Consider the following 117,681-nt stretch of genomic DNA (forward strand, 5'->3'; position numbering starts at 1 on the left):
GCAGCACAGAGTAGAGGGCAATGTTGGCTATAGAAATCAGTTGGCCGCATATAAAGCGCGAAATCGCACAAACCGAACCCGCAGAGAGCGAGGAAATCACTCTCGTGGTGCCCGTGCTCTTTACTCGTCGATAGGCCATCGACTCAGTGGCCACGTGATGGCAGCAGTTACGTGGGGAAAAAAATCTGTAAGCGATTGCCTCTCAAAGTAATCGAACAGACGAGGCAATCCGCATCTTCACCGCCCACTCATGCTCAGCTAACAAAAACATCAACCTACGCTCACTGTCCACTATTAAGAATAGTTGTTGGCCTGAAACGTTATGTTGTGTAATCCGGGACAAGACTCCATCCCCCCCCAAACCCCCACCATCACCCCCCCCCTCCCCAATTAACAATCGAGAGTTGATTGTTATTATATTCCAGACAAGAATATTGTATTTTAATTTGTTGATCAAATTTGCAACGAATGCTGGCTGAGCATAATAGCACGTGGGAGATTATCGCGCGGAGAATAGAGTTGCGTCCGCGTTAATTATTGCACGATCGGTGTTAATTGCATAACCATGTGGAATGTGGATTGTTTTCCGATATATTGTTCACTTATGTTCAGTATTGTGGTGGTGAAATAAAGTTTATGATGATGATGATTACTAGACGAGTATAACTGTAAGCGTGTTTTTGTTTTACATTCAAAAATGCGTTTCATAAATTATCAATATTGTTTATACATTATTTTGGAAGGAATTCATCCAGCGGTGGATGGAACACCACTGACGATGACGAGAGATGTGAAACGATGGTTCGGGGTGTGTTCCTCATCTTTAAACATTAGCATCGTGGCAAAGTATGATCATCAAACCATGGGTGGAGAGATGTTAACCAACTCGCCTGGCATGCAGGATAGTGTGGGTTCGATCCCGACCCTTGACGCCTGCTGAAAATGTGGAGTGTGCAGTGTGTCTCGCTCCACGTGGTCGCGTGGATTTTTCTCCAGGTCTTCTGCTTTTCCCCTCCACATTCAGAATCAACATCACGCGTTTAGAGCATTTGGCTACTGCAATAAATGTCCACGCTGAGCTATCATTTGTGGCCAGGTCGCTTCTGAAAAAGAGCTGTACACAGCTCAGTGGGCCTTACCTAGGAAAATAAAATTAAACAAATAGCTTGTATAGTTTTCGTTTTTAAACAACAACAACGCCCCCTGTGACCGACCGACACCACGTGGGTGAGCGAGCAGGCCTTCATCCAGCAGTGGATCGACAAAGCAGCTGTACGACACCGCGCCGTACCCTTGGACAGGGGTAAGTAAAACGACTCCCGTGGCGTCATTCGCAAGAGTCTCGGCCATCCATCGTGTGCCGGCGTCACGATCCACATTTGCAGAATGCTGCCATGCCCGTGAAAACTCCCTCGCAAATTACTCCAAAGGCAAGCAGGAGCCCCCCAGGAGCCCCCCAAGAGCCCCCCAGGAGCCCCCCAGGAGCCCCCCAAGAGCCCCCCTGAAAAGAGAGGCATGAGACTCGGCGAGACTTTCGTGGGTAAACAAGCGGAATGCGAATAACAAGAATACACACTGCAGTTCGTGTCTCTCTCTCTGTCTGTCTCTGTCTCGTTTCCACTGAGCAACTCTCTCCTCGTGTGAGCACAGATCGGGGAAGGGGGGTGGGTGGTGGTGCAGGTGGTTAAAGTGGTGATGGCTGGCTGGGTGGATGGGGGGGGGGCGACGTGGGGGAAGGGGAGGGTGATAGGAGGGGGGGAGAAGAACGCCAGCCTCAAACAATCAATTAAGAGGAATTAGGGGGATTTTGCCTGCGGCGCGGAGAGGCGGGGGTCCTTGATGGGAGAGGCGTGGGGGGTGGAGGAGGGAGAATCGTGTGGGGCGGGGGGTGGGTTGCGCAAGAGGGGGAAGAGAATGGATGGTGAACACAACACTGTGAGCACGGCCTCCTCCTTCTCGTTGGTGTTTCATTTTTGATCAGCTAATTCGCGATTTGTTTATTTGATCGGGTTTATATTCTGCGGAGAGACATTGGAGGAGGAGGAGGAGGAGGAAGAGGAGGAGATGAAAGGTTCTGGGTGGGGGTGCGGGGCAGAGAAGGGGGATCAAAGTGTGGGGTGGGGTGGAGAAGAAGAGGAGGAGGAAGAGGGCGGAGGAGGAGGAAGGATGGGAGGGGGGTGGGATCGGGAGATACGGGGAGGCAGACGCGGTGAAACTTCACAGAGACTTTTAATCGAACCTTTTCATTCGCAGCTTCACGCGTTGTGATTAAAGAGTGAAAGTGACACCCCCCCCCATCCACCCCCCACCCCATCCAGCCCCCACCCCTCCCCCCACCCCATCCACCCCTCCCCCCCCCACCCGCAACCCCTCCCCTTTCTCCCGCCTTCAAAAATAACTCAACACATGCGTCAATAACACAGTGGCCTTAAAATAAAATATACAGTCTAGAAAATATACAGTCTATGAACGAATCGACGTTTCGGGCGATGCTCCTCCTTCTTTACTTCCTCCATTAAACCAAAACACATGGAGCTTACTTGCACGCGTAGCTAACTCTTTCTTTTCACCGCTTGCTCTCCCATGCGTGCAGCCTCCGTCGATGTGCGTGTGTTGACGCCGCGGTGAGACTCACATACACAGAAACCGTGCTTGCACCTCGTGCCCAGCATGTGGCATTCACGCTTGGGCTCTATGTTCGACGCGCGCGCGTGTTTCGTTACCGACCATGGGATGCCCTCGTTCCTGAGTCCTAACCTGAGATGGGAGGATAACTTGGGATGAGATGGGAGACTTGGGATTAGATGGGAGACTTGGGATGAGATGGGAGACTTGGGATGAGATGGGAGGGAGATTTGGGATGAGATGGGAGGGAGACTTGGGATGAGAAGGAGACCTGAGATGGGAGGGAGACTTGGGATGAGATGGGAGGGAGACTTGGGATGAGAAGGAGACCTGAGATGGGAGGGAGACTTGGGATGAGATGGGAGGGAGACTTGGGATGAGAAGGAGACCTGAGATGGGAGGGAGACTTGGGATGAGATGGGAGGGAGACTTGGGATGAGATGGGAGGGAGACTTGGGATGAGAAGGAGACCTGAGATGGGAGGGAGACTTGGGTTGAGATGGGAGGGAGACTTGGGATGAGCAGGAGACTGGTATATCCCGTAGCGCTGTGCTCTCTATGGAGTCGACGCGAGTATTCCTGTGTATTTGTTTATCTATCTACGAGTGTGTGTCTGTGAATGTGTATATGCATGCATGTGCGTGCTTGTGTGTGTACACAATTACACATGCGATTGTGTATGTGCATATACACCTGTGTATGTGTGTGTACGTATCTGTGCGTGTGTATCTGTATTTGTGTATGGAGAGCGGTGGCGCAGTGGTTAACGCGCTGCGCCTGTGTGTCCATGTGCACGTGTTTGTTTGTGTCCATACGAGTACATTATATGTACACATAATAGGTGTTCTCTAACTACACTTGCTTCAAGTCTGTTAAAGGCTATATGGGGGATATTTGTCTTTGTTGTTGAGTGTGTGCTGAGCTGGTGGGTGTCTGTGTTACATTGCGTCACTGACTTAGAGCCGACCCGAGTTTAATTTTCATATCAGTGGCGAGTGACAGCTGAATCGATCCTGAGCTTCCCCTAGGTCGACTTAACCCTAAATTAGTACCCGATGCAGTGATATAAACATCAGCACGAGGTGAGAAACAACGGCTGACGCTCGGAGCGACTGTGACCACGCCTGCCCCAACAGTCTGTTGAGGCCTGACGGGTGATACACACTGCATGTCCTTTGTACGTGTGAGTGTGTGCGTGTACGCGGATGGGTAGGCGTGCATGCGTGTGTTCATATGCGGAGCAGTATATACGTTTGTGCGTATGAGTGCATGTATACAAGTGTGCACTTGTGTGTGTGTGTGTACGTGTGTGTGTGCACATGTGTGTGTGTATGTACGTGTGTGCACGTGTATGTGTGTGTACGTGTGTGTGTACGTGTGTGTGTGCACATGTGTGTGTGCACGTGTGTGTGTGTGTACGTGTGTGTGTGTTTGTACGTGTGTGTGTGTGTACGTGTGTGTGTGGGTACGTTTGTGTGTGTGTACGTGTATGTGTGTGTACGTGTGTGTGTGTAGGTGTGTGTGTGTACGTGTGTGTGTGTACGTGTGTGTGTACGTGTGTGTGTGTACGTGTGTGTGTACGTGTGTGTGTGGTGTGTGTGTGTACGTGTGTGTGTACGTGTGTGTGTACGTGTGTGTGTGCACATGTGTGTGTGTGCACGTGTATGTGTGTGTACGTGTGTGTGTGTGTGCACATGTGTGTATGCACGTGTTTGTGTGTGTAGGTGTGTGTGTGTACGTGTGTGAGTGTAGGGGGAAACGGTAGTGTGGCGGTAAGCACGCTGGCGACCCGGGTTCGATTCCCGCTCACGGCCAACACCAGTGACGATTATCTGAACCGGTCCTCGGCCTCCCCTAGGTCGACTCAGCCTCAAATGAGTACCTGGTGCACTGTGTAAACATCGCCACTGGGGGAGACAAAGGCGGCCACCCCCTCGTGTGCCATGCCGACCTTAATAGGTGCTCGCTAACAACACTTGCCCTAACAGCCTGTCAAAGGCTATTGGAAGGATCTGTATCGTTGTCATGGAATTTTCGAACAGTGCGCGTTGCGTCCACAGTCCTGAAGCGGGATCCATGTATTTTGTGTCCGTGTGTATGTACGTGTGTGTATATACGTGTGTGTACGTGTGTGTTAACGTGTGTGTACGTGTGTGCGTACGTATATTGGGGAGCGGTGGTGTAGTGGTTAGCGCGCTGCGCTATGAACCTGTTGACCCGGATTCGATTCCCGCTCACGGCCAATACCAGTGACGATTATCTGAACCGGTCCTGGGCCTCCCCTAGGTCGACTCAGCCTGAAATGAGAATCTGGTGCGGCGTGTAAACATCGCCACTCAAGAAAGACAAAGGCGTCCGGGCGTGGTGCTGGCCACCCACCCCCTCGTGTACCGTTCCGGCCTTCATAGGTGCTCGCTAACAGCACTTGCCCCTACAGTCTGTTAATGCTATACGGGGGATCTTTGTGTGTGTGTACGTATATATGCGCGCTTATAGGGAGCGGTGGCGCAGTGGTGAGCGCACTGCGTTACGAACCCGTCGTCACGAGTTTCGATTCCTGCTCACGGCGGACATCTCCGGTGGAGATGACTTGAACCGGTCCCGGGCCTCCCCCCCCCCCCCTCTAGGTCGATTCAGCCTTAAATGGGTATCTGGTGCGATGTGTAAACATCGCCACTCAGGAAAGACAAAGGCGTCCGGGCGTGGTGCTGGCCACCCACCCACTCGTGTGCAGTTCCGGCTTTCATAGCTACCAACTCGCTAACAGCGCTTGCCCCAACAGTCCGTGGAGGCTATACGGGGGATCTTTGTCTTCTCGTGGCTAATTGTGAGTGCCTGCGTGTGTGTGAGAACGGCAGCATGGTATATTTGTAATTTATGCAGTTTATAGTTTATACAATCATGTGTATCATATATGTACATGTCTGTGCAGATATTGGCAGTACTCGCCCCAACAGTCTATTGGGCACGACGGACTAGACCTTTGTATAGAACGTCTATGTGTGTTTGTGTGTCAACAATATAAACAAATATAACATCATGCGGGGGATGGTGGTGGTTAGCGCGCTGCGCTACCAACTCCGGCAAAACCCGAGTTCGATTCCCACCGCCTCCAACATCGATCGGTCCTGGGCCACCCCCTAGGTAGACTCGACCTGAAACGAGTACCCCAGGCGTTGTTGTACATGTCAGCATTTGTCACGCACCCCCTTCGTGTGCCGCGCGAGCCTTAATAGGTGTTCGCTAACATCAGTCGATCCCGACCCTGACGCTTGCTGCTGTATATTTTTCTCTCTCTCATCACGGTGGCGAGGAGATGTTAACTACCTCGCCTGGTATGCAGGAGGTTGTAGGTTCAATCCCGACCCTGACACCTGCTGCTGTATATTTGGAGTGTGCGTGTCTCTCTCTCTCTCTCTCATCGTTATCACGGTGGCTAGGAGATGTTGACTACCTCGCCTGGTATGCAGGAGGTTGTAGGTTCGATCCCGACCCTGACGCCTGCTGCTGTATATTTGGAGTTTGCGTGTCTCTCTCTCCCCGTGGTCGCGTGGATTTTTCTCCGGCTCCTCCGGTTTTCCCCGCCACATTTAGATTTGAAATCACGAGTTCAGATAGTTTGGCTGCTACACATTTCCACGTGATAAGCCACTTCGTTGAGTTGTCATTTGTGGCCAGGTCGCTTCTGAAAAAGAGCTGTTAAGCGCAGTGGGCCTCGCCTGGCAAAATAAAAAGTTCAGTTTCGATACAAAACGATACGATAACAACCACTTTTACAATACCACTATAACAATTGTCAAAAAGAATAACACTTAGCTTATAGCGATTTAACTTGCGCGTATCACACGCATCGTGAACAACAAACAATACCAGCTATTACAACGTGTTTGTTTAATGTTACAAATCATTGTGCGTGTTTGTTCATAATTCCTACGTATTGTGGCGAAGGAGGAGGAGCGGTGGCGCAGTGGTTAGCGCACTGCACGGCAAAACTGGTGTTCGATCCGGGTCCCCACGACTAACATCAATGGCGATTGATATCTGAAGCAGTTCCTTTTCTGAGCCACCGCTTGTACCACCACCCCCCTCCCGTCCCTCCCCACGAAGTGGCTCATCATCATCATCACGTGGACATGTGAAGCAGCCTTAAACGCTAGATGTTGATTCTACATGTGGAGAGAGACACCGCAAAACTCCAAATATACAGCAGCAGGCGTCAGGGTCGAGATTGAACCAACCACGACCTCCTGCATACCAGGCGAGGTAGTTAACATCTCCTAGCCACCGTGATGATGATGAGAGAGAGACACGCAAACTCGAAATATACAGCAGCAGGCGTCAGGGTCGGGATCAAACCCACGACCTCCTGTACACCAGGCGAGGTAGTCAACATATCCTAGCCACCGTGATGATGATGAGAGAGAGAGAGAGACATGCAAGCTCGAAATATACAGCAGCAGACGTCAGGGTCGCCATCGAACCAACCACGACCTCCTGCATACCAGGCGAGGTAGTTAACATCTCCAAACCACCGTAGAACAGTAACAGCTGTTTCGTATTCTCCGTCGCAGGGGAACAGCGCGTACTCTGCTCGTGACGAATCACAACAAAGCTATTCCAAGCATCTGTTTGCGCGGTTGACAATTCACACATTAAAAAAAAAAATCGAGTTATCGAATCGTATAAATCGATAGAGACCGTTTGTCGACCACTTGCACGGTGATGAACATAGCGGCCTCTAGCGGCGGCTGGGAAAGCGCGAACGCGTCGCACAAGAAGAGGTTTGCGACGCCTTCGACGCAGTCGCATCGAGGGCTCGAAATTGTAGCGGCGGGTGATGTTGAAGCTTCTCTTCTCTCACCTCCACGTGGTGGTGGTGGTGGTGTGGGATAAAGTCGGCGTGCGATCCGAAGAATACGGTACATTACACCTCCGTCAACGATATTTACGGTAATTCCTTCCGCCTGTCACGGCGGGAAAATCATTTCGCAAAAATCCACCACGTGCCTTTCGTTGCGAACGGCGCTCCACTCGAAACGGTTAGCGGTTCGCCGGTTACCGTTTCGGCAAACGAACCCGTTGCTTGATACGCACGACACGACGCACGGACGCGCACCTATTGAAGGTCGGGCGAAATAGCTCGAGGGCCAGCAATCTTTCCCGTCCGCCTTTGTATCCCAAGCGCCGACGGCTATACACGCTGTTGTATGACGGCATGCCGTGTCGGTCACAGCGACTGCCTGACCATACTTCACCACGCCGGTCAGTGCGGAGATTCAGATACGTGAATAGCATGTGAATATAACATGTTAACATGTTAATAACATGTGAATAACACGCGAATAACACGTGAATAACATGTGAATAACACGTGAATAACACGTGAATAACACTCGAGATATGTGTGCCGACTGCTCCATCAAAGCCGACACATTAATGACGACACGGCACACGAGGTGGGGGTGTGGGACTGACCACGCCCGGACGCCTTTGTCTTCCCATTCCTGATGTTTATATACCGCACCTGGTACTCATTTAAGGCTGAGTCGACCCTGTGCCGAGACAAACTTGTCAAATACAAATATGACAAAGAGCACCCGTATAGCCTGTAACAGGCTGTTGGGGCAAGGGCGGTTAGCGAGCACCTATGAAGGCCGGCACGACACACGAGGGGGTGGGTGGCCAACACCACGCCCGGGCCGCCTTTATCTCCCGAGTGACGATGTTTACACATCTCACCAGGTAATCGTTTGCGGCTGAGTCGACCTAGGGGAGGCCCGGGACCGGTTCAGATAATCGTCACCGGTGTCGGCCTTGAGCAGGAATCGAACTCTGGTCGCCAAGTTCGTAGCGCGGCGCGCTAACCGCTCCACTCCCGCTCCCTGTACACAGGAACGCACACACCACACACACGCCACACACACCACACACACACATCGCAGGGTACACGGACACTCACGCGTTGGCATTATCATCATCAGCAGCAGCAGCAGCGTGGTTAATCCACTGCTGGATGAAGGCCTCCACAAATCGTCGCCATCGCTAACGCTTCATCGATGTAATACGAATCCACATCGGCATTTACACGCTCCGTCTCCCCGCTGAACGGCTTCCATTCCACGGCTGCCAATCCATAATTATAATAAAAATAATTATTATCATACATTCTTCTTCTCCTTTTTCATCATTGACCATGAAGCCGTCGAGCCGTGACGCGTCCTGCCCATGCCCGCTTCGAGTTTCTGAACGACATGGAGGACGTCTCGAAGCCAGCCGGGTGTCCTTCAATCCACGCGTCTCTCGCTCTATCTCTCTCAGTGCCATTCCCAGCGTGCGTCTTTGCACAAATTTGCAGTTCCTTGCTTGATAGATAGACACACACACACACAAACACTCACGCGATGACAGGCACACACAGAACTCACAATCACACCTGTACACAACACATTTACACGATCACACACACACACGTATACATAACAAATACATCAACCCACGTACAATTCACGTTAACATAAATATATACAAGGACAAGGATGAAGACCGACGGTATATATACACAAACACGCACAACATATCCACACACAGCGTACAACATACAAAGATCCCCCGTGTAGCCTTGATAGACCTTTGGGGCAAGTGCTGATAGCGAGCACCTATGAAGGCCAGAACGGCACACGAGGGGGTGGGTGGCCAGCACCACGTCCGGCCGCCTTTGTCTCCCCAGTGGCGACATTTGTACACATCGCACGAGAGGCTGAGTGGCATACCCTCTTGCGCACAAAGACAAAGCTCCCCCGTATAGCCTACATGGTCTGTTGGGGCAAGTGTTGTCAGCGAGCAGCTATTAAAGTCGAAACGAGAGATGGTTTGGTGGCCGACCGCTTTTGTCTCCCCGGAGAAGGTTGTGTACACACCGCACCAGCAACCCGTTTGAGGCTGAGTCGACCTGCAGGAGGCCCAGAACCAATTCTCTTGTCACTCGTCACTGATGTTATCCCTGCAACTCAGCTTACCCGTTTTGTAACCTACACTCCACAACGCTCAACCTACACACACACGCACAAAGTGCACACACACACAGATACATATACATACACACACGCATAGTGCACACACACACAGATACATATAGATACACACAGATACATACACGCACACACACAAATACATACACGCACACACGCACACACACAAATGCATACACGTACACACACAAATACATACACGCACACACACGCACATACACAAATACATACACGCACACACACGCACACACAAATGCATACACGCACACACAAATACATACACGCATATGTGCACACACACAAACACATACGTATACGCACACAAATACACCCACGTACACGCACACACGTACATAAAGATCCCCCGTATAGCCTTAACAGACTGTAGGGGCAAGTGCTGTTAGCGAGCACCTATGAAGGCCGGAACGGTACACGAGGGGGTGGGTGGCCAGCACCACGCCCGACTACCTTTATCTCCCTAGTGGCGATGTTTACACACCGCACCAGGTACTCATTTCAGGCTGAGTCGACCTAGGGGAGGCCCAGGACCGGATCAGATAATCGTCACTGGTGTTGGCCGTTAGCGGGAATCGAACTCGTGTCTCCGGGTTCGTACGTGCACAACGACAAAGGTCCCCCGTGTAGCCTTAACGGACCGTTGGGGCACGTGCCGTTAACGAGCACCTACGAAGGCACACGAGAGGGGGGGGGTCCACGATTTCGTAGCGCCACCGCTCCGCAGACGCACACTCGAAGCTACACTCACAAATATACAGAGACATGCACCCACGAGCGCACACACCCGTGCACACACACACACACGACAACAACAACCGCCATTCGCCACTCAGTGGCGGTGACGTCACCACGACGCTTGTGCCAGGCCATGTGCACCTTGAGGCCACGTGAAGTGTCGAACGCCCGCTGGCAGGAGGTCACGGGGCAGACCCAGCAGGTCGACTGACTGAGATGACTGGCTGATGCAGTGGCGGTGACGTCGCATGGCGCTTGTGCCAGGCTAGGTGCACTTTTAGGCCACGCGAAAGATGCAGGTGCCACGGTTTGACGGACTGTGATAACTACTGGTATAGATGGACCACCTGTGCCCCCTGCTGTGCCAATTGGCTGTATTTTAGCGGCCCGCCGCTCCGCCCGTTGTTGTGAGCGTCGCTCTTCATGCCATTCGCTGTTGCTGGAGGGCGACTGCCTCCAACTGCCCAGTAGCAGCGTCCTTCACGAGCCTCCTTCTCCGTAGAGGCCGATCTTGACACCGCTGATGCCGGTCACGATATAGGCAAGTCCACTAAGCTGCACGTCCTCCTGTGCCGCATCAGTATCAACTCTTCACGAGCCCGTGCCACTCACTCACACTCACTCACAGAGATAAAGAACTCCCGTATAGCCTTGATAGACTGTTGGGGCAAGTGCTGTTAGCGAGTAGCAACCTATGAAGGCCGGCATGACACACGAGGGGGTGGGTGGGCAGCACCACGCCCGACCGCCTTTGTCTCACCCTGTGGCGATGTTGACACACCGCACCAGGTACTTATTTGAGGCTGAGTCGACCTGGGGGAGGCCCAAGACCGTTTCAGATAATCGTCACGAGCGTTGGTGGCCGTGAGTGGGAATCGAACTCGTGCGAGTCGGGTTCGTAGCGCGGGCCTCGCTACACGGTAGACAAAGACAAAGATCCCCCGGATAGCCTCACCAGACTGTCGGTGCAAGTGCTGTTTTCAAATACCGGCTCGGCACACGAGGGGTGGGTGGCTAACACCACCCCCGGTGCTACCACCACACACACTACACACACACCACACACACACACACCACACACAGACACCACACACACCACACACACCACACACACACCACACACACCACACACACACCACACACCACACACCTCACACACCACACACACACACCACACACACACACACCACACACACACACACCCCATACACACCACACACACACCACACACACCACACACACACCACACACACCACACACACACACCCCATACACACCACACACACACCACACACACCACACACACACCACACACACCACACACACACCACACACACACCACACACACACACAAATTAACCCCCCCATGCACCCCGCATGGCCCACTGCGCCAGGCGGGTGCGTGATCTCTGCATGTCCACAGCTGTTTGTGTTTGTCAGGGAATGCTCCATTACTCAGCGCGCGTCCCTGCGACAAGGCGGGGAGGGGGGGGTCAGTGCCCCCCCACAGAGTCGCTCCATCAGCGTCAACGCGCCAACTCCCAGCCGCAGTTTGACTCCGGGTATAGAGTGTGTCACCCTCCCTGCTGTGTCACTCTCCCTGCCGTGTCACCCTCCCTGGTGTGTCACCCGCCCTGCCGCGTCACCCTCCCTGCCGTGTCACCTTCCCTGCCGCGTCACCCTCCCTGCCGTGTCACCCTCCCTGCCGTGTCACCCTCCCTGCTGTGTCACCCTCCCTGCCGTGTCACCCTCCCTGCCGTGTCACCCTCCCTGCTGTGTCACCCTCCCTGCCATGTCACCCTCCCTGCCGCGTCACCCTCCCTGCTGTGTCACCCTCCCTGCCGCGTCACCCTCCCTGCCGTGTCACCCTCCCTGCCGTGTCACCCTCCCTGCCGCGTCACCCTCCCTGCCGTGTCACCCTCCCTGCCGTGTCACCTTCCCTGCCGTGTCACCCTCCCTGCCGTGTCACCCTCCCTGCCGCGTCACCCTCCCTGCTGTGTCACCCTCCCTGCCGCGTCACCCTCCCTGCTGTGTCACCCTCCCTGCCGTGTCACCCTCCCTGCTGTGTCACCCTCCCTGCTGCGTCACCCTCCCTGCCGCGTCACCCTCCCTGCCGTGTCACCTTCCCTGCAGTGTCACCCTCCCTGCTGTGTCACCCTCCCTGCCGTGTCACCCTCCCTGCCGTGTCACCCTCCCTGCCGTGTCACCCTCCCTGCAGTGTCACCCTCCCTGCTGTGTCACCCTCCCTGCCGTGTCACCTTCCCTGCAGTGTCACCCTCCCTGCCGTGTCACCCTCCCTGCCGTGTCACCCTCCCTGCCGTGTCACCCTCCCTGCCGCGTCACCCTCCCTGCAGTGTCACCCTCCCTGCTGTGTCACCCTCCCTGCCGCGTCACCCTCCCTGCCGTGTCACCCTCCCTGCCGTGTCACCCACCCTGCTGCGTCACCCTCCCTGCCGTGTCACCCTCCCTGCCGTGTCACCCTCCCTGCCGCGTCACCCTCCCTGCCGTGTCACCCTCCCTGCCGCGTCACCCTCCCTGCCGTGTCACCCTCCCTGCCGTGTCACCCTCCCTGCCGCGTAACCCTCCCTGCCGCGTCACCCTCCCTGCCGTGTCACCCTCCCTGCCGCGTCACCCTCCCTGCCGCGTCACCCTCCCTGCCGTGTCACCCTCCCTGCCGTGTCACCCTCCCTGCCGTGTCACCCTCGCTGCTGTCTCAGCCTCACCTCACTGCAGTCAATCTTCGCACGCACGTCCGATTAGCACGGTTGGCTTACGTACGGTGCGAAAGAAGTTCAACATCAAACATACAAATAAACAAATATACCAATACGCGCCATTCGCCACTTTGAGGCCACGTGAAGTGTCGAGTGTTCGCTGACAGGAGGAGGTCACCGGACAGACCCAGGAGGTGCCACGGGTTGGCTGACTGTGATGGCTGGTGGATGCACCACCAGCTGTACCCCTACTGTTCCAACTTGTATTTTATCCGCCCGGCGCTTCGCTAGTTGTTGTGAGCGTCGCTCACTCTGTACTCCGCTGTTGCTGGAGGGCGACTGCCTCCAACTGCCCAGTAGCAGCAGCGTTCTTCACGAGCCTCCTCAATCGAGACCGATCTTGACACCGCTGGTACCAGCAAGTCCACTCAGCTCCACATCCTCCCGCACCGCATCAGCTCCATCTCGTCTCTAGCCCGCGTCGTGCCCGTTTAGCCCCCTCTATGCGGCCAAACAGAAGCTGCTTGGGCATGCGTTGGCTGGCCATACACACATACAAAATATAAAGATGCCCCGTATAGCCATAACAGACATTAGGGGCAAGGGCCGTTAGCGAGCACCTATGAAGGCCGGCACGGCACACGAGGGGGTGGGTGGCCAACACCAAGCACGGACACACATACAAACATACATACGAACATACATACATACAAACTTACAAACATATATGTACAACAACGTATATAAAATATGTCGTCACAAGATACAACCCAGGCCACTTCGCAGGCGAGTCTGGGTAAGTTCTCTTACCACCGCCTCGCCTGCATGGGCAAACAAATTAAAAGTTAAAATTGGACACCAAAACTACATGCTCATGGTCATTATCGGGGGTTTTATTCATCATTCGATATTTTACTTTTTTTTTCCAGGCTCACAGGTAAGACTGCAGTATGTGGCACGTGACCAGCAGCAGTAGTAGTCGCAGCCCTAGTCATAGCGAGTGGGATACTGGATGTGGTGTGCCGGGGCGCAGATAAGTTGTCCGGCGGTCAGCCCCGGACAGATCCGGCTGACATGAAGCCTTGGCCGTCAGATCGTCCGCAGCACGTGCGCCCTCTGCAGAACATCTCAGCGCTGGGGCCTTCACAATGACAATACAATATGTGACGTTTCGGGCGATGTACCGTCTTCACAGCCCACATATACCGAGGCCAAAGGGACAGAGTGGATAATAAGTCCAGAGACTATATTTCAGGCAGTGAGGCCTGACGCTAAATCCACTTTCAAAATGTATAATCATCACTTTGATATGCCATTTGAATACATTTCTATTATACGAATAGCATTTTCGTTTATGAATAGTTTATGAATAGTTTATGATTAGTTACCGAGGTAGAGACGCGACAAACTCGAGGGGTCGTTGCGAACAGCAGCAGACCTCCACATCGGCATTGAGCTACTCAACATATCGTGGCCGTGTTAAGTTCATTAAGTTAGTTTTGTGTTCGTAGTTTGTTATCCTTCATACTCTTAGTTATTTCGGTAAAGTCACGTAGGTAAAAAATGAAATCAAAATTTATAAAAATGTTTTTATTTTCTTTTTATTAAAAATAAAATATTTTTATTTTTATTAAGAACTAAGAGTATGAAAATTAATAAAAATAAAATAAAATATTTTATTTTTATTAATTTTAATCTCATTTTTTACCTACGTGACTTTACCGAAAGAGCAAAGAGTATGAATCCTTGCAGTCACGAAAGCTTCAAATCTAGAATTGTTATCCTTCCCCAGCACCTCCGATTAGCGCGGTTGGTTACGTACTGTGCGAAAGAAGTTCAACATACAAAAATGCCTCGTATAGCCTTAGCAGACTGTTGGGACAAGTGCTGTTAGCGAGCACCTATGAAGGCCGGTACAGCAAACGAAGGGGTGGGTGGTCAGCACCACGCCCAGCCGCATTTGTCTCCCTCGTGGCCATGTTTACACACCGCACCAGGTACTCATCTGAGGCTGAGTTGACCTAAGGGAGGCGCAGGACCGGTTCAGATAATCGTCGCTGGTATTGTTTGGTTCTTTCGGTAAAGTCGCGTAGATAAAAAAAAAAGGTGAATACAGTACAAATAAAAATGATAAAATATATATTTTTAGCATTTTTATTTTTTTATCATTTTCCTAAAAGTATTTATAAAAATACAAATGATTTTTAATCATTTTTTTTATTCACCTTATTTTTCTATCTACGTGACTTTAACGAAAGAACCAAAGAATATGCATTCCTGCAGTCACGCAACGTTTCAAGTCGAAATTTTATCGTCACTGGTTGTTGGCCGTGAGCGGGAATCGAACTCGGGCCGCCGGGTTCATAGCGCATCGTAGCGCTACCCGCTACTCCACCGCTCCCCACGCACCGCTGCTGCTGCTGCCAACTCCATTCGCACGAATAGAACAGCCTCGCCGACCCCACCTGCATCCCAATTCCCAATACCCCCCCCACACCCCTCTCTCAACTTCAATTTGTTAGCGCACTGAGCTCCACACCCGGCCATCACAGTTCTGTTCCATCCACGACTATGAACATCAGTGACGAGTACGATCTCAACTGTTACCCGGCCTCCCCTAGGGACGGTCGTTGTAAACATCTAATACTGGGGGAGACAAAGGCGGCCGGGCGTGGTGCTGGCCACCCACCCAATCGTTTGCCGTGCCGGCCTTCATCGGTGCTAGATAACAGCACTTGCTCCAACAGTCTGTTAAGGCTACACGGGGGGATCTTTGTCTTTGTATCTTTGTGTATGTGTAATGTAGTAACTCGGCGGGAGACGACTTCACGGGTAACACACTCTTTATTTTATCAAACTTGGTTACAGGTGACTAACACCTACTTTGTATCTCGGGTGACAAACACCCACTTAGCTACTTGGCGACTAACGCCCACTGAGCTACTCGGATGACCAACATCCACTTAGTACTCGGGTGACAACCACCCACTTAGCTACTTGGCGACTAACGCCCACTGAGCTACTCGGATGACCAACATCCACTTAGCTACTCGGCGACTAACGCCACTGGGCTACTCGGATGACCAACATCCACTTAGTACTCGGGTGACAAACACCCACTTAGCTACTTGGCGACTAACGCCCACTGAGCTACTCGGATGACCAACATCCACTTAGCTACTCGGCGACTAACGCCACTGAGCTACTCGGATGACCAACATCCACTTAGCTACTCGGCGACTAACGCCACTGAGCTACTCGGATGACCAACATCCACTTAGCTACTCGGCGACTAAGTCTTCAGCTCCGTCTTCGGGTCTTCAACTGGGTAACTCTCTCGAGTGCTCTCGCGCGTCCCCCTTTATACCCCACCTGCGGACGTCGCTGCGAGCACCCACTTATTCGACCAATCGCCGGGCGCTGGCTACGATCCTCTTTTCCCACATCTCATCGTGCCTCACCACTCACTCCGCGCCGCCCCGTCATCTGTCACTCCCGGCGCGCGCGTCCACACCACGCCCACAACGCGTGCCCAACCCCGCACCCCGCGCCGCCCCGTGATCCATCACTGTCACAGTCGGCGCACGTCAATACCACCACTACATCACCCCCTACCACATAGCTCGCAGCCGCCCCGGCTGCTATAAAAATATACAAACCCCCCCTGTGTGCCCCGTAACACAACACAACAACAAGAACAACAACTAAGCTAACAACACAACACGACGCGAACACTACCATCCGCAACCCTCAACCAATGCCACCGCGACAATAGAACAATATATACAAACCGGCGAGTGACAATAGCAATGTGTATACAAAAAAAATAAATGGAAATTTTTTTTTTTTCTTTCGACTCGTGCAGTGTCCCCTTTTCTTCCGAGCGTCCCTACAAAGGGACATTACCCCGGCAGAGGGGAACACCGGGCGAGCTCGGTGTAGAGCACAAAAAACCGTCTTCATGAAAATTGTTGAGACCTAGCCCGAGTCCGCCTTGCCGGTCCGTCGTACGGCACCAGACGCGGTTGAACGTCCGGTGGTGCCGGCGGTTCAGGAAGACATCGGCCAGGCACCGAGGACTCGTGCGTGCCCCGGGGTTCAGGCTCTCGACGGTCAGCAGCCGTCAAGCCCGAGGCACCTGGGGGTGGGTCAGGTGGAGACACGTGAGGATCAGCCTGCGACACCTCCCTCCCCGAGTCGACGGTCACATCACACGCCCGGTCGTCACGGCACAGAACGGGGTCACACGGTGCCGCATAGGGCTTCAGTCGGGAGGGGTGCACATACCAACGGCGTTTCCCCCATTTAATCTGTATACTCTGGGGTCGTGCAACCCGCACAATTTCCACCGGTCCCCTCCAAGGTCTCAACAACTTGGGGGACGTAGCCAACGGTGCATGTGGACAATGCAGCCAGGCCTTATCGCCTGGTTTCCAATCATGCGTATGCACCCTCCGCTCATGCAATTTCTCGTTCGCCATTTGCCGCGACCGCGAATTCAACCTTGCCGCCTCGCGCGCTTCAGTCAATTTGGCGATATTAAATTTGATGTGGTCTGCCAATTTAGATTTTGCACGTGGCTGGGAAATCCCCAGTTGGACGTCCATGGCCGGATCGGCCTCCCGCCCATACATAAGAAAAAATGGGGAAAACCCCGTCGCCGCATGAGGGGCCATTCGATAGGCCGCGAGTACCCCCGGCACCTGTAAGTCCCAATCAACCTGATCGTCGCAGACCTGCTGGCACAACATAGACGTAATCGTCCTGTTCAGACGCTCAACCATCCCGTCAGTCTGCGGGTGGTAGGGGGAAGTACGCACTTTCTTTGTACCCAACAGGTCGCACACCTCGCGCAACAAAACGCTCGAAAAATTCTTCCCTTGATCCGTCAGCAAGCGTTCGGGGGCGCCCTTGTCCAACACATAACCCTGGACAAAGGCGTCCGCCACCGCCGCAGCCGACTGGTTGGCGAGCGGCCATGCCATAGGCCATCGGGTGAAGTATTCCACGCCAACCAGCAGGAACCTATTTCCCCTTGGTGTAACCGGAAAGGGCCCCAAGATGTCCAACGCTACCAATTCGTTTATACGCGAAACCTGAATGGATTGCAGCGGTGGATTAGCTGCCAATGGTGGCGGTTTCCTTTTGGCGCACCCTACGCATCCCTTAAGAATATTCGCCACGTCGTTACCCATCCCCGGCCAATAATAGTCTCGCTGGATTAGGGCGAGCGTTTTGTGAAAACCCAGATGCATGAGCCGTTCATGAGCTGCCAGAACAACCCTACCCCGCATAGCAACAGGCACAACGAGCACGTGACGCCGGGACATGTTGTCCCACCTCATCAAAAGGCCCTGTCTGCACACCCAGGAACCGACCCGCGCCTCCCCTTCTTCGGGAGCGCCAACTTTCCGACGCAGCGTAAGTAGGGAGCTGTCGGACATCTGGAGGCGGCCCCACTCAATGAGGGGCAACGACAACAGCGAATCCCTCCCCGTGGGGGCGTCCTCTCCCGGGGTGTCAGTGGCGGCGAGCGCAACTCCCGGGGTGCCGGCGACCGGGGGTTTGCACCGCGCTGATCCCAACAAACATGTGCAGTCCGTGCACGGCGGCAACCGCGACAAGGCGTCCGCGTTTGAGTGCCGCAACCCCTTGCGGTAAATCGTCGTGAATTGGTAGTCTTGAAGGACCTCCAACCATCGGGACAATTGGCCCGATGGCTGTGCCACGCGCATAGCGTATTGTAGAGCCGCATGGTCCGTCCGGACCGTAAAATGACGGCCGTAAAGATACGGCCTGAATTGCTGTGTAAAAAACACAATGGCTAACAATTCACGACGAGTTACGCAATAGCGTTGTTCTGCGGGGGAAAGAACCCTACTACCGTAGGCGACCACCCGTTCAACCCCCCCGACCAACTGTGAGAGCACCCCCCCGATACCCGTATTGCTGGCGTCCGTGTCAAGCAAAAACGGTTGTGTGAAATCGGGGTAACACAAGGGGGGAGCCTGCACCAAAGCGTCACGGAGGGAGCAGAACGCAGCCTCCTCCACCGCCCCCCAGTGAAACCTCACACCCTTAGCCGTCAAAGCGTGCAGGGGCTTAGCTATGGTGGCAAATTGCTTGACAAAACGACGGTAATAGGAGGCAAAACCAATGAAACTACGAACCTCCGTGACCGAGGTTGGCGTTGGCCATGAGCTGACGCAATGCGTCTTAGCAGGGTCCGTCGAGATCCCTGAACGACTCACGATATGGCCCAAATACCTGACCGATTCCCGAAGCAGAAAACATTTAGCCGGTTTAAATTTAAGCTTAGCGGAACGCATCCTGAGGAACACCGCTCTCAGTCGCTGGAGGTGCTCCTCGAAAGTCCGACTAAAGACGATAATATCGTCAAGATAAATCAAACAGGTATCCCATTGGAGGCCCGACAAAACCAATTCCATGAGTCTCTGGAACGTGGCGGGAGCGGAATGTAAGCCCATGGGCAAACGGTTGAATTCAAATAGGCCCCCAGGTGTCCGGAAAGCAGTTTTAGGTTTTGACTCGTTATCGAGTGGCAATTGCCAAAATCCAGAAAGCAGATCGAGTGTGGAAAAAAACTGCGCTCCCGCCAAGGCATCCAGCGACTCATCCATCCTGGGGAGCGGATACGCATCCGCCATCGAGATTTTGTTTAAGCGGCGGAAATCGACACAAAACCGCAAGGACCCGTCCTGTTTCTTTACTAGGACAATAGGAGCACCCCACGGACTAGAAGAGGGCGAAATGATATCGGCCGCCAACATATCATTAACCGCCGATTGCACATGTTCCTTCTCGGCCGGGCTGAGCCGGAAGGGATTCTGACGAATAGGGGCCGCGTCCCCTGTAGCTATGTGGTGGCGCAACAGGTCAGTGCAGCCAATATCGTACTTATGTTTGCTGAACACGTCAGCAAACTCGATGAGCAAACCCCTCAATGCTCCCAATTGCACCCCGGACAAGTTAGCAGAACCCGCACACAGCGAGTCCAACCACTCAGTCCCCTCATCACTTTGAGGATGCGACTCGACAGTAAAATCTGCTTGAGCCACGAGCCGTTCCTCAACGGGCAGCGGCGCGGCGTGAGCCAGCACCGTTCCCTGCGCAATTACGGCCGGCCGTGACCCCGTATTCAGGACCATTACGAACGGCTCACTGTCCCCTCTCACCATGGTTTGAGCAACCGCTAAGTCGAGGCCCTTACTGGCTCTGTTTGACGGCCCCAACAGCACCCCCTGTGCCTCCGCACCCACCTCGAGTGGCTTCCTGAACCGAAGGGGTACTAACATTTGCGATCCCGGGGGTACCCGTACAGTGTGAGTCGCCAGCGCCTGCACCGTCGCACAAACCGTGCGCACTTTGATAGGGCTCAACAAGAAGGCAACCCGCCGACCTGACGGAAGCTCTATGCAGGCCTGATCTATAAGAATTTTGATGGGCATTTTTGACAAAAAGTCCGTACCTAGCAAACAGGGAACGGCCAGCGATGATGATACAAAAATAGGGCCCGCTAATTTAATGTCACCAATGCAAATAGTCGCCCGAATCTGGCCGATGATCCCCAGGGATCCCCCATTCGCCGCATAAAATGGCACGTCTACTGGCAGAAGGGGTCTACTTTGGACGGGAAGAATGTTATAAATAAGGTCCGAGATGATGGTGGCCGACGCACCCGTGTCAACAAGCACCCGGACCTCAACCCCGTCAATGAACCCCGTTACCACGGACGACCCGGCTGACGCAGCCACGATCCTGTGGGCCAATTCGGACCACTCGACTGCTTGCGGGCCGCGTACGGACCCCCCTCGCCGAATTGAACCCCCGGCACCCAGCCGCGAACCCCCCACCGCGAAGCGGCGACCCGAATGTGCCGTGTTTGTGGACCGAACGTGTGAGGTGCCGCGACTTGCCGGGTTTTGTTGGGATGACTTGTGGCCCTGGTCGTCGTCCCGACGTGGTCCTGCGGCGCGCTGACGCGGGGCCCGGCACCCGGCTGCGACGTGACCCCGAAGGCCGCAGTTGTAGCAGACGACGGACGTCGTAGGTTTCGGTTGCTCCAGCTTGCGGGGCGAACGTGTGGGCGAACGACCTCCCGTTCTCCACTCCCCCGGACGCGATGCAGCGAAGGCCTGCTCCTGCACCGCAGCTGGCTGAGGTTCGGCGATCGTGGCGGCCAGTGCCGCGTTCCCCGGCCATTTGCAGACGACCCCCGGCTTGCGTTTGAGGACCTCGTACGCGTGAATGCTCGTGGCGATCGCCAGGGAGCAGATCTCCATCTCGTCTGCCACGTTGATGGGGACCCCCAACTCGTGGGCCAACACCAGCAGCTGCTCCGTCACCATGGCGTCCTTCCCCTCCTTATCCATGCGGGGAAAAGCTGCGTCCGCCAAGGCGAGTAGTGCCGTGCGGTAGGCTAGCGTCGTTTCCCCAGCCACCTTCCGCCGATCGTAGAACTGGTGGCGACACGTGGAGGGCGGCCCGAACACCTTCGCCATCAGGTGTAGTGCGGCCTGGAGCGTAGAGCGGGACGACCTTGCAGCAGATGTGAAGGCTGCAAGCGCGTCGTCGTCAAGCATCGCTGGCAACGCACGCAGGGCAGTGGTGTCGGACCACCCCGACATCTCCTGATGAGCGAGGAACCTTCGTTGGAAGGCTCCCCAGTCGCCCCCATCCGCCTTGAACGCCGACAGCGCGGGCAATCTTTGCTGGAGGACCCGATCGTCGTCGACGTCGGAGAGATTTTCCCGTGCTCCGCTGGAGTTGTGTAAAATGTCGGCTCGGTTGTCAGGCGCAAAATGGAGGGCTCCGGCGCGCGCTGATGACGTGGGCTGCGCTGCGCGGAGGTGTCCGGCCACGTGGCGTCCGTCTTTCCCGCCAATCGGTGGCGGCCCCCCAAAAACGGCGGCAACTTCCAGACTTTTGGCGCGAAGCGCCTTTTGGCGGGAATCCTCCAACGTCGCTTCCTCCACGACCCCCGCAGCCGTTTTTTCCGCTCGCCGGAACAGAGATGTCGGCCAAGACAGCGGCGGCGGCGAGTAGCAACTCCGCCAACCGGGAGTGCGCGTCCTGGAGGCTGGTGTCGGAGGCAAGCGGAGCGTCGGCCATCACCGCGAAGTGCTGCATCGGCGGCAACTCCTCGTCCTCTACTCCCGAGGTCGGTGTCCCCGGTACGCCGTCGTCATCCCGACCTCGCTCGTGGGTACGGGTAGTCTTCCTTGTGTCCATACTTCTTGAAGACAGGTTTACTTCTGACGCCAGTTGTAATGTAGTAGCTCGGCGGGAGACGACTTCACGGGTAACACACTCTTTATTTTATCAAACTTGGTTACAGGTGACTAACACCTACTTTGTATCTCGGGTGACAAACACCCACTTAGCTACTTGGCGACTAACGCCCACTGAGCTACTCGGATGACCAACATCCACTTAGTACTCGGGTGACAACCACCCACTTAGCTACTTGGCGACTAACGCCCACTGAGCTACTCGGATGACCAACATCCACTTAGCTACTCGGCGACTAACGCCACTGGGCTACTCGGATGACCAACATCCACTTAGTACTCGGGTGACAAACACCCACTTAGCTACTTGGCGACTAACGCCCACTGAGCTACTCGGATGACCAACATCCACTTAGCTACTCGGCGACTAACGCCACTGAGCTACTCGGATGACCAACATCCACTTAGCTACTCGGCGACTAACGCCACTGAGCTACTCGGATGACCAACATCCACTTAGCTACTCGGCGACTAAGTCTTCAGCTCCGTCTTCGGGTCTTCAACTGGGTAACTCTCTCGAGTGCTCTCGCGCGTCCCCCTTTATACCCCACCTGCGGACGTCGCTGCGAGCACCCACTTATTCGACCAATCGCCGGGCGCTGGCTACGATCCTCTTTTCCCACATCTCATCGTGCCTCACCACTCACTCCGCGCCGCCCCGTCATCTGTCACTCCCGGCGCGCGCGTCCACACCACGCCCACAACGCGTGCCCAACCCCGCACCCCGCGCCGCCCCGTGATCCATCACTGTCACAGTCGGCGCACGTCAATACCACCACTACATATGCATCGTGGGGAGCGGTGGAGCAGTGGTTAGCGCATTGCGCCACGAACCAGCGACCCGAGTTTGATTCCCGGCTCACGGGCACCATGGGTGACGATTATCTGATCCGGGTATAGGGCCTTCCCCAGATCGACTCAGCCTTAAATGAGTTCCTGGTGCGGCGTATAAATACATCTGAACTGCGGGGGAGACAAAGGTGGTCCGGGCGTGGTTCTGGCCACTAACAGAGCTCTCCTTTGTACCGATGGCCTGTAAAAGGCTACACGGGGGGTCTTTGCGCGCGCGCGTGTGTGCGTGCGTAATTAAAATCAATGACAGCAATTTGATTTAATTTTGTTAAACATTGAAGCCACACGGGTTAATTTCCCAGACCCGATGAGCGCACGTAGACCAGGAACGCACCAGGTATCCCTACCAGCTCGCACACGGCACGGGACAGGTACACCCGTTGTTATATTCATCCCGGGTCTGCCCCAGGTGGTGTCATCCTCGATATATTTTAGTTTCTACACCCGGCACACCGCATCCAGCAGTCGCGTTCCGTGCTTCCGCGAGCGTGCACAGCGACCAACGGGAGAAAGACACGAAAAAACACATTTGAGTGAGAAATTAATCGCCGAATGCTAAACCGAAGTTGGGGAGTTCCTATGGAGGTATAGGCACCGCTTGCTGTGTCACATCCGCATTAGTGCGCTCGATTTAGGCTGAGTCGACCTAAATAAGCACACATACACACACGAATACAACTCAGACTTGACTTTTAAACAACTTGTATTGCTGCCAGCAACAACATCACTAGAGGCGATTCCGATACGAAATACACAAAGTCATCAGCAACAAAATTAACGTTTAAAATCCACGCGCTGTGGCGCTAAATGCACCGCGCACAACACGAAAGAAAAGTCACGTGGTGGTGGTGGTCATCGCGCACGCCACGGTGACGAGCGAGCGCTTCAGAAGGTGAACACCACGAGGGTGCCGTCCACGCTGGTACAGAGAGGGGCTTGTCCGGCTCCCCAGCGTTCGAAGAAGACGCGCACATCACCGACATGTGTGTGGTACATGGCGTGCTCCAGCCGGAGCCGCGCCTTGAGCAGGCCCATGAACACTGGAAGCACAGAGCAGCCGTCAGTGTCACCCTCCAGCATTTTTTTACTCGAGCGCCGTGGGAAGGTGCGATTCGCGAGCACCTATTACAGACATCGCAGGATGGCGAGAAGACGACTTAAATGGGGAGACCTTCATCCAGCAGTGGATTGACCATGACTGATGATGACCATAACGATACGGAGGTGAGCTCACATTGCGAGCTACGTTAATATCGATCATTTGCGCCCTTGTCATAGGAATGTGGAGTTTCCAACAATATTTTTGGTTCTTTCGGTAAAGTCACTTTACCGAAAGAACCAAGAATATGGATCCATGCAGTCACGAAAGCTTCAAATCGAACATTTCCAACAATAGCTCTGGGCCATCGACGAGAACCACAGTGACGCGTTGGACCAGGAAGACACTTTGAGTTGACATTCAAATGTATTTTTTTATGGTATAAACATGGGCATTTTCGTTCCTTTGTTCTATCATGTGTATCAGACCTCCCCTCCCCCTTTCTGTCCATTGTGTTGGCGTGTGCAGCAACCGCGTCCAAGCCGTCGTCCATTTTTTTGCCCCCCCCCTCCAGCCCCCCTCCCTCCCGATACGTTCCATTCATTGGCTACCACATTCTGATGAGCTCCCCCCCCCCCCTCTCCTCCCCCCTCCAACTTGCTTATAAGGGATTACATCTTAAATCATTGCCTCACTTGATGCAGCTAATCTGGCTGTGACGGTCCCACCTGATGACGGAGACTTCTGTTGCCTCCGAAACGTCGTGATTTTTGTTTTATTTTATTTTATTTTCATTAATTTTGATATTTTACCTACGTGACTTTACCGAAAAAACCTAAGAATATATTTACCGAAAGAACCAAGAAGATGAATCCCTGCAGTCACGAAAGCTTTAAATCGAAATAAAATAATAAACTTTAAATGCTTACGCGGCATATCCCCCCTGAGTCTCGCCACTCTTTTTCGGGAGGGTCTTGCCAAGGTTTTGCAGTAGGGGGCGATGGTTGTTTTGTAATTAGCGGCGTGGTCGTTGAAATTTGTCAACTTGGGACGATGACGCCGGAACGTAGTGACGTCACTCTTGCGAATGACGTCACGGGGGTTTTGAACGTCCGCTGTGAAACAGATGGCACGTAGTTTTATTTTTATTTTTTACGGTTAATACACTGGCAGTATTCATCAGGGCGGCCGCATGATTCGAACCGTAAATCTCTGCGACAAGCAGTGAACGCACTACCGGCTAGAGGCCGCGTTGCTCCCCTCGTGCGCGTGGTGGGTAGTGGTGGTGGTGGTGGCGTTGTTCTTCGGATTCCTCCTCTTAAAGCTCGCCTCTTCTCTCTTGCCCATTCCCTACCCCGCACCTCCCCCGCCCCTCCAATGTCCTTCCCCCCGCACCTCCGATTAGCACGGTCGGCTACGTACGGTGCGAAAGAAGTTCAGAGTACATACAGATATACATCCTGAAAAATTGTCCGGGATAAACATGCTGCCTAATCAGCAAGAGTAGGATCGCGGGGAAAACCAGGACAGGCGACATCCATAAGCCTTCCCTGCTTCCCAGATGTGAGAATCATTATCATGACGATGATGATCATGATGATGATCATCATGATTATAATCATCATCATCATAGTCATGGCGAATGGTATGTGGATGGCCGATTGTAGACCACCTCTCCGCTCATCGTGAGATCAACGTATTGGTCCAACAATCGTCACGGCGTGGGCAGTACAATATCCAGCAGTGGAGAGACAATGGACTGTAAATGAGTCGGTTACTTGAAAAGGGCAGTGGGTGTGTAACATTAGTGGGCTCGGTCTTTGTTGAGCCCAATTAACAATCTTATCAAATCTCGCGTTCCCTGGCCAAATACTTTGGCGTAGGCAGCATTGGCACTGTGGATGTGGTCCAGGTGTTTATGGTGTTGGTGGTGATAGTATTGATGATGGTACGAGTGGTGGTTGGTGGAAATATCGCTGATAGCGCACTGCGCTATCAGCTACATATGTATTCAAACACAATCACACGTGATTTAGAATAAACTTGGCCTGTTATAAACTTTGATTGTGTACACGTGCGAGATGCGTACACAATGTCGTCGTGGGACAATGCAGTCCACTGCAGACACGAATCACTATAATTCAAACAAGTACGACAATGACGCCTCCATGCAGGTGCGAAGGAGAAAATGTTTTCGTTACCGAGTGTGACTTCCATTGTGGCCTCAGCAGCAATAAGAACTGCGTACTACAGGGGACGTTTCGGGACATGGTCCTTCTTCATATCACATCGCGAGACCAGTGATGGGCAGATCAGTCACGACTAGTATTCACTCGCTCTCGACTTTTATCAACTCCAATTATCTATCTGCCGCCTCTCTAGTTGTGCTATGAATAAGGCTCATTGCCCGAAACGTCGCCTATCATACGCTTTACTTGTAAGGCCACGGTGCACTATGTGTTTAATTGTGCCTGTGCACGACCGCCAAACGCAGCAAAAGCATCGTTTGGTCGACGGGAACACTGCCGGCGACGAGAGGTCCCATCGCGTGTTCGCCTGTCGCGAGCGAAGGCCGTCAGAAGCGAGCCGAGCCGTATCCTGTCGGGGAGTCCTGTGCCAGGCTAGGTGCACTTTGAGACCACGTGAAGTGTCGAAGGCTCGCTGGCAGGAGGAGGTCTCGGGACAGACCCAGTAGGTGCCATGGGTTGGCTGACTGAGATGACTGGTACATGCACCACCAGCTGTACCCCCTACTATGCCAACTTGTTCTATTTTAGCCGCCAGGCGCTCCGGTCGTTGTTGTGAGCGTCGCTCCTCTGCTTTCAGTTGTTGTTGGAGGGCGACTGCTTCCAATTGCCCAGTAGCGCCCTTCACGAGCCTCCTCCATAGAGGCCGATCTTGACACCGCTGGTTACCAGTTTTCAGCAAGTCCACTCAGCTCCACATCCTCCCGTATCGCATCAGCTCCATCTCTCGCTTTTAAGGGATTACATCTTGAATCATTGCCTCACTTGATGCAGCTAATCTGGCTGTGACGGTCCCACCTGATGACGGAGACTTGTGTTGCCTCCGAAACGTCGTGATTTTTGTTTTTATTTTATTTTATTTTCATTAATTTTGATGTTTTACCTACGTGACTTTACCGAAAAAACCTAAGAATATCCATCTCTTCTGCATGATAAGCAAATACACACACACATACATACACGCGGCCGGTCTCTCGCCTGTGACATATAAAGGCGGGCGGTCGATGTACTACTTACACGTGGAAATACAGCCAGCGGACATGCACAGGCTGTTGGTTTTACAGCTGTCGTTGTTAGAGGTGGGAGCAACCCCTTCCATTACACAGTGGCACACGGATTCATTAAACCACCGCCACTTGAACTGCGTGCCGGATAAAGCGCGTTCACCCTCACCGTAGTGGAACATTGGAACATTGCACAAGGTCCCCCCCCCCCCCCTTTCCCTCCACAATCCACTGCTGGATGATAAGGGTCACCCCCACCCTTCACCTCCATCTCCATCCCCCGCCCCCACCTGCAGTGACCCATCCCAATCTACCAACGACCCGGAAAATATCTATGCATTGAGAAATGTATTTCAGCACGCCAGCATCATTATATATATTTTAGTTGTGTTCGTAGAGTCTCCTCGTCATCGTTCATACAAATAGCATCTCCCACAGTCGCCGAGGACGCACGGACAACTCTGGAAGGGAGCAGCAGCAGCAGCAGCCAGGCAGCGCTACCAACAATTGCCCAAGCTCTGCAATCCTCCGTATTATAAAAATGTTTTCAGTCACTCAATGAGTGTTTATCATACACGTGGGAGGAAAAAACCCCACCACGCGTGCGAGGGCGTAACACTATATCCCATATGGGAGGGACGGATGAGCCACGGTGGCTAGGAGATGTTAACTACCTCGGCTGGTCTACAGGATGTCGTGGGTTCGATGCCGACTCTGACGATGCCTGCCGCTGTATATTTGGAGTCTCCGTGGCTCTCTCATCATCTTCACGGTGGCTATGAGATGTTAACTACCTCGGTTGATATACAGGAGGTCGTGGGTTCGATCCCGATCCCGACCCCTGACGCCTGCTGCTGTATATTTGGAGTTTGCGTATCTCTCTCATCAACATCACAGTGGCTAGGAGATGTTAACTACCTCGCCTGGTATACAGGAGGTCGTGGGATCGATCCCGACCCCTGACGCCTGCTGCTGTATATTTGGAGTCTGCGTGTCTCTCTCTCATCATCATCATCATCACAGTGGCTAGGAGATGTTAACTACCTCGCCTGGTATACAGGAGGTCGTGGGTTCGATCCCGACCCTGACGCCTGCTGCTGTATATTTGGAGTCTGCGTGTCTCTCTCTCATCATCATCATCATCACAGTGGCTAGGAGATGTTAACTACCTCGCCTGGTATACAGGAGGTCGTGGGTTCGATCCCGACCCTGACGCCTGCTGCTGTATATTTTGAGTCTGCGTGTCTCTCTCTCATCATCATCACAGTGGCTAGGAGATGTTAACTACCTCGCCTGGTATACAGGAGGTCGTGGGTTCGATCCCGACCCTGACGCCTGCTGCTGTATATTTGGAGTTTGCGTGTCTCTCTCTCTCCGTGGTCGCGTGGATTTATTTTCTCCGGGCCCTCCGGTTTTTCCCTCCACATTTAGAAACGTGCGCTTCGAGCGTTTGGCTGCTGTACATTTTCCACGTGATAATCAACTTTGTTGAGTTATCATTTGTGGCCAGATCGCTTCTGAATAAGACATATTCAGCTCAGTGGGCCTTACCCGGTAAAATAGTGTAATAGTTTTAATAGTACCGCCTTCTCCTGTCGAGCCATGGGATGCCAGGGACAGGGCCCTCCATAATAGGATTGGGGGGGGGGTGCAGACCTGGGGCAACTCGCACCGCGTGCCCCCCCCCCAACGCCTTCAAACTAAACCGTCAGTATGACGTCACCGTCGTCGGGCTCCCCAAAGCGCGGGGCCCCGGGGGCGGTCGCCCCGAGGATTCGCCGTGGCCTGGGGACGCCCCTGGCCGCGGGGTGATACCACCTCCCCGACGCGCGCCCCGGGGGATGAGAGTTCCCCAGCATCGCGCCGTGATCCACCAACCCTAGCCGTTGCTACCTCCACGGTGCTGAACTGCAGGGCGCGTCCATAGCCGCCACCGCTTCGTTCAGAGCGCATCAGAAGCGCTTCTGGTTGTTTGTTCGGGATAAGAATTCACATTTGTTTAGCGGGTAAATTGCAATTATCATCATCATCAGCAGCAACAGCAGCAGCCATGATGAGTCCGCTGCTAGATGAAGGCCCTCCCAAGTGTCCTCATGACGCATTACGAAGTAACAATCCACGCAACTCCTCCTGCAGTCCCCGCATCGCTGCACTTCTACCCCGGGCCGTGTTCCCTCGTTTGCCTGACAGTCCGCCGTCCGTCTCGACCACGTGCATCATCGTCCCATCGAAGCCATCTTCCGCAAGCCCCGCTTACCTTTGCTAACCTACGCCTCGTTTGCGGATGTCCTCTAAGGCGCGTCTTCCTCTCTCCGTGTTCACACGCGAGAGCGCGCGACTTGCAAGGCGCAACGACGATGATGATGATGGTGGTGGTGGTGGCGGTGATGGAACGACAGCCGCGCGTGACACAACGCGACCGAGCGGACGGCCAAATCGCGGAGACTGAGAGACACATTCGGCCATCATCGCCGCAACCTCGATCCGTGACGGCTTTCCTCGAGAGAGAGAGAGAGATCGATGGCGGGTGGTTGGGACGGAGACCACAACGGGAGCGAGTGGGGCAGCCCAGCAACGGAACGCGTTCGCTGGGACGTGCACGGTGGGGGGTGGTGGGAGACGGAGCGATGCATCAGCTCGTCGCGTTGCAGGCACACGCGGGATTTTTCGATTTAAAGCTTTCGTGACTGCAGGGATTCATCGTCTTGGTTCTTTCGGTAAAGTCACGTAGAATGGAAATAATAAAATAATAAAAATAAAACATACATAATAAAATAATTCTCACGACGTTTCGGCCACAAAGCAAGCAGCCGTCTTCAGGTGGAGAACAGGTCTGTCAAGTAGACAGTCTGAATACCGAAAGAACCAAGACGATGCACGCGGGATTGTTTACTAGAAGCGAGATGGCGCGAGACGGTTTGCGCCTTTGCGGGTTGCCTTCATCCAGCAGTGGATAGAACAGCTCCCGGACGCTGCTCATCTTAAACAAGGATCGCATCCCCTACAGCGCCTGCCTAATGGCTGTCACCGGACACATTAGGAGGCTAATTGCGTATCAGTTAGATACCAAAGTCGGGTTACCATTGGTCAGAGATCCCGTGACGCTTTGGCCCATTCCTCCTCCTCTCTCTCCCTCTCCTCATCGCTCTCTCTCTCTCTGTGCACAGATCCCTTCCCCCAGTGCGTCTCCCTCCTCCCCGTGCCTCTCTCTCTCTCGCCCCTCGCCCCTCTTCCAGCTCATCCCGCCCAGCCGTCTCACGTCGCTCGTATCCCCATTGACGCGCGCGCGAGCTGAGACCGCACGGGCGTCCCCATGCCCCGTTTGGATCGAGACGAGCGAGCAAACGACACCGTCGGGTGAACGTCAAAGAAGTTAGCGGTGGGGCAAAGCAAATAACTGTTAATCTCAGACTCGGGAGTGTGAACGCAAGACGCGCGGAGGAATTTGGAAGTGGCTTCGCGGCTCATCGTCGTCAGCATCATCTTCATCACGCTCCTCCTCCTCCTCCTCGGGACGCGCGACTCGAAGACGAGAATTTTTTTCTAATTTTCAAATTCTCAAGTTGGACGATGCATCCGTTGCTATTGATGTTGTTGGTGAAGGTTTTCGGGGTGTGATTTTGTAAAAAATATTTCGTGAAATATTTCGCAGTTTTATAATGGACGAGATTGATAGCACGTGTTTAACTTAACGCAGTTTCACAGTTTTTTTTTTACCATTATTATGAAGATTGCGATGGCAGTGGTGGGCGGTTGCGATGGCAACGATCACGAACGCGGTCGTGCAACCTGTCAAGTAGCCGAATCGACGGACGAGCTTTAAGGAACTCCATCGCAATCAGCGAGCAACCATCCAACTCGTGCGACTTGTTCGAGTTGTAGCAGCGTGGACTCGGAGCAAGGGGAGAAGTTAACTCGGGGGCTGCAGAATTCTCGCGATGTCTCCCTCGATTCAGCCACGTCTCGACCGCCCGAGTTCGCGCCGAGGCGACCTAGTGGCGACGATGAGCAGAAGACGAGAACACGCGCGTTGGTGAGACACGGAGACAGAGAGACACGGAGACAGAGAGACACGGAGACAGAGAGACGGAGACACGCAGAGCCACAAACAGAGGGGAAGACATCGGAGGGAACGCACAAAGCGAGAGAGACACGGAGAGACAGACAAAGAGAGACACGCGGAGATTATCGGAAGACGGAGGGCACGAAAAGACGCGCAAAGCCACGGAGAGAGACACACGGTGCGAGGGAGACACGCGGTAGATAGACACGAAGAGACATGTAGAACTAGAGAGTTAGAGACACGCAGACACACGGCGAGGTGCAGACAGAAGCTGTAGAGCGGGGAAGACGTGGGGGGAGAGACGTGGGGGGGGAGAGACGTGGGGGGAAGACGTGGGGGGAGAGACGTGGGGGGAGAGACGTGGGGGGAGTCTTCCCAGCACGAAGACGCGGGTTGCCCAGCGGTGTTCCACGGCTGAGTTGGCGCAGTGGCGTGCGTGGCGAGGAAGCAAGGGGCGAGCTCCCGGCCTGGAAACGTTCCCCGGAACGAGATAAAGGAGGAGGAGGCGTGTCGATTCGAAGAAGTGGCGGTTTAAGATTTTTGTTCGGTTTTCGCTGCAACTCAGCTAAGAGACCCACCACCCACCACCAACACCCACCACCCACCACCACCACCCACCACTACTACCACCACCCACCACCACCACCCACCACCCACCACCACCAAACCGCCTCGAGGCACGTCCTGGGTGCTCCCGATGTAACGGACCCGATGATGATCCCCGAGTCTCAAGACGCGGGTTTGGAGCGGAGCTGAGCGAGGAATCAAACTTGGCTCCTCCGCGGTTCGCGTCACCTCCCCCCACCGCTGCCCCCCCCCCCCCACCATTTACCCCCCCCCCCCCACCATTTACCCCACCACCACCATCATCTATCCACCCCGCGCCCCCCACAACGACTACGAGCCCGCCATTATGGACCTCCACTGTAAGGGGGACCCCTTCGTCAGCATGCACAGTGAGTACGCCCTGGGGTCGCGCGCGGATGGACGAGGTGGAGGAGTGAGCTGGGGACGACGCGTGTGTGTGTGTGTACGTGTGTGTGTTGGTCTGAGTGTGTGTGTTGGTCTGAGTGTGTATGTGCGTGTGTGTGTGAGTGTGCGTGTGTGTGTACGTGTTGGTCTGAGTGTGTGTGCGTGTTGGTCTGAGTGTGTGTGTTGGTCTGAGCGTGTATGTGCGTGTGTGTGTGAGTGTGCGTGTGTGTGTACGTGTTGGTCTGAGTGTGCGTGTGTTGGTCTGTGTGTGTGTGCGTGTTGGTCTGAGTGTGCGTGTGTGTGTGCGTTGGTCTGAGAGTGCGTGTGTTGGTCTGAGTGTGTGTGTGCGTGTTGGTCTGAGTGTGTGTGTGCGTGTTGGTCTGAGTGTGCGTGTGTGTGCGTGTTGGTCTGAGTGTGTGTGTTGGTCGGAGTGTGCGTGTGTGTACGTGTTGGTCTGAGTGTGTGTGTGCGTGTTGGTCTGAGTGTGTGTGTGCGTGTTGGTCTGAGTGTGTGTGTGCGTGTTGGTCTGAGTGTGCGTGTGTGTGCGTGTTGGTCTGAGTGTGTGTGTTGGTCGGAGTGTGCGTGTGTGTGCATGTTGGTCTGAGTGTGCGTGTGTGTACGTGTTGGTCTGAGTGTGCGTGTGTGTGTGCGTTGGTCTGAGTGTGCGTGTGTTGGTCTGAGTGTGTGTGTGCGTGTTGGTCTGAGTGTGTGTGTGCGTGTTGGTCTGAGTGTGCGTGTGTGTGCGTGTTGGTCTGAGTGTGTGTGTTGGTCGGAGTGTGCGTGTGTGTGCATGTTGGTCTGAGTGTGCGTGTGTGTACGTGTTGGTCTGAGTGTGTGTGTGTGTGTGTACGTGTTGGTCTGAGTGTGTGTGTGTGTGCGTGTTGGTCTGAGTGTGTGTGTGTGTTGGTCTGAGTGTGTGTATGCGTGTTGGTCTGAGTGTGTGTGTGTGTGCGTGATGATCTGAGTGTGTGTGTGTTGGTCTGAGTGTGTGTATGCGTGTTGGTCTGAGTGTTTGTTGTGTGTTCGTGTTGGTCTGAGTGTGTGTGTGTGTGCGTGATGATCTGAGTGTGTGTGTGTGTGTGTTGGTCTGAGTGTGTGTATGCGTGTTGGTCTGAGTGTGCGTGTGTGTTCGTGTTGGTCTGAGTGTGTGTGTGTGTGCGTGATGATCTGAGTGTGTGTGTGTGTTGGTCTGAGTGTGTGTATGCGTGTTGGTCTGAGTGTTTGTTGTGTGTTCGTGTTGGTCTGAGTGTGTGTGTGTGTGTGTGCGTGATGATCTGAGTGTGTGTGTTGGTCTGAGTGTGCGTGTGTGTTCGTGTTGGTCTGAGTGTGTGTGTGTGTGCGTGATGATCTGAGTGTGTGTGTGTGTTGGTCTGAGTGTGTGTATGCGTGTTGGTCTGAGTGCGCGTGTGTGTGCGTGATGATCTGAGTGTGTGTGTGTGTTGGTCTGAGTGTGTGTATGCGTGTTGGTCTGAGTGTGCGTGTGTGTGCGTGATGATCTGAGTGTGTGTGTGTGTTGGTCTGAGTGTGTGTATGCGTGTTGGTCTGAGTGTTTGTTGTGTGTTCGTGTTGGTCTGAGTGTGTGTGTGTGTGCGTGTTGGTCTGAGTGTGCGTGTGTGTTGGTCTGAGTGTGTGTGTGTGTGCGTGTTGGTCTGAGTGTGCGTGTGTGTTGGTCTGAGTGTGTGTGTGTGTGCGTGTTGGTCTGAGTGTGTGTGTGTTGGTCTGAGTGTGTGTGTGTGTGCGTGTTGGTCTGAGTGTTCGTGTGTGTTGGTCTGAGTGTGTGTGTGTGTGCGTGTTGGTCTGAGTGTGTGTGTGTGTGTGTGCGTGTTGGTCTGAGTGTGCGTGTGTGTTGGTCTGAGTGTGTGTGTGTGTAGAGGGGGAGCTGTTAGCGCTGTGCTGCGCTACGAACCGCGGTTACCCCGAGTTCGATTCCCGCTCACGGCCAACACCAGTGACGATGATCTGAACCGGTGATGTGCCTCCCCAAGTGCGGTGTGTAAACATCGCCACTGGGGAGACAAAGGCGACCGGGCGTGGTGCTGGCCACCCACCCTCTCGTGCCCCGTTCCCACCTCCATACGTAGTCGCTAACAGCACTTGCCCGAATTGTATGTTAAGGCTATGCGGGGGATCTTTGTTATTGTATCGAATGTGCGTTGGTAGTGTGGAGCGGTAGTGGCGTGGTTAGCGCACTGCGCTACGAACCCGCGTTCCATTGCCGCTCGTGTACCGTGCCGGCCTCTATAGGTGCTCGCGAACAGCACTTGTCCCAACGAGTCTCTTGTAGGCTATCGAGGGGATCTTTGTCTTTGTTGCTGTAGGCACGTGTGCATCTGAGTGCGTGTGTGTGTGTGTGCAAGTGAAGTTCGTGTGGATTGTGTGCGTACGTCTGACAGATCGTGAGTGCGACTCTGCGTGCGTGTGTGCACACTTTGGTCTGTGATTGTAAGTTTGCCTACACACGCATGTGTGTGTGTGATGTGTGTTGATGTGAGTGTACGTGCGTAGCGGTTAGCACGCGGCCAATACCAGTGACGATTAGCTGAACTAGTGCTGGGCCTCCCTTAGGTCGACTCAGCCTGAAATGAGTGAGTACCTGGTGGGGGCGTTTAAAATCATCGCCAATAGGGAGACAAAAGCGGTCGCGCGTGGTGCTGGCCACCCACCCCCTCGTGTACTGTTCGGGCCTTCATAGGTGCTTGATAATAGCACTTGCCCCAACAATCTGTTAAGGCTATACGGAGGATCTTTGTCTTTAAGAATAAAGTGCGAGTGAGTGGCGTGGGGTGTATTCGTTTGTTGGGGTGTGCGTGTTGTTGCGTGGTGTGAGTGTGAGTGTCTGTGTGCTATTCTGGGTGACACGCATGTGTGCACGTATGTCCATCGTTCTTCGCGCGTGTTGGTAGACATGTGTGTACATGTCGGGAGCGGTGGCGTAGTGGTTAGCGCGCTGCGCTACGAACCCGCCTACCCGAGTTCGATTCCCGCTCATGGCCAACAGCAGTGACGATTATCTTGACCGGTCCTGGGCCACTCCTAGGTCGACTCAGCCACAAATGAGTACCCGTGCGGTGTGTACCCATCGGCCACGGACCCCTCGTGTGCCGTGCGTGCCAGCCTTAACAAGTGCTCGCTAACAGCACTTTCCCATGTTAAGGCTGTACGGGTGTCTTTGTCTTCGTGTGTGTTTGCTGGTGTAAGTGTGTGTCGGTTACTGCTGTGTTATTTGTGAAATCGTGTTCATGGTCTGTGTGTGTTGTTGTTGTTGTCTTTGTGGGTAAGATGGCATGCGTTCGGATGTACGTTGGTTTGCGTGTGCTTTTGTGTTGTACGAGGCGCGTATGTGGTGTGCGTGTGTGCCTATATGTATATGCGTGTGTGTGGTGTGTTCTTGCCGTGTCTGTCGTTATGACCATTAAGAACGTTAAATCGTGTTCACCAACTCTCTCTCATAATTAGCTACAAAGACCGCCGCCATATATATAGCCTTTAACAGACAGTTGTTAGCGAGCACTAAATACGATGCACATGTTTTTATTTTATTTTACACACCGCAACAGCTACTGATTTGAGGCCGAGTCGACCTAGGGGAGGCCCAGGACCAATTCAGATATTCGCTGTCACAGCTATTAGCCATGAGCGGGAATCGAACTTGCGTCCCCACACTAACCACTACACTACCGCTCCCCATGCACATTCGCATATGTAATACAATAATACAATAATACCCTCATAATAATGATACCGGCTGTCAATAGAGTTACACAAATCTTGTCTCACATCTATCGAGTTATAAGACGCACACAGAACTTTTTTGGGAAAAACACTCGATAAAAATGCGTCTTACAATCCGGATAATATGACAGCAAGAATTATGTTAGTTTAACACGTAAGGCTTTCGCGACCAATATTATTAATAATAAACGTTTTTGGGTTAGATCGCGTTATTTATAAATGTGTCGTAACCCTCCACCACCCGTAAATGTTGTGGATTCACTCTTCAACACACCGGTGGGCTAAATTAGTGAACTATTTATCTTTTGTCAACGCGACACTTTTTTGCTGATTGGCCGTGTCGGGTGGTGGAGGTTTACGACACATTTATTAATAACGCGATCTAACCCAAAAACGTTTATTATGAATAATAATGTTGTTTGTTTATCGAGGAAAGCCTCGCTGAGCAGAGGTTTATCTTGAGCTTAAATAATAAGTGATAACAATGTACATCCCGTTGTCAATGCGCTGTTGGATGAAGGCCTTCTCTGTGACGTGGTGGTCATGTAGGATGTTTGATCATACGTCACCACGCCGGTCAAAGTGTGGATGCTTTAGGGTTAAGTTTTAAGGTGTTAATTTGAGCAACGATTTTAATGGGCAATTTATGATTGCATCTGTTACGAAGAAGGGCCGTTGCCAGAAACGTCAGCCATTATATATGTTTGTTGACGAATGTGGTGTTGGTTTGTGTAGTTATTTCTGCTTCTGCATCACCGCCAACGCAGCACCATCAGCGATCTCCAACACCATAACTTTACGTAATTATGTTGGATATGTCAACTGTGCAAAAGCGTCGTTACAATGACAGATTTGCGTAACATCGTAACACACCTATCCTGCACAACTATATATATTTTTTTTACAATTCATGATTGCATACAAATATCAGTCTACAGAGCGAGTACACAATTAGGTTAGTGTTCTGTTATAAGTAAAGTACTGGCTTTGGCTCTCAACATAATTCTTAACCTTCGTGTATGAAACACACAACTGCGCATAACTGTATAACGTAACGGGTTGAGTGACGGGTGGAGCGGTGGTGCAATGGTTAGCGCACTGCGCTACGACCTTCGGCGATTACGCGTTTGATTCCAATCAACAGCCAACATCAGTGGCGAGTGATACCCCCCCTCCCTCACGGACCCCCCAACAACCCGCCACTGTTAACCAACCCGCATTGACCAGCGTGGTGAAGTATGGCCAATCAATCCTCACCTATCGCGACGGCAGGGGGAGAGCTTCCGTGCAGAAAGTACATTGACAAATGGTCGTAAACGATTTGTAGTATCGTTAAGCGTGACGACAATTTATACATATAGACCTGTGATGACAAAACAATAACCAGTTTGCTAAAGACACATGTTGAACACAGTAACGACAACACAAAGGGAATTTGAGAAATAATGAAATTGGACAAACATCCCAATATCGGACCGTCGTAAATGCGAGTGGTGAGAATTCGTGAGATTTTCTTGCTGACAAATTATTTTTAAATATCATCACTTTTAAATCATCATCTAGATTAAAACTAATTACTTTAGAACTGGTTTTTGTGCTTAGTGTGTTGTTCTTCCCCCAGGACCTCCGATTAGCACGGCTGGATACATACGGTGCGAAAGACGTTCAACATACATATATACATCATACATACATCACACATTCATCATAATCACGGGTTAATTCCAGCCGGAGTTGTCCGGGACTGAGCTTCGGAAAACATCCTTTGAGAAATTATGCCCTGATCTTAATCGAAATGTGTTATTTTTCTGCTACGATAAGATTTATGTGATTACGTTGGATAGGTTCAGTGAACGAGAGATTAATTCCCGTAAATTATGAACCAAGAATTATCTCTCGTACTTTGGCATTGGGCAAGTCAGATAAAAATACAAATATTGTAATTGATATGATACCCCTTATATTAGTGACACCAACAAGCAAAGCGGTTATATTTGTACAGCACGCATGTTATTTACGGTGTAAAATATTCCACTCGGTAAAACAATTGAATGTGTGTGTATACTATCCATATAGATATATACATTCATATATACTTGGGATAGCACGTTGGCAGTTTTACGCAAACAACTGCAACTTAACACGTGACTTTTAACGCAATCTTCACTAAGACCGGCCTGGAAAACAAACATATAACGATATAAATTAGGCGACGTTTCTGGCAATTGCCCTTATTCATCGCTCTGCCATGAAGAAGGCCCATTCCCCCGAAACGTCGACTAAGACACAATATATTGTTTTACTTTTTCGTGTAATCTACGTATACTGTAAGTGACTGTTTACGAATGATGTTGTACTGTCACGTGCTTAATGCACAGCTTGAAGCGCGTGTTACAACATTTAGACGGCACGCGCGATGCGTTAGCGTGTCTGCGTTGACGTGCGTATGTGTGAGAATGCGTGTGCAGTTGCTTGTGTGCACGTATATGTGTATATGTAACAGAAAAGAGAGCGGTGGCCCAGCGGTTAGCACGCTGCGCTATGAACCAGCGACCCGAGTTCGATTCCCGCTCACGGCCAACACCGGTGACGATTATTTGAACCTGTCTGGGATCTCCACTCGGTCAACTCAGCCTCAAATGAACACTTGGTGCGATGTGTGAACGTCGCACTGGGAAGACAAAGGCGACCGGGCGTGGTGCTGGCCACCCACCCCCTCGTGTGCCGTGCCGGCCTTCATAGGCGCTCGCTAATAGCACTTGCCCCAACAGTCTGTTAAGGCTATAAGGGGGATCTTTGTCTTTGTGTGTTTTCGTGTTAATGTCCCCATGTGTATGTGTGCACTTGCTCCGTTAGAGGCCATCCATTTAGTAGGAACGCAAAAATCTGTCAAAACTTGACCCCTCCCCCCCTCCCTGTACGCACGCGGACTTTTTACACCCCCCCCCCACCACCTGCGTACGTACGCCTGACGCACCCCCCCCCTCCCCCCGAATCCTATAGAACGGCCGATATTTAATCCACGCAGAAACGATCAAGGATTAATCATATGAACGTGTTGAAGCAAACAGTCCACCGCCGGACCATCTAACTCATTTGAAGGCCAATGTAGACAAATTATTATCGAAGCTTCACCCCCCCCCCCGGTTCCTGTGCGTACATTGTCAGTAGACCCCCCCTCCCCCCATACGCACGCGTGCACATTTGGGTTACCCCCCCCCCTCCTCCCTCCATGCGTACGCACTAAACGGATGGGCCCTTGGTCTGTGGAAGATATACGGGGGGACGTTACAAACCGGCTGTTTTTATACGACATATACACTCGTAGATGCACACCAACACACACACGACACGAAGACAAAGATCCCCCGTATAGCCTTAAAAGACTGTTGGGACAAGTGCTGTTAGCGAGCACTTATGAACGCCAAGACATGCACACGAGGTGATGGGTGGCAAACACACCACGCCCGGCCGCCTTTGTTTCCCCGATGCTGATGTTTACCCGCAGCACCGAACACTAATTTAATGCTGAGTCAACCTAGAGAAGGCCCAGGAACAGTTAAAATCATCGCCACTGATGTTGGTGACCGTGAGTGAGAATCGAACATCGCTTCGCCCGTTTCGAAGCGCGGTGCGTTAACCACTACACCACCGCTCCGCACATATATATAATGCGCTCACATGTATATACACACACATACATTGGTTCGTGTGTAGCCATGCACAACTCTTACAGACTACAGAGGAGAGTGCTGTCAACTTATCGAGGCTCACGATGAGGCTGGTTTAGCCAGCACTTTGCCCACTAGCCCGCCCTTGTGTAGGCATTCAAGGCTGAGTCAGCCTAGCGGAGGCCCAGAACGGCTTCGTTTCTCTGCCGTTTGCCACGGCTGGGAATCGAACTCAGGTGACCGGTTTCATCATTGCAGTGCGCTGCAAACCACTACTCCGCCAACTCTCCGCAAATAAAAAGATCCCCGTATAGCCTTGAACAGACGTGTTGGGGCAAATGCTGTTCGCGAGTCGCACCGAGGGGTTGGTGTGGTACAGCACCACGCCCGGCCGCCTTTGTCTCCCCAGTGCTGATGTTCACACATGTGCGCATATACATACACAAACAATGTGGATGTTATACAGCGTACACCATCAACAACTACACACACACATTCAATAAATCAACACACACTAAACGACACAATAACTCACACATACTCAATAACGAAGACAAAGATCCCCCGTGTAGCCTAAACAGACTGTTGGGGCAAGTGCTGTTAGCGAACAACATTTGAAGGCCGCCACGGCACACGAGGGGGTGGGTGGCCAGAACCACTCCCGGCCGCCTTTGTCTCCCCAGTGGCGATGTTTACACAGCGCACCAGCTACTCGTATAAGGATGAGTCGACCTAGGGGAGGCCCAGTACCGTGTCAGACATTCGCCGCTGATGTTTGGCGATGAACGGGAATCGAACTCGGGTCGCCGGGTTCGTAGCGCAGCGCTAGCCTCACACACACACACTCAACAACCCCCACACACACACTCAACAACTCCACACACACACTCAACAACTCCACACACACACAGCATGAGTTTTACGCTAATGGATGGCGGTTGTGTTGTGAGCTACGGCTGGCTGCAAGAGCGTTAAGGGATAAAGATGCGAGCAATAGCGGAATTTCTCACTCATCCATTTATTAATTTCCTCTCTCTCTCCGTTTCATTCACTCACTCAAAGCCTCGCTCGCTCGCTCGCTCATTCATTCAGTGGGTCATTCCCACAGTCGCATATTCACTCGCTGTCGTTCGCTCGATCGATCCCTCCGCCTGCTCATTCACTCGCACACTCCTTCATTCACCGACGTATCCACTCAGTCGCCTATTCACTCTCTCGCTCGTTCACTTGATCGGGCTCTCACTCACTCTTCCACTCGCTCGCTCACTGCGTCGTTCACTCTATCGTACGCAGTTCATCCGCTCGCTCGCTCGTTCGCTCGACCCGTCCGTCGCTCGCCCATACACTCTCGCTCGTTTGCTCTCATTGACTCGCTCGCTCACGAGTTTCATTCATTCGCTCAACCTATTCGTTCACTCGCGAGAGCGCTCGCTCGCTCACTCTGTCGCCGTCAATCACCGTGCGCTACCCACTGCGCCGACGTTCCACCCTCCCCCCCCCTCGTCTTCACGAGCACACGCAACTTTGCGCATCTTGCGCAAGGGAATAACCTCACGCGGGATGGACTCATCGTGAACCCGAGTGGCAAATGGAGACGCTACCCCCGCGTTCGAGAAGGGCTATAGGAAGCCGAGTGACCGATGAATGTCGCGATACTGTTCTCGAACGGGACACGCGTCAACCTCGTTCATTGGCTGTGTCGGGTGGAGGAGGGATTTACGACGCACATGTCACGTACGCGATCTGACCCCCCGCCCACCCCCCCCACTTGGGCCCCAGAGAAATTAGGGCGTCGAGGTCGATTGACATCACTCAGAGCGCACGTTCATCCTAAAGCTCGGCGCCTGGCCAAGGCTCGTACTGTATACACGCGTAAAGCCCTTGTGTTCGTCCACTGCTAGATGACAGCCGTACCCTCTCCGTCATGTGTCTGTGCGTGCGTGTTAATGTCAAAGATGTGCGGGGAGCGGTGGTGTAGCGGTTAGCGCTACGCTGCGCTACGAACCCGGCGACACGAGTTCGATTCCCGCTCACGGCCAAGACCCAGCGACGATTATTTGAACCGGTCCCGGGCCTCCCCTAGCTCGACTCAGCCGCAAATGAGTACCTGGTGCGATGTGTAAACATCGTCACTTGGGAGACAAAGGCAGTCGGGCGTAGTGCTGGCCACCATCCACTCATAGCTGCTACTCGCAAACAGCTTATTCCCCAACAGTCTGTTAAGGCTATAGGGAGGATGTGTATACGTGCGCGTTAATGTGCATGTAATGTTCTGCACGCCTGTACGTTGCACACAGTAAATAGCCGTCGAGCTCGTGCTGAACGGCTGTACACGCGACCAACGCCACCAAAGTGAGTGAGCCAGCCAGTTTGTCTCCCGCGGAGTGACACGCTAGAGCCGATAAAAAGCAAAGTGAAGCTGGCCACTGCTTACTATTGCACATTGAATACGCCTATTATGGATATATGTGGTGTGGTTTTTTTTACTTACATTTGAACGCCGAAACATTCTTAACATGTTTATAACGCCGCTGGTGTTCACAGTGGTCCCTGTAGTCCGTAATGACGTGTTTGGGTTTATTATTTTTTATACACGCAAATTAACTTGAGCCGAATAATTATCGTACGCGCCGGAATATAAGACGCACCGAAAAGTAAGACGCACGCAAACCTACACCTGTTTATAAGACGCATCCCGACATCGCCCTCAACTGCAGTACAGGGGCCATATACGGGTGGGGGGCAGCGAATCTTCTAATGCGGTAATGGCGGTAACGTTTTGTTATTTTATATTCAGTAACGTATTGCAAGAAGTCTGTACGTAACAATGCATTTGCTATGTAATCATGTTTCGTGGGGAGAGATGGGGGGGGGGGGGGGAGGAGCGGTGGCGCAGCGGTTAGCGCACTGCAGCGTGCATCGACCGCGGGCGACAAGTCGGATTCCCGACCACGGCTAACATCAGTGAGTGACCAGCGTGGTGAAGTATGGTCAAACAACTTCCCATGACCGGTACGGCGTCGAGAGGTTTTCATCCAGCAGTGGATTGACAAAGGGCCGTTAATTCATTATTCTTATCATCACTATTTAAAAACAACTGTATTGAAATACGATTTTTTAATATTTGTCATATATTGCGGTAAGTTACGTGAAAATGTGATCTGTTTTTAACATCATAATTGTAACGTGTTTATAACTTATATTAGCATACATATGAATGAGGAGTAGCAGGTAGTGTGTAACTCTATGGGGTAACTCTATGCATCAGCCAGTCGTCTCAGTCAGTCGACCTGTGGCACCTGCTGGGTCTGCCCCGTGACCTCCTGCCAGCGGGCGTTCGACACTTCACGTGGCCTCAAGGTGCACCTAGCCTGGCACAAGCGTCGTGGTGACGTCACCGCCACTTCGTGGCGAATGGCGGTTGTTGTTTTTGTTGGGGAGCAGTAGTGTAGCGGTTAGCGCTACACTGCGTTACGAACCCAGCCACCCGAGTTCGATGCCCTGTTCACGGCCACCACCAGTGACGATTACCTGAACCGGACCTGGGCCTCCCCTAGGTCGACTCAGCCTCAAATGAGTACCTGGTGCCGTGTGTTAAACATTGGCCACCCACTCCTCGCCATTGGGGCAAGCGCTCGCAAAGAAGCACTTGCCCCAATGGCGATTGGGGAAACAAAGGCGGTCGGGCGTGGTGCTGGCCAGCCACCCCCTCGTGTGCCGTGCGTGCCGGCCTTCATAGGTGCTCGCTAGCAGAATTTGCCCCAATAACCTATGATGCCTATACGGTAGATCGATCTTTGTCTTACTATAGCGTAAATGCAGGCTCTGATTGAGACGGAAAAATCAGCGCGTTCCTCAATAACGCCGTTTGTTTACACCTTAAAAGATATACAATAGGCGACGTTTCGGGCAATGGCTCTTCTTCATAGCACAAATTGACTAAAGGGCGGGCATTGTAGCGTCGAGCTGGGACTACTATTGGTCGCTTAAGTGAACCAATCGACTGAAATAATCATCGACTACTTTATTCGTGGTCGATTACTCGGGCAGCTTCCAACGCGGCGTTAGGCCCCACATCCTCCCGAAGGCGGGAAACCCCCTACAAGCCACACCCAGCGCGACGCGGCTGATGCCGATGACGCGACCGAGCCATACTATCACCTCCCGTCCAGCGGCACACGTGGAGGGGGGGGGGAGATGTGAGACTTTTTTCTACAGCAACCTTCGTGTTATCTGATGAGTCGAGTATACTAAACGGCCAAATTCGTGAATACAGAACAACCGCTATATTACCTTTCTGTCGCCTCCGTGTCCACCCCATCCCCTACCCTGCACCTCCCCCCTCACCCCACCCCCACTGGGTGTATCGCAGGGCACGGCGGGGTCAATCAGCTGGGCGGGGTGTTCGTGAACGGGAGACCGCTGCCGGACGTGGTCCGGCAAAGGATCGTGGAGTTGGCGCACAGCGGGGTGCGACCGTGCGACATCTCGCGCCAGCTGCGCGTGTCGCACGGGTGCGTCTCCAAGATCCTCGGCAGGTCGGCGGACGGACGGACGATGGGGGTGGAGGGTGGGAGGGTGGGTGGGCAGAGTGGCAGAGGTGTGGGCAGAGTGGCACAGGTGTGGGCAGAGGCGTTGGCAGAGTGGCAGAGGTGTGAGTAGAGGTGTGGGCACAGTGGCAGAGGTGTGGGCAGAGTGGCACAGGTGTGGGCAGAGGTGTGGACAGAGTGGCAGAGGTGTGGGCAGAGGTGTGTGCCGAGTGCAGGAGAGGCGGGCGGAGAGTTGTTGGCGGAGTGGCTTACAGGTGGGCGGAGTGGTGGGCGGAGTGGTGGAAGAACGGACGTAGTTGTGCGGGGGGGGGGCAGATGAACGGTGCGTGGAGTGGGGGGATGTGAGCAGTGTGTATGTGTACGCTGGACTTCTTTCGCACCGTACGTAGCCAACCGTGAAACTCGGGGGTTAGAGTTTGGTGGAATAGCGGGGCGGGCGGGCGTGCGGACAGATGGACGGGTGGACAAACTTGGCGCGCTGATGAGCGGGCGGAAAGGAAGACGAACGGGCGGGCGGGCGGGCGGGTGGGCGGACAATTGGACGGTGCGAGTGGACAGACGGACGGTCGGACGCGTGGGGAACGCGATGCGAACTGATGGACGGGTGGAAGGAGAGGGGTCGACGAGAATGCGTGTGGGCGGACAAGAGTAAACAGGCCGGCGGGCGGGCGGGCGGACTGGCGGAGAGAGAGATAGAGAGATGGGTGGGGGCAGAAACGAATGTTGGGATGGGCGACGAGAGAATGGGAGGACGGACAAGTCGGGCGGCGGGGGTTGAGCGAGGGCGGTGGCTTGCTGATGAGGATCAGACGAGTCGAAATCGGTCTCGAGTTTGCAGATGAAGCAGGGAGGTCTGGACTTGGACTAGGGGGGGGGGGCAGCGAGATGACATTCCAGACGCGGAAGCAGCAGCAGAGAAGGAGCGACCTCCCTTTGAGCAGAGGCTGTTTCGATGGAAATGACGACGATGATGATGATGGTGCTGATTCTGGTGATGCTACTCCAACTGCTTGCTGTTGTTGCTGCTATTACTGCTGCTTTGTGTTTGTGGAAGTTCTTTCGCACCGTACATATTAACCGTGCTAACACAAAAAGCAGTTCTCCAAACAAGAGTTTTAATCTAAGCTATAGCCACTATCGCTGTTACTGATTCTGCTGCTGCTGTTACTGCTGGAATAACTTATCCTGCTGTTAATGCTACAACTACGGCTGCTGCTCAAGATACAGGTGCTGCTGCTGCAACAGATATTGCTGCTATGGCTTCTGCCACTGCCTATGTTACTCCGACTGCATCACCAGTGCCTATTTCAACAAGAAAAGTCTGGAACCCTGGATTTATTTGGATTTACACACCCCATCTCTGCTTTTAATATAAACTAAGTTCAACTATGAACTATTTATAAAATTTACCAGGTCGGCCTACTAAGCTATATAACTCTTTTTCAGAATCGACCTGGTCACAAATGATAGCTGAACGAAGTGGCTTATCACGTGGACAATTAACGACGCATTTATATGTACGCGATCTAACCCAAAACTCTCTATTATCGAAATGGCTATCAGCCAAATAAATTACACCCGTGATGTTGATTCTAAACGTGGAGGGAAAACCGGAGGACCCGGAGAAATATTTCAGAGAGAGACACCGCAATCTCCAAATATGCAGCACCGCGTCAGGGTGGGGATCATACCGCCGACTTCCTGTACACCAGGCGAGGTAGTCAACATCTCTCCACCGTGGTAGGAAACCCCCCTGTACAGCTGAACGAGATGGAGCCAACAGCCAACAGCAGCAGCAGCAGTCACTTCAGCTACTGCTGCCGCTACCGATGATGACGCGGCCTTGCGCGTGACCCGCCAGGTACTACGAGACGGGCAGCATCAAACCGGGCGTCATTGGCGGCTCCAAGCCCAAGGTGGCGACTCCCAAGGTGGTGGAGAAGATCGCCGAGTACAAGCGGCACAACCCCACGATGTTCGCCTGGGAGATCCGGGACCGCCTGCTCGCCGAGGCGGTGTGCGACCCCGACAGCGTTCCCAGCGTTTCCTCCATCAACAGGTGCTCCGCCCAGAGTCTATCCGCTGCTGGATGGTGGCCTCCCCACAAAGACAAAGATCCCACACCACCACCCCAAGCCCCGTGTAGCATTAAGAGGCCGTGGCGTGCAAGTACTGTTAGCGAGTATGTGTGTATGTACAGTATTACGGAGAACTTCTTTCACGCCGTACGTCGCCAACCGGTTCAGATAATCGTCACTGCCGGTGTTGTTGACTGTGAGCGGGAATCGAACTCGGGTGTCTGGCGGGTTCGTAGCGCAGTGCCGCTAATCATTGCGCCACCGATCCCGCGTGTTCACCTGTTGATGGCTGTGAGTGACGTGGGTGAGTGGGGTCATGATTGACTCAGCCTCAAGCGAGTAGCTGGTGCGGTGTGTAAACATCGCCACTGGGGGAGACAAAGGTGGCCGGGCCTGGTGTTCCATGCTGGCCTCCATTAGGTGCTCGCTAACAGCACTTGCCCCAACAGTCTGTCAAGTCTTAACGGTGGCTCTTTGTCTTTGGTTCATGGTTATAATTAGGTGGCAAGGTAGCGAGGTGGTGTAACCTCGCGTCTTCCAGCATGACGGGGCCTGGAGTCTATTCCTGACTCGGGTGCCATTCTGCGTGGATTCATACTCTTAGATTTTTTCGGTAAAGTCACGTAGGTAAAAAATTAAAATAAATAATAATCGGAGGTGCAAATTACAAGTGATACAGTAAAATTAGCTGTGACGGTTCCCACCTGATGACGGAGACTTGTGTTGCCTCCGAAACGTCGTGATTTATTATTTTATTTCTATTATTTCTATTGTTTTTTATTATTTATTTTTACTTTTTTACCTACGTGACTTTACCGAAAAAACCTAAGCGTATGAATCCTTGCAGTCACGAAAGCTTCAAATCTAGAATTCTGCGTGGAGTCTGTGTGCTGTATCCCTGCTGAAGAATGTACCACCTGGAGTCGGCCAAGCATTCAAATTCTGAAAGTTGACCTTCAAATTAATGTATTGTGATTTGCACCTCCGATTAGCACGGTTGGCTACGTATGATGCGAAAGAAGTTCTACATACGTACACACATTCATTGCAAGGTCGCACCCTCCTTCAAAAACAAACTTGGCAATACCCTCCTGAGAATACGAGTTGTGAGACTTACTGAGGCTTTCCTGGGTTAACAAGCGAAGTAACAATAATACAACAATAATCAGCCGTGTTCTATTCACTGCTGGATGAAGGTCTTAACCCATGTCGAACCCAACCACACCGTTTTGACAGTGAGACTCCATAAGTCAGAAGAGGCATAACCTGAGATTTGCCACGGTTTGCAAGCCATGGTCTGAATGAGACGCAAGTTCTCTATTGGATGAGACTCAGATTATCTATTGGATGAGACGCAGTTTCTCTATTGGATAAGACTCAGATTCTCTATTGGATGAGACGCAAGTTCTCTATTGGATGACACGAGGCTTTTCTATTGGATGAGACCAGAGTACGTCCCACGTGACGCGCCAAGCAATTAACGCTGTCAAGTCAAACAAGTGTACACGCACACATACAACACGTGTGCGTGTACACGTGTTGTATCTGTGTACACATTACACGTGGAATACAACTACCGCCATTTGCCACTAAGTGACGGTGACGTCACGACGGCGCCTGTGCCAGTCCAGGTGCACTTTGAGGCCACGTGAAGCGTCGAAGGCTCGCTGATAGGAAGGTCACGGTACAAACCCAGGTGACATGGGTTGGCTCACTGAGATAACCGATAGATGCACCAGCTGGGTCCGTGCTGTGTTTTATCCGCCCGGTGCTCCATTCTTTGTTGTGAGCATCGCTCCTCTTCCCTCCGTTGTTGTTGGAGAAGCGCTTGCCTGCCCAGTAGCAGCGTCCTTCACGAGCCTCCACACACACACCCACACAGCTATCTCAGAATCTTTATGAATTTAAACATGATTTCGGGTAACCGCGCACAATAGACCTGCGTTATCCCGCTATCTCAACCCGAACCTGCGATACGAAAGTGGATTTCCACGTGCCGGACGTGCTCGCCAACCCGGGGCGCGCGCACAAGGCCCCGTCTTGTTCGTCGCGTTTGCCAATCGGCAGATGAGCCCCGTGGTGTCGGTAGCACCGATTTACATGTGAAAGGGTAAATACAGCGAGAGGAAGGAAGATGAACCCCGTAAGGCGAGATGAAGGAGACGGGGCTGTAGCTTAAGACGCCCCCACCCTCCCCGCTCGCCCGCCGATACCGGCCAAAAGACAAAGATCCTCTCGTATAGCCTCACAGACTGTTGGGGCAAGTGCTGTTAGCGAGTAGCACCTATGAATGTTGTGGTTTCACTCTTCAACACACCGGTGGGCTAAAGCAGTGAACTATTTGTCTTTTGTCAACGTGACACTTTTTTACTGATTGGCCGTGTCGGGTGGTGGAGGGTTACGACACATTTATAAATAACGCGAACTAAACCCAAAAACGTTGATTATGAGCACCTATGAAGCCCGGCACGCGGCATACGAGGAGGTGGGTGGTCAGCACCACGCCCGGCCGACTTTGTCTCGATCTGTGAGCATCGCCACTAGGGAGATAAAGACGGCCGGGCGTGATGCTGGTCACCCACCCCCTCGTGTGTCTTGTCGGTCGTCATAGAGTAGGTGCTCGCTAACAGCACTTGCCCCAATAATCTGTTTAGGTCCTAGATTTGAAGCTTTCGTGACTGCAAGGATTCATACTCTCAGATTTTTTTTTTCGGTGAAGTCACGTAGGTAAAAAATAAAATTAAAAGTTAATAAAAGTAATAATGGAAATAAAATTACTTTTATTAACTTTTAATTTTATTTTTTGACCTACGTGACTTTACCGGAAAAAAAACCTGACAGTATGAATCTGTTTAGGCTATACGGGTGGGCTTTGTGAGTTTGTGTTTGTGTCTGTGACCTTGTGCCTGTGTGTGTGTGTGAGTTAGCGTCTGTGTGTGTGTGAGTGAGTTAGTGTCTGTGTGTGTGTGTATGTGTGTGTTAGCGTCTGTGTGTACGTGTCTGTGTGTGTGTGTGAGTTAGCGTCTGTGTGTGTGAGTGAGTTAGTGTCTGTGTGTGTAAGTGTGTGTATGTGTGTGTTAGCGTCTGTGTGTGTGAGTTAGTGGCGGTGTATGTGAGTTTGTGTGTGTGAGTTTGTGTCTGTGTGTGTGAGTTAGTGTCTGTGTGTGTAAGTGTGTGTGTGTCTGTTAGCGTCTGTGTGTACGTGTCTGTGTGTGTGAGTTAGTGGCAGTGTATGTGAGTTTGTGTGTGTGAGTTTGTGTCTGTGTGTGTGTGTGAGTGAGTGTCTGTTTGTGTAAGTGTGTGTATGTGTGCGTTAGCGTCTGTGTGTCTGTGTGTGTGAGTTAGTGGCGGTGTATGTGAGTTTGTGTGTGTGAGTTAGTGTCTGTGTGTGTAAGTGTGTGTGTGTCTGTTAGCGTCTGTGTGTACGTGTCTGTGTATGTGAGTTTGTGTGTGTGAGTTTGTGTCTGTGTGTGTGTGTGAGAGTGAGTGTCTGTGTGTGTAAGTGTGTGTATGTGTGTGTTTGCGTCTGTGTGTGCGTGTCTGTGTTTGTGAGTTAGTGGCGGTGTATGTGAGTTTATGTGTGTGAGTTTGTGTCTGTGTGTGTAAGTGTGTGTGTGTCTTAGCATCTGTGTGTACTTGTCCGTGAGTTAGTGGCGGTGTGTGTGAGTTTGTCTATGTGTCAGTTAGTGTCTCTGTGTGTGAGTTATTGTCTGTGTGTGTACGTGTCTGTGTGTGTGAGATAGTGTGTGTGTGTGTGAATTAGTGACTGTGTGAGTTAGTGTGTGTGTGTGAGTTAGTGTCTGTGTGTGTGAGTGGGTAAGTGTCTGTGTGTGTACGTGTCTGTGTGTGTGAGTTGATGTCTGTGTGTGTGTGAGTAAGTGTGTGTGAGTGAGTAAATATCTGTGTGTGAGTGAGTTAGTGACTGTGTGAGTTAGTGTATGGGTGTGTGAGTGAGTGTATGGGTGTGTGAGTGAGTGTCTATGTGTTTCTATATAAACCAGAACTGAATTTCATTGTAAACGCGGCGTTGAGTCACAATGTGCATCCTGTGTTCGGGCGATGCCAGCGACTTTATTATTCACCAAACTTTGTTTGGTATAACTGCACTCGGACTAAAATCTCTCTTTCTCTGTCTCTCGCTCTCTGTACCTCTCCCCCCATCTCTCTGTGTCTGCGTCTCTGTCTCGGTATGTGTCTCTCTGTGTCTCTGTCTCGGTGTGTGTGTCTCTGTGTGTCTGCGGCCGGGCGTGGTGCTGGCATGCCGTGCCGGCCTTCATAGGTGCTCGCTAACAGTCTGTTAATGCTAAATGGGGGGGATCTTTGTTATCGTGGGGGAGCGCTGGTGTGGTGGTTAGCGCGCTACGCTGCAAACCCGGTGACCTGAGTGCCGATTCCTGCTCACGGCCACCACCAGTGACGAATATCTGAAACGGTGCTGGGCTTTCCCTAGGTCGACTCAGCCTCAAATTAGTACCTCAAATTAGTGTCAACATTACCACTGGGAAGACAAAGGCGGCCGGGCGTGGTACTGGCTACACACACCCTCGTGTACCGTTCTGGCCTTCGTAGGTGCTCGCTAACAGCTCTTTTTGTTTGTGTTTCTCTTACGCGTGTATTATCCGTGCGTGTCTATGTATCTCTTCTCGACGTCTTTGTCTCTCTCCTCTCTCTCTCTGTCCTCTCTCTCTCCGCAGGCAACTCTCTCCCTAGCACTCTCACCAACCCACCCCACCACCACCACCATAACTCCAGCAAATTTGCTTGTAATTTCCCGGCTTGCCGCAAACGCGCGCGCACATAAATCTTTATATCCTTGCCGTATCGATCACGGCCAACGCTTCATTTATGGCTTGCAAGATTGGGGGGGGGGGGGGGTGGTGGTGTGGGAGGGAGGGAGGGGCTGATAGGGGTGGGGGCATGAGGGGGGGGGATCGGGGGGGGCACTGGGTGTGGGGAAGGGAGTGACAGGGCTGGTGGGGTTCGTGACAAGAAGATCCAAACAACAGCGCCTTCACGCACTCACAAACACCCTGTAGCCGAACATCGACTGTCGGAGTCAAGTGCACGTCTATGTGACACATGCTGTTTGCGAGCACCTATTAAAGCCTGCAACTTCGTGGCGCGTTCTTCAACAATAACGCTTGAAATATGCGGGGCCCCGCCGTGGCGAGATGTTAACTACCTCGTTTGGTACACAGGAGGTCGTGGGTTCGATCCCGACCCTGATGCCTGTTGTATGTTTGGAGTTTGCGTCTCTCTCTCTCCCCGTGGTCGCGTGAATTTTTCTCCGGGTCCTTCCGGCGTTCCCTCTACATTGAGAGTCAACGTGTGTTTAGAGTGTCTGGCTGCTGTACATTTCCACGAGATAAACGACTTCGTTGGGCTATCATTTGTCGGCAGTTCACTTCTGAAAAAAGAGCCATATAGCAGCTCAGTGGGCCTTACCTGGCAAAATAAATACAATTTTCATATCGTGCGTGTCCGCCAAGTTATAGAGGCCCGAGCAATGACGGAACAGACTGAGCGTGGCGCTGCGTGGTTTTACTTGTTTGTCAGGGTGGATCAAGTCCCCTCTAGAACCTGATTAGTGCGGCTAAGATGCTCGCAGTGACGGGGATTCATATTGTTCGCGGACATTGCAGGGCCCCCTTCCGCCTGCTCTATCGGGATTATATTTATAGTTTATATTTTTATAAGGAGAACTCTGCTCTATGTCTACGCATGTTTACGCATTTTAATTAAGTTAATCGGCCTATGGGTTTTCCAGACCGATGTTATCCAACAACAATTGTTGAAGAAATACAAGTCTGAACTGCCCATATACTCACACTGCTCATGGACTCAACACTGCCCATAGACTCAACGCTGTCCATAGACTCAACACTACACATAGACTCAACACTGCCTATAGACTCAACACTGCCCATAGACTCACACTGCTCATGGGCTCAACGCTGTCCATAGACTCAACACTGCCCATGGACACATCACTTCTCATAGACTCAACACCGCGCATGGACTCAACACTGCTCAAAGATGCAACACTGCCCGTACACTCAACACTGCCTATAGACTCAACACTGCCTATAGACTCAACACTGCCTATAGAGTCAACACTGCCCATAGACTCAACACTGCCCATAGATTCAACACTGCCCATAGACTCAACACTCCCCCCCTGTACATGAAGCAGTCCGCCTTCTTAACCTTTTGTTCCTTCCTTAAAGCCTCGCCACCTCTTCTCCGTCGCCCATTCCTTCCTCTCCCCTCCCCTCGCCCCTCCACTCGGTCCCGTCCCTCCCCTGTAGCCCTCTCGTGACCCCTCCCCCCTCCCCTCTGTTAGGGTCACTCATTCATCGGCCCATGCACTGCCCCTGCTAACTAAATCACGACATGTTTGTTACCGTTTTGTTTTGCTATGTTATCGAGCGCCTTTGAGCTGCTAAGGCGCTCTATTAATATGAAACAAGGCAATATCAGGAGTGAAATCAAACCGCATTTTCAGCGAATCTTTAGGTAGGCGCAGGTTATCCGCGCGAAGAGCATCGACTCACACAAAGGGAACCCGCGTAAAGCGAGGGGGGCAACCCGCGTTTGCTTTCGCTCGTGATGTTACACACGGACGCGTGGCGAGTTTGCGGTCACCACGGCAATGACAGACAGCGTGGTACCCCCCCCCCCCCTCCTGTCAATATTCCTTCTCGCCTCTGCCCCCCCCCCTCCTCACCCCCCCCCACTCCCAGGATAATCCGGACCAAGGTGCAGCAGCCGTTTCATCCCAGCCCTCAAGACAGCCCAGGACAAGGACTACCCAGTGGACACACCATAGGTGTGTGTGTGTGGGTGGCGACCCGGGTTCGATTCCCGCTCACAGCCAACACCAGTGACGATTATTATCTCAGCCGGTCCTGGGCCTCCCCTAGGTCGACTCGGCCTCAAACAAGTACATGGTGCAGGGTGTAAACATCGCTACGAGGGAGACAAAGGCGGCCGGGCGTGGTGCTGGCCACTAATCCCCTCGTTGTACGGTTCCGGCCGTCATAGCTCCTCTCTAACAGCACTTGCTACTAGAGTCTGTTAAAACTATACGGGGGATCTTTGTCTTTGTTTAACCAGACTGGATTATAGTGTGAGGAGCGCACAGATCATTGAAAGATCTGAGCACAGTTCCATCTGTGAGATCCCCCTGCAGGCGAAGCTGTGTTTGTCTGGGTCACGTTGCCCGCATGCCCAGCAGCTTCTGTTTGGCCACTTAGAGGGGCCTAAATGGGCACGGTACAGGCTAGAGAAGACATGGAGGTGATGCGGTAAAAGCAGGGGTGGGGAACGTCCGGCCCGCGGGCCGTACAAGGCCCGCGAAATCATTTGGTGTGGCCCTGTCAAGGCAACCGCAGGCGGGACTCGAAATTAAATACATCTAGAAGCAAACCTGGAAAAGCAGTTGCGAGTAGCAACATCATCAATAGCAGCTAACATCACACGCCTCGCCAAAGAGAAGCAGTTCCAGCCCATCACATTAGGGGCGAGTTAATTAAATGTTTGACCAAATATAACGGGCACATTTTTAAGTTGATAATTTTGTATGGCCCGCGAATGATGTTATAAATATCCAAATGGCCCTTGGCAGAAACAAAGTTCCCCACCTATGCGGTAAAGGATGTTCTGGAGCCGAGTGGACTTGCTGATGGCTTGGTACCAGCGGTGTCAAGATTGGCCTCTGTGGAGGAGGTTCGTGAAGGACGCTACTGGGATAAAACTAAACTCAATTATTGTTATTTTACCAGGTAAGGCTCACTGAGTGTTATATAGCTCTTTTTCATAAACGACCTGGCCACAAATGATAGCTCAACGAAGTGGCTTATTACGTGGAAATGTATCGCAGCCAAATACTCTAAACGCGCGTTTGTACATTTTGTGGAGGGGAAAATCGGAGGACCCGGAGAAAAATCCACGTAACCAAGGGGAGAGAGAGACACGCAAACTCCAAATATCCAGGGGCATCAGGGTCGAGATCGAACCCACAACCTCCTGTATACCAGGCGACGTAGTTAATATCTCACCACCATGGGCATTTGGATACATTCGGACACGTGGATTAGAGACCACGTGCATGATTAATGACATCATCCGAATTGAGAATAAAAACAAGGGGGCTTGGGCAGGAGCTGTCACTCAGAAGGGATGATGGACGATGGTCGAGACAGAGTGGTAGCCATGGGATCCGAGAGGACATCCGACGGGGAGATGGAGCGATATAATCAGCTCCTCGCGTGCTGGTGCGGTGTTATACATCGCGGCGGGACCCTCAGGGAGGTTACTGTGCCGATGGTGAGGCCTTCATCCAGCAGGGGATTTTCCATCACTGGCGATGGTGATGACGACGATGGCAGAAGAGATGTCGTGAAACGATAGCGAGCTTCCTGGGGCCCTACAACGACGCTTGGTTTGCGAGAGCCGAGCACCGTTCCCGTGTGGTCACCACGTGGTCTCCATGTGTCCCCCACGTTCTCTCCTTGTGGTATTTATTTTGTCTCCATCTGGTCTCCATATGGTCCCCGTGTGGTCCGCGCGTGGGCCCCGTGTGGTCACTGTGTGATCTCCATGTGTCCCCCGTGTGGTCTCCGTGTGGTCTTCATTTTGTCTCCGTGTGGTCCCCTTTGTGTGGTCTCTGTGTGGTTCCCGTGTGGTTCCCCGCATGGACCCGGTGTGGCCTCCATGTGGCCTCCATGTGGTCCCCGTGTTGTCCCCGCATGGTCCCCGTCTGGCCTCCGTGTGGTCCCCGTGTGGTCCCCATGTTGTCTCCACATAGTCCCCGTCTGGCCTCCATGTGGTCTCCGTGTGGTCCCCGTGTTGTCCCCGCATGGTCCCCGTCTGGCCTCCATGTGGTCTCCGTGTGGTCCCCGTGTTGTCCCCGCATGGACCCCGTCTGGCCTCCATGTGGTCTCCGTGTGGTCCCCACATGGTCCCCGTCTGGCCTCCATGTGGTCCCCGTGTTGTCCCCGCATGGTCCCCGTCTGGCCTCCATGTGGTCTCCGTGTGGTCTCCGTGTGGTCCCCGCATGGTCCCCGTCTGGCCTCCATGTGGTCTCCGTGTGGTCCCCGTGTTGTCCCCGCATGGTCCCCGTCTGGCCTCCATGTGGTCTCCGTGTTGTCCCCGCATGGTCCCCGTCTGGCCTCCATGTGGCCTCCGTGTGGTCCCCGTGTTGTCCCCACATGGTCCCCGTCTGGCCTCCATGTGGTCTCCGTGTGGTCCCCGCATGGTCCCCGTCTGGCCTCCACGTGGTCTCCGTGTGGTCCCCGTGTATTGCAGTGTCCAGCGGGGCCATGACGCCCGTGGAGAGCTCCCTGGGGCCCAGCTCCTACTCCATCAGCGGGATCCTGGGCATCCCCCGGGCCAACGGGGACGCCAAGAGGAAGCGAGACGAGGGTACGAGCTCACACCTGACGCCTCCCCCCCCCCCCAACCCCCCCCCCCCGACAAAAACATTCCAACATCGTTGCTCGTCACAATGTCCGATGTTCCGTGCCACGTGCTGCAGAGTGACCGCGACAAACCTACGCGGTAGGGGAATTCCAACATCGCCCCTCCGGCCCTGTTCTTACGTCTCACAACCAGGCGCCCTAACGTTCCCAACTTTTCTGTGATCGTTGTCTGTAAGTTTAAAAAAAAAAAAGAATACCATATTGAGTTCGGCAGCTCAGAATCCGATGACAATCACAATCTTTATTTAGATCAGGACGAAGCCGACGAGCTGTGAAGCTCTTTTTCACCGGTTCCATTGGCCCAGAAAGTTGGGCCCTCTCCGCTGCACCTCCTCACGCTGAGCCAGCGGCGAGGAAGCATTCCCATGGCGAGGTCTTGGGTTAGCGTGGCCCTCGCCTAAAAGTCAGCGACCCGAAGCTCCTGACATCACGCGTCTCATCGCAACCACCCTGATGCCCAGCTGTAGTCGAGCCAAGGTGACCCCCAATCAGTGGCAACCATCCCTACGCGACGCAAGGTGGAGGTAGCTATTGCTCTGCAAGTACGGGGAGACGCCGTGGTGCTTAGTGTGTGTGTTGTGTGTGTGTCGTGTGGGTGTGTGTGTATGTATCTACGAGTGGGGAGCGGTAGTGCGACGGTTAGCGCTACGCTGCGCTACGAACCCGGCGATCCGAGTTCGATTCCCACTCACGGCCAACATCAGTGACGATTAGCCAAACTGGTCCTGGGCCTCCCCTAGGTCGACTCAGCCGCAAAGGAGTACCTGGTGCGGTGTGTAAACATCGCCACTGGGGATACAAAGGCGGTCGGGCGTGGTGCTGGTCACCCACTGCCTCGTGTGCTGTGCAGGCCTTCATTGGTGCTCGCTAACAGCACTTGTCCCAACAGTCTGTTAAGGCTTTTTTGGGGGAATTTTTGTCTTTGTTACATATACAAGTGGTGTATGTGTATACTGTGTTATTCAGAGCCAATTGCCATTACCGCACATGAGATGAGACTAAACTGGAATCAGACGAGGACTGTGTACATTGACTTGGTGCTCAGAATTACCTGAAAGTCAACAGATTCCTGAACGCAGAGCTGAAATGAGAAAGGCAGTGTTACCAGGTCGAAAATGTAAGTCTCTGTGTTCAACTTCTTTCACACCATTCGTAGCCAACCGCGCTAATCGGAGATCCGGGAGAAGGACAACAAACTAAACATGAAACGCAGTTCTAAAGAAATGAGCTTTCAATCTGTATGATTAAAAAGTGCATAGTTTCAGTGGCTTCCTAATATCGGAAAGGAAGAGCTTTCCAGACGTCCGCAGAAGCGCATCTGAAACTGCCCAGGGTGGTGGCCGTCTTTGTGCGATGGCAGCCAAAATCCGCTGCGAGGAAAAATGTCCCCCTCTAGTACCCAATTAGTGCGTCTAGCCCTGATGACGTCGGCACCACATTCCATGAGCCACGTTCTAGTCCAAACCTGCAATGTTTTTAACCCTTATCCTGCCATGAAATTCCCAAATTGTTTACCAGAAGCTTCCATTCCGCACACGCGTCTCACCCATCCGCAAAAAACCCCTCTACTTGATCGCGTGCACCAAGGCGTGTTCCAAAAGCCCTGAACCTCCTCCACGCTTCTTCTTGGTTCTTTCGGTAAAGTCACGTAAAAGGGAAATAATAAAATAATAAAGATAAAACATAATACAATAATTCTCACGATGTTTCGGCCACAACGCAAGCAGGCGTCTTCATGTGAAGAACAAGTCTGTCATTCAGACGCTGTCTTTCCGACAGACCTGTTCTTCACCTGAGGACGGCTGCTTGCGTTGTGGCCGAAACGTCGTGAGAATTTATTTTATTATGTTTTATCTTTATTATTTTATTATTTCCCTTCAACGTGACTTCACCGAAAGAACCAAGAAGATGAATCCCTGCAGTCACGAAAGCTTTAAATCGAAATGTAAACTCCTCCACGCTGTTGGGCCCTGTGCCCTGCCGTAAAATCCCGGCCACCCCCCGCAATCCACCTGCACTCGAACATCCAGAAGCGCCGTGGATTCTTCGCAACCCCCGTTTTTAATTTCCTTGGCAGTCGAGTTGAGTGCGAGGTGCCCAGGTGGGGGTAGGAGGGGGGAGGATTGGGGGTAGAGGGGGGGGGGTGGGGGGCGAGGGAGTAGAGACCAGGTGAGCAAGCCCCGGGATTCATTGTCGGCCGGCTGAGAGGCAACACAGGTGCGGACTTTGAGCCACTCCAACTGACGTCAACTTTTAAAATTAAAACGATGAACAAAAAATAATGGGGTCCGCTCTGCCCAAATACCTTTCCCACCCGCCAACCCCCTCCACCACCCCTCCCCCCCCCAGTCCTTCGCTTCGTGACGCCAGCCCCTCCATGAATCGGTATCGCCACTCGCAGCCCCGCGTCTCATCCTAGCCCGGTGTCGATTACAGAGAAGGGAATTTAAAATAAGTATAACCAGTAAAAACAAAGTTTTTCACTCTAAATCCTTTATATGCGTGGCGGCTAGAGTCCTCTCGTCCTCTGGCTTGAGATGGCTGCCACCTATGGGTCAGATGATTGCATTGCACCATTAAGCAATTGGTAATTAAATATAATATTTTTGTCCTAAAAGTGTAAAATTTTGGAAAAAAAATGTCACGAACATTAATTGTCCCGCACAACGAGTCTGTGTGGAAAATGTCAGCTCGATTGGATCACGGGAAGTGGGTTAAAAAACGACCGAAAGATTTGCACGGTCCTAAGCAAGCAAGCGAACTTAATATAAAGGATTTAAAAAAAACATTAATCGGCTTGGCACTGAGTCCTTTGCAAGGCGCACGACGAATGAGCGAGCGTGGCGCTTCGTGGCCTGCAGTCTCGAGTGTGCAGATTTACTTTAAAATCATGGGACCTCCTTTGCCAGTACCAAAATATGAGAATAGGTTGTTCCCCTTTTTTTCTGGCAACAAAACAGGCGTTAAGTTGTTCAAACACCAAACTGAAACCTTTCACAAGGAATCATGTCTGCATTAACCGCAATACTTGTGGTCAGAATGCAAACAAAAAACATACTTTGATAATATATGCATTGTCTTTGAAACTGATTGGTCCACACCAGAGACAGCTTTCTTTTGAGCCTCGTCACAAAAAGGTGTTAGACCAGAGGACGCGTTCTGACCACAAGTATTGTGGTTAATGCAGACATGATTCCTTGTAAAAGGTTTCAGTTTGGTGTTTTAACATCTTAACGCCTGTTTTGTTGCCAGATAAAAGGGGAAAACCCTATTCTCAGATTACTATTTACTTTTAATTTAATTTTACTAAGTAAGGGTCCACTGAGCAATATAGCTCTTTTTCAGAAGCAACCTGGCCACGAATAATAACCTAACGAAGTGGCTCGTCACGTGTAAATGTATAGCAGCCAAATACTCTAAACGCATGTTTCTACACGTGGAGGGAAAACCCGGAGGACCCGGAGAAAAATCCACGCGACCACGGGGAGAGAGAGACTTAACTTTTAAACAACGTTTATTGCCGCCAGCAGCAAAAGCATTGGAGGCGATTTCAATATGAAATACAGTCACCAGCAAACAAAAGAAAATAAACGCTACCAATCGACGCGCTGTGGCGCTGAAAGCACTGCGCACAATACAAAAGAAAAGTCACGTGGTTAGAGAGACGCAAACTCCAAGTATACAGCAGCAGGCGTCAGGGTCGGGATCGAACCCACAACCTCCTACATACATCTCGCCACCGCGTCGCCCTCGTGTGAACACGAGACGGTGGTCCTTGATCAGTGACGTCACGAGGCAGCCCTGAAAGAGCCGCGGGTTGCCGAGCCCCGTTGACGGCATCCGCGATGGGCGAGACCAGGGACGCAGTGGGAGTCAACGACACCGCGAGAAAACGTCTCAGTAGGCGGGACGAGACGCGCGTGGAGATGGAGCGATGAGATCGAGACGCGTTGTGGAATCGCTGGACAATGAAAGGGTGGCGACTGGTATTGCAAATGCCTTCATCCAGCAGCGGATAGAACATGCCCGATTACAGTGACACAAGATGATGATGATGATGACGATGGTAAATGATTTACTTCAATGCAGCCACCGCTCGATCTGTTGTAGGGAGGTTTTGCGAAGCGACGTTGTGTAATGCACGGCAAGGAGAATTAGAGGCTTTTTTGACTTTTAAACAACTTTTATTGCCGCCAGCAGCAATTGCACTGGAGGCGATTTCAATATGAAATACACAAAGTCACCAGCAAACAAATGAAAATAAACGCTACAAATCGACGCGCTGTGGCGCTAAAAGCACCGCGCACAACACAAAAAAAAGGAGAGAGAGGGTGAGAGAGATATGAAGAGAGGAAGGGAGTAGAGATGGGGGGGGGGGTTTGACTGCAAAGACTCTGAATAGACGATCGGAGCGCGTTCCCCACCCACCACCACAATTTGCGAAGTGCCCTGCACGCGAATTCACTGTGGGCCCTCTGAGCCAGAGCAGCTGCGGCAGCAACTCTCCCGCAAGGCGCCTCGCCATCACACGGACGGACGGCGCAGATTCTGGGTGATGCGTAGGGGGGGGGGGGGTGTTGTGGGTAAGGGGGCCGTGTGAGAAGTTACAATGCTACTTCTCTCTCTTGATCTCTCTCTCTGCGTGGGTGGGGGCGGAGAATGAATGAATCGCGATAAAGTATCGATGACCGATGCTACCACATCGATTGGTTCTCGAATTGAATCGAATTTTTGAATTGTGATGGTGGGGGGAAGGTGGGGGAAGGGGGGGGGGATAACTGGATGGTTGGGGTGTGGGCACGCCGCTTGTCATTGTAATATCGCACACAAACCCATTACGCGTTGCCATGGGAAATAATATGTAGACACACAGGCAGACCTCGCTTAGCGCTCGAGACGCGTTCCTAACCGATTGAGCACTTAAAGGGGTCATTATCTGGGATGCGTTCCCGGCAGCGTTATTTCTTTCGTGTGAGCAATATGAGGGCTTCATTTAGGCATCAGTAATAGCGCTAATAATAATACAGACGGTAAACATTACTTCATATGAAAAAATATTTTTACAAATATAAAACATTTTCCTAGGAAGCATTATCGACTGCACTCAGGAGTGCATTCTACGATACTCTTGGAAGGCAGCATGAGCAAAACGCTCAATGCGTCTGTCAATAATAACACCGTGTTGCCTTAAAATGAATCAAATATATAATAGGCGACGTTTCGGACAATGACCCTTCTTCATAGCGCATGAATAGAGAGGCCATAGATACATGGTGGGCTGTAAGAGTTGGAGATTGGGCGTTACTTCGTGGGGCCTGATAAGAATTCGGTTTTTAAAACAAACTTTCTGATAGCCCGTTTTTAAATTGCCGTGTGAATAGTTACTCTCTAATTGTGTGCTATAGAAACAGGCCCATTGCCCGAAACGTCGCCTACAATATTACGTGTGTTTTTTCCTTGTAATGCCACACACGCAGTATCGGTATTGGCGAACGCGTTGGGGAGATTTTGATATTCACAATCAACGTTTTTGGTTTAGATCGCGTTATTTATAAATGTGTCGTAACCCTCCACCACCCGACACGGCCAATCAGCAAAAAAAGTGTCACGTTGACAAAAGACAAATAGTTCACTGCTTTAGCCCACCGATTTTGATATTCGCACCACTGCCAACACAAGCGGCATCACCAATTGCTTTACACGTCTCAGCAGATCCTCTCGCATATGAACATCGGGCACTTTTGCCAGCATTGCTTCAAGGATGCCTGACTGCTTATGATACGCTGCATGTTGAAGCTCATGCGGCTGATTGTGTAAACAAAAATGACGTGGAGAGACTAATGTGTGCAGGAGGCGTTCTCTCTTTAGCCATTGCCATCCTACACAATGGCCCTCAACGATTAGTTCGTGACGTAGGAACACAACTCTAATTCTAGATTTGAAGCTTTCGTGACTGCAAGGATTCATATTCTTAGTTTTTTTCGGTAAAGTCACGTAGGTAAAAATGTAAAATTAATAAAAGTAAAATAAAAAATAAAATTAAAATCACGACGTTTCGGAGGCAACACAAGCTTCCGTCTTCAGGTGGAACCGTCACAGCACGATTGACTTTACCGAAAAAACCAAAGAATATGAACACAACTCTATTCTGTCTAAAAGTAAAGCCATGCCTTTGTCCATAGGCTGTCTCGGCCACGTATTATGACGCAGCATTTGTCGAAGCATCCGCGGTCTCATCAGCAGTCAGGCTTGTTAGTGAAGTGAACAACATCAGCTGGATTGCCAGGTGTTATTGGCAAGAGCACGCCCATTGCATCCATTGGACCCTTTTCAACGCACACAGCCGTGCCACGCCACGAACTCATTTTCCTTTGCCGCGGAGAATTCTGGGTACAAGCAGAGCTCAGCTCAGCGTCTCCGCGCACAGATAAACAGCTGTCTTAGTCAATCAGCCAATCGGATTAACAGACCAACATTGCCCAGCAGGCAAGGGGTTTACAAAATATATCCTGCGGCCACCTGGCACCCTTCCAACTCATAGGCAACGACGCAGGTTCACCGCCTGCGCACTCAAGACTATAGCCCAACCACTGGCGATACCATTTCTCCTCGCCCGCACTCCACCCCATCACACCGCGGGGGCGCGGCGCTACGGGTTGGATGCGTAGATTGTTACGGCCCTAAAGATGTCACGACGTTAACTATGTAGCGGCGTCACCACCCCACACCCCACCCCTGTGTTTTTTTCTTCCTTTGCCGCTGGCTACGAGAGCGCGGCGGCTGACTCGAGCACGCGGGCGACGCGCGTCACAGTTAGGGCGCGTGACGCGTCACAGTAGCTGGTGACGTCATCGATCAACTGGGGAATTCGTCGATTGGGGCGAGCGGCTTGGAGAATCGCAGTTCAGCGCTGGGAGGGAGGGGAGGCAGGGATTGAGGGAGGGGTGGGATCGCGCTCGTGGACAAGAAGGAAAAGCGGGCCTTTTTATTGTTTGATACAAACGTACCGCGTCCCACGATTAATGGGCGCCTCTTTAACGCGACGCCGTTCCTCACTCGTCGAGAGCAACTCCGGTGACTTACGCGACAGCAAAGGTGCAGGCAAAGCGAGACGATGACTTGGAGAAGCGATAATAGAAAACAGACGATGCATCCCGACGTCTCGCCCACACACCTGGAGCTCACTCACACACCTGTGTCTCACTCACCTGTGTGACTCACACACACCTCACCCACACACCTCACCCACACACCTGTCCCACACACACCCGTGCCTCACCCACACACCTCACACACTCCTGTGTCTCACCCACACACCTCACCCACACACCTCACCCACACACCTGTGGCTCACTCACCTGTGTGACTCACACACCTCACCCACACACCACACCCACACACCTCACCCACACACCTCACCCACACACCTCATCCACACACACCCGTGCCTCACCTACACACCTGTATCACTCACCTGTGTGTCACTCACTCACCTCACCCACACACACCTGTGTCTCCCCCACACACCTCACCCACTCACCTCACCCACACACACCTCACCCACACACACCTCACCCACACACACCTCACCTACACACACCTCACCCACACACCTGTGGCTCACTCACCAGTGTGACTCACACACCTCACCCACACACCTCACCCACACACCTGTCCCACACACACCCGTGCCTCACCCACACACCTCACCCACACACCTCACCCACACACCTCACCCACACACACCTCACCCACACACACCTCACTCACCTCACCCACACACCTCACCCACACACCTCATCCACACACCTCACCCACACACCTCACCCACACACCTCACTCACTCACCTCACCCACACACCTGTCCCACACACACCTGTGTCTCCCCCACACACCTCACCCACACTCACCTGTGTGTCACTCACTCACCTCACCCACACACCTCACCCACACACCTCACCCACACACCTCACCCACACACCTCACCCACACACACCCGTGCCTCACCCACACACCTCACCCACACACCTCACCCACACACACCTGTGTCTCACCCACACACCTCACCCACACACCTCACCCACACACACCCGTGCCTCACCCACACACCTGTATCACTCACCTGTGTGTCACTCACTCACCTCATCCACACACCTCACCCACACTCACCTGTGTGTCACTCACACACCTCACCCACCCACCTCACCCACACACACCCGTGCCTCACCCACACACCTCACCCACACACCTCACCCACACACCTCACCCACACACCTGTCCCACACACACCTGTGTCTCCCTCACACACCTCACCCACACTCACCTGTGTGTCACTCACTCACCTCACCCACACACCTGTCCCACACACCTGTGTCTCCCCCACACCCACAGTGGACGCGGCGCTGCACGGGGGCGAGGGTCGCTGTGGGGGGGCGCCCCACGCGGGAGGGCGCAAGCAGCTGCGTGTCGACGCCTTCGCCCAGCAGCAGCTGGAGGCGCTGGAGCGCGCCTTCGAGCGCCAGCACCACTACCAGGAGCCCTTCGCCAACTCCGCAGCCTCCGGCGAGGCCGTCAAGGCCGAGCAGGTGCCAGCCGGCACAGATCCTACTATCCGCGATCCTACTATCGGCGATCCTATTATCTGCGATCCTACTATCTGCAATCCTACTCTCTGCAATCCTACTATCTGCAATCTACTATCTGCGATCCTACTATCTGCAATCCTACTATCCGCAGTCCTACTATCCGCAATCCTACTATTTGCAATCCTATTATCCGCAATCCTACTATTTGCAATCCTATTATCCGCAATCCTACTATCTACAATCCTACTATCCGCAATCCTACTATGTACAATCCTACTATCTGCAATCTACTATCTGAAATCCTACTATCCGCAATCCTACTATCTACGATCCGCAATCCTATTATCCGCGATCCTATTTTCTGCGAACCCGAGTTCGATTCCCGCTCATGGCAACCAACACCGGTGACGATTATTTGAACCATTCATGGGCCTGTCCTCTAGGTGCACTCAGCCTCAAATGAGCACCTGGTGCGACATATACACATCGCCACTAGGGAGACAAAGGCGGCTGGGCATGGTGATGCTGGACGCCCACACAATCTCGTGTGGCGTGCCGGCCTTCATAGGTGCTACTCGCTGACAACACAGCAGCAGCGGGGAGACTCGCGTTGACCAAATGTCACCGACAATTGCCCAAGCTCTGGACTCCTGAATATATGAAGGCATATCCGGCCAATTAATTGATTGTGTGGGAGGAAACCGAGGGGGGGGCGGGGGGAAACTCTATCCCGTACAGATGTAACAGATGGAGTCCACGTTTCTTTCTTTGCTATACCACATTCTCCTGGCAGTGCTGGACTACAGGCCACGTGCCTAGGTACCACGGTTACATACCGTGTCCATTTAATAACAGGTCTCCTACAATACAATGTTACACGATACGATGCTCAAGTAGGTCCTCGTTTAACGAGGTAGATGCGTTCCTGAAAAGTGCGGCGATAAACTAAAAACGCGTTAAGCGAGAACAATTTCCCCAAAAAGAACGGAACGGTAAAGTTTGGCGAGATACGATGTCCTACTGCCACGCACACCATGCAACGCTTTTCCTCCACTTATTAAGAAACGACCGGAGCTATGCACTTCTAATCATCTCGATTGAGAACGCATTTATTTCTAACTTCTTTTCGTGTTTAGTTTGTTTGTCCTTCCCAGCACCTCCGATTAGCGCGGTCGGCTACGTACGGTGCGAAAGAAGTTCAACAACAACAACTGCCACTAAGTGGCGGTGACGTCACCACGACGCTTGTGCCAGGCTATGTGCACCTTGAGGCCACGAGGCCTCAAGGTTCAACGTACGCACAGAAACACACACACACACACGCATTTCGTGGTATCGCTCCTGGTTAATGGCTGTCCCCGCAATCGTAGCAGATGTCTGCTGGGGCCGTTGTATTGAAGAGAGGTCGCCACCTGAGACCGACCGGGGTTCCATGGGATGGGGGGGTGGGGTTAAGAGGGGTTGGAGGAGGGGAGGGGGGTTCCTCAAAGGGGGATAAGCGACCGTTTGGCCTCATAAACCCATTAGCGGAACGAGAGAGTATATTGATAACCAGCGGCACGGACTCTCCCGCGGGGCGTCTGTGGGTATGGCAGCTCGCCACCCCAGAGCCCCCCTCCCTCTCCTCCTGCCCACACCACCCCAGACCGCCACCCCTCCCCTCCTCCTCCTGCCCACCCCCCTCCTCCTGTCCACACCACCCACCACCATCGTGCAGCATCCCTCACTCATTCGCAGCCCCCCCCCCCCGCCCCCCCAACAGAGCCAGACCACAGAACCCCCAACTCCGAGCGCATCCCAAGTCGGCACACCACCACCAACAATACCACCAACAACAACAACCACACCAACAACCACAACAACAACCACAACCCTAACACCCCCCCCCCCCCACCAGTTCATCTCTCACTCCCTGCCAGATCCACAACCACCGACTCAGCCACCCAGCCTCACTCGCAGGCTCGCTCTCTCCTAGGCACTCTCTGCCACTCTCATTGTCTCGCTCACTCACTCGCCCTCTCGACTCACTCCCCTTCTCTCTCAGTCACTGCTTTACCGTCTCACGTTCTCACTCTCTCTTTCACTCTCTCACTCTCCTTCACTCTCTCACTCACTCTCTCTTTCACTCTCTCTTTCACTCTCGCACTCTCCTTTACACTCTCACTCAGTCTCACTCAGTCTCACACTCTCTCACTCTCCTTCACTCAGTCTCACTCAGTCTCACTCTGTCTCACTCTCACTCAGTCTCAATCTCACTCTCCTTCACTCAGTCTCTCACACTCTCTCACTCTCCTTTACTCTCTCACTCAGTCTCACTCTCTTTCCTTTACTCTCTCACTCTCTTCTCACTCTCTCTCTCACTCTCCTGTAATTGACTTCATTTTAATTTCCGCGCTCACGCGCGCGGCGATCCATCAGGCGCGCCGATAATGAGTGCCAAGCCTCATCACTAATTAGCGTCGAGGATCGTAGGGGGGGGGGTGCAGTGGGGAGAGAGGGGGGAGAGAGGGGGGGAGGAGAGAGGGGGGGAGAGAGGGGGGAGAGAGGGGGGCGAGAGAGGGGGGAGAGAGGGGAGAGAGGGGGAGAGAGGAGGTGGGGAGAGAGGGGGGAGAGAGGTGGGGAGAGAGGGGGAGAGAGGTGGGGAGAGAAGGGGGGAGAGAGGGGGGAGAGAGGGGGGAGAGAGGTGGGGAGAGAGGGGGGGGAGAGAGGGGGGAGAGAGAGGTGGGGAGAGAGGGGGAGAGAGGGGGGGGAGAGAGGGGGGGAGGGAGGGAGGGAGGGAAGACGGCCAAGATGTGAATTGAGCAGAGTGAATATTCAACTCAATTGGAAATGAATGTCGGCATTGCTGCTGTCGACGCTGCTGTCACTGCTGTATGTACTGTACGTTAGACTTCTTTCGCACCGTACGTAGCCAACCGTGCCAATCGGAGGTGCGGGGGGAAGAACAACACACTAAACACCGCTGCTGTTGCTGATTATGATGATGATGACGTGGCCTAATGGTTCATGTCCAGCGGGCCGCCCTGGTTAATACTGCGGGTGTAGTCACCTTGACAATTACTGCGACGCGCAGTCTGCTTCACTCACAGCGGACGTTCAAGATCCTTTGACGTCACTCGGAAGATAATCAGAATATTTTATACTGAAGGAGGAATCCGATGAGCTATAAAGCTCTTGTTCACAGATGTCAAGTAAGGGGGCGCGGGGTTTAGAACGTTACAGCAACAAATAATACAACACGTGATAGGAGTGCGAAGTATGGGCAAAGGTGAACAACTCACTTTAAAAATAAAGAAACAAATACAAATTCACTAGTTTTATCTTACCAGGTAAAGCCCACTGAGCCATGAGCTTCTTGTTCAGGATCGACTTGGCCATCACAAACGGCAGCTCAACGAAGCGGCCCATCATCATCACCACCACCACACGACCACCACCACGTGCTAATCCACAGCAGGCCACTGTGTGCCGACATCAGGGTACACATGTGTGAAGTTAATTACTAAATGAGGATTAATATTCTTAGGTTTTTTTTTATTTCGGTAAAGTCACGTAGGTAAAAAATTAAAATTAATAAAAGTAAAATAAAATAAACACGACGTTTCGGAGGCAACACAAGCTTCCGTCTTCAGGTGGAACCGTCACAGCACGATAGCTGTATCAAGTGAGATAAATTCCAAGAAAAACCGAAAGCTTCAAATCTAGAATTAAATGAGGATTATCATCACCCCCCATCTACCGGCAGACTACCGGCCCAGGGCTCGCTTGCCGATGGGACTTATCCTGGCCTCCTGGGTCCTCACCTGGTTCAATGAAACAGGCTGCTTCAAAAACATGTTAACACTTGAGAGAATTTGCAACAATGCCACAAGAAGCGAGCCTCCTCCTGGCTCTGGAGACCACCTGGAGAAGATTCCAGGCACGTGTTGACAATGATGGCGAACTAGTGGAGACTCTTTGACTTTCGAAGCTATTAACATACATTTTTTGATAATGTTGCACTGTATTATCCGTTCCACTTACGTTCTACTTTCCATTAAAAACTATAGTCCCATGTAGGTGTCAACATGTTTTTGAAGCACCCTGTATAAGCTGTGTCGGGTGGTGGGGGAGTTTAACGACACATTTATATTTACGCGATCAAACCCAAAAAACCTTTGTTATGGATAATATTGTCCGTTAAAGATCCCCCATATAGCCTTAACAAACTTTTGAGGCAAGTGCTGTTGGGGAGCACCAACACAAAGACAAAGATCCCCCGTATAGTCTTTAACAGACTGTTAGGCCAAGTGCTGTTAGCGAGCACCTATGAAGGCCGGCACGGCACACAAGCGGGTGGGTGACCAGCACCACGCCCGGTCACTTTGTCTCTCTAGTGGCGATATTTAAACACCACATCAGGCACTCATTTAAGGCTGAGTCAACCTCGAGGAAGCCCAGGACCGGTTCACTGGTGTTGGTGGCCATGAGTGGGAATCGAACTCGGGGTCCGTCGGAATCGTAGCGCAGCGCGCTAACTGCTGCACCACCGCTCCCCGCTACCGATGCAACGGCATGCATTTGCGCACACGCCATGACCTCCACGCGTGTTCCCCGCTCACCCCGTGCCCTCTGTGCGTGCGTGTGGGGTCAGGCCGCGGAGTTCTCACCCCTGTCGCTGGCAGGAGGAGGAGGAGGAGGCGGGGGGAGTCTGGAAGACGGGAAAGGACTGAGTGGGGCTCACACGGCTCACCAGGCCTACCCACTCGTGGCAGGTGAGAGACTCGTGGACAGGTGATGGAGGGGCTCAGAGACGAGAGGGGATGGAAGCCTCCTCTCGGTTGAGGGACGCAGCCACGAACAGAGAGACGTGGACAGGAGAGAGAGAGACTTTTGACTTTTAAACAACTTTTATTGCCGCCAGCAGCAAAAGCACTGGAGGCGATTTCAATATGAAATACACAAAGTCACCAACAAACAAAAGAAACAAACGCGACAAATCGACGCGCTGTGGCGCTGAAAGCACCGCGCACAATACAAAGAAAAGTCACGTGGTGGTGGTGATGGTCATCGCGCACGCCACGGTGACGAGCGAGCGCTTCAGAAGGTGAACACGAGGGTGCCGTCCACGCTGGTACAGAGGGCTTTTCCGGCTCCCCAGCGTTCGAAGAAGACGTGCACATCACCGACATGTGTGTGGTATGCGTGCTCCAGCCGGAGCCGCGCCTTAAGCAGGCCTCTGAACACTGGAAGCACAGAGCAGCCGTCAGTGTCACCCTCCAGCATCTTTTTTCTCGTTCTGTACACCGCCATCTTCGCTTGCGCGCAGGCGAAGTTGGCGAGGTGAGAGAGAGACGGTTGGCAAGGAGATTAAGTGTAAGAATGATTTGGTGATTGCCCGATGCTGCTGCTGCTGCGTTAGCAGCCGTGCACAAGCACAACAACAACACGCAGCGCATTTGTTCAAAACTCTGTGGAATTATTATTATTATCGCGCACTCGTTTTGCCGAGCCAAGCAATAGCCACTTCATTAGCGGCGTGGGAGGCCCTGAGTCAACCCGAGTCGAGGCCACCCGAGTTCACCTGGGTTCACCTGAGGCCACGTGACTTTGTTTGAGTTCACCTGGGTTCACCTGGGTTCACCTGAGTCCACGTGACTTTGCTTGAGTTCACCTGAGTTCACCTGGGTTCACCTGAGTCCACGTGACTTTGAGTTCACCTGAGTTCACCTGGGTTCACCTGAGGCCACGTGACTTTGTTTGAGTTCACCTGGGTTCACCTGAGTCCGCGTGAGTTTGTTTGAGTTCACCTGAGTTCACCTGGGTTCACCTGAGTCCACGTGACTTTGCTTGAGTTCACCTGGGTTCACCTGGGTTCACCTGAGGCCACGTGACTTTGCTTGAGTTCACCTGAGTTCACCTGGGTTCACCTGAGTCCACGTGACTTTGCTTGAGTTCACCTGGGTTCACCTGGGTTCACCTGAGTCCACGTGAGTTTGTTTGAGTTCACCTGAGTTCACCTGGGTTCACCTGAGTCCACGTGACTTTTCTTGAGTTCACCTGGGTTCACCTGAGGCCACGTGACTTTGCTTGAGTTCACCTGGGTTCACCTGGGTTCACCTGAGGCCACGTGACATTGCTTGAGTTCACCTGAGTTCACCTGAGGCCACCTGAGACCACCTGACGAGAACGATGGCCCCCAGGTGTGGAGGTGGTCTGCCCCTTGGCCTGAGTCGTGCGTTCTGGCGCGCGAGAGCAAAGTCATTCATATCGACTGGGTATTGATGTACGATCGAGCTGATATTGAGAGCGTATTGATTCACAGTTAAGGTGCATTTGCTGCAAGGTGACGAGGGTTAGCGGGAAGGACGAGGTGTCGGTTGCGAGTCGCACTGAGACACGGAACGTGTGGTATGTGTATGTACGTTGAACTTCTTTCGCACCGTGCGTAGCCAAACCGTGCTAATTGGAAGTGCAGGGGAAGAACAACAAACTAACACACACGAAAAAAACAGTTGTAAAATAAACAAGTTTTCATTCTAGATGTAAAAGTGCACAGCTCCGGTGGCTTCGTAATATCGGAAGGAAGAGCGTTCCAGACGGCCGCAGAAGTGCGTCTCTGAAAGCGCAGCGCGATGTGGTGACCACAGTGTTTGCTCGATGGCTGGAGTTCGCAGGATGATGGTTAATGCCCGTTTGACGAGATCAGAAAGGTATTGTGGTTAATACTGGTAGGAACCTCCTGGTTACACCAGCCCACAGGGAAATATTGTGTCCGTCGTGCAGGGAGGGGCTGGGTGGGGAGGGAGGGGCTGGGTGGAGAGGGGAGAGTGGGGAGGGTGGGGCTGGGTGGGGAGGGTGGGGCTGGGTGGGGGGTGGGAGGGGTGGGGCTGGGTGGGGAGTGGCTGGTCACCCCGTGGTGCCCTTATAAAACTCAACGTTTAACCTACTCACGCCGGCTTGTGCCCGCCCTCACAGTCGGGCATATTTGCGGAATACACCACGCCGCCGTTGACCCTGGCCATTGACCGAGCAACCCAACGTTCCTACCAGCTCCCTCCGCAAGAATGTGTTTTATAGCAAGCATCATGGCAAATGTGTTTACATATCGACAAATACTGTCATCCTCTTTGCTTTTATTTGTTTCCAAGTTATCAATAGGGCGAGTCTCACAACACAACGTTGTGGGAAAGCTTCGTTCATATCGGATCGTCCTCATGAGAGTTATGGATGGGTGGACAGAGTTAATGCATAAACCCTGGAAACCAACACTTGCCCTGACAGTCTGAATCGGATACACAGGATGGTGTGGTTCTATGGACGGTGTGTGTGTGGATGTGCATGGGGAGCGGTAGTGCAATGATTAGCACGCTACGCTACGAACCCGCCGACCTGAGTTCGATTCCCGCTCATGGCCACCAAGACCAGTGCCGATTATTTGAATCGGTCCTGGGCCTCCTGTAGGTTGACTCAGCCTCAAATGAGTACCTGGTGCAGTGGGACAACATCGCCAAGGCGGCCGGGCGTGGTGCTAGCCAACCCACTCTATCGTGTGCCGTTTCAGCCTTCATAGGTGCTACTCGCTAGCAGCACTTGCCCCAACAGTCTGTTAAAGGCTATACGGGGGATCTTTGTCTTTGTGTGTTCAACAGGTAGAGAAATGGGCAACACGACACTGCCCGGGTACCCGCCACACGTACCCCCAGGCGGGCAGGCTGGCTACACGACCTCCTCCCTGGCTGGCATGGTGCCCAGTGAGTACACAACGCTGCCCACTCACCCCCCACCATCAGTGTAGTACTCAACCCACCCACCCACCATCAGTGAGAACTCAACCATACCCACTCACCCACCCACCATCAGTGAGAACTTAACCCTACCCACTCACCCACCCACCATCAGTGAGTGGTGCCCAGTGAGTTTACAACGCTGCCCACTCACCCACCCACCATCAGTGTAGTACTCAACCCACCCACCCACCATCAGTGAGTCGTCAACCCTACCCACTCACCCACCCACCATCAGTGAGAACTCAACCCTACCCACTCACCCACCCACCATCAGTGAGTGGTGCCCAGTGAGTTTACAACGCTGCCCACTCACCCACCCACCATCAGTGTAGTACTCAACCCACCCACCCACCATCAGTGAGTCGTCAACCCTACCCACTCACCCACCCACCATCAGTGAGTGGTGCCCAGTGAGTACACAACGCTGCCCACTCACCCACCCACCTTCAGTGTAGTACTCAACCCACCCACCCACCATCAGTGAGAACTCAACCATACCCACTCACCCACCCACCATCAGTGAGTGGTGCCCAGTGAGTATACAACGCTGCCCACTCACCCACCCACCTTCAGTGTAGTACTCAACCCACCCACCCACCATCAGTGAGAACTCAACCATACCCACTCACCCACCCACCATCAGTGAGTGGTGCCCAGTGAGTTTACAACGCTGCCCACTCACCCACCCACCATCAGTGTAGTATTCAACCCACCCACCATCAGTGAGTTCTCAACGCTACCCACTCACCCACCCACCATCAGTCAGTCCTCAAAGCTACCCACTCACCCACCATCAGTGTAGTTCTCAACGCTACCCACTCACCCACCCACCATCAGTGTAGTACTCAACGCTACCCACTCACCCACCATCAGTGTAGTACTCAACGCTACCCACTCACCCACCACCAGTGTAGTACTCAACGCTACCCACTCACCCACCCACCATCAGTGTAGTACTCAACGCTACCCACCCACCATCAGTGTAGTACTCAACGCTACCCACCCACCATCAGTGTAGTACTCAACGCTACCCACTCACCCACCATCAGTGTAGTACTCAACGCTACCCACTCACCCACCATCAGTGTAATACTCAACGCTACCCACTCACCCACCACCAGTGTAGTACTCAACGCTACCCACCCACCCACCATCAGTGAGTGTCGCCTTCTCTCAGAGAGAGCTGGGGGGGGCAGCAGGGTGCCGGTTCTCTCTGGGTCATGGTCCAGTTAAACATCTCCGCACCCGGCACACCACACCCAGTATACCTCTCGTGGGCTCTACTGATAGCCACACGCCACCTACTGAGTTCTACCAGTGACCTGGATAAATATATTCGGTCAGAAATCAAACCGCAGGATATGCATAGGTGCAAAAAAAACTCACACAGAACCCCATAAGGCTTCTAAAGAGCTTACATCAACTTTAGCATACTCACATATCAACACAGACTCGCATAGAAGTTCAAAAACTCATGTAAGAGTGGCATAGACTCAGGGAGCCAGAAGGATTACAAAGCAGCCCATCGACTTACAGAGACCTGCATAGATTCTCACAGAGACCCATAGACTTGCAGAGACTCGCATAGATTCTCACAGAGACCCATCGACTTACAGAGACCCGCATAGATTCTCACAGAGACCCATCGACTTGCAGAGACTCGCATAGATTCTCACAGAGACCCATCGATGAACACGCAGTCGAGTGTGCTTGGGTCAGCACCCGGCACACCACATCCGACGTGGCTATACACGTCCAGGCTATTTATTATTCTTTACCGTGCTTGTGCACATTGCCATCTCGCTGTCTGTGTGCATCTCCTAGCTTTAAATCTCGCGATGCAGTTTTGTGCTGAGACAGCCTCGACCAGTGGAATGTTTGTCCATAACTTCACTGCGCCGGTCAGAGTTTGTGAATGTGTGGGATGTGCAGAAGAGCGCTAGTGGACATTGCTCCACCGCTTTCTGCTGTACGTTGAACTTCTTTCGCACCGTACGTAGCCAGTCAACCGTGCTAAAAAGTGGGTATAAATAAATCAATAAATGTTCAATCTCAGATTTAGAAGTGCACAGCTCTAGTGGCTTCCTAATATCGTAAGGCAGAGCGTTCCAGACGGCGACGGTGCCTGCTGCGTGTGTCTTTGTTTTGCTCACATGCCCCCCCCTCCATCCAAGCACTGTCCAGGCTCAAGCCTGCTTAGCCTCTGAGATCTGATGAGATCGGACGCATGCGAATGGTTTGGTCGTTAGTTTGGCTAAGTTTACCGCGGGGAAAAATTAAATATTTTTTAAAGTCCCATCGCATTCAATTTGGTTCTGAATTAACACGAGAGTGCGATCATGACTGTTACTCTCATACGCAGAGCGGGTGGGGAAAGTGCTCCCCCCCCCTCTACTACTGTGTGTGGACCAGAGCATCATTCGAAGCGATCTCAGAGGTGGCTCTGTGGTGTCCGCTTCCGTGGCTCGTTCTACGCCCCCCCTTAGGAAGAGGTTCGCGTCGCCTCTAGAGATATTCGAAAAGATTATTGATCTCGTGATGACGCGCCACAGATAGTTGAGATCACGATGACTTTTGGGGGTGGGGGAAGGGGGACGAGGGGGGGCGGTAGGGTGCCGGGGGAAATTACCAAGCAAATAATTAAAAAAATGACTTAAAAATTTGCAAAAAATGAACAAAAATTACCCCAAAAAAATACAAAAAATTACAAAACAAATGTACCAAAATTTACTTTTAAAATGACCAACATTTTTTACCAAAAATTACCAAATAAATGCTTTTGCGTTTTGATTTCTCCTCTAAAGCGCCCGAGTTCTCCGGGAACCCGTACCCACACGCTCAGTACGCCACCTACAACGACACGTGGAGATTCACCAACTCGGGGCTTCTGGGTGAGTTCTCACAACAAAGACGAAACAGATTCCCCCATGTAGCCTTCACGATGCGTTACCGCTCGCTCAACAGCACTTGGGCCCAGCAGTTTTGTCGAAAGTCTACACGGGGGCATCTTCGTCTCTGTGTCTGGGCGTGCGCAGGTTCCCCCTATTACTACAGCACGGCGACGCGCGGGTCCGCCACCCCGGCCGCCACAGCCGCGTTCGACCGCCACTAGTCGCGGTCAAGGTGCGACACCCGCGACGTGGACGATGCAGAGAGCACGGTCGACGCGGTGGACGCGGTGGACGTCGGTGAACCCCCCCCCCCCCACCATCACCCCCCCCCCCTCCCTCCCAACTCACTCGGCCGCCACCACTCAGCTCGCAAGAGAGCGGAACGACGTCCTTTTGATACCGAGCGCGGCTTCGTGCGAAACACCGCCCGCCACTGGCTTTCAATCCCCAAAAATCAACCAATCGCACGGTCAGGACAGCTCACGTCAGTGCAGTGGTGCAGCCCAGCGATTGCCTTGCCCATGCCAGAGAGAGAGCCCCCCCCCACACACCCCCCCCCCCCCCCACACCTTCTCTAGATGTCATCTTGGCCTACTCTTCCACGCTGGGCAGACGTCTTGGAGGACACGGAAGGGGGGAGTGCCCAGTGCAGTTACCCCGCGGAGCGCACGGTCAGCCCTGACGCTCGCCTCGCAGCTCGGATCGACGGCGCCGGAAGCGTCCATCGCTCGCACGGCTCGGAAAAAATCGTCAAATTTTTATTGTGCTCAATCAGAAACGTGGACCATAACGGGGCCACAATGGGATTGGTAGTGGGGACATAACGAGACCACATTGGGACACCTTGCAGCGAGAGGGAGAAGCGTCGGCATCTCCCGATCTCTCCAATCGCGCTCTCTCCGACGGCGTCACCGCCGGGTTTGTTCTGCGCTCCTGAACAACACGCGGGGAACAAAAGCACGGGGTGTTGCTTCGGGAGCCCGGCACGGAACAAACGGTGAGGATCCAACCCCGCGTGGAGCTTTCGAAAGTGGAACGTAGAAAAAAAAGAAGCGAAACGGGTGGCGGAATGCGGCCGTAGCCTCATTTTCTCTCACGTTCAAACTCAAGGTCTCCGAAGTGGTTCTGTGATGTCTGCTTCAGTGGGCTTTCTTCTGTGCTCTGAGAGAGTTTCAAAGGGGATTCTTCGTCTCAAAGACACGGCAAAGCGACCGATGGCGCAGTTGGAATACAATTGCAGGGGAGGTGGAGGGGGGGACGGTGGGGGGTGTGTGCAAGAAATTAAACAACACTTTTCACAATTAAATAACTTGACGTCGTCACAATTAGGCATCCATCCACAACCCAAAACCCCGACATGGAGTTTCTCAGCTCGGGAGCCGGAGCCACGATTGTCCACAGCACTGGGCGAGTTCTTTACGAACAACCGAGGAGTTTATTTTTTTTTGGGGGGGGGGGGGGGTTCTGCTCGGCTCTCAACGACGGCACGGTGTCCGACGTTTCACCACCCACCTCCTGGGAGCTTCTTCAGCAAGCGAGTCGTCGAAGCCGTCGGACACAAAGTTGCGGCACACAAAACGCAGAAGAAAAAAAAACCCTACGCAGTCTCGTTAATTCTGTTCATTTTGCGAATTTAAAATTTTTTTTGGGTCTTTCACCGGTGACGTTGCATTGCAGCACAACGACGGACGCATCCAGGGCCGATCATCGCGGTTCTTCGCGTGGAATTCACCCCAAAAGCCATTTCATCGTTCGGCTGAGTCAACCAGCGCAGCGAGATGAGAAGGGCTGGACACGCCGGACGTGTGGGTGGAGTGGAGTGGCCGAGTGATCGGGGCAGTTGCTCCGTACAATCCAATCAGAATCGGGAATAAGTGGACCATTCCGGCCTCCCCTCTTCCAAACAATTGAGCGCTCCCATCAGCCTTGCCTTCGAAGAAGAACGGAGATTATCTTACAGGTGAGAGCAGACAGGTGACGTCACTTCATCCTCATCATCAATTATCATCAGCCATGAGCAATGCACTGCTGGGTGAAGACGCGAGTCGATTTCATCGCTCCATCTCCTCTGGGACGCGTTCCACTCCTGGGCTGCCGCTCCGTACATTGTTAAGACATAAATCACGGATCGCCATACCAGGATTAGTTACTTCATTCAATAATGGCCAGATCAACGGGAATCCACCCAACCACCCAACCTTGGTCAGATCTCAAAAGTCGAGCAGTGGCTCATCGTGTGGAAATTCTTCGCAGCTACCGGACCCGGAGAAAAATCCACGTGACCACGGGCAGAGAGACACGCAAACTCCAAATATACAGCAGCAGGCGTCAGGGTCGGGATCGCACCCACGACCTCCTGTATACCAGGCGAGGTAGTTAACATTTCCTAGCCACCGTGATGATGATGAGAGAGAGACACGCAAACTCTAAATATACAGCAGCAGGCGTCAGGGTCGGGATCGAACCTACAACCTCCTGTATACCAGGCAAGGTTGTTAACATCTCCTAGCCACCGTGATGATGATGAGAGAGAGAGACGCAAACTCCAAATATACAGCAGCAGGCGTCAGGGTCTGGATCGAACCCACGACCTCCTGTGTCCAGGCGAAGTAGTTGACATCTCGCTACCGTCACGCCCATTAATGGCATTGGCCAAACATCCCAATGGCGCAGTAGGACCCTCATTAAAACAATAATTGAAATTCGATTAGGCTTTTCTTGTGTATATAAAGGACATTGTTAATAACTATTATTAGAATATAATAATTCCTTTTCTGACCATTTTTTTAAATTTTCTTCACGAGAGAAATTTAAATTCGGCCACTACCCAAAAAACTCAACGTGTACAGAGATATACGACACGCAAACAAAAAACGAAACTAGTTCCTGTTCGCGCCTTAAATTCTTCCAATTCAACTCGGGCGGACGCTGCCACCCACCGTGGTGTAACGGTCATCAGCGCGCTGGACTTGCGATCCAGAGGTTGCCGGTTCGATTCCATCTCCCGGAGCGCGGTAATTGATGGATGGTGCGAGTTTATTAACCACCCCACACGCCCCGGTGCGCCACGGTCCACCCAGCGGTGTCAGTGTGTTCATCGTAGTGGTGGGGTAAAGTGGTGGATTACGTCCACCTCTTTCAAAATGATGTCCAGCCGACGTGGGAGCGGTGGTCGCCTGCTAGAACTTCTTCCAGTGGTAGGTGCCTCTCTTTCCAGACGGGGCTTGAGAAAGACACCGCACGGTTTCTTCACGTGTGCCCTTTAGAAACTGCTGCAGCAGTCAGATGCGACAAGACGCGATCCTCAAACGTCTCTCCATCACATCACCATCCCCGCTCACCTCTCTGCCATCCCCCACCACCGCTCAAAAAAAACCAGCAAAAAATGACCACCAACAACAACAACAACAAAATACAAACACCAAGATCTCCGTCGCCACCACCACCACCATCGCCGCAGTCGGAATACACCGTCGTGTGTTCCAAACACAAACATCTCCATTATCGCCATCCACCCCCCCCTCCCCCACGAACAACAAAAAATCGGCCAAAAATGTACCAACAACAACAACGAATACAAACACCACGATCGGCACCACCAGCACGGCCGCTGCGCCGGCAATCCGTGACCTTATCTGCGACCGCGGCCACTGATCCGTCCCAAACGAGCCACTCCGCCGTGTTCCCGAAAAAAATCCAATTCGCGGCGCCGCGCGTTTGTAAATTCGGCCTGGTCGACGTGACCTTAGCGCGCTCCGAGGCTCCCGCAGACGCGGCGAGGAAACGCTCATTGGGGCAGTGGGGGATGGGGTGGCTAGAGTGGTTTAGAGTGTGGGGGGGGGGGGGAGAGATCCGTAGTGCTTGTCAAACATGACGAAGTGCGTCCATTTGTCAACGACGCCGAGAAATCTCCCAAACTTCACGACGGCGGCGGGCCTCGCGAGTCTGCATCAAGCTCGCGGCGAAACTTCGGATCGACATCGGAGCTACGAACCGGGGGGGCCGCTCTCTCTCGCCCCCCTCTCGCCCCCCTCTCGCCCCCCTCTCGACGGGCTCCCAAAGCAATTCCGTTCATCGTCGTCGTCGCAGTCGCCAGCCGCGGCCGCCAGATCGCGATCAATCAAAATGAGATGCAAAAGTTTGTCAAAAACGGTTTCGGCCGCTGTCACGTTCATTGTTTTTTTATTTTTTCGTCCGCGAGACGGAGAAATGTCATCGGAGGAGCCCGGGCCACGACGTCAACGAGCGAAAGTGGCGAAGAAGTGACGTGCCGATGAGAGGGCTCATGCCGCTGGAGAGGACTTTGACTTTGGCACGCGATGAGAGAAGTCTGCAAAGGGGACGATGTGACCATGCTTGAGACTAATTTAAGCAGATTTTCTTCCGCCCACCACCCCCACCTCAAGTCGCTCTCTCTCTCTCTCTGTGTGTGTCTCTCCGTTTGCCTGTGGATATTGCTCAAGACGGTCGTCGGCGCAGGAAGTGTTGCTGTGATCGTTTTCATTTTTCATTTGCGTCATTGTTGTGTCGGTTGGGTTGTTTGTTTGTTGTTCGTTTCTGTCACACCGGCGTCATTACTTTCGTCATCCGACCGCATCACGATCCTCGAACGAGAATACGCTAATTATTGAGCGGAGCGGTGGCGCAGCGGTTAGCGGCGCTGCCCCACGAACCCGGCCACAGGAGGAGGTGGAAACTCCCTCTCTCTCGAGGGACTTTCAAAAGGCGCCCTCCAGAACCCGGCGACCCGAGATCGAATCCCGGCCACGGCTGACACATCAGTGGCGAGCGATTTATCTGAACCGATGCTCATGTACGCCCCCCCCCCCCCCGCTTTTACCGATTACATACCCGTGTGGTGAAGTATGGTCGAACAGCTCCCCATGGGGGGAGGAGGGGAGGGAGGCCTATATCCAGCAGTGGATAGACCAAGCATTACCGTATTCATACAAGTTGAACTTGCAGAGACTTAACAACGCATTTGGGAGTGGGGGGGGGTTGGTGGTTCGCGCAAAGAAACACAGCCACGTGTTGCCGAGCTGCAGCCACCTGCTACGTGAAGGACAACCAAGTGGTTGCGCCCCTATTGTACGCAGTACAGCAAGTAGGCTGCTGACGGTTTCCTCTGTGCACCCACGGTTTTGTGTGTGTGTGTTTGTGTTTCTCCCTCGTACGCGTGGATTTTATTTCAGGACAATCTTGGCTCCATCACGCAAGGAAACTAAAAGAAGAATAATAATAAAAGACTCTTACACATTTCAATTGGGGGCGAATATCGCGAATCACGGTCGTCGAGAGGAGAAGATCCCTCCTCTCCGATGCCCTCTCTGTTGTTTCCAATCGCCGAGCCGCTCTCTCTCTCTCTCTGTGTGTGTTTCATTTTTTTTGTATTTAAATTGTGCGGTCGCGCTACGGGACGGGCTCTGAGCTGGGCACGCAAGATGTTGCAGTCGAGTCTTTAATCAAACTTTGTCTGCTACCAACTCTCCCAACGTTTACGAGTTGTTTATCGAGTTATCGGTGCACGACCAGAGCCTCACGAAGCACGCCTAGCACGGCAGCGGTGGCAGTGGAATTCAGCAGTTCGTGTGGAGGGTCCCGCACGCAGTGGAAGAAATGGTCAGCACGCTGGAATTGTAACCAAGAGGTGGGTCACCGGCTCGGCGAGATCTCCACACACAAAGATCCCCCGTATAGTCTTCAACAGGCTGTTGGGGCAAGTGCTGTTAGCGTGCACCTATGAAGGCCGCAATGGTACACGAGGGGGTGGGTGGCCAGCACCACGCCCGGCCGCCTTTGTCTCCCCTGTGACGATGGTTACTACACCGCACCAGGTACTCATTTTGAGGCTGAGTCGACCTAGGGGAGGCCCAGGACCAGTTCAGATAATCGTCACTGGTGTTGACCGTGAGCGGGAATCGAACCCGGGTCGCCAGGTTCATAGCGCAGCGCGCTAACCGCTACACTACCGCTCCCCACACACAAACACAAATACACACAAAGACAAATGTCCCCCGAATGGCCTACAGAGACTGCTGGGGTAAGTGCTTTTTGCGAACACCTAATCACATACATGCAGCACACACGACTAGACATCCATAGACACGCACACAGGTATAGAGAGACAAAGATCGCTCCTATAGACATACAGAATTGTTGGAGCAAATGCTGCTATATAGCAAGCATACAAACATATACAATACATGTCACACACGAGCACACATATGTACATGTATAATAAGACACATCCACAAACACGTATCGTACATAAATACATACATACAGACAAAGATCTCCCGCATAGCCTTGACAGACTTGTGGGTCAAGTGCTGTCAGCGAGCAGCACTTATGAAGGCCGGCACGGCATACGAGGGAGTGGGTGGCAAGCACCACGCCCGACCGCCTTTGTCTCCCCAGTGACAATGTTTACACATCGCTCCAGGCACTCATTTGAGTTTGAGTCGACCTAGGGGAGGCCCAGGACCGGTTCAGATAATCGTCACTGGCGTTTACCGTGAGCGGCAATCGAACTCGGGTCGCCGGGTTTGTAGCGCAGTGCGCAAACCGCTCCCCACAGTACACACATTCACACATACAATCACACACACATACACACACATACATACACACACATTCACACATACACACACATACACACACATACATACACACACATTCACACATACAATCACACACACATACACACACATTCACACATACACACACATACATACACACACATTCACACATACACACACATACACACACACACATACACACACATTCACACATACACACACATACACACACACACATACACACACATACATACACACATACACACACACACATTCACACATACACACACATACACACATACACACATTCACACATACACACACATACACACACACACATACACACACATACACACATTCACACATACACACACATACACACATACAATCACACACACATACACACACACACACATACACACACACATACACACACACATACACACACACATGCATGCGTCCACACACACCCAACACGCGCGCGCACACACACACACACAAGCACGCATCCGCGCGGACACGCGCACACTTTGTTAAACACATCCATTCATGCATATCGACTTTTTTTTTTTTGGCGATGCAGTACTTGCTGATCCACGGACGCCGAGACACAAATGAATTCCATTCATCATCGTGGCGCTAATGCCGCCGTCGGCTCCGTTGCCTTCGTGCACTCGCCCCAGAGGTCACGCGGTCCGGCGTCGTGGAGGGTCAACAGCGCTTCGCTCGCAACACCAAATCGGCTCGGTCGCCTTCGTGCACTCGCCCCAGAGGTCACGCGGTCCGGCGTCGTGGAGGGTCAACAGCGCTTCGCTCGCAACACCAAATCGGACGTGGAGAAAACGAGAGAGAGAGAGGGGAGGAGGAGGAGGAGGACGAGAAAGAATAAATAAATCAATATCGCGGTCACCGTGCGTTATACGGACGACGGCTTTACGAATCGTGAATTACGCCGATGGATCACGGCCACGTGGATTTGGGATTTAACATTCGCGACGAGAATGAGATGGACGGGGCTCCGTCGTTGGGGGGAGTCGGCATTCGTCTGCGAGTGTTGCCGTTTGGTGATCCATTGCGCGCCTCACTGCTCTGTATTCTGTCCTTGCGAATGATGGCGTTATGTTCATGAGCTAAATGCCACTGCCGCGGTCTCCTGGCCAAGACGAGAGGGCTTCAGGAGAGAGAGAGTTTGTGTCGTTGTTCTGCTCCTCTCCGCGTCTGTTGAAGGAGCGCAGACCACGGGGGGTTTGCTATACGGTCCACAGTGTGGGGTCGCATGGACACAGTCGCACTCCTCTGGCTTGTGTCGATAATATTCATGAAGGATGCGCGATGCAGCAACGGCCTCTTGATGTTCTGATGCGGTTGGTGGTTCCAGCAGCGTCTTCTAGAAATGGGGCATCTCAGTTATTGGAGCGTGTGTGCAGAGCTTTCACTGTTGTGCTGAGTTGTCTCCGGGTTCTCCGCGTTATACTGCCACAGGGAGCAAACCGCGCGATATTTTGCAAAGAAATTGTCCGAATAATGCCAATGTAGCAGGGCCCCACTCTTGAAGAAGATGTATTGGTACTCTTAGGTTTTTTCGGTAAAGTCACGTAGGTAAAAAATATATAAATAATTAGATGCCTAATAATTATTATAATAATAAAAAATACCTACGTGACTTTACTGTTAAAAACCTAAGAGTATGAATCCTTGCAGTCACGAAAGCGTCAAATCTAGAAAGAAGTATTGGGTTTCTGGAGGGTCCTGAATTTCAATATTTGTCAAATTCCATCAACGCGCGCGGGTTGGCTCCGTGTGGCAGGAGACCGGAGTACTGTACCCATAGACACCCCACCATGCACGCACGCACACACACATACATACAATCCCTGGGTTTAATTTTCCACGAAGCTCACGTTCCACCCTAAACCGCATCCACTGCACAAACCACGGCAGACGCGGATACCCGATGCCACAAATGAAAAATCAAAAACTCTTCGAGTGGTAGTGGTGGTGCCACTGCGGTCATCCAGAATGGTGGACACCGTCTAACGACGACGCAATTGCCCCCATCCACGAACACGAAGGAGACATCGCGGCGATGGTGACACACCACCACTCCGCTACTGCCGACGCGTTAATCTGTCCATAATCAACGTTTTTTGGGTTTAGATCGCGTTATTTATAAATTTGTCGTAACCCTCCACCACCCGACACGGCCAATCAGTAAAAAAGTGTCACGTTGACAAAAGACAAATAGTTCACTGCTTTAGCCCACCGGTGTGTTGAAGCGTGAAACCACAACATTTACAATTTGAGTACGTTTATCTGGTTTGACCACGCGAATGTGAAATCTTCGTGCGTTGTTCCGCATGGACATCAGCAGCCGTACGAAAGAAAAGATTCAAAGGAACTCCAATCCGTTCTGCTGCTGGTCACCTCGCAGCCCCGAGCGCACGACGAAGCCTCTCGCATCCAAAGGCGACCCTCCACGAGGGCCTGCTTAGCACCCGAGGCGCGACGAGATTGGGGCGCAGTGCGGGGTGATTTGGTCATTGGCTTCATTTCTTTAACCATTACCTCCTCCCTGCGCCCTGACCCCTGCACCCCCCCCTCCCTCCAACCCCCCCCCCACACTCTCCCGCTCCCTAAGCCATCCCCAAAAAACAGGCGCCGATCGATCGGGAGGCCCGATATACTCTTCCTAGCGCCTGTCCATCGACCCAGTGCTTCGCGAGCTGAATTACATTAATCTTCCGCGGATACAGCGTGTGGATGGGAGGGTGCATTTAGATTAGAGTGTGAGGTTTGACGGGGTGGGGGGTGGGAGAGTAGGGGGGGGGGGTGTAGGGGTTGGTGGGGGAGGCTCTGGTCGTGGCGCAGGAACAAAGCCGGAGGGATGATGTTGGAACTTCCGAACTACGTCGGTTGTTGCGGTTTGCTTTGAGTTCCTGAACAACAAAAGTCAATCCAATGCGGTTCCTGAAGAAGCTCGCAGCGCGTGCGCACGAAACGTCGGGCAATCGCGCCGAGCGGCGGCGTTGGAACGCCTTCGTTTTGTTTCGGTCAAGGAGGTCTCACCGAGTGTCAAAGGCTCTTGCTGGGATATTTGACCGATGCGATCCACGCGCTATCTCAGTGCAATTCCAAGCGCGCATCTCTCCACACTTTGCTTGGTGCACTTCTCAGTTTCTGTCCCGTCAAGTTTGTTGACGACCGTGTTCGTGACCCATAACCCGCAGGAGAAAGTTGATCTTGTTAAACCTCGTGAGGACTCTAGAGACGGAAAGAGGAGTCTCCTTTGCAAGCTTGACCTGGGGCATGAGTCTGACAGTATGGGGGGCGATGAGTACTACTGCCATGCATACAGCCATCCCAATTCAGTAATTTGTGGATAATATTCGAACTTTGCCAAATTTCTGGTCACCGCGGAATGTTGCTTTTCATTCATTAATCAGCTTCCAAAATGACACTCCACTCCAGTGTGTGACTGTGGCCATCCAGGACGGACCGTATGACGACGCAATGCCCGATCCACAAAAACGAAGGCGACACCACAGCGATGCCACTGTTCGGCTGCTCCTGATGCGGTTATCTGGGCTTGACCGCCTGGATGTGAAGATGTGGTTGTTGCTTTGAGTCTCCATCAGCCGTACGAAGTAAGAATGAGAAGAATAAGGATAATACGAAGTTTCGATTTAAAGCTTTCGTGACTGCAGGGATTCATTTTCTTGGTACTTTCGGTAAAGTCACGTAGAATGGAAATAATAAAATAATAAAAATAAAACATAATAAAATAACTCTCACGACGTTTCCGCCACAACGCAAGCAGCCGTCCTCAGGTGGAGAACAGGTCTGTCGAGTCATTCAGACGCTGTCTTTCCGACAGACCTGTTCTCCACCTGAGGACGGCTGCTTGCGTTGTGGCCGAAACGTCGTGAGAATTATTTTATTACGTTTTATTTGTATTATTTTATTATTTCCATTCTACGTGACTTTACCGAAAGAACCAAGAAGAATAATACGAAGATCACGGATACCGGATGTGACGGTAGAAAATGGAACAAAAGCTTAAAAGTTCGCAGAGACGCGATGCGAGGTGAACACGTGGCATCGCATAGAGAGACAGAGCGAGGGACACGTGGATTGGAGCACGAAGGCACGTCAGAGACGTCACAGTGGCCGATGAAAAATAAAAAGTTGGATTTGGGTGCATGCGACGCATCGCGATACACGTAAACAAAAAAACTAAACTATTTTATTTTATTTCGATTTAAAGCTTTCGTGACTGCAGGGATTCATCTTCTTGGTTCTTTCGGTAAAGTCATTGGAACCTCATTTGTCAGTAACAAAATATGATAATTGGTTTATTTCCCTTTTATCTGGCAACAAAACTGACACCTTTTTTACAAGGAGTCATGTTTGCATTGACCACAATACCTGCAGTCGGAATGCAAACAAAAAACATAACTCTGATAATGTATGCACTGTCCTTGAAATTGATTGGTCCAATGGTGTAAATGCTTACTCCGAGCTCTCATACTCTGATGGTTAATTGTCTTTGAGTTGCGCACCTTTTGGCGTCATCTGGTCCAACCCATGTGAGACTAGGCTCTAAGGAAAGCTGTCTCGGGTGTGGACCAATCAACTTCAAGGACAGTGCATACATTATCAGAGTTATGTTTTTGTTTGCATTCCGACCGCAGGTATTGTGGTCGATGCAAACATGACTCCTTGTAAAAAAGGTGTCAGTTTTGTTGCCAGAAAAAAGGGTAATAAACCAATTATTATATTTGATTTTACCAGGTAAGGCCCCATTTAGCTGTGTAGCCCTTTTTCAGAAGCGACCTGACCACAAATGATAGCTCAACGAAGTGGCTTGTCGTGTGGAAATTGAAAGCAGCCAAATTCCATGAACGCGTGATGTTGATTCTAAATGTGGAGGGAAAAACCCGAAGGCCCCGCAGAAAAATCCACGCGGACACGTGGAGAGAGACACACCGCAAACTCGAAATATACAAGCGGCAGGATCGGGATCGAACCAACGACCTCTTGCATATCAGGCGAGGTAGTTAACATCTCCTAGCCACCGTGGGGGCAATGGTCAGCTGTCGAGGCTAATGACAGAGCTACAGCCACAGGAGATAGCACGTCCACCAAAGGGACGAGTGGAGCGATTGAATGGGCTTTGCGACGGTAAAAAAACAAAAACCTTGGCTTCATACTCTTAGGTTTTTTCGGTAAAGTCACGTAGGTAAAAAATTAAATTAAAAGTTAATAAAAGTAATAATGGAAATAAAATAATAAATCACAGCTAAAATTACTGCATCAAGATGCAGTAATTTTAGCTGTGACGGTCCCACCTGATGACGGAGACTTGTGTTGCCTCCGAAACGTCGTGATTTATTATTTTATTTTATTTCCATTATTACTTTTATTAACTTTTCATTTTATTTTCACCTACGTGACTTTATCGAAAAAAACCTAAGAGTATGAATCCTTGCAGTTCACGAAAGCTTCAAATCTATAATTAAAACTTTGGCTTCGTCACACTTTGGGGTGCTCTGGAAGCCGCTTCACGTACTGATGAATCGGAATCTTTATCTCGACCGGAGGAATCCGATGAGCTATGAAGCTCTTTCTCACGTCCAGTAGACGACTGCTGCGCATGCCACCGGTAAGAGGGCTGGACAGGCTCACCACGAGAAATCAATTTCTATTAGCCACAAACTTGAGACTAATTATCCGATTTCGATTCACTTCAAATTAGCCTCAAAGTGCAATTTGCTTATTTTAAGGCTCGAAAAGAAATTGCAATGAAAGCGAGGGGGGGTTCAGGGTGGGGAAGGATGGGGGGGGGGGGGTGTAGAGGTGCGTGCGGTCTGTATTGTGGTTGGGAAACGTGATTGTTTGCACGTCTGTGTGTGGGGAGTGGTGGTGCAGCGGTTAGCGCGCTGCGCTACGAAATCGGCAACCCAACACCAGTGACGATTATTTGAACCGGCCCTGGGACTCCCCTAGGTCGACTCAGCTTCAAGTGAGGACGGGGTGTCAACATCGCCACTAGGGAGATAAAGGCGGTCGGGTGGGCGGACATGGCGCTGGCCACCCACCACCTCGTGTGCCGTGTCGCATTCATAGGTGCTCGCTAACAGCACTTGCCCCAGCAGTCTGTTACAGGCTATACGGAGGGGCTTTGTCTTTGTTGCGTAATGTTGTGATTGTGCTATGATCAGGGTGAGTGGATGACGGAGTGGATGATACAGTGGGCGGATGAGTGGATGGGTGGGTGAGCCGGTGTATGGGTGGGTGAGTGAGTGGGTGGATGGGTGGGTGAGCCGATGAATTGGTGGATGGGTGGATGAATGGGTGGGTGAGTGGATGGGTGGGTGAGTGAGTGGATTGGAGGGGGAATGGGTGGATGGGTTGGCGAGTGGGTGGATTGGCGGGTGAGTGGATGTGTGTGTGTACGGATGGGTGAGTGGGAGGGTGGGTTGGCGAGTGGGTGAGTGAGTGCATGGGTGAGTAGTTACTCGTGTTGGTGGGGGTGGTTCAGGTTGCTTGTCAGGACAAGCGAGCACAAGTTGCCCTCCCCGCACCCTCCCCGCCCTCTCCCCCACCCGTAGGGACCTCCTCCCACCTCCCCGTCCCCCCCCAAATCGCCCTGCCTGTCAGCTGTCATCGCTCCGTCCTCGCAGCTGTCTCGGAGGGAAACCGCGTGCACCTGGACACCCCATGCGTCTCTCGCACACCCAGACAGACACTCACCACACAGAGACAAAGATCTCCCGGAGGGCCTGTATCAGACTGTTGGGGCAAGTGCTGTTAGCGAGCACCTACGAAGGCCGGCACCGCACATGAAGGGGAGGGTGATCAGCACCACGCCCGGCCGCATTTGTCTCCCCGGAGGCTGAGTCGACCTAGGGGAGGCCCATGACCGGTTCAAATCTTCACGACCGCTACGCTACCGCACCCCACAAACAAACACAGACGACCAGGGAGCCGTACAGATGGACAGAGGACAAAGCACCGATGAGTGAATGGATGGCAGCTCCAGGGAAGGACGGCCAGACAGACCGACGCAGACACAATGTCAGGCAGACAGAACACGAGGCACACTCGATAGACACACACATACATTAGAGACACACTCGATAGACGGGCAGGCGGACATGCAGGGAGAGGCTGGACTAAATCGATAGACTGACAGACCCAGACAGATACGAGAGGGCAGAGTGACACACGGAGAGAGTTGAAGCGACTGAGGCAGACGAACAGAGACGCCCCGAGACAGACGGGCGGACAGAAAGAAAGAGCCACAGAGAGAGAGAGAGAGACATCATCCCCGTCTTGATTAGCGATCATTAAGCAAACAAGACCCGACGTACACGCAAGGAAATGACTCGTGCACCAACTCACCTATGCGCTCAATAAATAAATCCAACCCATCAGCCGATATTGGCCTCTCTTCCCGATGCCGTGAATCAGCATTGTGCTGAAGCAGGCACACTCCGGGCCGGTTTCAACCTTCACGGTCTCATCAGCAGAGTGGTGCCTGCTAAAACAACAATGCCGCTGGGTTGCCAGGCGTCGCGAGCAAGAGCGCCCCCATCTCCACCGAGAGGGCCATCTTGAACCACGCGACAATAACAACAACAACAACAACAGAACCTGGTGAGGAGCGTTGTGTGTGACCTCCTGTCTGGTTCTCAGTCATCTCAGTCGGCAAACCCACGGGCACCTGCTGGGTCTGACCCGAGACCTCCTCCCGTCAGCGAGCAGCCTTCGACACTTCACGTGGCCTCAAAGTGCACGTGGCCTGGCACGGGCGCCATGGTGACGTAACCGTCACTTCGTGGCGAATGGCGGCTGTGTTGGTACTGGTTCTCAATGGATGTAACATCTTGCTCGAGTCCATCGGTCTTGTTCACTTACGAGGCCAATGTTATCCAGCGGCATAAAAAAAAATGAAATAAAAAAAAATGTGGCGGACCAGTTTCAACCTTTGTGAGTGTCATCAGCAGCGTCGTGCCTGCTAAGCAAAAACTCCCACATGGCCAACAGTGCCGACAGGTTTTCTCTCTCACAAACTCCCTCACAAACTCTCTCACAAACTCTCCTCTCACAAACTCACAAACTCTCCTCTCACAAACTCTCTCACCAACTCCCTCACAAACTCCCTCACCAACTCCCTCACAAACTCTCTCACAAAACCTCTCACAAACTCTCTCACAAACTCTCCTCTCACAAACTCCCTCACAAACTCTCTCACAGTCTCTCTCACAAACTCCCTCACAAACTCCCTCACCAACTCCCTCACAAACTCTCTCACAAAACCTCTCACAAACTCTCTCACAAACTCTCCTCTCACAAACTCCCTCACAAACTCTCTCACAGTCTCTCTCACAAACTCCCTCACAAACTCCCTCACAAACTCCCTCACAAACTCCCTCACAAACTCCCTCACCAACTCCCTCACAAACTCTCTCACAAACTCTCTCACAGTCTCTCTCACAAACTCCCTCACAAACTCCCTCACAAACTCCCTCACAAACTCCCTCACCAACTCCCTCACAAACTCTCTCACAAACTCTCTCACAAACTCCCTCACCAACTCCCTCACAAACTCTCTCACAAACTCTCTCACAAACTCACAAACTCTCTCTCAAACTCTCTCACAAACTCTCTCACAAACTATCTCACAAACTCTCCTCTCACCAACTCCCTCACAAACTCTCTCACAAACTCTCTCACAAACTCACAAACTCTCTCACAAACTCCCTCACAAACTCCCTCACCAACTCCCTCACAAACTCTCTCACAAACTCTCTCACAAACTCACAAACTCTCTCTCAAACTCTCTCACAAACTCTCTCACAAACTATCTCACAAACTCTCCTCTCACCAACTCCCTCACAAACTCTCTCACAAACTCTCTCACAAACTCACAAACTCTCTCACAAACTCTCTCACAAACTCACAAACTCTCTCACAAACTCTCTCACAAACTCACAAACTCTCTCACAAACTCTCTCACAAACTCTCTCACAAACTCTCCTCTCACCAACTCCCTCACAAACTCTCTCACAAACTCTCTCACAAACTCACCAACTCTCTCACAAACTCTCTCTCAAACTCACTCACAAACTCTCTCTCAAACTCACTCACAAACTCTCTCACAAACTCTCTCACAAACACTCTCACCAACTCCCTCACAAACTCTCTCACAAACTCTCTCACAAACTCTCTCACACACTCCCTCGCAAACTCTCTCACAAACACTCTCACCAACTCTCTCACAAACTCTCTCTCAAACTCACTCACAAACTCTCTCACAAACTCTCTCACAAACTCCCTCGCAAACTCTCTCACAAACTCTCTCTCAAACTCTCTCACCAACTCTCTCACAAACTCTCTCACAAACTCTCTCACTGACTTACAACGAGCGTCGCCGTTTTCAAATGGCTCTCAATTTAAAGCATTTGCTGCTGTTCCCATAACACTAATACAGGCAGACCTCAATTAGCGCTTAAGATCCGTTCCTGGAGAAGTGAGGAGCGCTAATCGAATCAGCGCTAAAGGGGGTCATTATACCGTTGTATTCATGGGGATGCGTTCCCGACAGCAGCGTAATTCTCTTCGTTTCAGCAATATGAGGGGTTCATTGGAGTACCCTTAATAACGCTAATCATAATACAGTAATACAGATGGTAAACATTATTTTGTCAATATAAGTAATAATTTATTAAAATACCATCAGCAGGTATTGTGCACTCTAGTCACGAGTGCATTGCACTGAACTCCTCCTACCAGGCAGTGATGGTGGGGCTGGCGCGCTCCCAATCCGGGCCAATCTCAGAGAAGAGCTTCGGGAAGGAGCTCCTTGCTCTGACGTCAACTCGGAACGCGCCGGCGACGCGCAGGATGTCAGAGAGTTAGACTTTGACTTTTAAACAACTTTTATTACCGCCAGCAGCAAAAGCACTGGAGGCGATTTCAATATGAAATACACAAAGTCACCAGCAAACAAAAGAAAACAAACGCTACAAATCGACGCGCTGTGGCGCTGAAAGCACCGCGCACATCACAAAAGAAATGTCACGTGGTGGTGGTGGTGGTCATCGCGCACGCCACGGTGACGAGCGAGCGCTTCAGAAGGTGAACACCACGAGGGTGCCGTCCACGCTGGTGCAGAGGGGGGCTTGTCCGGCTCCCCAGCGTTCGAAGAAGACGCGCTGCACATCACCGACACGTGTGTGGTACATGGCGTGCTCCAGCCGGAGCCGCGCCTTAAGCAGGCCCCTGAACACTGGAAGCAGCACAGAGCAGCCGTCAGTGTCACCCTCCAGCATCTTTTTCCTCGTTCTGTACACCGCCGAAAGGACGACTCAGAGGCGCCAGGACTAGGAGGGACCACAGACGAGCGGGAAAGGCGGCGGCAGCCATGCGGTGAGCAGGCGCCATATCCCCCCCCCCCACCACCACCCTTTAACCCTCCAAGCTCTGCGATCCTCTCCATATGAAGGTGTCATCGGCCAACTGAGTCTTTGCTCCATGCGGGAGGAAAACCGGAGTACCTGGAGAAAACCCACGCGTGCATGCGTGGTGACACGAGTCGTGGTCGCTGCCACGATAGCGACGGATTATCACGGTCCGTTCACCCATGTGTACACGTGCCAGCGACCCTTGACCTCAGAGGTGCGTCTGTATGTTGAACTTCTTTCGCGCCGTACGTTGGCCAACCGCGCTAATCGGAGGTGCTAGGAGTGGGCAAGGACAACGAACTAGACACAAGAATCTGCTCTAAAGAAATGAGTTTTCAATCGAGATGATCTAAAAGTGCGTAGCCCCAAAGTGGCTTCTTAATATCGGAAGGGAAGAGCGTTCCAGACGGACGCGGAAGCGCGTCTGAAAGAGTGGTTCACTCGGAGCCGACATCTTCCCAACCAAGGGCTGCTCCTCTTGCCGCTGTCACCCCCCTTTGCCCCCCATCCCCCTTTCACCCCCTCCCCCTTTGCCGCCCCTCCCCCTTTGCCCCCCCTCCCCCTTTCACCCCCTCCCCCTTTGCCCCCCCCTCCCCCCCACCTTTGCCCCCATCCCCCGCCCCCGTCACCACCTCCCTCTCGTTTGCGTGGCCGTGGCGTGAGAGCCAATTTAAAACACTGAAGCCAATTTTGCTGGTCATTAGGCTTGGACGCGGAGCTGTGGGGGGTGAAAGGAGGGGTAGGGGTGGTGGTGGTGGGTGGTGGTGGTGGGGGGTGGTGGTGGGGGGTGGTGGTGGGGGTGGTGTTGGTGGTGGGGTGGTGGTGGGGGTAGTGGGGGAGGGGAGTTGGAAGCGGGGGGGGGGGTGCAGAAGCTTGATGGGGGGGTGGGGTGGTGGGGGTACTAAAGAAGGGGAAGATGAAGAGGTATCGCGCTGTGGGATTTTTTTGGGGATTGGAGAGAGGAGCGCGAGTCCACGGTCATCTTCGTCCTCGTCTGTGTGTGTGTGTGTGAGTGCGTACGGTGTGCACGTGTTGTGTGTGGCGTGGCCTGTGATGGGGAGCGGTAGTGTAGCTGCTCGCGTGCTACGCTACGAACCCAGCGACCGCGCTGACCAGCGTGGTTAACTATGGTCAAGCGACGCCCGCGGTCGATACGATATCGAGGCCGGCTTTGATGCTTCGAGGCCTCCCCTAGGTCGACTCCGCCTGTAAAATGATCCATAGATTGAGTGCGTAAATATCAGCACTGGGGAGACGGTCTTCATAGGTCGGTCCGCTAACAGCACTTGGCCCAGCAGCTGCGCAGAGCGGATCTTTGTCTGTACCTCTATATGTGTAGCGTAGCGGTTAGCGCGCTGCGCTATCAACCTGGCGACCCGGGTTCGATTCCCGCTCACGGCCAACACCTGCGACGATTATCTGAACCGGTCCCGGGCCTCCCCTAGGTCGATTCAGCCTCAAATGAGTACCTGGTGCGATGTGTAAACATCGCCACTGGGGAGACAAAGGCGGCCGGGCGTGGTGTTGGCCACCCACCCCCCTCGTGTGCCGTGCCGGCCTTCATGCTCGCTAACGGCACTTGCCCCTACAGTCTGTTAAGGCTACACGGGGGATCTTTGTCTTTGTGTGTGCAGACGGTACTTGTGGACGGTTTAGTAGGGGGGGTAGAAAGTGGCCTTAAACACGCATTGACTACGTCTCGTTATTCCATTCATCGCTCGCTCGCTTGCCCGCTGCGAAATTCACGCGCAAAAAAAATATTCGGAAAACATAGCACGTAAATCTATCCGTATACACATTGACCCGGGTTCGATTGACGACAACAGCATGCGCCTTCTGGGGACGTGACCAGCCGTCCATCCGCCCCGTCCATCCTTCCGGCCAGCCAGCCAGCCAGCCAGCCAAACTTTTTTTTAATGATATGGTGTGATCATGTAGAACCGGTGATGAACTTTGAATCGGAACAGTCCGGAGGAATGCAATTCCTGGAATTATTTCGTGCCACTCAACATCCCATCTCGCATGATTTTGTCATTTTTATAGACCTGTTCGGATGAGGGTGACAGGAATATAGAGTATACAGCACGCTGATGGTGGATTATATTATTTTATGCAGGTGTAACTTGCACTCTTGTGCCTCGTGTCCATACTCACCGCTTCCCAAAGTGATTTCCTGCACCAATGCGCATGTAGGATGTCCTCATTCCCTGTTCAAAGCTCTAGCCAGTGGTGGAAATTCCTCATACCTTTGACAGGGCAAGTCTACCCACGAATTTGTACTTATTTTATTGACCCTGGAGTCAGCCCCCAAGCAGAATTGAGAACCTCCGATCGCGAGCCACCAGGCTGGATTAATAAACCTACTTGGTACTCTCGTGGTAGTGCCTTACGCCGATAAAAACCTGCTCTCAGCCAGCCGATTAGCATTCCATAAAAATATCGAGTTATGAATCAAGCGCCGTGCTGAAGTCATGTGTGTGCCGGCCTTAATAGGTGCTCGCAAACAGCACTCGGTGCAAAGCTCCGCGCGGCTATGAATTGAATATTATTTTCTTGGTTCTTTCGGTAAAGTCACGTAGAAGGGAAGCAATACAATAATAAACATAAAACATAATACAATAATTGTGTTTTATTTTTATTATTTGATTATTTCCCTTCTACGCGACTTTACCGAAAGAACCAAGAAGATGAATCCCTGCAGTCACGAAAGCTTTAAATTGAATATTATTTGTGATCAATTCCCAGCCACAAAATATCCATGGTACCTGGACCTGTTCGAAACAGGACCCTGCGGGGTGGGCTGGTAGGAATAATACTTAGTACCGGTACAGGGATATCGACCGGGTATAGAGGAGTTAAAGAAAAAATCATTGTATTCTAGTGTAACGTTAATTAAAAGTGTTTGTTTTGACAAGAAACGCTGTGAGATTTAAAGACCCCCCAACACCACCCTCAACACCACCCCTCCCACCAGCCCTCACCACCCCCCCACCACCCCCCACCACCACCTTCTGCACTAGGCCTCGCGAAGCCTCCCTTACTAGGCCTCGCGAAGCCTGCCGCACTAGGCCTCGCGAAGCCTGCTGCACTAGGCCTCGCGAAGCCTTCTCTGCAGTAGACTTAGCGAAGCATTCTGCACTAGGCCTCGCGAAGCCTCTGCAGTAGGCCTCGCGAAGCCGCGCTTTTCGTGCACAAATAAGGCGATTAAATGTATCTCGTCTCTGTGTTAATAAGCCTGCCGCACTAGGCCTCGCGAAGCCTGCCGCACTAGGCCTCGCGAAGCCTGCTGCACTAGGCCTCGCGAAGCCTTCTCTGCAGTAGACTTAGCGAAGCCTTCTGCACTAGGCCTCGCGAAGCCTCTGCAGTAGGCCTCGCGAAGCCGCGCTTTTCATGCACAAATAAGGCGATTAAATGTATCTCGTCTCTGTCTTAATAAGCCTCCCGCACTAGGCCTCGCAAAGCCTGCCGCACTAGGCCTCGCGACGCCTACTGCACTAGGCCTCGCGAAGCCTTCTCTGCAGTAGACTTAGCGAAGCCTTCTGCACTAGGCCTCGCGAAGCCTCTGCAGTAGGCCTCGCGAAGCCGCGCTTTTCGTGCACAAATAAGGCGATTAAATGTATCTCGTCTCTGTGTTAATAAGCCTGCCGCACTAGGCCTCGCGAAGCCTGCCGCACTAGGCCTCGCGCCGTGCTTTTCGTGCACAAATAAGCCGATTAAATGTATCTCGTCTCTGTGTTAATAAATGTTTCTTGTCTCTGTGTTTAAAAAACGTGCTGCGTTTCAGTAAAGTAATTTTTTTTAAAAACGTGCTGCGTTTCAGTAAAGTAATTTTGAAGCGAAGTTTAAAGTTTCGCCGTGAGGCGCCGGAAGCGACGGCCATCTTGTTTAGTTCACAGATCGCAGGGGGAGCGGGCGGCCATATTGTCGGACAGACGGACGGACGGACGGACACATTAATCTATTGGTGGTCTGGTCCACTTCGTTCCTACCAGTATAAGCCTTACCCTAGACGGACTTGGAGTGAAATTGTGATAAATATCCTCTACCCCGTGCCCTGTGGGGCTGTAGGTTCACTCCTCTACCCCGTGCCCTATGGGGCTGTAGGTTCATCCCTCTACCCCGTGCCCTGTGGGGCTGTAGGATCACTCCTCTACCCCGTGCCCTGAGGGGCTGTAGGATCACTCCTCTACCCCGTGCCCTGAGGGGCTGTAGGTTCACTCCTCTACCCCGTGCCCTGAGGGGCTGTAGGATCACTCCTCTACCCCGTGCCCTGAGGGGCTGTAGGTTCACTCCTCTACCCCGTGCCCTGAGGGGCTGTAGGATCACTCCTCTACCCCGTGCCCTGAGGGGCTGTAGGTTCACTCCTCTACCCCGTGCCCTATGGGGCTGAGCGGGGATCTTTGTCTTCATGAGTGTGGGGAGGGGTGCACAGACGCACAGCAGCGTGATGCTGCACGGATCCAAAAACGCGGGTGCACGTAGCCTGCCACGGGTGGGTGGTGGTGGTGACGAGCGTGGTTCATGACGATGTTACTGAGTCTATGGGTCTCTAAGCGAGTCTATGGGTCACTACGTGAGTCGATGATGATGATGATGGTAGTGATGGCGGAGCGGTGGCTGTGGTTGTAAAGAGCTGCGATTCTGGTAAATGGATCATTATTATGATTACAATTATAACACGTATTTACCTTACTGAGTCTTATGACACTTATTCAAGAGGATCCTGCCAAGTTGTCACAGTCTGGAAGGTGGTGGTGGGGGTGTGATTTAATCCCTCTGTACAGAACTCCAGCGGGGATGATCCAACCCTGAACAAAACATCTTCTCTTCTGGATAACATCGGTCGCGATAGCCGACTCGACTGCCACGCGTTCAACTGGATCGAGTCATTTCGCGGTGCCAATTTTAGTTTTTTTGGCTCGAATTTGGACAAAGTGGACGAATGATGCATCAAGTGAGGTTTTAATTTTAGCTGTGACGGTCCCACCTGATGACGGAGACTTGTGTTGCCTCCGAAACGTCGTGATTTATTATTTTAGTTTATTTCTATTATTACTTTTGTAATAACAGCCATAGAGGGTTCACGTGGGGATTGGCTTGCCGGTCCCGCTTTGTAGCCAATAAGGGGTGAGCCAGGGAGCATGGCCTCGGCGTGATCACGGCATGTTAGCAGGGGTGATTGGCCTGGCCAATTGGGGCCTCAGCTAATGGGAAGCCGGATCAGAGGCGTGGTCCCGGGATTGACAGGGAACCATCTGGAACGGTCAACGCTGTCTATGGAGGATTGGCTGGGGGGTACCACGTGACGAAGGGATTAAGAGGGAGAGAGAGAGAAGTCGGGAGCAGACTTGGGAACGACAAGAGCAGGAGTCACGCGCGTACGGGGCTCTGGGTGCCACGTGCGCGGTGGGGACTTAGCGGGGAGTCTGCCCGCTTTCCGTTGTCTGTCAGCAACGGGGAGTGTGTGAAGTGTAACTGTGGAAGTTGAAAATAAAAAGGACTGATTCCGGAAGCCGTCTCAAGAAGGTTTATTACACTTTTAGTAACAAAAAATTGTTTTACCTTCGTGACTTTACCGACAAAACCTAAGTATGAATTATTGCAGTCACGAAAGCTTCAAATCTAAAGATCCCCCTCCCCACCCACCCCCGTGTAGACTCAAACATGCGGTTGGGGGCAAGTGCTGTTAGCGAGTAGCAGCACCGATGAAGGTCCACAGACAGCAGCAACAGGCTGCTGGTAAAGCAGCGACACCTGGGCACTGGGAAATACGTGCGCTTCAGTGCGTAAGCCGTGCTCTCTGTCCTTTCATCACACTGGTCAACACACTTTTTCTGGCATAAGGTATTCCAACGGTTTTAAGGTAATTTTGGGGTGCTGATTCCAAATCTGGCATCAGTTTTTGTCTATCACATCAGGTTTTTTGAGATATCAAATATTGCATTTTCAATAAAAACTGCAGAAGAAAAATATTAAATAAATGTGGATATCTACATAAAATGATATTATAAACACACTATCCTAAAAATACAGCACCATATTTTAATACTAAAGCAGTCACTGAACAACTTGCAATCATAAGTGACAGAGTTAATTTCGGGTAGAATCAATGAAAATTGGGTATGCCGATAGCAAAAAAAATGAGATGTGATAGAGCAAATCTGAGAGCAGATTTGGAATCAACACCCTGAAATTAGTCTAAAACAGCTGCAAAAATCCAGGCCAGAAAAAAATGTTTTTTTTTTGTTGACCAGTGTCATCATCACGATTCATGGCCAGATAGCCCGGAGCGATCCACTGTCATTTGTTTCCACTGTCCCCCGTCTCGTGCCAAACCGCTCAAGTCGTGTTCATCACATCATCGTTATTCACAGCAGTCATTTCTTTTTTTTGTTCGTACCAACATCGCACAGACATGGGGCTTGTGGGAATCAATCCCCGTTCGCTTATCGTGAAACGCCACTCGCAATGTCATCATGAAGCACGCGCGTGTGCATGTTGCACTTCTTTCGCACCGTACGTAGCCAGCCGTGCTCATCGGAGGAATCGGTGTGTATCGTGGCAGTATCGGGACAGGGCATCCTCCCTCCGGCACTCACCCCACCCTCACCCCTCCCTCACCGGGCCCCAGACTCCCGTGCGTGCTGATGAATCGTCCTGTCGCGCACAATTCATTAGGGGACCAATTAAGGGGGGCCAGCAGGGTTGAGGGCCCATGAGGCCCAAAAATAAATTTAAACAACAACACTAAAAGTGGACCACGTGCTTCTGAAAAAACAGGGGCAATGTATGAAATGCGTTGCTCATTGTATAGCGGGGTGGCCCAAACCGTGCGTTGGTTTTGATGGTGGTGGTTTTGATGGTGGTGGTTTTGATGGTGGTGGTTTTCATGGTGGTGGTTTTCATGGTGGTGGTTTTCATGGTGGTGGTTTTCATGGTGGTGGTTTTCATGGTGGTGGTTTTCATGGTGGTGGTTTTCATGGTGGTGGTTTTCATGGTGGTGGTTTTCATGGTGGTGGTTTTCATGGTGGTGGTTTTCATGGTGGTGGTTTTCATGGTGGTAGTTTTCATTGTGGTGGTTTTCATGGTGGTGGTTTTCATGGTGGTGATTTTCATGGTGGTAGTTTTCATGGTGGTGGTTTTCATGGTGGTGGTTTTCATGGTGGTGGTTTTCATGGTGGTGGTTTTGATGGTGGTGGTTTTGATGGTGGTGGTTTTCATGGTGGTGGTTTTCATGGTGGTGGTTTTCATGGTGGTGGTTTTCATGGTAGTGGTTTTCATGGTGGTGGTTTTCATGGTGGTGGTTTTCATGGTGGTGGTTTTCATGGTGGTGGTTTTCATGGTGGTGGTTTTCATGGTGGTGGTTTTCATGGTGGTGGTTTTGATGGTGGTGGTTTTCATGGTGGTGGTTTTCATGGTGGTGGTTTTCATGGTGGTGGTTTTCATGGTGGTGGTTTTCATGGTGGTGGTTTTCATGGTGGTGGTTTTCATGGTGGTGGTTTTCATGGTGGTAGTTTTCATTGTGGTAGTTTTCATGGTGGTGGTTTTCATGGTGGTGATTTTCATGGTGGTAGTTTTCATGGTGGTGGTTTTCATGGTGGTGGTTTTCATGGTGGTGGTTTTCATGGTGGTGGTTTTGATGGTGGTGGTTTTGATGGTGGTGGTTTTCATGGTGGTGGTTTTCATGGTGGTGGTTTTCATGGTGGTGGTTTTCATGGTAGTGGTTTTCATGGTGGTGGTTTTCATGGTGGTGGTTTTCATGGTGGTGGTTTTCATGGTGGTGGTTTTCATGGTGGTGGTTTTCATGGCGTTGGTTTTCATGGTGGTGGTTTTGATGGTGGTGGTTTTGATGGTGGTGGTTTTCATGGTGGTGGTTTTCATGGTAGTGGTTTTCATGGTGGTGGTTTTCATGGTGGTGGTTTTCATGGTGGTGGTTTTCATGGTGGTGGTTTTCATGGTGGTGGTTTTCATGGTGGTGGTTTTCATGGTGGTGGTTTTCATGGTGGTGGTTTTCATGGTGGTAGTTTTCATGGTGGTGGTTTTCATGGTGGTGGTTTTCATGGTGGTGGTTTTCATGGTGGTGGTTTTCATGGTGGTGGTTTTCATGGTGGTGGTTTTCATGGTGGTGGTTTTCATGGTGGTGGTTTTCATGGTGGTGGTTTTCATGGTGGTGGTTTTCATGGTGGTGGTTTTCATGGTGGTGGTTTTCATGGTGGTGGTTTTCATGGTGGTAGTTTTCATTGTGGTAGTTTTCATGATGAGAGACGCAAACTCCAAATATGCAGCAGTCATCGTCAGGGTCGGGATCGAACCCACGACCTCCTGCATACCAGCCGAGGTAGTTAACATCTCCTAGCCACCGTGATGATGATGAGAGACAAAGACTCCAAATATGCAGCAGTCATCGTCAGGGTCGGGATCGAACCCACGACCTCCTGCATACCAGGCGAGGTAGTGAACATCTCCTAGCCACCGTGATGATGCTGAGAGAGAGAGAGAGACACGCAAACTCCAAATATACAGCAGCAGGCGTAAGGGTCGTGATCGAACCCACGACCTCCTGCATACCAGGCGAGAGAGTTAACATCTCCTAGCCACCGTGATGAGAGAGAGACACGCCCACTCCTAATAGATAACAGGCGTCAGGGTCGGCATTGAACCCTCGACCTCCTGCGTACCAGGCGAGGTAGTTAACATCTCCTAGCCACCGCGGCGCCATCAACTCACTCGGCCCGATTGAGAACCCGCGGTTTGATCGTCGGCGGCCGCCTGGCTCAGTAGTTTGTGTTGCGCACTGCGGGTCACGTGGCCACGTGACCACGTGGCCCAACACCTGCCGTGCCGGAGCCGTTAGCACGTGGAGGAAGTGGTTTGAATGCAGGACGCGGGATTCTAGAGGCGCCGTGACGCTGCGAACTTCCCTTTGTGTCCCGCTGCCCTGGCGGAATCGATGGTCAGCACGCTCGACTTGAAATCCAGAGGTCGCCGATTCGAAGCGATCTACCGGCGCGGCAGTTGAAATAATGGCGGACGGTGGTGGGGGTCGGGGGGGGGGCGTGCGGGGCAAGTTTAAATGGGTTCACCACAATTGGGTGAATCGGCAAATCACGTGTTGTGGTGTAAAGTGTGGGTACTCGCAAATCTGGTCGTGACAAGTGGCCAACATGGAAGAGTAGGCCAACTGCTGTCTCGATCGTGGGCTAGAGCTCCCAGCAGTAGCGTTGGCGCGGAATTGCAGGGCTGCGCCCTTGACACCTTTAACGCACCAAGGCACGAATTTAATTTCTAGCAACTTCCATTATTTCCATTCTACGTGACTTTACCGAAAGAACCAAGAAGATGAATCCCTGCAGTCACGAAAGCTTTAAATCGAAATTTAACTTCCATAAGCTCAGTTCAATGTCGACTTTTACCCTACCACGAAAGTGAGGTCGCCACAGAGCTTGAACCACAATTCCTCGCTAATCTAATCGAGGAGTATAAATCATCACGTGAACTCTTCCGGTCATCCTCGCTGCAGCAGCGGCGTTTGGCTGGGCCATCAAACAAAGACGGTGGCAACTGCGTCGCACCTTCTCAGAAGCGCTTCTACGGCCGTCTGGAACGCTCTTCTTTCCGATATTAAGAAACCACTGGAGCTGTGCCCTTTCAAATGATCGAGATTGACAAACTCATTTCTTTAGAGCTGCTTTTTGTATGTAGTTTGTTGTCCTTCCCCCGCACCTCCGATTAGCGCGGTTGGCTACGTACGGCGCGAAAGAAGTTCAACATACAGACACACCTCTGAGGTCAAGGGTCGCTGGCACGTGTACACATGGGTGAACGGACCGAGATAATCCGTCGCTATCATGGCAGCGACCACGACTCGTGTCGCCCCGCGTGGCGCTGCTCGTTGTCATCGCTCCTCTCTGTAGCGGCACCGCCACGAAACCCAAAACGAGTGACCGTAGAATTAAACCCCCCGTAGTCTACGCTTCTTCAACGGAGGAGGGATAGCAACACCACGCACGAACTCTCCTCTGGCTTTCTGGCGGTGTCGCGGCCTGGTACGGCGCGATAGAAGTTCAACATACAGACACACCTCTGAGGTCAAAGGTCACTGGCACGTGTTCATGGGTGAACGGACCGTGATAATCCGTCGCTATCATGGCAGCGACCACGACTCGTATCGCCACGCGTGGCGCTGCTCGTTGTCATCGCTCCTCTCTGTAGCGGCACCGCCACGAAACCTAAACGATTGACCGTAGAGTGAAACCCCCCGTAGTCTACGCTTCTTCAACGGAGGAGGGATAGCAACACCACGCACGAATTCTCCTCTGGCTTTCTGGCGGTGTCGCGGCCTGGTGGCAGCGCGCTCGCCGCTCGTCATCGCAGGGGGCCTCGCGGTTGGACTCCAGCGGTCCGCCCTGATTAATACTGCGGCGCGTATTGACCGTGGTAGTAATACTAATCGTGATGCTACTGCTACGCACCGTCTCCTTCAAAGTGGACGTTAAAGAGCTCGTGACGTCAGTCGCAAGAGTTAGGAGGGCCACAGTGTGTCGGTGTTGTGTTACCAACTTAAGTCAAATTTGAAAAAAAATAACAACCGCAAATTACTCTACTGGGATTGTGTACAGAACCCACATCACCCCCACCCCCTACCGCTCCCCTCCCTGCTGTAAAAACTTGGCAGGACCCTCCTGAATGAAGAGCGAAGCGTTCCGGGCTAAATGTTTCCGTGGTGTATTTGAGGCAGGGAGTGGTGGCGCAGCGGTTCGCGTTACTGCGCCGGAACCACGTGCGTCGCGCGGGTGTTAATAGGTGCTCGCTAACAGCTATTACCTCTCACAGCCTCTACAGTATAGCCGGCTACATGCGGGGACGAGGGGGTGGGAGGGAGGTCTTTGTCTTTGTTGTATCCTCTGGGCGTAAATTTTCGTGGAATATTTCATCCGAGAGGATTTTTTTTCTTTCTCCGGAGCTCAGCCCCGGACAGCTCGGCTGAAATTAAACTCCCTGGGCTCTGCTCATAACTGGCACAGAGTGTATCTATCTCTCTGTGTCGTCGGGGATGGATGGAGGAGGGAGGGAGGGCTGCAATAATTAAGTTTTCCTGCCCGTGGCGTGTCAGGGTCTGGGTCTGGGTTAGAGAGTTGTTGGAAGGTGGGAGGTGGGGGGGGGGGGCGCTTGGGAGGAGGGGTGGGTGGGACATGGGACAATTACCTCCTCCCTCCCCCACAAACACTAATTCGTATCTCGCTCTCTCCACCAGCAGCGCCGCCGCTCGTAACTCATACCTAATTACGTGGCAGTAATGGAAAGTGTGTCGCGAGACTCGACTTCATTGTTCGACTCTAATTGTTCATCCGCCACCCACGTGCGCGCCCCGTTGCCCTCTCGACGAAGGCGACGACGAGGGCGACGGCAGAAGATAAGAAAATGTGCTGGGGCTTGTTTTTTTATATATGGGAATTAAGAATAGACATCACCCCCCCCCCCACCCCCAACCCAGCCCAACTCACCCACTCCCTTCTTGTTCAATCGCAGCGTTCCAATTAATCTAAGAGAGACGACCGCTCGACTCGTTCGTTCGGCACGAAATGGGATGGAATTGATTTTTGTTTCGTTGGTGGGAGCCCGAGGACGTTGCCCCACAACTGCCGTACCGGGTCGGAGGTTCTTAGCCCATGAGCCAAGGTCGGTCTGTGGGTACCACCAAATGCTACTACCTATTAGTGTCCACGCACGGGTGTTGTCCACCCACTGGCCACAGGATGAGCGTCCATCATCCTACACTGTGTTGCGGTGGCGAGATGTTTACTACCTCGCCAGGTGTACAAGGAGTCCCGACCCTGACGCCTGCATATTTGGAGTTTGCGTGTCTCTCTCTCTCTCTCCGTGGTTGCGTGGATTATTCTCCGAGTCCTTAGGTTTTTCATTCCACATTTATAAAACATGCGTTTAGAGGATTTGGCCGCAACAAATGCCCACGTCGTGTGGAGGCCCAGGACGAAAGCAAAGTGAGCGAAAAAAATCCAGGAAGATCAGTTCGGAACAGGTCAACGTTGGTTACACTTGGATAATTCACTGGTCAACACATTTTTTCTGGCATAAGGTATTCCAACGGTTTTAAGGTAATTTTGGGGTGCTGATTCCAAATCTGGCATCAGTTTTTGTCTATCACATCAGGTTTTTGAGATATCAAATATTGCATTTTCAATAAAAACTGCAGAAGAAAAATATTAAATAAATGTGGATATCTACATAAAATGATATTATAAACACACTATCCTAAAAATACAGCACCATATTTTAACACTAAAGCAGTCACTGACTCGCAACAACTTGCTATCATAAGTGACAGAGTTAAATTTCGGGTAAAATCTATGAAAATGGGGGTATGCCGATAGCATAAAAATGAGATGTGATAGAGCAAATCTGAGAGCAGATTTGGAATCAGCACCCTGAAATTAGTCTAAAACAGCTGCAAAAGTCCAGGCCAGAATTGTTTTTTTGTTGACCAGTATAATGTACGTGGTCCCGTCATATGAACATGGAATGTAACCGTTGGCCTTACCTCTACGGAACTTCTCAGGGAGGTGAGAAGGGGGCGTGCTCTCTGAACGTGCACTCGCAAACACTCCACGCGGACACACAACACGCGCGTTCCGCGGGTAACGTCCGCGGGTAACGTCACCGGGGGTAACGTCACCGGGGGGTAACGTCACCGGGGGTAACGTCACCGGGGGTAACGTCACCGGGGGTAACGTCACCGGGGGTAACGTCCACGGGTAACGTCCGCGATCCTGTGACACGTGGTAATCGAGGGCACAATAATCGAGTCATTTTGATTCGTGCAAAAAAAGATCCCTTTGGGTGAATTGTTGATGGAACAATTTGAGACAGAACAAACGAGACGGAAGGAGAGATGGACTGAACAGACAATACGAACGAGACAATTAACGAGGCGACCACAAGTGAGAAACAGACCAACGCGAGACAGATGATGCTAATTATACAATGGCATACAAAAGCCAACAAACACCTTATCCAAATAAATAGATTCATCAATTGAACGGAATCGTGATTTTGAATCGTTAACATTATGGGAATCCCTCCTCCCCCCATCCCTCCTCCCCCCATCCCTCCTCCCCCCATCCCTCCTCCCGCCATCCCTCCTCCCCCTCCCCCCGTCCCTCCCCCCCATCCCATCCCCCCCATCCCATCCCCCCCATCTCATCCCCTCCCCCATCCCCCCACCCAATCCTGCGCAGCAACTTGCACCCCGCATCATCATCATCAAGTCAACCTCCACCACCCCCACGACCCCCGCCCACCGCCACTACCTTCTCACTTCTACAAAGACAAAGATCCCCCGTGTAGCCTTAAAAGACTGTAGGGGCAAGTGCGAGTAGCACCTATAAAGGCCGGAACCGGCACACGAGGGGGGGGTGGCCAGCACCACTCCCGGCCGCCTTTGTCTCCCCAATGGCGGCAGGACCGGTTCAGTTAATCGTCACCGGTGTTGGTGGCTGTGAGCGGGAATTGAACTCGGGGTGGGGGGGGGGGCGACCGGGTTTGTAGCGCAGCGTCGCGCTAATCGCGGCGCCACCGCTCCCCATTTCTAAACCACCACCCTCACTCGCCACACAACCGCCCCCACCGCCCACTTCCACCATCCCCTCCCCTAGCGCTACACTCGCTCGCCAGGTTCATAATTAATTATCATTAGAGCTGTAATCTTGGGAGTCACGGCCAGCGCTCCTGGTGTTAATGAGTGCGGCGTGTGTCGCGGCAATTACCAACAAGCCGTGTGGTGGTGGTGGTGGCGGAGCAGTCTGGCTCGAGGTTGGGGGTAGTGGGGGGGGGGGGGATGTGGGGGGGGGTAGTGGGGGGGGGGGGTAGGGGGGGGTAGTGGGGGGGGGTAGTGGGGGGGGGGTAGTGTGGGGGGGTAGTAGGGGGGTAGTAGGGGGGTAGTGGGGGGGGGTAGTGGGGGGGGGGCGATGGTGGGTGGGGGGGGCGATGGTGGGTGGGGGGGCGAAGTGAAAGTAAACTACCTCCCCTGCTATCCAGAAGGGTGTGGGTTCGATCCCGACCCTGACGCCTGCTACTCCACATTTGGGGTTTGCGTGTCTCTCTCTCTCCCCGTGGTCAGCTGGAGTTTTCTCCGGGTCCTCCGGATTTTCCCCTCCACATTTAGAACCGCGCGTCGAGTCTTTAGCGGCAACAACCTTCCACGTGATTCGCCGCTTCGGCGAGCTGCCATTTGTGGCCAGGTCGCTTTTGAAAAACCGTCACGTGGCTCAGTGTGGCCTTGACCTGGTAAAACTAAAAACATTTAGTTAAAATTTGGAATTAAAGCTTTCGTGACTGCAGGGATTCATATTCTTGGTTCTTTCGGTAAAGTCACGTAGAAGGGAAATAATAAAATAATACAAATATAAAACAATAAACATTCTCACGACGTTGCGACTGCAACACAAGCAATCATCATCAGGTGTGAAATCCACAGCAAGAATTTTTTTTATTGTTTTATATTTATATTATTTTATTATTTCCCTTCTACGTGACTTTACCGAAAGAACCAAGAATATACATTTAGATTTCGATTTAAAGCTTTCGTGACTGCAGGGATTCATCTTCTTGGTTCTTTCGGGAAAGTCACGTAGAAGGGAAGTAATACAATAATAAATAATACAACATTATATTATGTTTTATTATTTTATTACTTCCCTTCTACGTGACTTTACCGAAAGAACCAAGAAGATGAATATACATTTAGTTGAGTTTATCTCACGTCCCGGTTTGACCGGGAGAGCCACGCTGCTTTTAGGAAAGATTTTTAAAATGTCCCGGTTCTCCCGATGGTGAAGCAAAGTAACGACTCGAATTTTTACGTCGAAGTCGCCGAGCCAGATGATTGTGACAGGGGTAGCGGAGTGGTGCCTCGGTGTGATGATGATGACGATGGTGATGCCCTCCCCCTTCGTGAATCGGGAATTGAGTATTGGAACACAATACAAGTATAACCCGTAAAAACAAAGTTTTTCACTATAAATCCTTTATATGCGTGGCGGCTAGAGTCCTCTCGTCCTCTGGCTTGAGATGGCTGCCACCTATGGGTCAGATGATTGTTTGGCAGCATTAATCAATTGGTAATTAAATATTTTTAAAAAATTTCCCTAAACAATGTAAACATTTTTTTAAAAAATTTCACGAAAATACATTGTCACGCACAACGAGTCTGTGTGCAAAATGTCAGCTCGATTGGATCACGGGAAGTGGGGTAAAAAACGACCGAAAGATTTGCACGGTCCTAACCAAGCAAGCGAACTTAATATAAAGGATTTAAAAAGGCGTTGAGAATGCAGGAGGTGTTTAAGATGTCCAAACATCAAATAGACAGCTCTTACACTGCATTGTGTCTGCATTTACCACACTGACGTGTAGTAATACACGTGTAGTGACGAACTCGGAGACGATAAGACTTGGAGGCACTGCTTTATTAACCAGCACCATCGGGCTCAACACTTTTATAAGAAGTGCGTCTGTGATCGGCGAGGAGAACCCACAGACGATCGAGAAGGCACCGGCCACACGATAAGCCGGCGCTCAGAAGTGCCTGAGCTCTGCGATCCTCTATATATTAACGTGCTGTTTTGTGTTTTTTTAATTTGTTCCGCACCGTACGTAGCCAACCACGCTCATTTGAGGTACGGGGGAAGGACAACAAACTAAACACAAAAATCAGTTGCACATGACGACTTTGGCCAATTTCTCTTGTAGCCCCGCCCACCACCCCCACGTTCCATTCCCTGGTTACCACATTCAGATAAGCCCCTCCCCCCCTTAACTTGTATTTAAGGGCTGGTCTTTTGGAATATTGCCTCACTTGATGCAGTCATTTTAGTTGTGACGGTCCCACCTGATGACGGAGACTTGTGTTGCCTCCGAAACGTCGTGATTTATGATTTTATTTCTATTATTACTTCTATTAATTTTACTGAAATTTTTTACCTACGTGACTTTACCGAAAAAAACCTAAGAGTATGAATCCTTGCAGTCACGAAAGCTTCAAATCTTGAATAAAGGAATGAGTTTTGAATCTAAATGTAAAAGTGCCAGAGCTCCAGTGGCTGCCCAATATCGGTAGGAAGAGCGTTCCAGACGGCCGCAGAAGCGCATCTGAAAGCGCAGCGCGATGCGGCGACCGACTTTGCTTGTTCGATCAATCGGCGAGCGTGTGCACTTCGGAGGAAGCCGGAGCACCCTGGAGAACCCCCAGGCGTGCGAGGGGACGGCTCTCCCACCCATCCAGGTGAAACTGGCGGAGTCCACACCCTTTGCTGCAATGCCCTCTACGTGGCGAGCAAAGGGGACGTCCATAAATGACGTCACGCACCGAGGGGGGGGGTCAGACATTTGTGACGATGTGTGACGAGGGGGGGGTTGAGAAATGTGACGTCACATTAAAATGCGCAACTTTAAATAAATATAGACAACACGTTGTACTTAATTAAATAGACTTTTAAATAAATGTTTTCTCCTACAACATCAGAGTGCAGCGCCACATTAACTACGCACTACAATGACAATAGTTTAAAGCGATTTGAAGCATGTTTTATATTTTTTGGGGAGGGGGGGCAGAGCTTTGTGACGTCATATTTTAGGGGGGGCGGCCTGACTTTGTGACGAAGGGGGTTAAAAATCGTCCAAAATCGCGTGACGTCATTTATGGACGGCCCCAAACCTCTTCGATACCCACGGGAGTTGGGGGGGGACTTTGACAACATTTTGTGCCGTGATCCCCCCCCCTCCCGCTGCTGCTGCTGCCTTCGCAGGGCTGGGCTACAGGCCACGCACGTGCAGCGTAGCCACATCCGGGAGTGGCTAACATCAGCAGCATTAAATTTCGATTTAAAGCTTTCGTGACTGCAGGGATTCATCTTCTTGGTTCTTTCGGTAAAGTCACGTAGAATGGAAATAATAAAAGAAAATAATAAAAATTAAACATAATAAAAAAAATATTTTTTTCTTTTTTTTCTTATTTCCCTTCTACGTGACTTTACCGAAAAGAACCAAAAACATCAGCAGCATTGCTTCAACACGTGCAAGTCGTCTGGACCGGTCTCGACGCTCACGGTCTCATCAGTAGTCACGTCGGACTTTGCTCGAATCGATGCTCGTGATGTTCCCGCTGCAGACAAGCCAGACACACCTGGGGAGTGGGCAGAGCTAAAGCTTGCAGATGTATCTGGCAAGAGTCAACGGGATGTCCTAAGGCTCGTGTAGGGTGGTGTGGGTGGGGTGAGGGTCTGAGGCTTCATCCAGCAGTCTATTGAGCATGGCTTGTGATGCTGCCTCGGCTCGGGGAAGCTTGGGGGAGGGGGTGCGGTGTTGGGTGTCGTGGCGGAGATGACTGTGCGGGTTTGGCCGGGGCAAGCCGCGCATTGCAGCCGAGACTCGCTCCAGAGAGCCGAGACAAAAAGCGAGGCTCCAGTGACGGCGGCGGCGCGATTACTACAGAGAAATCATGCGTGTGTGTGTGTGTGTGGGCAAGTGTGTGTGTGTGGGCAAGTGTGTGTGTGTGGGCAAGTGTGTGTGTGTGTGGGCAAGTGTGTGTGTGTGTGGGCAAGTGTGTGTGTGGGCAAGTGTGTGTGTGGGCAAGTGTGTGTGTGTGTGGGCAAGTGTGTGTGTGTGTGGGCAAGTGTGTGTGTGTGTGGGCAAGTGTGTGTGTGTGTGTGGGCAAGTGTGTGTGTGTGGGCAAGTGTGTGTGTGTGTGGGCAAGTGTGTGTGTGTGTGGGCAAGTGTGTGTGTGTGTGTGGGCAAGTGTGTGTGTGTGTGTGGGCAAGTGTGTGTGTGTGGGCAAGTGTGTGTGTGTGGGCAAGTGTGTGTGTGGGCAAGTGTGTGTGTGGGCAAACGTTTGTGTGGGCAAATGTGTGTGTGGACAAGGTGTGCATGTGTGTGTGTGTGGAAGTGGCCTGGTCTCAGTTAGCTGATGAAAGTTGCAAGCGAGAATTTCATCATCGCTTGCAGCTGGGGTTGGCATCGTCCCCCACTCCACCTGATGTCGAGGGTAAATGGGCGAGGTTTAAGACTGTGACTCATGCAGCCGCAATGGCTGCTTTGGGTACGCGGTCCAGACCTCCCCAGAAACCCTGGCTGACGGAGGAGGTGTTCAGGTTAATTGAGAAAAAGCGACAGGCCCACTCTCATCGCCTACAGCATCCCACGTCAGAGAATGAGGAGGTTTACCGCAGCCTTCGCTCGGAGGTTCGGAGAGCCGTAAGGCGCTGTAAGGATGGGTGGTGGTCGCGGGTTGCTGAGGAGATGGAGTCTGCCTCAGTGGCCCGCGATCACAAATCACTATTTAACTCCATCAAAAAAGTAACCTGCAGCGCCACACCTATTACCATCATTAGAGGAAAAAACGGTGATCCAATCTCCGACCCCCAGGAACAGGTTTGCAGATTTGCTGAGCATTTCTGTGAGGTCCTGGGGGAGGGAAAATCTCTCAGCCAGGAAAACATCATGGCACAAAGTGGGGATAACCCTGCTGAGGCTGCGGTGCCTCAAATATTGGAAGAGGTCACCCCCTGTGAGTGGCTGGCTGAGGTGCCAGCTGTTGAGGAAGTACTGAGGGCGATCCGGAGTCTGAGACCAGGGAAGGCACCGGGCAGAGATGATCTCCCAAGCGAAATGCTGAGGGAGGGTGGCGTTTGTGCACAGACTGCCCTATATGACATCATAACAACAGTCTGGACCACTGGACGGGTTCCGCAGGACTGGAAGGATGCCCTGGTGGTCCCCCTCTTTAAGAAGGGGGACCGTACCGACTGTAACAACTACAGGGGCATCTCACTCCTCAGTGTGCCGGGTAAGGTCCTGGCAAGGATTATTCAACATCGCCTTGCTAGGCACGCTGAGGAGAGGCTTGCGGAGCCCCAATGCGGTTTCAGGAAAGGGCGGTCCTGCACAGACGCCATATTTTCTGTCCGTCTGCTACAGCAGAGGTGTAGGGAATTCCAAAAAGACCTACATCTCTGCTTTATTGACCTGGTCAAGGCCTATGATACCATCAGTAGGACTGGGCTCTGGGTTGTTCTTCGTGCTTTCGGAGTCCCTGACCCTGTGCTCACGATCATTAAGGACCTTCATGATGGTGAGCGGGCCCGGGTAAAACTACGTGGCCGGGAGTCGGAGCCTTTCCCTGTACACCTTGGGGTGCGACAGGGATGTCCTTTGGCTCCCACATTATTTAACATCTATTTCGACTGCGTAGTTCGTGAAGCCTTCAATAGCTGTACCGGGGGAATTTCCATTTGGTACAGATATAATGGGAGGCTGATCGACGCCCGGGTGCGATCAAGGGATGGCTCCCTATTGGTCAACCACGTTATGTATGCCGATGATTTGGTAATAGCTGCTCATTCAGAAGAGGAGTTGGAGACGCTGCTGCTGAGACTGGAGCGTGCCACTAAGAGGTGGGGCCTTACCATCAGCCCCACCAAAACTAAGCACCTGCCTGGGTATTTTGTACCATCGGACACTCCACCCCCACAACTCCCAATTGGTGATGGGGCAGTTGTGGAGAGAGTGGAGAGTTTTCCATACCTGGGCAGTGTGCTTATGACCGGCTCCAGTTTATCAGCAGAGGTCTCACTCCGAATCAGTCGAGCGGCAATATCTTTTCATCGGTTGCGTAACGCTGTGTGGAAGTTACCTGGTCTGTCGCTCCGCACGAAGCTTCAGGTCTTCTCGGCCACGGTCATTCCCTCCCTTCTCTACGCTTGCGAAACGTGGACCCCCCTAGTGGAGCATCTTCGCCGGTTGGAAACATTTAGGCTGGCCTGCCTACGATCCATCCTGGGTTTAACCAGGCTGGATTGTGTGAGGAGCTCACAAGTCCTTGAAAGATCTGGGCAAAGTCCCATCAGTGAGCTCCTCCGGCAGGCAAGGCTGCGTTGGCTGGGTCATGTAGCCCGCATGCCCAGCCACCGCATGCCTAAACAGCTTTTGTTCGGCCGGATCGAGGGGGCTAGACGGGCGCGGCACGGGCTAGAGAAGAGATGGAGTGATGTGGTACAGGAGGACGTGGAGCCGAGTGGACTTGCCGATGACTGGTACCAGCGGTGTCAAGATCGGCCTCAGTGGAGGAGGCTCGTGAAGGACGCTACTGGGCAGTTGGAGGCAGTCGCCCTCCAACAACAACGGAGGGCGGAGGAGCGACGCTCACAACAACGAGCGGAGCGCCGGGTGGCTAAAGCACAGCAAGTTGGCACAGTAGGGGGCACAGGTGGTGCATCAGCCAGTCATCTCGGTCATCTCGGTCAGTCGACCCGTGGCACCTGGGTCTGCCCCGTGACCTCCTGCCAGCGGGCGTTCGACACTTCACGTGGCCTCAGGGTGCACATGGCCTGGCACAAGCGTCGTGGTGACGTCACCGCCACTTAGTGGCGAATGGCGGTTGTTGTGTGTGTGTGGGCAAGTGTGTGTGGGCAAGTGTGTCCGGCAAAACAACCTCCTACCTCCTCGCGGTGCCGGACGGGCAACACTGTCGTGGGCAGTGCTGTGGGGGGAGGGCCAATGCCCATTGGCCTCTCCCCTCATGGCGTCTGTGACCACCACAGTGGCTAAACGGGGGCTCTGGACGGGTGCGAGGGGCTGGTAACCCCTCCACCTTCAATTAACCACCACTAAACTACGAATTAAACATAAACCTGTAATTAATAAGCTTGTGCCGGAGGCCCCGGGGGGTCAGGCTTTTATGACGTCTCCTGGCCAAACCCCATTTGGCGGAGCCAGGAGATTGAATTTTCACCCTCGGGGCTCCTCCAGAAACAACGAAAAACCATTGCGGATGGCCACGTGGAATGTTCGAACGCTCACTGCGGAGGAGAGGCTGCCACTCCTCTGTCGGGAGCTGGACCGGTACCGCCTGGATCTCTGTGGCATTCAGGAGGTCCGGTGGACCGGTTCTGGCTCCTGCCACCATGAGGGGTGGACAGTCCTCTACTCGGGGCAGGAGACTTCCAAACAACAGGGTGTGGCTCTTCTTCTGAACAAAAGAATGAAGGGGGCGTGGGAGCGTGGCGGTGAGGTGTGGGAAGCTGTAAGCCCCAGGATACTTTGGGCTCGCCTTCCCATCAACCAGAGGCGAGGAGTGGTGGTCGTGGTTACTTATGCCCCCACCGAAGACGAACATCCGTGGAGGGATGCAGGCAAAGCCGATGAGTCAGACGCTTTCTATGACCTCCTGTCACAGGTGCTGGCTAAAGTGGCCACTCGGGACAGAGTCATCTTGTTGGGTGACTTCAATGCCCGAGTTGGTCATGATGCTGGCACCTGGTCTGGAGTGATTGGAAGGCATGGGCCAGATCAGCTCAATAATAACGGTAGAAGGCTGCTAGATTTTTGTGCAGCCCATGGGCTTGTAATTACCAACACGCTCTTCCGGCATCGGCGCATCCACACAACATCATGGATACATGCCGGGTCCAAGCAAGAACATCTGCTGGACTACATAGTGACGGACCAGCGGATGCGAGCCCATGTCCTTGACACCAGGACCTACCGTGGAGCTGATCTGACCTCTGACCATCGACTAGTCATCTGTAAGATGCGCCTGCCATTCTTCCACTCCGGTGGTGGGTGTACACCCAGGACCCCATTCCAACCAAAAGTGGCCTGGTCTCAGCTAGCTGATGAAAGTTGCAAGCGAGAATTTCATCATTGCTTGCAGCTGGGGTTGGCATCGTCCCCCACTCCACCTGATGTCGAGGGTAAATGGGCGAGGTTTAAGACTGTGACTCATGCAGCTGCAATGGCTGCTTTGGGTACGCGGTCCAGACCTCCCCAGAAACCCTGGCTGACAGAGGAGGTTTTCAGGTTAATTGAGAAAAAGCGACAGGCCCACTCTCATCGCCTACAGCATCCCACGTCGGAGAATGAGGAGGTTTACCGCAGCCTTCGCTCGGAGGTTCGGAGAGCCGTAAGGCGCTGTAAGGATGGGTGGTGGTCGCGGGTTGCTGAGGAGATGGAGTCTGCCTCAGTGGCCCGCGATCACAAATCACTATTTAATTCCATCAAAAAAGTAACCTGCAGCGCCACACCTATTACCATCATTAGAGGAAAAAACGGTGATCCAATCTCCGACCCCCAGGAACAGGTTTGCAGATTTGCTGAGCATTTCTGCGAGGTCCTGGGGGAGGGAAAATCTCTCAGCCAGGAAAACATCATGGCACAAAGTGGGGATAACCCTGCTGAGGCTGCGGTGCCTCAAATATTGGAAGAGGTCACCCCCTGTGAGTGGCTGGCTGAGGTGCCAGCTGTTGAGGAAGTACTGAGGGCGATCCGGAGTCTGAGACCAGGGAAGGCACCGGGCAGAGATGATCTCCCAAGCGAAATGCTGAGGGAGGGTAGCGTTTGTGCACAGACTGCCCTATATGACATCATAACAACAGTCTGGACCACTGGACGGGTTCCGCAGGACTGGAAGGATGCCCTGGTGGTCCCCCTCTTTAAGAAGGGGGACCGTACCGACTGTAACAACTACAGGGGCATCTCACTCCTCAGTGTGCCGGGAAAGGTCCTGGCAAGGATTATTCAACATCACCTTGCTAGGCACGCTGAGGAGAGGCTTGCGGAGCCCCAATGCGGTTTCAGGAAAGGGCGGTCCTGCACAGATGCCATATTTTCTGTCCGTCTGCTCCAGCAGAGGTGTAGGGAATTCCAAAAAGACCTACATCTCTGCTTTATTGACCTGGTCAAGGCCTATGATACCATCAGTAGGACTGGGCTCTGGGTTGTTCTTCGTGCTTTCGGAGTCCCTGACCCTCTGCTCACGATCATTAAGGACCTTCATGATGGTGAGCGGGCCCGGGTAAAACTACGTGGCCGGGAGTCGGAGCCTTTCCCTGTATACCTTGGGGTGCGACAGGGATGTCCTCTGGCTCCCACATTAATTAACATCTATTTCGACTGCGTAGTTCGTGAAGCCTTCAATAGCTGTACCGGGGGAATTACCATTTGGTACAGATATAATGGGAGGCTGATCGACGCCCGGGTGCGATCAAGGGATGGCTCCCTATTGGTCAACCACGTTATGTATGCCGATGATTTGGTAATAGCTGCTCATTCAGAAGAGGAGTTGGAGACGCTGCTGCTGAGACTGGAGTGTGCCACCAAGAGGTGGGGCCTTACCATCAGCCCCACCAAAACTAAGCACCTCCCTGGGTATTTTGTACCATCGGGCACTCCACCCCCACAACTCCCAATCGGTGATGGGGCAGTTGTGGAGAGAGTGGAGAGTTTCCCATACCTGGGCAGTGTGCTTATGACCGGCTCCAGTTTATCAGCAGAGGTCTCACTCCGAATCAGTCGAGCGGCAATATCTTTTCATCGGTTGCGTAACGCTGTGTGGAAGCTACCTGGTCTGTCGCTCCGCACGAAGCTTCAGGTCTTCTCGGCCACGGTCATTCCCTCCCTTCTCTACGCTTGCGAAACGTGGACCCCCCTAGTGGAGCATCTTCGCCGGTTGGAAACATTTAGGCTGGCCTGCCTACGATCCATCCTGGGTTTAACCAGGCTGGATTGTGTGAGGAGCTCACAAGTCCTTGAAAGATCTGGGCAAAGTCCCATCAGTGAGCTCCTCCGGCAGGCAAGGCTGCGTTGGCTGGGTCATGTAGCCCGCATGCCCAGCCACCGCATGCCTAAACAGCTTTTGTTCGGCCGGATCGAGGGGGCTAAACGGGCGCGGCACGGGCTAGAGAAGAGATGGAGTGATGTGGTACAGGAGGACGTGGAGCTGAGTGGACTTGCCGATGACTGGTACCAGCGGTGTCAAGAACGGCCTCAGTGGAGGAGGCTCGTGAAGGACGCTACTGGGCAGTTGGAGGCAGTCGCCCTCCAACAACAACGGAGGGCGGAGGAGCGACGCTCACAACAACGAGCGGAGCGCCGGGTGGCTAAAGCACAGCAAGTTGGCACAGTAGGGGGCACAGGTGGTGGATCAGCCAGTCATCTCGGTCATCTCGGTCAGTCGACCCGTGGCACCTGGGTCTGCCCCGTGACCTCCTGCCAGCGGGCGTTCGACACTTCACGTGGCCTCAGGGTGCACATGGCCTGGCACAAGCGTCGTGGTGACGTCACCGCCACTTAGTGGCGAATGGCGGTTGTTGTTGTTGTGGGCAAGTGTGTGTGTGTTTGTGGCCGAGCGTGGTGCTGGCCACCCACCTCCTCGTGTACCGTTCTGGCCTTCATAGGTGCTCGCTAACAGCACTTGCCCCTACAGTCTGTTAAGGCTATACGGGGGATCTTTGTCTTTATCTTTGTGGAAGTGTGTGTGGGCAAATGCGTGTGTGGGCAAGTGTGTGTGTGGAAGTGTATGTGTGTTTGTGGAAGTGTGTGTGTGGATGTGTGTGTGTGTGGGCAAATGTGTGTGTGGAAGTGTGTGTGTGGATGTGTGTGTGTGGGCAAGTGTGTGTGTGTGGAAGTGTGTGTGTGGATGTGTGTGTGTGGGCAAGTGTGTGTGTGGAAGTGTGTGTGTGGATGTGTGTGTGTGGGCAAGTGTGTGTGTGTGGGCGAGCGTGGTGCTGGCCACCTACCCCCTCTTGTCCCGCACCGGCCTTCAAAGGTGTTACTCGCTAACAGCACTTGCCCCAGTAGTCTGTTAAGGATATAAGGAGGGATCTTTGTCTTTGTGTGTGCAACGATTCCCCGTATAGCCATTAGTGTTTGGGGCAAATACTGTTAAGAGAGTAGCTCCTATGAAGGCAGGCACGGCACACAAGGGAAATGGGTGGCTGCAACACCACCACAAGGAGCATTTTTATCCACGTGGCAATGTTTACAGACCGCACCAGGTACTCATGAGGCCGAATCGACCTTCGGGAGGCAGCAACAACTGGCACGTGAGACCAGGTGTGTTCACACTGCACACACGTGGTCTCTGCCCTTGACATTCTTCCAGCGAGCCGTCGTCAATTCAGCATTGTACCGTCTTGTTGTTCGGCATGTTTCAACGACCCGCTTCACTTGCCCGGGACCAACACGCCAACTACCTCGCCCGGTCTGCAGGAGGTCGTGGGTTCGATCCCGACCCTGACTGCTGCATATTTGGAGTCTGCGTCTCTCATCATCATCACGGTGGCTAGATGTTCACTACCTCGCCTGGTATGCAGGTCGTGGGTTCGATCCCGACCCTGGCGCCTGCTGCTGTATATTTGCAGTTTGCGTGTCTTTCTCTCCCCGCGGTCGTGTGGATTTTTTTTCTCCGGGTCCTCCGGT

At 52.5% G+C, this 117,681-nt stretch overlaps 1 protein-coding gene across 1 annotated transcript; it reads left to right on the forward strand.

Moving 5' to 3' along the window:
• The first annotated feature begins 32,484 nt into the window (after nt 1-32,484).
• Nucleotides 32,485-75,639, forward strand: LOC144732117 (paired box protein Pax-2a-like). Its single transcript, XM_078613406.1, has 10 exons — nt 32,485-32,591; nt 44,383-44,548; nt 46,422-46,619; nt 53,382-53,467; nt 55,948-56,064; nt 64,512-64,705; nt 69,339-69,459; nt 72,337-72,438; nt 75,279-75,365; nt 75,510-75,639. Exons 1-10 carry the CDS (start codon nt 32,549-32,551, stop codon nt 75,584-75,586), a joined length of 1,191 nt encoding a protein of 396 aa, XP_078469532.1. The 5' UTR covers nt 32,485-32,548; the 3' UTR covers nt 75,587-75,639.
• Nucleotides 75,640-117,681: the final 42,042 nt, after the last annotated feature.

Source organism: Lampetra planeri, chromosome 41 (assembly GCF_965212315.1).
Source record: "Lampetra planeri chromosome 41, kcLamPlan1.2.h2, whole genome shotgun sequence".
Lineage (NCBI taxonomy): Eukaryota > Metazoa > Chordata > Hyperoartia > Petromyzontiformes > Petromyzontidae > Lampetra > Lampetra planeri.

Excerpts from the sequence above, each read along its gene's own strand:
- LOC144732117 (XM_078613406.1), top strand. The coding sequence starts at position 32,549 with ATGGACCTCCACTGTAAGGGGGACCCCTTCGTCAGCATGCACA. Across the intron at positions 44,549-46,421 it reads GTCTCCAAGATCCTCGGCAG|GTACTACGAGACGGGCAGCA; the intron begins GTCGGCGGACGG and ends GTGACCCGCCAG. Across the intron at positions 64,706-69,338 it reads AGGCCGTCAAGGCCGAGCAG|GCCGCGGAGTTCTCACCCCT; the intron begins GTGCCAGCCGGC and ends GTGTGGGGTCAG.